This window comes from Pungitius pungitius, chromosome 12 (genome assembly GCF_949316345.1).
Source record: "Pungitius pungitius chromosome 12, fPunPun2.1, whole genome shotgun sequence".
Lineage (NCBI taxonomy): Eukaryota > Metazoa > Chordata > Actinopteri > Perciformes > Gasterosteidae > Pungitius > Pungitius pungitius.
This window is the reverse complement of record NC_084911.1, coordinates 17694800-17836650: the sequence shown is the minus strand read 5'-3', so window position 1 is coordinate 17836650 and position 141851 is coordinate 17694800. Positions and strand designations below refer to the sequence as shown.

The following is a 141851-nucleotide window of genomic DNA, read 5'->3' as shown; positions in this document are numbered from 1 at the left end:
CATCTGTAAAACAAAATGCAGTTTTGGCAAACGGAACACACCTTGAACATGTGATAATTGAATTTTGGACAAGAGAAGGAACGATCACAATTGTTAACTGTAACGTGGTTGATCCTTTGGGGGTCCCAATATGAGGATGTACACAACTAGGTTGGTGCGTAACAACTTTATTTTTCACACACATTTGTGACTCAAATGGAAGAGAAAATTGTAGAAATGACCGTGACCACCGCTACCACGGAGGTGTGGTTATCATCCCGTAGAAATAGTTAGTAAACAACCACAGACCCACAAATGACCAAAACAGATAAGAGTACATGTATTAGAAAGGGTCTTTAAATATCAACGATAGAAAACAATTTAAACAATTCAGCTTCCTGGAATGTAATAAAATAAAGGGTTTAAATGAGCAAGTTCAGACTTATTGGTGGCTAGGCTGTAGCGGACCAAGGAGGGGAGTGGGGGGGAAACAGACTCTGGGACAGGACCCTCACTGGCTGATCAGTGATCTAGTGAAAAGTAATTAACTCAACAAAACCAAAATAAACACAAAACGGCAACAATAATATAACAAAGCAAAACAGCAGTTTTCCTAATTCCCCACCTGAACTTTGAGTTCTCTCTCCACCTGGTTTGGGCCTCCCTGGGGCACTGGTGTCACCAATGGCCAACTCCTTATTTATAAAACATGGAGAACACTTAAAACATAAATTAATCTTCAGTCCAACGGTTTCCAGCAAAAGCACTGTGGATACTACCTGATGCAACGGTAGATTTTGCATTGCTACAAAAAGAAGAGCAAGGACAGAGGGGGTATGTTTAATTTGCATACAAAACAGACCCACATTGACAGTTACCACAGTTATGTCCTGTATTTTACTGACGCATCATATACTTTAGTAAACAAGGTAGAAATGGCAGTAATTATGTCGGCAATTGATTTAAAAAAAGGCAAAATACATTGGCAGCTGGGGGATTTTTTTGGAAGGTGCAGGCAGCCCCTTCTGCTACATCAGCAATCTTTCCATTCAGCTCACTTCTCCCTCGTGCACACTCTGAGTTTTTTGATAACCTATGCCTCAATCAACACAGACAAGCTCCCGTGCAAACGGCCGCCTGCTCCTGTCCCAAACATCCGGTTCAATTCTTCTTCTGGTTCTTTACGCCGGTTGTCTTCCACTTTGTTGGTGCATTACTACTACCTTCTGCTCATTAGAGTGGATTCAAAGAATAGAGAGTGAATAACTGGTAACCAGTGAAGAGAACGTCTCTCAGTTAAGTATGTAACCTTCGTTCCTTGAAGGGAACGAGACGCTGCGTAAAGACGCTGTGGCAACGCCCCTGCTGTGGGAACCCTATACCCACTCACCATATGAGCAAGTGACCGTGGTGTGAAGTTTTAAAAACAAACACTCAGACAAGAGCACCTGTGCTCAAGGCGAGGGTAAGACAGGAGGGCTTCTGCAGCCGTCATACCCCAGGTAAAATGGGCCCGGACAGCCGAGGTGCGAAATACGGATGCCCTGGAGACGCAATGGCGCCAGAGCTGCATCCACGCATTTGGTGAACGTACGGGGCGAGAGGGCTAGGCCGAAAGGAAGGACCTTGTATTGGTAAGCTTTATCCCCAAAAGCGAACCTCAGGAACTTCCTGTGTCGAGGGAGGATTGGAATATGAAAGTATGCGTCCTGGAGATCTACCGTGACAAACCAGTCCTCGGACCTGATTTGTGCCGCGATCTGTTTGAGAGTGAGCACCTTGAAGCTCAACTTCGCAACAGCGCGGTTCAAATGGCAGAGACCTAGAATCGAACGCAAACCCCCATCCTTCTTTGGATTGATGAAGTACCGCCTGTGAAAGCCTGACTCTCTGTCTGGGGGGAGAACTCGTTCTACGGCTCACTTCCGCAGCAGGGTCTGTACTTCTTGCTCCAACACCAGAGCCTGCTGGGGGTCTACCACCGTGGGTAGTACGCCCCGAAATCAAGGCGGCCGCCACCTAAACTGGATGGCGTAGCCGACATCTATTGTGTGCAGGACCCATTGAGATACTTTGGGGAGGGGTTGCCACTCACCCAAAAAGTTTCTCAGGGGCTCCGGCCCCTCGGGGTCTACAGACACCGCGCCCTGCAACAGCGTACTGGCAGGGAAGCGCTGATGTAGTAGACCCGGAACCCTCCTCAGAGGGGGCGAACGGCCCTCGGGCTCAGGCTCGCAGGACCCGGTCGTGCCCCGAAGCGGCGGCGGGGACAACGGACCGACTCCCGGAGAGTACCGGGGGGAAGGGAGCACCGAAGAGTGCGGTGGCACCCTACCACCTGCGGTGGGGGTCACTCTCTCCTTACGGTGTAAGGGCCTTTTGGACGAAGTCCTCTCCGCGGCGGCCGTCCTCAGACCAGTCCGGTCGCGAGAGTACCTCGTCTGAGTGTGCCATGCTGCGGCCCAGCCTCGACGAGGGGGTGTGCGCAGCTCCTCGGAGCTGGAAGAACGTGAGAAACTTCACACGCACTAGATGAAGGCACAGAGATGAATGGTTCTGCCCTTCGGGTCCCTTATAGCGCCCTAGTCCGGCGTCCCCGCCTATGACCTACCAGCTCACCATTGGTTAGATTTCACACATGCTTCACGACGCGGTCCCGCAGGGGCGTTACCACAGCGTCTTTACGCAACTCGAGTTCCCTGAGAGGGAACGGAGAAGTGGTGTGGGAGAATTTCGGAAGGTTGAAGACCAGTCGAATTGCTGCATTCTGGCCAAGCTGCAGTGGTCGAACGGCGGTAGCAGGGAGACCTGCCAGAGAGTTACAGTAGTCAAGGCGGGAAATTACAAAAGCCTGAATCAGTACCTGCGCCGCCATCTGAGTGAGAAGGGGTCGTATTCTCCTGATGTTGTAGAGCGTGTATCTACGGGATCGTGTTGTCGCTGTAATGTAGGCAGTCAGGGAGAGTTGGGAGTTAAGTGTCACGCCGAGGGTCCTAGCAGTCAGAGTGGGCGTTAACTTCGGCGACTCTGTGTTAACAGTCAGGTCCTGAGTGGGAGAGTTTTTTCCGGGGAATAAAAGTAGTTTGGTCTTGTCAGGGTTGATGTTCAGGTGATGAGCGGACATTCACTAGGAGATGTCAGACATGCAGAGATCCGTGCCACCACCTGAGTGTCCGAGTCGGGGAAGGAGAGAATTAGTTGGGTGTCGTCGGAATAGCTGTGATACGAAAAACCATGCGAGCGAATGACGCAGCCAAGAGAGTTGGTGTAAATTGAGAAGAGGAGGGGACCCAGGACGGAGCCCTGAGGAACTCCAGTAGTAAAAGGACAAGGTTCCGACACTGATCATCTCCAAGTTACGCGATAGGTGCGGCTGTCAAGGTAGGATGAGAGAAGAGAGAGCGCGGAACCTGTGACACCAAGTTCCTGAAGGGACGGAGATAAGGATCTGGTGGTTTACTGTGTCAAATGCTGCAGAAAGGTCCAGAAGGATGAGGACGGAGGAGAGAGAGGCGGCTCTAGCAGCGTGGAGTTGCTCCGAGACAGCGAGGAGAGCAGTTTCTGTGGAATGGTGCGCCTTGAAGCCTGACTGATGGGGGTCAAGGAGGTTGTTACGGTGGAGATAGGAGGAGAGTTGGTTAAAGATGGCTCGTTCAATAGTTTTGGACAGAAAGGGAAGAAGAGATACCGGTCTGTAGTTGTTTTCTTCAGAAGGGTTGAGGGTGGGTTCCTTCAGAGAGTTGGGGAAAAAGATAACAGAGCATTGTTAATGAGACAGGTGAGAAAAAGGAAGAAGATCAGGGGCGATTGATTGTAAAATGTGGGATGGAATGGGGTCGAGGGTGCAGGGGGTGGGACGGGCAGAGGTTACCAAGGTAAGAACTTTGTTAGGAAACAGGGAAGTGAGGGCGATGGAGGTGAAGTCTGTGGGATTCAGTTGGAAGGAGGCGGGTTGAAGAAGGAGGAGCGTATGTCAGCTATTTATCACTATTATACGTTAGTGAAGCACTCAATTCTGGATTGATATAAAGCGCTTTTCGCAGCAGAGATGGAGGCAGAAAAAGAGGAGAGAAGCGACTGAAACGCATGTAGGTCGTCAGGTTGTTTGTATTTACGGCATTTCCTTTCCCATGCTCGCAGAGTGATGTTTTACACTAAACGCTTGTGTAAAACAGGATAGAGTTTGACTATGTATTATTCATGGTTCAATGGCTCCAAGTGACTTTCCCGACTTGTTCAAGTCAATGATTCGCTTTTTTGTGACGAATTATCTGTTCCAATCAATTTGTATCAGAAAAATCAGACTTGTAGAAATAACGGGAAACTCAAGAGAGCCATGACATTGTGTTCTTTACAAGTGTATGTAAACTTTTGACCACAACTGTATATATATATACACACACACACACGTATATATACCCTAAGACCACTTGTAACATTAACGTTACATTGTGAGAATCATCATGTGTCCCTGTAAATTAGTGCAGTATCATCTTAACCATTTCTGAATCCGTTGTTGGCCCTGCTGCCCCATTTTGGGGTATCTTACAAAATAAAAGTGGTCTATGATTTATTACCTCCATAATTTTGGTATTTTCCATATGTAATATGTGTGGGTTGGAAATGGCAAAGGATGCCTCTCAATTGATTTGTTTGTACATATTTATTAACTTCTGCAAAAGATAAAATAAAATGAATTTATTACCTTCTCACCATCTCTCACCCAGCAATGTAAAATTAGTGTGATTTCATTCCGGTATTCATTCTTAATACCAGAGGTGTGGACTCGAGTCATGTGACTTGGACTCGAGTCAGACTCGAGTCATGAATTTGATGACTTCAGACTCGACTCGACAAAACGTACAAAGACTTGCAACTCGACTTGGACTTTAACATCGATGACTCGTGACTTCACTTGGACTCGAGCCTTTTGACTCGAGAAGACTTGCTACTTCCCTTTGAAAACAGGGGGAAAACATTTTCACACGGCCGCGCCGCTCTGTTTATCTGCATCTGTCAAAAAAATGTGCGCCACCTGTATGCAGAGAGCGCGCGCTGCCTGCATGACATCCAATCACTGCAGTCCATTTGACCGTATCAACGAGACAGCTTGTTCATGGTTACAAAAATCGGGATTTTTGAACAGTCATCGCCTCCTTATTTACGCTGCAGCATTGGGGTGAGCGTTACAGTACTATAACACAGTCACAGTCGACCCACCATTACCCTTACCTTCGTAGTCTAGGTCTGTGAGGCAGGGCACCATCACCCAAGATTCCCCGTCCCCACTATAATAAGAAGACTTGAAATGACTCGAAACTATAATAGCAAGACTTTGGACTCGACTTGAGACTTGATGGCTTTGACTTTTGACTCGACTTGGGACTTGCCTCATCTTTGACTGGACTTGACTCGGGACTCGAGGGCAACGACTTGAGACTTACTTGTGACTTGCATAACAATGACTTTGTCCCACCTTTGCTTAATACACAAAGATATATGTACTCCGCTCAAAATGAAGATTAACAGACAATGAATATTAAAATAACCAGGAAAACATCTAACCTAAAACCTAACAACATATTATTAAAATATATTAAAAAAATATTAAAACAATATAAACAAGAGGAAGAAGTTAATGCATGAACTGAAATTCTGCACCTTAACATGCAAAACAAAATAATTTACACAATGTGATGGTTCACAAAAATATACAGTAAAACATTGCTGTAATATACACCTTAAAATGCAGATTAAAAGACAATGAATAATAAAAATTATTAGGAAAACATTTAACCTAAATCGTAGCAACTTATCTCATGAAAAACCTTAAAACAATATAAACGAGGAAGAAGAACGCATGAAAGGCCTTTTTGCATTTTTATCCACCGTAAAATGCAAAACCACAGAATTTACACAAGAAGATGGTTCATGAAACTCTTTGTCAGTTAGTTTGGATTTGTGAATGGTTGTTTGTCTGTGTTAGCCCTGCGATTGGCTGGCGACCGATCCAGGGTGGGATAGACTCCAGCCCCCCTGCGACCCTGTGTGCAAGATAAGCGGTTTGAAGATGGGTGGATAGATTTACCACTGAAAGGTTTTTACCCTGTGTGACATTTCATGTGGGACTTCAGATCTCCATTTCTAGTAAAGCATTTACCACATTCTAAGCAGCTGAAAGGTTTCGCCCCTGTGTGACATCTCATGTGTCTCTTCAGACTCCCACTTTCAGTGAAACAACTACCACACTCTGAACAGCTGAACGGTTTCTCTCCTGTGTGACATCTAATGTGTCTCGTCAGATTTCCACCTGTACTGAAACGTTTACCGCACTGTAAACAGCTGAAAGGTTTTTCACCTGTGTGATATCTCATGTGTATCTTCAGATGTTCATTTGTGGCGAAATATTTACCACACTCTGAGCAGCTGAAAGGTTTCTCTAATTTGTGGGTCAGCATGTGACTTTTCAGCTTCTTAATACAACCAAATGTTATCTTACATTCAGAACACATTAAATGTTTCTCACTTGTTCTACATCTTGAATCACTGACAGAACCGTCATCATTATTTTGGGAGTTTAAACCTGACTGAGGTTGTTTGGTCTTACTCCAATCATCACTGTCCTCAGTCTCAGGTTCAGAAGAGTCTCCAGTATTCTCATCACTATCTGGTTCTGGAGGACAATCTGACCCCGAGATTCTGTCTGGTTCTGGTCCTCCAAACACCTCTCCATCACCATCTGTCACCATCTGTTCAGTTGGTCTCTAAAGAAGATGTGAGGACCAAGCTTCCTCTATATCACCTTCACTGTTCACACACGTGAATGACACCTTCATCTCAGCCTCCCCCAGCCCTTGAAGCTTCTCCTCTTTAATGTGTGAGGGCTCTGGGTCCTCAGGTTCCTCTTTAATGTGTGAGGGCTCTGGGTCCTCAGGTTCCTCTTTAATGTGTGAAGGCTCTGGGTCCTCAGGTTCCTCTTTAATGTGTGAGGGCTCTGGGTCCTCAGGTTCCTCTTTAATGTGTGAGGGCTCTGGATCCTCAGGTTCCTCTTTAATGTGTGAAGGCTCTGGGTCCTCAGGTTCCTCTTTAATGTGTGAGGGCTCTGGGTCCTCAGGTTCCTCTTTTATGTGGGGGGGCTCTGGATCCTCCTGCTGCTCTTCTTTAGGCACAAAGAGCTGCTGGACATCTGTGGTGTAAAAAATAAGAAAAAGATTTAAATGATAAATATTATCATAATAATAATTTAAAAAACAAACAAACAATATAGTTAATTATTAAGTTAATATTCATTTGAGAAATATTGTTTACAGTATTTTATATAAAGATTTACAACATTAGACTTACGTGTAAACATACCACCATCAGGAGTTAAAAGCCATTAACCATTAGCTACACTTATGAACGTGTCACTAGAAAATTCTTATATAAACTGCAGTCAACTCAGCAGACACTTAAATCTGAGTGCACATATATGCTGATTTACAGTATTAAACAAGTAACTGAAATAAAAGCTATTTAATCAAAGATTCGGGACAATGACTGACCACACAGTTCAGGACCATTCTGGCCACTATTGTACAAAAAAATGAATACTTTTACTGTAAAAAGTTAGATCATTATCTAAAGTAAAAGCCCTATAATTCAAAATTGAAAAGGCCCATTTTTCCAATATTTGAAGTACATTTGTTAAGAAACTATGACTACTCCTGTAAAAAAATGAAATACTTTTACTCTAAAAAGTTAGATAATTATCTAAAGTAAAAGCCCTATAGTTCAAAGTTCAAAAAGACCACTTCTCAATATTTGAACTGCGATAAAAATACTTCAATAATTCCAATCATTGGTGCATGTATGTGTTTAGGACATCCTTTTATCTTCCATTACAAATTTTAAATATTTTTACAGAATAAATTGGGAGATTTGTCAAATTAAAATAATTTTGGGCCCGGAAAACGCCCCATCCACATATAATGGTGTGGGAAACACTGCACTTAAAGGTGTTGGCACAAAGCGTTGATGCAGCAACTGGCTACCTAAACAACCACGTGGAGCCAAACACTATGTGAGAGAACCGTTGACAAACCAACGCAAGAAAAATTCTGACACATGGATAAGAAAAAGTGGATGTTAAAGGTTAATTTTGCCCGTATATAACTGCATCACTGAAAGTGTTTTTTGTCTTGCTTAGAATGCAATTCTCCAACGGAGATTCACAGGATTTATAGACTAAAGCCTAGTTTATGCTTCTGCGTTTTCAGAGAAACGCATGGACACGCAATTGAAAGAGCTCCTTGCGCGCCTTTTCAGCGCTTCTTGTGTGCTTGCGTGTGTCGACCAATTTACGCAAGCTTAGGCAGCCTGTGATTGGTCTGCTGACAACATCCTTTCCAGAGTCTCACATTTCCGGTTTCATAGAATAATTCTGCCATTATTAAAACGAAGATTTTATACGAGAAAATTAATTAGTTTGTCGGAAGATATCCGTAAATATGACCACTTATACAACCAGTCATTGGCGGACTATAAGGACGCGCAGAGTCCAATTCATGGAGGGAGATCTCTGCAAACGTCGGTTTGTCGGTCGAGGGGTGAACAAAGTTGTGGAGAAAAATACGGGACAAATATGTCCACAAAAAAAGGCAACAAAAAGCAGCATTGGCAATGCAGGGGGAAAAAAGGATCAATAAACAAACAAACCAACGAAAGCCACACACAAAGACGTCACTCTCTAGGTCGTCTTCAACAAAAAACGTTTTTCCACCTAGTGTTCTGGCGGTGAATTGCTTTGCAACACGAGCAAGCCTTTTTGAACCATGAATTGAAACAAGTTTATTGACACAAGACGCAGACGGCAGCCTTAAAAACGCGAAAAGTTGTCGGTGGCAGGTTCTTTTTTCAGAATGGCAGGTTGTCGTGGTCGGCGGTAGGTTCCTCCGATGGTCATTTTGCCACTGACCACTTTTCGCACTCACCGCTACTGCAATGCACAAAAAATTCCAGCTGTAAAACCTTTAAATTCTCAAATCTAATGTTTGTATTCACGATTGTTAAGTTTGTCAAAGAACACACTTAAAGCTCTTGTATATTTCAAACGTGCCCTGATTTACTTTTTTAATGTACAAATGCTTACTTTCGAGAATCTCAACTAAGCATATGAAAATTGTCTGTAAATATGTAGTTATTAAAGTTCATATATAAATTATTGGAGAAAGTAATTTTGATACAGAAACAAATTATGTTTTTGAACTTATACTTATGGGACTTTTTGGGGGAGAAAGTATGTTAGTCTTAGACTGGAATTATTGAGAGATTTTTTTTTTATTGCAGTTCAAATATTGAGAAATGGTCCTTGAACTTTTCCTTTGGATAAGTATTCATTTTTTGTACACGCGTAGTCAGAATGGTCCTGAACACAGATACTTCAGTCATTGTGCAGAATCTGGCTTTTATTCCGGTTATTGTTTCATATCGAACATGTTTGCATATACGTGCACTAAAATGTTCTGCTGACCACAGTATGTATATATATATATATATATCATTCTACTACTCTACTTGGCATGACAGTGAAGAGCCCGTTTGGATTCATTTAGGTTGTATCTTGTTGTACCTCACTTCGGTATCAGAGAGGTATCGATCCGGGGAGTCAAGAGTCGTTCGATCACTCGCAAATTTTACCGAACTACAGCAGACCCATTTTGATGAGACTGATGTCAGTGTGAAGAGTGAGAGAACCAACCTGCTCTTTCTATGTGGACTTTCGGGTTTAAAACAGGGTGCAGACGTTTCTTCAGTCGCTCGTTGTTCTCTTTTAATCTAGAAGCTTCCTCCTCGTACTCTGCTATCGTTCTTTCAAACAGCCCAAATATCTCTTCAGCAGCCTCCGCGAGTCGCTGCTTCACTAAATATCTCAGCACATGGACTTTAGACATCTTCACTGAATCAAAGACACTTTTTTAAAAAAACACAGTTTTCTCTCCGTTAAACTCGGACTATCTCCTTGTTGCTAACTTCGGTCCGTTTCAGGCTAGCATGCTAAGCTAACTTTAATAGTTTTGCATGCTACCGGCAGGTGATTCAGAGGGAAAATATCCAGGAAAAAGCTGTCAGAGCCGTCAGAGATTTATCCAGACGTCCAGGGACTCTGGTGGATCGGGACTGATGGGGATAACTAGTACTTGGTCAACGTAACACAGACACGGCTGATTCTACGACCGATCGGCGCCATGTTATTCTGAGATCAACATCCGGGTGCATTCTTCTTCGTCTTCTTTAGGATTGGTTGGCGGTTGGGTAAACCGTGTTTGCATTACCGCCAACAACTGGTGCGGAGTTTGGATCAGGATGGCTATAACGTCAACGCTAGAACTAACTATCTAAATAAATAGTAAAAAATACAAATACTTGTAACTAACTGGATTTTTGCTTTGCTGAAGTTGATTTCAACTCTTGTGTGGCTATTTTTTGTGGCTTCCTTTGAAGCTTCGTTTGTCATTTCATTCCCTCTGACACTGGTGGCGGCTGGGGAATTTTATTGTAGGGGGGGCTAAATAAAGTTTTTTTTTTCACATACAAACGAAGCATTCTGGTGCATTGTGACAAAATAATAAAGACAAAATAGAACATTTTCCTACAAAGGCAAATGGGGCCAAGGAAAAAGTTTTAACTTAATTTATTTGCCTTGTAGAATTTAGCAAGATTAAGTGCAAATACATCAATAGAAATTGGGAATCATACACAAGTTAACATTCAAACAAGTTAACAGAATATGATTCTAAAATGGGTGAGTGTGTTACGGCCAATCTATTGTGTTGGTAACTTCACTCATAAATCTATCTACAGTCAAGTATGTACCAATATAATTAGTGCAACCAAGCCATGTTGTGAGGGCCCCTGTAACCCAGTGTCCATCCTCACTTGAAGGGGGGACGGGACAGAGAGACTAAATTACTTGTACTGAAATTTTGCTCCTGAACCTGTGAGTCAGGTCTCCCGAGTCCGTCGTCGCCATCTTAGATATTGAGAAAGGGCCTCTCAAGGATTGTTGTAGATATTAGTTGTCATCATTCTGATAGTATTTGTTACAACCCTAATTGTAACTGTTTTTAAAATCTGTGTAAGGAATTTTGTATCAGTTCAACACACACACAACTCCATGTGAAGATTGTGTGTAACTAAGCAATATCTTACACTTGATGTGTTGCAAGAGTTTTGATGGTTCATTTTTCTCAGGGGTGTCACTTTAGGACCTCTCGGTTTTTTCCTGCATTGGTCTGTCCTGGAGGTGCTGGAAACAATACAGTTTCCTGTCCAAAGGGTATAAAACTCCGGTTCTCCTGTTCTCATTTGACTTCTGTCTGTACTTAGAGATTGTGTGGATGATTTCTGCATTCTTTATAATTTTTCTATGTTCTAGTTAGCAATAAATACTTAAACACAAAGTGAGTTCAAGATACTTTTGATTTCTCATAAGGCTTCAATCTACAAATTTCCACCACAAAAATGTTCCATTACAGCAAGTCAAGTGTTTTTTTAGTGATTTCAATACACAGCAAAACGAGATGAGAAGTTATTTAGCCACAAGAGGGAGAATACCGTCTCTCGGTTACGTATGTAACCTTCGTTCCCTGAAGGGAACGAGATGCTGGGTAAAGACGGTGTGGGAACACCTCTGCGTGACCGCGTCATGCAGCACGTGTGAAATCTAACCAATGGCGAGCTGGTACGTCATAGGTGGGGACGCCGGGCGGACCAGGGCGCTATAAAGGGACCCGAAGGGCAGGACCATTCATCTCTGAAAGGCCGAATCGAGTGCCACGGGCAGGCCGGGGGTATGGCAGAATGTTTACGCAGCGTCTTGTTCCCTTCAGGGAACGAAGGTTAGATACGTAACCGAGAGACGTTTCCTCTCAGGGAACGAAGGTTACTGTGATATCACAGATATGTGATATATACATATCATAATGATATCTGAGCCATCTCTGAGCAGAGAGGTAAAAAGTCTTCTGGGCATGTAAGATATGGGAGACAGCATGTGGGACCATAAGTGTAACGTCAGAGTAGCCCACAATGTCATGTGACGCTAAATGGCTTGCTTGCTGCTGCCTTTGCTTGCAAACAGAGAGGAAGACCCGAAGCGACTGGGTCAAGTTTTGAGGAGAAGTAGGCAACGGGCCTAAGTTTCAAAACTGATGTCATGTAACAGTCCTTCTGGTCTATGAACTGAGTGCACGGTAAGTCGGGTCTTGACAGGCCCAAGTCGGGGCCTGTGATAAAAAGTCTTTAAGTTCTATAAAGCCTTTTCAGCTTCGGTAGTCCAAGTCAGTTAGTCATGCGCGCTGAGGCCTTTACCATGGACGAGAGGGAGGCCTCTCTTTCTGAATAATTTGGGATCCACTGTTTATAGTATAAAGTCATTCCTTAAAAGCTCATCATTAGTTTCTATGCAAATTGGTTTTGGTACCGATTGAATAGCCGCAATACGTTTGGGAGAGAGGGATTTGCCCTCTGCTGTGATTACATATCCCAGATAAGTCACTTGTTTAAGAGCAAATTTATTTATTTATTTTTTGTAGGCTAGCCGTATGCTAAAAATGACATGTCTCTTTTGATGAGCTGAAGCTCTACTGCTCTATGTACACCTACTCGTGTGATTAATGTAGTGCGACCTTCATTACCACTAGCGCTATTCTCTTCTTGAGGGTCCTTTGCACCCGGTCTGAACTAGGCTGAGACACCGCTGCAACCATGGACCAAGATCCTGCCATGCCCAGTGAGATGGTTTAGCCAATGAAATGTGCTGAGTAGAACCAAGAAACACTTTTTCCTGGGAGGGAGAGAGAGATACAGACACAGCAGCAGCCTCCTCTGACCAATACACATGCTTCAACCATAATCTCTCTTTCTCAAACTTTTGGTCATGTCATACTTCCTCATACCTTCTATCTCGCCCTATGTTCATGCATGTAATCTTTCTCTGCAGTACTGTGTGGGTGTGTGCGCAATTTCTCAAATGTTATGAGTAATTAATGCATCAAGGTATACTAATCGTTTTCATCCATATACATATAGAAGGGGTTTTGGACTGTAGTTAAACATCTAAAATAATAAGAATTTAGTCTTCAGTTTTTTTTTTTTTAAATGCCATCTGATGTTGAGCTCCACCACAATGCCAAATGCTCTTGAGTCAAACACAAGTGTTACTGGATGGCAAGAAATCATCAATGTTAGTTATTCAACATGCAATGTATGACGTGTGTGTGTGCAGTTGTTGTTTCTCCTCTGTGGTGGGGTGTTCTGTCTCTGGGGTCCGCCCCTCCCGCTGCCTCCCTCCATCAGACATGTGGTGTGCTCTTTTGCTCAGGACACTGTGCTTGCCAATGTCCTTGTCTTCCACAAATGTAACACACATCTGGATCATAACCCTTGTAAGTCCAGTCCGATATGCCTCTGCCACGAGCTCTTCCATAACCTCTTCCATGTAGGCCTTGGGCAAATTGTTGGCTCTGCAAGCGCGTAGATTTCTTAAAATAAGCTTTTTCAATACTTTTTAGTCTGCTCTCTTTCCTGTGTAACTCATTTTCAGCATATTCAGCGTGCTGTAGAATGTCTGCAAGAGCACACGTTCTCCAGGTTAAACACGAACTCTCCGCCATCTCTAGGAGTTCGGGTCTCATTCCGTCCATAAAGTATTTCTTCAGATGGACTTCATATGGCATCAGGGGCTGTGCCCCCATAGGATCAGGTCGGTTAAGTCACACGTGCCAGAAATGAGCTGCATGTTTCATGTGGCCCTTGTGTCATAGGGATGACTGTTGGAAGGTTCAGTCTCAAAGAAAATTGTTCCTTTACAGCAACAATGAGAGCATCGACGGTGTTCCTAAAGTCCGCGTTTGTGCCCTCCTCATAATCAAGACATTCTTGCTGGTGTGAACACACGTTGAACTTTGTGTCTTTTCTCAGAAGTTTGCTCGTCACCCGCCGCAGCTCTGACATGGTCGGACGGTATTCTCTGACAAATTGCTGAAGATCAGTCTCCCATTGAGCAAGATTGTCCTTAGGATTGCAGACGTGACTCATTGCTTCAGCCACATCTGCATCTGACCAGGGTCTGAAAACGAGTACTGTCCCTTGTGCCCCTGCCATCGGAAAAGGAAGGTTTGCTTGTGCTGCGTCTTGCTGAGGCGGCTGCAGCTGGAGGAGCAGTCAGGGGAGGGGGGGAGTCCAGATTCGTGTCAACCAATCTCCTCAGAAACTCATAAAAACAAGGATAACGTGTTTGTCACGGTTTGGGTCTGCTCTATGTCTTATTTTGTAGTTTTCATGTCTCTTGTGTTCCTGGGTGACTTCACTTCCTGCCTTGTCCTGTCTTCCCTTGTGATTGTCTGCTGTGCCTGATCGTTTCCACCTGTGTCCAATCACCTGCACCTCCCTTGTGTATTTAAGCCCTGTGAGTCTCTTGTCTTGTGTGGCGTCATTACATGTCGACCGTGTCATGTCATGTCATGTCATGTCATGTCATGTTATGAAATGTAAGTCTCTCGTATTTTCAAGTCCAGGTCCTTGTTTTTTGTCTGTTTTGTTTTCTCCTCCTTTCTCCCCTTTTTGGCTGGAGCGATTTTGATTTTGAGTTTATGACTATTAAAGTCCTTTTATTTTTTCATTAACTCTCCGTCTGAGTCCTCCCTCCTTGCCCTCGCACCCTGCGTCGTGACAGTGTTTTTGGGTGAGAGAGGGTACAAATTTCATAACTTTTTGTAAGATCTTTAATCTTTAATGAATTAGATGCTACCAACCCCCTTCTCTTGAAAGCTTCCCAGTCTGCCTTTGTATTCATCGCCACAGATATTTCAAAAATAACAAGAGACGCAGTAATGCTGCCTCTTTATTACAACAATGCTAGAATACAACACAGGTTCCTCATCTGCAGGTGTAATACACCATCTACAATATTTGTCTAAGCTGATCAAATCAACATTTGAGTTGTTGAGGTTAATTATTTTTTTCTTTCATTCAAAATGTAGTGTAATATGATTAATTTTGGGATTACTGCAATGCTATTACTTACATTATCACACTAACAAACTACATTAATGCTATGCCAATTACTTTTCCATATTCCCTTCTGTTTTTGAACCTTGATCAGAAGAACACTCACCATGCAGCACCATGTACAGGATAACTGCAACGTGCAAAATGGCAATGTCGGAGGGGTTTTAGGCCCACAGCGTGTACAAAGTGTATGATTTGATTACTATTACAATCCTGTAGGGACAGACATAACAGTTATATAAAGAGTGTATGAAAATAGATATACAGTACCAAACTATGGTACGAACTGTATCATCTGTGGTTAAGGTGTGGACTAAAAGAGGTGATATAGATATATATAAAACAATAAGAACCCAAAAACACACATTCTGGAGGCAATATTGTGGCAGCATTGGAAGAGAGGTCCAGCTGTCAGACGTCTGGGGCATGATCAGGAGAATGGGGGGGGATCAGAAGGAATTATAAGTTACCAGTGATGAACGGTGGGGACAAAATGGCGGTCAGCAGTAAAGAAAATGCTGAACTTCTAGCAAAAACGTTTAGGAAGGTGCACAGCTCTGACAACCTAACCGATGAGGCCAAACACTGTAAGTAATAAGGCATGTTTGGAGAATTCCAAAATACTAGAAAATAAAGAGGAATCAGAAGACCCGATAGACCTGCCATTTAGGATGTTTGAACTGAGAAGAGCTATTAGTAGGGCTAGACAACTAACACCAGGGAAAGATGGTATATGCTATAAAATGTTAGAACAAATGGAAGAAAATGCTCTGAACATGGTGTTAAGACTTAATAATAGGGTTTGGGAAAATGGCCAACTTCTATCAATGTGGAAACAAGCTGTAATAGTGCCTATTCTAAAACAAGGGAAAGATCCGTCGGATCCGGATGGCTACAGACCTATTGCCCTAACCTCTCACTTATGTAAAATCATGGAACGAATGGTCACAGAAAGACTAACATTCTAAATAGAGAGTAAATGTCTTTTATCCCCACATCAAAGTGGGTTCCGTAGGGGTCGAAGTACTATGGACTCTGTCCTATGCTTAGAAGCAGACATCAAGAAAGCACAGACTAACAAAGAAGTAGTAATAGCTGTCTTCTTTGATGTAGAAAAAGCATATGACATGCTGTTGAAAGAAGGGTAACTATTTTAGTTGAATTCAATGGGAATGGGTGGCAGGGTATATAACTGGGTGAAGGACATTTTACTTGATAGGAAAATACAGGTAAGAGTAGATGCAGAATATTCAAATATATATACTGTGGATAATGGAACTCCGCAAGGTAGTGTATGTAGTCCTTTATTATTTAATATAATGATATATTCTCTCAGGTTGAGGAGAACATAGGAAAGTCTATGTACACAGATGACGGAGCACTTTGGGTAAGAGGCCGCAATGTATAATTTGTTAAGAGCAAAATGCAAGCTGCAATAGCGGTGGTGGAGGAAAGGGTCATCAAATGGGGATTCAAGCTGTCTGTAGCAAAAACACAAGTTATTTGCTTCTCGAAACGGCGTAAGATCGCACCCATCGCCCTAAAATTGTATAATAAAAATCTGGAGCAAGTTAAAACTGTCAGATTTTTGGGGATTTGGTTTGATGAAAAGCTCACATGGAACATACATTTAGACAAGGTCAAGAATAAATGTAAAAAAGTCGTCAATATACTCCGGTGTTTGACAGGAAGGAAATGGGGAGCAAGTAGAGCATCATTGCAAAATATATACTGGGCACTCGTGAGATCTGTCCTTGACTATGGGTGTGTAGCTTACATGTCAGCAGCAGAAACAAACCTCAAGAAATTGGATGTACTGCAAGCTCAAGCATTGAGAATCATCAGTGGATCATTCACAACATCTCCGGTATCAGCAATGCAAGTGGAAGTGGGAGAGATGAGCCTGAGGATTAGAAGAGTTAAATTAATGCTGGTATACTGGATTAATCTCCAGGGGCATTGTGGAACTCACCCAACCAAAAGCATTCTGACAGACTGCTGGGAACTCCAACCACACAAGCTTTGGGTGGGTAGGCGATGTAATGGCGGAAAAAGCAGGGTTGTGTCAACTACAGTATTGCCCTGCAGTCTCAATCTCCTCCATTTCTCCCTGGTTATTCCCATCTCCAAAGGTAGACTTTAGGATACAGCAAAAATTGAAGGATAAGTCGAAGCAAATGGCAGCATGGCGCATAGTACAGAATTATTTTGATCAGCACTTCTCAGACTTTCATATTTACGTAATCTAAAGACCCCAAAACAGGATGTGCAGGAGCAGCAGTTTAAATCCTGTGTGAGAGTGAGATCTGCATCAGGCAAAGAGTATCAGATCATGTGTCAGTTTATAACACTTTATACCAGAGCTATTGGCAGTACTATTGGCCCTGCAGTGGCTAGATAGGAGGGAAATTAACAACACCGTAATTGCATCTGACAGTTTCTCAGCACTTTGCAGCTTTCCAACTTTCTCTTAGTGTTCTGCATATCTTTCTCCACACTCCAGTCCAGATGGTGGCGGTAATGCACCGACAAAATGGTTTGCGAACCGCCAATAAACACTAAAAGAAGAAGAAGAAGAAGGTGTTATTGGCGTCATCAGTCCTGACCACAGGCCCTTTCTCAATACCTGAGACGGCGAGAACGGACTTGCGTTCCCGCGAGAATAGACTCGGGAGACAGACTCGGGAGTCCTGACTCGCAGGTTCGGGAGAACGGAGAACGGAATTTCCGCAATCGGAACAGCAGCTGACTTGATGACGTCACGACGTCAGCTGGTCTTGCTAATACGTTCTAATTTAGTTTTTGACTTAAATATTTTACTATTAACAAGCTTTTGTCTCATTTTCATTCAAAATTTGAAATGGTATATAATATTGAGCACCATATATATAATCTAGTCATAGAATAATTAGCTTTATCATTTTAGGAGGAGGAGGTTGGATACACCAAACTATTATACAAAAACTAACTTCATTCATAAAATTACATTACGTTACTTAAATAAAGTAGTATTTAAAAACTTCGACATGAAGTTGTGTTTATTTTCCTCTGTCGTTGTTGCCTGTTGCTGAGGTGAAATGCATTCTGGGATATTTGGCTCTCACAAGAACAGACGAGCCTGCTCCGATGAATGCCCGGCAAAAGTCCACACAAGAAAGCATATTGAGAAAGGGCCTGCAGTCTCTGGACGTCTGAATAAACCTCTGGCGGACTTTCAGCTGCTCACCTTTTTCTGGATCTTTCCTCTGAATCATCTCCCGATATCGTGCTGAGCTATTAGTTAGCTTAGCTATGAGCTATTAGTTAGCTTAGCTATGAGCTATTAGTTAGCTTAGCTATGAGCTATTAGTTAGCTTAGCATGCTAGCTGAAAACAGACCGAAGTTAGAAACACAGCGCTAGTGCGAGGTTAACGGAGAGAAACGGCGTTTTTACTGGGTTTATTTGGAGGAAACGTCTGTGATTCAGTGAAGATGTCTGAAGTCCATGTGCTGAAATATTTAGTGAAGCAGCGACTCGCTGAGACCGCTGAAGAGATATTTGGGCTGTTTGAAAGAACAATAGCAGAGTACGAGGAGGAAGCTTCTAGATTAAAAGAGGACAACGAGCGACTGAAGAAACATCTGCACGCTGTTTTGTACCCTGAAGTCCGCATACAAAGAGCAGGTTGGTTCTCTCCCTCTTCACACTGAATCAGTCACATAAATATCAGTCTACTTTATTTCGGTCAAGTTGGCAAGTGATCAAACGACTCCGACTCCACGGATCGATACCTCTCTGATACCGTAGTATAACTGCGGTCAACTCGGCAGACCCTTGAATTTCAGTGCACCTATATGCTGCCTTTTACGGTAGTAAACATGTATCCGAAATAAAGACTATTTACATTCTGGACAAGGATAGAAGTAACGTTATGTATGTACAGGACTTTTCTGACTACTACTAAAATTTAAATATTTTTATATACGAGAATAGACTCGTGAGACAGACTCCGGAGTCCTGACTCGCAGGTTCGGGTGAACGGACATTTCCGCAATTGGAACAGCAGTTGACTTAATGACGTCAGCTGGTCTTGCTAATACGTTTTAATTTAGTTTTTGACTTAAGTATTTTACTATTCAAAAGCTTTTGTTTCATTTTCATTTAAAATTAGTATAGTATAAAGTATATATAATATTGAGCACCAGATACATATAATCTGTCATAAAATAATTAGCTTTATCATTTTAGGAGGAGGAGGTTGGGTACAGTAAAAAAAATAAACAGTCAATATTTTAATGCACACACACCTACCGTTTGTCTTGTTACGCAAACATCAGGAGGCTGATAATCAGTGTAGTGGTCCTCGTACAGCAAGCTGCTGACCACACATAAAATATCTTACAGAGAACTATACAATAATTTATTACCACCACATTAAAACTTATGAAGACTCGTTATAGTACAGTTAAATCTCATGTATAACTGCTACGGAGACGTGAAAACCAGCGGAGCATTTCACAGAAGACTCGCCGAAAACAGGCTGCTTTCTGCGGGCTGAGATGAGCTGACCGCCCGGTCCTGGAGGGTCTGACGGTCCGTTAACTACGTTGTTACGAAGACTGAATGTTGACAAACCGACTGCAGAAAAGTTGCTTTAACAACTATATTCAGTCATAAAATTACATTATGTTACTTAAATAAAGTAGTATTTTTAAACTTCGACATAAAGTTGTGTTCATTTTTATCTGTCGTTGTTGCCTGTTGCTGAGGTGAGATGCATTCTGGGATACTTGGCTCTCACAAGAACAGACAAGCCTGCTCCGATGCATGCCCGGTAAAATGGGCGGAGCGAGTCGCATCCGGGTATTATGACCGTTCTCGGCCAGATGCGGACTAGAATTGAAACAGTAACAAACATTTACAGCTGGAATTTACTGTGCAGTTATAGTCTCTAAAGCCTATGCATTCCCCTCATTCAAAGAACAACAAAAAATAGTTCTACAAGTACAAAATTAACTTCAGTGTTCGTAGTCTGGCAAATGGTTCGGCCAACCCCAGCGGAGTATTAAGGCTCTAGCATGGTTCTGCAACTGCAGCTACGGCTTTTAGCACAGTTGTGTCGATTGAATAGTTTTAATTCACGGCTCTAAAAGGCTTGCGCATGTTGCAAAGCAATTCACCTTCAGAATAATAAGTAGACGTCACCCGGTGTTTTACCATGACTGCGGTTATGGTTTCATAGTGTAATTGCATGTGTGTAATGGTGTAGTGGCATGTTTTGTATTGTTTTTTAATAAAGGGGATTGCGGAGAATGCGTCTGTTCCGCCCCGATAGAACAGGCAGACACGTGCGCGACAGAAATGTGTCGCATCGCATCAAACGCTCTAAACGTGCCGCAGGTATTTGCGTCCGGCGTGACTGAGAGAGCCCGTTGTTTATCACCCTGAAACAGTTCAACGTTCCGCCATTGTTTTTCCTCCGCATTCAACTCTGGAAACAGTTTGCTCGTTGGCTCGAATCGGGCACGTCATTTTTTCAGTTTGCGAACAGTTTGGCTTTAAGCTGAATAAGAGAGGAGAGCCAATTGGGGTTGCAACGATTAGTCGCCGTAATCAACGACGTTGATTGTATATAGGGCTGCAACAACAAATCGATTAAAATCGCTTATTCGAAGCGTTGGCAACAAATTTCATTATTGATTCGTTGTGTCGCGCGACTATTATGTTTGAGTTTTAAAAGAAAGTTGCGCGCGCCGCGCAGAGCTGAGAAAAAAAAAGTTGAGCGCTCGCGCAGCAGAACAGAAGAGCATTGCTAAGAATAATAAATAAAGAGCAGAGCTGAGGTAGAGGAAAGACCATCGGAGAGACCCGTAATACTGTGAAACATGCGGAGGAAGAGAAACCAATGCGACCTAAATCCTCTGAAATGGGAGGTGCGGGTCCTAGCGGGCAATGGGGGGGCTAGCGGTTTTCTTTGCAGCGCCAGTCTCATCTTTTTCTGTCTAATTGCCGCGCTTGACTTTAAGGTGTAACATTTATTATTGTTCGGTCTGAAACGGCGCGCCCAGTGACGGGTGGTGCAGCAATATTGTTGTCCGGGTGGAAAACGGGAGAAAGATCGGTCCGGGATATTTTCGGGAGGGCCTCTGAAATTCGGGAGGGTTGACATGTCTGATTGTAAGATATGCAAAAGCGACATGGCCTGGCACGGGAGCACCACGGCGATGATTCAGCAACTTAAACATGTTGGAAAAATCTAATCTAAATTTTTTTTTGCCTAATATATTTAATTTGGCGGCTGTAAAGTATACATGCGATGTGTGTTTTTTGTGTTAGTCCATTTTATTTGCTTACTTAGGGATGTTCAAGGAGCAATCTGTTAGTGCAAAACGAATTTAGAAAGTGCACAGTCAGTTCTATTTTTCAATAAAGGGTTGGAAATTAATGTTTTTAAATTTTTTATTTTTTTTATCCGATTCATCGATTAATCGAACAAATAATCGACAGATGAATCGATTATTAAAATAATCGTTAGTTGCAGCTCTAGTCGTATGCTAAAGATTCAGAGCTATGGGTCTCATTCATCTTATCGTAAGGTTTACACATTCCGTGGAAGATGCTTGCTGACGCTATTACTGTATGTTAACCGATTGGTAGCCTCACCGAGTCGCTAGCCGGGTTAAACCTTTCCGGCTGCCGCAGCGCGCCTTTTCGCTCGACACATTTTTTCGAGCCCGATGCTTTGCCCGCTCCGTGTCCCTCGCACTCATTATTTTTTCTGGTTCATTTCGGATATAATTTTTCACATTCCGATTCTAATGTCTAACTATTCTGACAAATAAAACGTCCCTTGTTCTTTGAAATATTCTTCCTTATTATCTTACTCGGAGTGTACTCTCTGCCTGAAGTGGAATGGTCATGAAAGTATAGTTTTCTTTTAAATCTAATCTAAAAATGACAAAATGTAGTCTGGTGATTGAGATATTGAAAGAAATTGGGTTATGTGTGGTATTTTGAGAGGCTTCAATTTTTAATGGTACATCAGAAGCTTCTCGTTATATGTTGACATTAAAGGCCTAAGACCATGATATTGTCAAAGATAACGTTTGCAAAGCGGCATTCCTGCCGTTGCTCCACACGGTTAACGATCACTGACTTGCGAACGCTTCGTCCGACGGCTGCAGGGTTCTTCGGCCGCATTTGTAACCGTCTGGCCAGTGCCCCGAGGAGCAAGGAGTAGCGAGGACCCGTCCAACGCTGCTTGCATCTTTAATTTATATTTGAGTTCATTAACTATATTGTGTGTTTGTATTTTATTATTAGACCTCCAGCAGCTTCTTGTGATTAAGGAAGAGCAGCAGGAGGATCCAGAGCCCCCCAACGTTAAAGAGGAACAGGAGGATCCAGAGCCCCCCAACGTTAAAGAGGAACAGGAGGACCCAGAGCCCCCCAACGTTAAAGAGGAACAGGAGGACCCAGAGCCCCGCCCCACTAAAGAGGAGCAGCTTCAAGGGCTGGAGAAGGTCTTATACACTCCTGTGAAAAGTGAAAATGATGTAAAGGAAGCTCTGTCCTCTCACCTTTATCAGAGACATACTAAACAGATGGAGACAGAAGGTGATGGAGAGGACAGTAGAGTACCAGAACCAGACAGGAACTCTTGTCTAGATTGTCCCTCAGAACCAGATAGCAATGAAAATACTGAAGACTCTTCTGAGCCTAAGGACAGTGATGATCGGAAGGAAACATTTGGTTGCCTTAAAAAGATGAAGAGACACATGATGACCCACACATCAGCGAAACCTTTCAGCTGCTCAGAGTGTGGTAAATGTTTCACTGCAAGTGGAAGTCTTAAGGCACACATGAGATGTCACACAGGAGAAAAGCCTTTTAGCTGCTCAGAGTGTGGTAAATGTTTCCCCGTTAGTGGACGTCTTAAGACACACATGAGATGTCACACAGGGGAAAAGCCTTTTAGCTGCTCAGAGTGTGGTAAATGTTTTAGTGAAAGCGGACAACTGAAGAAACACACGAGATGTCACACAGGGGAAAAACCTTTCAGTTGCTCAGAGTGTGGTAAATGTTTCACTACAAGCGCACACCTGAAGACACACATGATATTTCACACAGGGGCGAAACCTTTCAGCTGCTCACAGTGTGGTAAATGTTTCGCTTTAAGTGGAAGTCTTAAGGCACACATGAGATGTCACACAGGGGAAAAGCCTTACAGCTGTTCAGAGTGTGGTAAATGTTTCACTGTAAATGCAAGTCTAAAGACACACATGAGATGTCACACAGGGGAAAAACCTTTCAGCTGCTCAGAGTGTGGTAAATGTTTCAATGAGAGAAGAAAGCTGAAGACACACATGAGATTTCACACAGGTGAAAAATCTTTTAGCTGCTCAGAGTGTGGTAAATGTTTCACTGTAAATGCAAGTCTAAAGACACACATGAGATGTCACACAGGGGAAAAACCTTTCAGCTGCTCAGAGTGTGGTAAATGTTTCACTGTAAGCACAAGTCTGAAGAGACACATGCTGTATCACACAGGGGAGAAACCTTTTAGCTGCTCACAGTGTGGTAAATGTTTCGCTGAAAGTGGAAGTCTGAAAAAACACATCAGATTTCACACAGGGGAAAAACCCTTTAGCTGCTCACAGTGTGGTAAATGTTTCGCTGATAGTGGAAGTCTTAAGACACACATGAGATGGCACACAGGGGAGAAACCTTTCAGCTGCTCAGAGTGTGGTAAATGTTTCACTGTAAGTGGAAGTCTTAAGACACACATGAGATGTCACACAGGGGAAAAACCTTTCAGTTGCTCAGAGTGTGGTAAATGTTTCCCCGTAAGTGGACGTCTTAAGACACACATGAGATGTCACACAGGGGAAAAACCTTTCAGCTGCTCAGAGTGTGGTAAATGTTTCGATGAGAGAAGAAAGCTGAAGACACACATGAGATGTCACACAGGGGAAAAACCTTTCAGCTGCTCGGAGTGTGGTAAATGTTTCACTGAAAATGGAAGTCTAAAGACACACATGAGATGTCACACAGGGGAAAAACCCTTTAGCTGCTCACAGTGTGGTAAATGTTTCCCCCTAAGTATAAGTCTTAAGATACACATGATATGTCACACAGGGGAAAAACCTTTCAGTTGCTCAGAGTGTGGTAAATATTTTAATATAAAAGGACATCTGAATAGACACATGAGATGTCACACAGGGGAAAAACCTTTCAGTTGCTCAGAGTGTGGTAAATGTTTTACTGTAAAAGGGCATCTGAAAAAACACATGAGATGTCACACAGGGGAGAAACCTTTGAGCTGCTCAGTGTGGTAAATGTTTCACTGTAAAAGGACATCTGAAGCCACACATGAGATGTCACACAGGAGAAAAACCTGTGCTCACATTACATGTTATTTAGCTGACGCTTTTATCTAAAACGACTTACATTGCATTATAACCTGTGCATTACATTTTTGCCTGGGGAGCAATTAGGGGTTAGGTGTCTTGCTCAGGGACACTTCGACATGGCACATGGGGCAGCCGGGATTTGAACCACCAACCTTGCGGCCCCCAGCGCACTGCACAGTGTAGTAAATGTTTTACTGCATTTGGAAGTCTGAAGAGACACATGCTGTATCACACATGGGAGAGACCTTTCAGCTGCTCACATTGTGGTAAATGTCTTGCTGTAAGCAGAAGTCTGAAGACACACATGAGATTTTACGCAGTGAAAAAAACTAATTTGCTCAAAATGTGATAACGGTTTCACTCAAGCAGCTCTCCAGTTTGGTTTCTGAAGTAGTAACAGCATGAAGTTGGGCCCTACTGTATCTAGCTAATGCAGCTCAACCTCCTCCATTGGCTCTTGTTGAATGTCTCTAAAGCCCCTTTGTCACGCAGCAAATGTCCCGGAAACCAGAACCATCTATCTTGATTGCCTGTTCAGGCTTCAGTAAGGGGCCTCTGTTCGTTTTTTTTCAGACCAGCTGCCACAACATGAGTTTACATCTTTGTTGTTCCCCCTGAGGTTTCTTTTTTTCCTCCTTTTTCGGTGGGGGAATATTTTTATCTGCCGATGTGAGGGTTTTGGGACAGAGGATGTTGCATGATTACATACCGTGAAGCCCTCTGAGGCTAGTATGTGATTTTGGACTTTATTAATGAAATTAATTGAAGTCTCTTTAGGCACATGTTTCGTAAATTCATATTCTGAGAACACAACTCCAAAGATAATTACATCCTTCCAATGAATAACCTTAAGTTACGTTGCCTACTGTTAAAATTGTAATTTTTTTATTGACTTTTCAACTTGTAGAAATACAAGTTTGACTGATTTATATGTTCCATTTGTGTTACTGCAGGCTCTCCTATTACCTGCATGATTATTGGTGACCGTCTCAATTCTGTGGTTTTGCATGTTACTTTACTTTCACTTTGTTTTCCCTTTTTTTCAGGAAATATGTTGTTGGGATTTAGATTAGATGTTTTCCTGGTTTAATTTTTTTGCATAAGTGAATAAATGTTGAAAAATCAATTGAGCTTTGTCTATTTTCCATTTTCAACCCACATATTGCATATGGAAAAGAATAAATTAAAGGCAGCATAAACTTAATTACCTAAACATTTACAGGCACACATGATTCTCAGCCTGTAACGTGAAGGTGGTCTGGTGGAATAAGAAAAAATAGATTGGAGGGGAGGAAATGGCAAAAGTCCTTAGGGATGGTTGTTAATATGTAAAACGGAAGAACAAAAACAGCTATAATAGTAAAAAGTATGGAAGAAAATGAAAGATTTAGAAAAGATTGTTGGTGAAAATCAAGTGATTGGTGTGTTTACAGGTATTCCGGAGAAAATTAATGTAATAGTGAGGGGAGCGGAGAATTAGTTTTGACTTAAAACCTGGGACCATATTAATAAAACACTCAAAGAAGACAAGAAGCCAGGAGGCTCATGGGATTGGAAGGTATGAATGTACTACAGTGGAACGCAAGAAGCTTATCAAATGGGTTTAATGGATTTACATAAAAACATAAAAAACAAATTTTGTGTTCAGGAAATGTGGCTTAAACCAGTTTGTTTTTGAAGGATATGATAGTATTCACAAGGATAAAGTGCAGGTAAACGGTTCTGGTTGCATAACATCTGTAAAACAAAATACAGTTTTGGCAAACGGAACACACCTTGAACATGTGATAATTGAATTTTGGACAAGAGAAGGAACGATCACAATTGCTAACTGTAACGTGGTTGATCCTTTGGGGGTCCCGATATGAGGATGTACTTAACTAGGTTGGTGCGTAACAACTTTATTTTTCACACAAATTTGGGACTCAAATGGAAGAGAAAATTGTAGAAATGACCGTGACCACCGCTATCACGGGAGGTGTGGTTATCATCCCGTAGAAATAGTTAGTAAACGACCACAGACCCACAAATGACCAAAACAGATAAGAGTACAACATGTATTTGAAAGGGTCTTTAAATATCAACGATAGCAAACAATTTAAACAATTCAGCTTCCTGGAATGTAATAAAATAAAGGGTTTAAATGAGCAAGTTCAGACTTATTGGTGGCTAGGCTGTAGCGGACCAAGGAGGGGAGTGGGGGAGAAACAGACTCTGGGACAGGACCCTCACTGGCTGATCAGTGATCTAGTGAAAAGTAATTAACTCAACAAGACCAAAATAAACACAAAACGGGAACAATAATATAACAAAGCAAAACAGCAGTTTTCCTAATTCCCCAGCTGAACTTTGTGTTCTCTCTCCACCTGGTTTGGGCCTCCCTGGGGCACTGGTGTCACCAATGGCCAACTCCTTATTTATAAAACATGGAGAACACTTAAAACATAAATTAATCTTCAGTCCAACGGTTTCCAGCAAAAGCACTGTGGATACTACCTGATGCAACGGTAGATTTTGCATTGCTACAAAAAGAAGAGCAAGGACAGAGGGGGTATGTTTAATTTGCATACAAAACAGACCCACATTGACAGTTACCACAGTTATGTCCTGTATTTTACTGACGCATCATATACTTTAGTAAACAAGGTAGAAATGGCAGTAATTATGTCGGCAATTCATTTAAAAAAAGGCAAAATACATTGGCAGCTGGGGGATTTTTTTTGGAAGGTGCAGCCAGCCCCTTCTGCTACATCAGCAATCTCTCCATTCAGCTCACTTCTCCCTCGTGCACACTCTGAGTTTTTTGATAACCTATGCCTCAATCGACACAGACAAGCTCCCGTGCAAACAGACGCCTGCTCCTGTCCCAAACATCTGGTTCCATTTTTCTTCTGGTTCTTCACGCCGGTTGTCTTCCACTTTGTTGGTGCATTACTACTACCTTCTGCTCATTAGAGTGGATTCAAAGAATAGAGAGTGAATAACTGGTAACCAGTGAAGAGAACGTCTCTCAGTTAAGTATGTAACCTTCGTTCCTTGAAGGGAACGAGACGCTGCGTAAAGACGCTGTGGCAACGCCCCTGCAGTGGGAACCCTATACCCACTCACCATATGAGCAAGTGACCGTGGTGTGAAGTTTTAAAAACACACACTCAGACAAGAGCACCTGTGCTCTAGGCGAGGGTAAGACAGGAGGGCTTCTGCAGCCGCCATACCCCAGGTAGAATGGGCCCGGACAGCCGAGGTGCGAAATACGGATGCCCTGGAGACGCAATGGCGCCAGAGCTGCATCCACGCATTTGGTGAACGTACGGGGCGAGAGGGCTAGGCCGAAAGGAAGGACCTTGTATTGGTAAGCTTTATCCCCAAAAGCGAACCTCAGGAACTTCCTGTGTCAAGGGAGGATTGGAATATGAAAGTAAGCGTCCTGGAGATCTACCGTGACAAACCAGTCCTCGGACCTGATTTGTGCCGCGATCTGTTTGAGAGTGAGCACCTTGAAGCTCAACTTCGCAACAGCGCGGTTCAAATGGCAGAGATCCAGAATCGGACGCAAACCCCCATCCTTCTTTGGAACGATGAAGTACCGCCTCTGATAGCCTGACTCTCTGTCTCGGGGGAGAACTCGTTCTACGGCTCCCTTCCGCAGCAGGGTCTGTACTTCTTGCTCCAACACCAGAGCCTGCTGGGGGTCTACCACCGTGGGTAGTACGCCCCGAAATCAAGGCGGCCGCCACCTAAACTGGATGGCGTAGCCGACATCGATTGTGTGCAGGACCCATTGAGATACGTTGGGGAGGGGTTGCCACTCACCCAAAAAGTTTTTCAGGGGCTCCGGCCCCTCGGGGCCGGTCTCTGGAAGTCTCGGGTCTACAGACACCGCGCCCTGTAACAGCGTACTGGCAGGGAAGCGCTGATGTAGTAGACCCGGAACCCTCATCAGAGGGGGCGAACGGCCCTCGGGCTCAGGCCCCGGTCGTGCCCCGAAGCGGCAGCGGGGACAACGGACCGACTCCCGGAGAGTACCGGGGGGAAGGGAGCACCGAAGAGTGCGGTGGCACCCTACCACCTGCGGTGGGGGTCACTCTCTCCTTACGGTGTAAGGAGACGGTGTTGGACGAAGTCCTCTCCGCGGCGGCCGTCCTCAGACCAGTCCGGCCGCGAGAGAACCTCGTCCGAGCGTGCCGTGCTGTGGCCCAGCCTCGACGAGGGGGTGCGCGCAGAGTGTTGTGGGGGAGAGACGGGCATCCAGGAGGAAGGACTTGTCCTTCTCCTTTAGGCTGGAGTGGCTCAGCCAAAGGTGCCACTCTGTAGCCACCATGGCTGCCATGGAGCGGCCGACGGACTTCGCCGTCTCCTTTGTGGCTCTTAACGCGAGGTCAGCCGTGTGCCTCAGCTCACGCACTGCCTCCAGAGTCCTACTCCAGGACGCCGACACCTTAGTGTGGACGTCTGGGAAGAACGGCAGACACCGGACCGGAGGCGCTCTCAGCGGGAAGGTAAGAACCGCTCCTGCAGTTTACCAGAAGCAGACGGCTGCTGCTTACCCGCCGGCCAGCTGATATGAAAACCTGTGAGCGGTTCGGGTGAGGACCTCCAGCAGTTCTTTTGCGGCAGCGGGGGAATGAGTCCCCTCTGTGTCAGCCTCCGCTGCCTCTACGCTCACCACGTCCAGCTCCTCGGAGCCGGAAGAACGTGAGAAACTTCACACGCACTAGATGAGGGCACAGAGATGAATGGTCCTGCCCTTCGGGTCCCTTATAGCGCCCTAGTCCGGCGTCCCCTCCTATGACGTACCAGCTCGCCATTGGTTCGATTTCACACGTGCTTCATGACGCGGCCACGCAGGGGCGTTCCTACAGCGTCTTTACGCAACTCGAGTTCCCTGAGAGGGAACGGAGGAGTAGTGTGGTGTGGGAGAATTTCAGAAGGTTGAAGACCAGTCGAGCTGCTGCATTCTGGTTAAGCTGCAGTGGTTGAACGGCGGTAGCAGGGAGACCTGCCAGGAGAGATACAGTAGTCAAGGCGGGAAATTACAAGAGCCTGAATCAGTACCTGCACCGCCATCTGAGTGAGAAGGGGTCGTATTCTCCTGATGTTGTAGAGCGTGTATCTACGGGATCGTGTTGTCGCTGTGATGTAGGCAGTCAGGGAGAGTTGGGAGTCAAGTGTCATGCCGAGGGTCCTAGCAGTCAGAGTGGGCGTTAACACAGAGTCGCCTAAGTTAACAGTCAGGTCCTGAGTGGGAGAGTTTTCATTCATTAGGAGATGTCAGACATCCAGAGATCCGTGCCACCACCTGAGTGTCCGAGTCGGGGAAGGAGAGAATTAGTTGGGTGTCGTCGGAATAGTTGTGATACAAAAAACAATGTGAGCGAATGACTGAGCCAAGAGAGTTGGTGTAAATTGAGAAGAGGAGGGGGCCCAGGACGGAGCCCTGAGGAACTCCAGTAGTAAGAGGACAAGGTTCCGACACTGATCATCTCCAAATTACGCGATAGCTGCGGCTGTCAAGGTAGGATGAGAGAAGAGAGAGCGCGGAACCTGTGACACCAAGTTCCTGAAGGGCGGAGATAAGGATCTGGTGATTTACTGTGTCAAATGCTGCAGAAAGGTCCAGAAGGATGAGGACGGAGCAGAGAGAGGCGGCTTTAGCAGCGTGGAGTTGCTCCGAGACAGCGAGGAGAGCAGTTTCTGTGGAATGGTGCGCCTTGAAGCCTGACTGGGGGTCAAGGAGGTTGTTACGGTGGAGATAGGAGGAGAGTTGGTTAAAGATGGCTCGTTCAATAGTTTTGGACAGAAAGGGAAGAAGAGATACCGGTCTGTAGTTGTTTTCTTCAGAAGGGTTGAGGGTGGGTTTCTTAAGGAGTGGGTTAACTTTTGCCTCCTTCAGAGAGTTGGGGAAACAGATAACAGAGCATTGTTAATGAGACAGGTGAGGAAAAGGAAGAAGATCGGGGGCGATTGATTGTAAAATGTGGGATGGAATGGGGTCGAGGGTGCAGGGGGTGGGACGGGCAGAGGTTACCAAGGTAAGAACTTTGTTAGGAGTGAGGGCGCTGGAGGTGAAGTCTGTGGGATTCAGTTGGAAGGAGGTGGGTTGGAGAAGGAGGAGCCTATGTCAGCTATTTTTTTTGGTAAAGTAGGTGACAAAGTCTCCTGGAAGAAGGGTAGAGGGGGGAGGAGGACTGGGGGGTTCGAGGAGGTTAGTGAAGATAGAAAATATTTTTTTGGGGTTGAAAAATGAGGACTCAATTCTGGATTGGTAGAAAGTGCTTTTTGCAGCAGAGATGGAGGCAGAAAAAGAGGAGAGAAGCGACTGAAACGCATGTAGGTCATTTCCCTTCAAGTGCTCGCAGAGTGATGTTTTACACTACGCTACACTATTATTCAGCAATATATGTACACACACTTGTTTTTGGGACCTGCAGCTTTTTTTAAATGGCTCCAAGTGACTTTCTTGACTCGTTCAAGTCAATGATTCGCTTTTTTGTGACGAATTATCTGTTCCAATCAATTTGTATCAGAAAAATCAGACTTGTAGAATTAACGGGAAACTCAAGAGAGCCATGACATTGTATTCTTTACAAGTGTATGTAAACTTTTGACCACAACTGTACAGTATATACTGTATATACACACACACACACACACACACACACACACACACACGTATATATACCCTAAGACCACTTGTAACATTAACGTTACATTGTGAGAATCATCATGTGTCCCTGTAAATTAGTGCAGTATCATCTTAACCATTTCTGACTCCGTCGATGGCCCTGCTGCCCCATTTTGGGGTATCTTACAAAATAAAAGTGTACTTTGATTTACCTCCATAATTTTGGTATTTTCCATATGTAATATGTGTGGGTTGGAAATGGCAACAGATGCCTCTCAATTGATTTGTTTATACATATTTATTAACTTCTGCAAAAGATAAAATAAAATTAATTCATTACCTTCTCACCATCTCTCACCCAGCAATGTAAAATTAGTGTGATTTCATTCCGGTATTCATTCTTAATACACAAAGATATATGTACTCCGCTCAAAATGAAGATTAACAGACAATGAATATTAAAATAACCAGGAAAACATCTAAACTAAAACCTAACAACATATTATTAAAATGAAACAACTACCACACTCTGAGAAGCTGAACGGTTTCGCGCCTGTGTGACATCTAATGTGTCTCTTCAGATTTCCACCTATACTGAAACATTTACCGCACTGTAAACAGCTGAAAGGTTTCTCCCCCGTGTGACATCTCATGTGTTTCGTCAGATTTCCACTTTGAGTGAAACAACTACCACACTCTGAGCAGCTGAACGGTTTCTCTCCTGTGTGACATCTAATGTGTCTCGTCAGATTTCCACCTATACTGAAACATTTACCGCACTGTAAACAGCTGAAAGGTTTTTCTCCTGTGTGACATCTCATGTGTATCTTCAGATGTTCATTTGTGGCGAATTATTTACCACACTCTGAGCAGCTGAAAGTTTTCTCTATTTTGTGGGTCCGCATGTGACTTTTCAGCTTCTTAATGCAACCAAATGTTATCTTACATTCAGAACACATTAAATGTTTTTCACGTGTTCTACATCTTGAATCACTGACAGAACCGTCATCATTATTTTGAGAGTTTAAACCTGACTGAGGTTGTTTGGTCTTACTCCAATCATCACTGTCCTCAGTCTCAGGTTCAGAAGAGTCTCCAGTATTCTCATCACTATCTGGTTCTGGAGGACAATCTGACCCTGAGTTCCTGTCTGGTTCTGGTCCTCCAAACTCCTCTCCATCACCATCTGTCACCATCTGTTCAGTTTGTCTCTGATGAAGATGTGAGGACCAAGCTTCCTCTATATCACCTTCACTCTTCACACACGTGAATGACACCTTCATGTCAGCCTCCTCCAGCCCTTGAAGCTTCTCCTCTTTAATGTGTGAGGGCTCTGGGTCCTCAGGTTCCTCTTTAATGTGTGAGGGCTCTGGGTCCTTAGGTTCCTCTTTAATGTGGGGGGGCTCTGGATCCTCCTGCTGCTCTTCTTTAGGCACAAAGAGCTGCTGGACATCTGTGGTGTAAAAAATAAGAAAAAGATATTTATAATAAATATTATCATAATAATAATAATTTAAAAAAAGACAATATAGTTAATTAATAAGTTATTATTCATTCGAGAAATATTGTTAACAATATTTTATATATAAGATTTACAATATTAGACTTACGTGTAAACATACTACCATCAGAAGTTAAAAGCCATTAACAATTAGCTACACTTCTAAACGTGTCACTAGAAAATTCTTATATAAACTGCAGTCAACTCAGCAGACACTTGAATCTGAGTGCACATATATGCTGATTTACAGTTTTAAACAAGTAACTGAAATAAAAGCTATTTAATGAAAGATTCGGGACAATGACTGAACACACAGTTCAGGACCATTCTGGCCACTGTTGTACAAAAAAATGAATACTTTTACTGTAAAAAGTTAGATAATTATCTAAAGTAAAAGCCCTATAATTCAAAATTGAAAAGGCCCATTTTTCCAATATTTGAAGTACATTTGTTAAGAAACTATGAGTACTCCTGTAAAAAAAATGAAATACTTTTAATGTAAAAAGTTAGATAATTATCTAAAGTAAAAGCCCTATAATTCAAAGTTCAAAAAGACCACTTCTCAATATTTGAACTGCGATAAAAATACTTCAATAATTCCAATCATTGGTGCATGTATATGTTTAGGACATCCTTTTATCTTCTATTACAAATTTTAAATATTTTTACAGAATAAATTGGGAGATTTGTCAAATTAAAATAATTTTGGGCCCGGAAAATGCCTCATCCACATATAATAATGTGGGAAACGCTGCACTTAAATGCGTTACAAAGTGTTGATGCAGCAACTGTCTACATAAACAACCACGTGGAGCCAAACACTATGTGAGAGAAACGTTGACAAACCAACGCAAGAAAAATTGTTAAAGGTTAATTTTGCCTGTATATAACTGCATCACTGAAAGTGTTTTTTGTCTTGCTTAGAATGCAATTCTCCAGGAATGAGGAAGGAGATTCACAGGATTTATAGACTAAAGCCTAGTTTATGCTTCTGCATTTTCAGAGAAAGGCATGGACACGCAATTGAAAGAGCTCTTTGCGCGCCTTTTCAGCGCTTCTTGTGTGCTTGCGTGTCTCGACCAATTTACGCAAGTTCACGCAGCCTGTGATTGGTCTGCTGACAACATTCTTTCCAGAGTCTCACATTTCCGGTTTCATAGAATAATTCTGCCATTATTAAAACGAAGATTTCTCTTTCTATGTGGACTTTCGGGTTTAAAACAGGGTGCAGACATTTCTTCAGTCGCTCGTTGTTCTCTTTTAATCTAGAAGCTTCCTCCTCGTACTCTGCTATCGTTCTTTCAAACAGCCCAAATATCTCTTCAGCAGCCTCCGCGAGTCGCTGCTTCACTAAATATCTCAGCACATGGACTTTAGACATCTTCTCTGAATCAAAGACACGTTTCCTCGCGAATTTTTTTTTTTCCGGGTGCGTTCTTCTTCGTCTTCTTTAGGATTGGTTGGCGGTTGGGTAAACCGTGTTTGCATTACCGCCAACAACTGGTGCGGAGTTTGGATCAGGATCGATATAACGTCAACACTAGAAATAACTAACTAAATAAATAGTAAAAATACAAATACTTTGGATTTCTGCTTTGCTGAAGTTGACTTCAACTCTTGTGTGGCTATTTTTTGTGGCTTCCTTTGCAGCTTCGTCTGTCATTTCATTCCCTCTCACACTGGTGGCGGCTGGTGAATTTTGTTGTAGGGGGGGCTAAATAAAGATATTTTTTTCACATTCAAACGAAGCATTCTGGTGCATTCAAAATAAAATAATAAAGACAAAATAGAGCATTTTCTTACAAAGGCAAATGGGGCCAAGGAAAAAGTTTTAACTTAAATAAATTTAGATACAGTCAAGTATGTACCAATAAAATTAGTGCAACCTAGGCATGATACCACCTTAGGTTTGCAGAGAACTACATACAATATGCACACTGAAGGCCTAAAGTAGGGTGGGTTGTGAGGGCCGCTGTAACCCAGTGTCCATCCTCACATGAAGGGGGGGACGGGACAGAGGGACTAAATTACTTGTACTGAAATTTTGCTCCCGAACCTGTGAGTCAGGTCTCCCGAGTCCGTCGTCGTCATCTTTCTCAATGAAAGGGCCTCTCAAGGATTGTTTTGGATATTGGTTGTCATCATTCTGTGTAAGGAATTTTGTATCAGTTCAACACACACACAACTCCATGTGAAGATTGTGTGTAACTAAGCAATATCTTACACCACTGATGTGTTCCAAGAGTTTTGATGGTTCATTTTTCTCAGGGGTGTCACTTTACGACCTCTGGAAATCTGATGATTTCTGTATTCTTTATCATTTTTCTATAATCTAGTTCGCAATAAATACTTAAACACAAAGTGAGTTCAAGATACTTTTGATTTCTCATAAGGCTTCAATCTACAAATTTCCACCACAAAAATGTTCCATTACAGCAAGTCAAGTGTTTTTTTAGTGATTTCAATACAGAGAAAAACGAGATGAGAAGTTATTTAGCCACAAGAGGGAGAATACCTTTATTTTGTTGTTGTTTCTTTTAATATCACCCCAGGTATACTTGGTGTTTGAAAACTTTTTCTTAACTTTATTAATTTATTGTGAAATGTAATTTGTTTGCCTAGCTGTTTTTTCAGACACTTCCAGTATGTCGGTGTAGTTGGTTTTGTTCGAACAATGGAACTCATATACGGAGCGTTTTGACTACTTTGCCGTGGCAAATGGAATTACCGATGAGAAACGGGTGCCCACTTTTTTGAGTGTGATGGGACCAAAAACGTTTAACCTGCTACGAGATTTACTACAACCAGTAAAGCCAGGCAGTAAAACATACGTGGAAATAGTGGGCATACTGGCAAAGCAACTGTTACCCAAGCCCCTGGTAATTGCAGAAAGATTTCGATTTCACAAATGTGGCCAGGAAGAGGGTGAGTCTGTCACTATGTTTATAGCAGCCCTACGCAAGTTAGCTGAACACTGTGAGTTCGGAGATGTGTTAAATGACACACTAAGGGACAGGCTGGTATGTGGACTGAGAAATGAAGCAGCACAGAAGAGATTGCTCACAGAAAAGACATTGACGCTAGAAAAAGCCATAGATGTTTGTCAATGAAAATGGCATCGAAAGGAAGCCCAACAACTAAATGCTACAGGGAGAGTACACCAACTCGTCAATGATAAAACACACGCGCAAGGGCCATGTTTTCGCTGTCACTTCGCACAAAAGTGCTGCAGCAGCTACATTCGGGACACAGTGGAATAGTACGCATGAAGGAAATAGCAAGAAGCTACTTTTGGTGGCCCAAGATGGATAACCAAATTGAGGAGCTTGCCATAAGTTGTTCATCATGCCAAATAGTCAGGAACAACCCTCCACCCGCACCTCTTCACCCCTGGGAGTTTCCACAAGGACCATGGCAGCGTGTGCATATTGATTTTGCGGGACCATTTGAGGACAGAATGTTTCTTATTGCTGTTGACGCACACAGCAAATGGCCGGAGGTGGCTATCATGAGATCAACCACGGCAGGGAAGACTATTGAGAAGTTGGGGGAAATGTTTAGTCAATTTGGATCACCTGCACAGCTCGTCTCTGACAATTGACCCCAATTTATCTCCCAAGAAATGGCCGGGTTTCTACAAGCTAATGGAGTTGAACACATTAAGTCAGCACCTTACCACCCCGCAACAAATGGTCTCGCTGAGCGGTTTGTCCAAACCACGAAGCATGCTTTGAAATCATCACAGGAACAAGGAACACTACATCAGAGGCTGCACATCTTCCTGCTGACCTACCGCAGCAGTGCACATGCAACCACTAAGGCTTCTTCTGCTAGCCTAATGTTAAAGAGAGACCTGCGCACCACCTTTGACCTCTTAAAACCCTCATCAGTGAAGGACGTTGTCCAAAGTCGACAAGAGAAACAGGCTGGGTACAGGGAACAGAAGGGCAAAGGAAGAGTTTTCACTGCAGGAGAACCTGTGCTGGTAAGAAACTACCGTGGCAAACCTAGATGGATCCCCGCCACTGTTATTGCACAAACTGGTCCGGTGCCCTACATGGTCCAGACAGCTGATGGTGTTTGGCGAAGACACGTTGATCAAGTCCTGCAGACTCCGTCAGTGCCGGCGATCCCACCACGGGGGATTTTTCTAGATGTGCCTGTCACTACACCGGTTTATCTACCCTCACAAGTGCAGGACCCAGCTGTTCCAGTGGAGGATGCGGCTGTAGCAGACGCGGAGAGACCGTCCCTTGCAGTAGCACCTGCATCAAGTTCACCTTTGGAAGACCATGATAGTAATGTATCATCGGAGAGGAGATACCCTACCAGAGAGCGGCGGCCTCGTGTCCGCCTGGATTTATAGAGATTTAGTTAGTGACTGACCCAAGTTATGGGTATAGAATAATTCCCATGGGCACAGTCAAGGGACTGAGGTAGGCCACTCTCACCCCTAGGTAGCTATGTAGAGAATGCTGACCTGTGTTGTACATTTTTACTTTATTTCAAAACTGTTTAATGTTTGATGTGTTAGACATCTGCAATATTATATAGTGGATGGTTATTTTACAAAAGTATGTTCTTTGTAAGAGGGGAGGACATACCATACCTGTTGTGTATTTTGGGCATACTCTGGTTCCGTAATAATGAAGCACCGGGTTGTTCTGGGTAATTTTTTCGGGCGGGAACTCTCTCTCGTTTGGCTACCTCTGTGACATGACGTGATGTCTGAAGAAACCGTTGTCTGTGCTTATGCGGGTTAGACAAGCACCCGCCATAAAGTAAGGACCTAACAATACCAGTACTATTTCCAAATTGCAAAGGATTGATCAAAGTTTGTCACACACATGCAAAATGAACTAATACATTTGTATTCATCGCCACATATATTGGAAAAATAACAAGAGACGCAGTAATGCTGCCTCTTTATTACAACAATGCTAGAATACAACACAGATTCCTCATCTGGAGGTGTAATACACCATCTACATTATTTGTCTAAGCTGATCAAATCAACATTTGAGTTGTTGCGGTTAATTATTTTTTTCATTCATTCAAAATGTAGTGTTATAATTCATTTGGGGATTACTGCAATGCTATTACTTACATTATCACACTAAGGAACTACATTAATGCTTTGCCAATTGCTTTTCCATATTCCCTTCTGTTTTTGAACCTTGATCAGAAGAACACTCAACATGCAGCACGATGTACAGGATAACTGCAGCGTGCAAAATGGCAATGTGGGAGGGGTTTTAGGCCCACAGCGTGTACAAAGTGTATGATTTGATTACTAGACATATCAGTTATATAAAGAGTGTATGAAAATAGATATACAGTACCAAACTATGGTACGAATAAGATGTGTCTATTGGTACTGTATGTAGTAAAAACAGATCTATCTCTATCAAAAAGGTTATTATTTTAAATTATTTAAACACGGAATTATGCGCGACATAATAATGTAGAGAAAACACTGATTTAGACAGAATATGTTTGGATCACCGTGTAGAGCACGTTAACAAAAACGCAGATTTTTTATTTTGACGAGACGAGAACCGGAAGTTATCCACAGATAAAAATCTGGAGCAAGTTAAAACCGTCAGATTTCTGGGAATTTGGTTTGATGAAAAGCTCACATGGAACATACATTTAGACAAGGTTAAGAATAAATGTAGAAAAGTCGTCAATATACTCCGGTGTTTGACAGGAAGGGAATGGGGAGCAAGTAGAGCATCGTTGCAAAATATACACTGGGCACTCATGAGATCTGTCCTTGACTATGGGTGTGTAGCTTACATGTCAGCAGCAGAAACAAACCTCAAGAAATTGGATGTACTGCAAGCTCAAGCATTGAGAATCATCAGTGGATCATTCACAACATCTCCGGTATCAGCAATGCAAGTGGAAGTGGGAGAGATGCCCCTGAGGATTAGAAGAGTTAAATTAATGCTGGCATACTGGGTTAATCTCCAGGTGCATTGTGGAACTCACCCAACCAAAAGCATTCTGACAGACTGCTGGGAACTCCAATGGCGTAATGGCGGAAAAAGCAGGGTTGTGTCAACTACAGTATTGCCCTGCAGTCTCAATCTCCTCCATTTCTCCCTGGTTATTCCCATCTCCAAAGGTAGACTTTAGGATACATCAATAATTGAAGGATAAGTCGAAGCAAATGCCAGCATGTCGCATAGTACAGAATTATTTTGATCAGCACTTCTCAGACTTTACGTTCATATTTCTGACCCCATAACAGGATGTGCAGGAGCAGCAGTTTATATCCCGTGTGAGAGTGAGATCTGCATCAGGCAAAGAGTATCAGATCATGTGTCAGTTTATAACACTTTATACCAGAGCTATTGGCAAAACTATTGGCCCTGCAGTGGCTAGATAAGAGGGAAATTAACAACACCGTAATTGCATCTGACAGTTTCTCAGCACTTTCCAGCATAGGATCCGGTAGATCAAATATCAGAAATGATATGATCAGTGAAATATTCCTCATAATGTATAGGATGGAAAGTATAGGTCAAACTACGCAATTCATCTGGGTACCAGCCCATTTTGGTGTGGAGGGGAATGAACAGGTTGATATTCTGGCCAAACAAACGCTCAGAATTAAGAATGTCGGCTTACAAGTTCCATTAAGCAAATCTGAGGTCAAGCAATGCATTAGAACAAATGCAAAAAAGTATGGCAGGAGTACTGGGATAATCAGTAAACTGGAAGGCATGTCTACAAAATTCAAAAACATGTTTGGGTAAGGAGGGAAAGAAGGGAAGGAAACATCATCACTCGATGGAGAATAGGACACACAGGACTCAATCATTCATTACATAAAATAGGCAAGCACCCAACTGGGAAATGCTCACAGTGTGACCAACCAGGAACTGTGGAACATGTACAGTATTATTACAATGCGGGAGTTACAGTATACAGAGGGGACATCTTTGTCAGTCACTTAAGAAGGCAAAACACCAGGACTGGTCACTGTCGGGTCTATTGGGGAATCAAGCAGATAAAACGTATGGTGTCATTATTCAGATTTTAAGAGAAACAAATTTAGTCAAACGGATCTAGTTTTTTTTCTGTTTTCTCCATGTTCTTTATCTCATGTCTTGGTGTTCTGCATAATCTCTTTCTCCACACTCCAGTCCAGATGGTGGCGGTAATGCACCGACAAAATGGTTTGCGAACCGCCAATAAACACTAAAAGAAGAAGGTGTTATTGGCGCCATTAGTCCTGACCACAGTCTCTGGACGTCTGAATAAACCTCTGGCGGACTTTCATCTGCTCACCTTTTTCTGGATCTTTCCTCTTAATCGTCTACCGATAGCGTGCTGAGCTATTAGTTAGCTTAGCTATGAGCTATTAGTTAGCTTAGCATGCTAGCTGGAAACAGACCGAAGTTAGAAACACAGCGCTAGTCCGAGGTTAACGGAGAGAAACGGCGTTTTTAACGGGGTTTATTTGGAGGAAACGTGTCTGTGATTCAGTGAAGATGTCTGAAGTCCTGCTGAAATGTTTAGTGAAGCAGCGACTCACGGAGGCTGCTGAAGAGATATTTGGGCTGTTTGAAAGAACGATAGCAGAGTACGAGGAGGAAGCTTCTAGATTAAAAGAGGACAACGAACGACTGAAGAAACATCTGCACGCTGTTTTCAACCCGGAAGTCCGCATACAAAGAGCAGGTTGGTTCTCTCCCTCTTCACACTGAATCAGTCACATCAATATCAGTCTACTTTATTTCGGTCAAGTTGGCAAGTGATCAAACGACTCCGACTCCACGGATCGATACCTCTCTGATACCGTAGTATAACTGCGGTCAACTCGGCAGACCCTTGAATTTCAGTGCACCTATATGCTGCCTTTTACGGTAGTAAACATGTATCCGAAATAAAGACTATTTACATTCTGGACAAGGATAGAAGTAACGTTATGTATGTACAGGACTTTTCTGACTACTACTAAAATTTAAATATTTTTGTATACGAGAATAGACTCGTGAGACAGACTCCGGAGTCCTGACTCGCAGGTTCGGGTGAACGGACATTTCCGCAATAGGAACAGCAGTTGACTTAACGACGTCATCTGGTCTTGCTAATACGTTTTAATTAAGTTTTTGACTTAAGTATTTTACTATTAAAAACATTTTGTTTCATTTTCATTTAAAATGAGTATAGTATAAAGTATATATAATATTGAGCACCAGATACATATATTCTGTCATAACATATTTAAACTTCGACATAAAGTTGTGTTCATTTTCATCTGTCGTTGTTGCCTGTTGCTGAGGTGAGATGCATTCTGGGATATTTGGCTCTCACAAGAACAGACGAGCCTGCTCCGATGCATGCCCGGTAAAATGGGCGGAGCGAGTTGCATCCGGGTATTATGACCGTCCTCGGCCAGATGCGGACTTTAGAATTGAAACAGTAACAAACATTTACAGCTGGAATTTACTGTGCAGTTATAGTCTCTAAAGCCTATGCATTCCCCTCATTCAAAGAACAACAAAAAATAGTTCTACAAGTACAAAATTAACTTCAGTGTTAGTAGTCTGGCAAATGGTTCGGCCAACGCCAGCGGGGTATTAAGGCTCTAGCATGGTTCTGCAACTGCAGCTACGGCTTTTAGCACAGTTGTGTCGATTGAATAGTTTTAATTCACGGCTCTAAAAGGCTTGCGCATGTTGCAAAGCAATTCACCTTCAGAATAATAAGTAGACGTCACCCGGTGTTTTACCATGACTGCGGTTATAGGTTTCATAGTGTAATTGCATGTGTGCAATGGTGTAGTGGCATGTTTTTCATTGTTTTTTAATAAAGGGGATTGCGGGGAATGCGTCTGTTCCGCCCCGATAGAACAGGCAGACACGTGCGCGACAAAAATGTGTCGCATCGCATCAAACGCTCTAAACGTGCCGCTCAAATGTGCTGGAGCCACCACGTCTTCTCCTCATGAGTAAGTTAGGCTAACTAAAGTAACGCTAGCCTTGTTAGCGTATCGTAAGGTTTACAAGTTCCGTGGAAGATGCTTGCTAATGCTATTATGTTAAATGCAATGTAGTAAATCGGTGAATTATTGTACCCTGTCTTTTTGGTGGTCCTGAATAGTTTTCTTTTAGTACCAAGCATAGGCACGTGCACGTGTTTGTCTTTCAGAGCCTTGTGCACCCTCAGATGAAGTAGTCTGGACAGAGCGTCCTCAACATGCTCTTCACTTGCAAAGACTTTATTGCTATTTTGAGTTACTTTTAAAACGTTATTTGCACTTTCTCTTTACTTTCAAACGCACAAATATTTACACATATATATATATATATTTTATATTACTATTCAATGTATAATGATTACATTTGTATTAACTTGTTACTCAAATACATTTGGTGTTCAAAATCCAAAGTCATTGGATGGAAATAAACATGGTAGCCGTTAGATTAGTCGACTAATCAATAAAATAGTCGATAGATTACTCAGTTACATAATTGTTATTTGGACCCCTTGAGCCAATTAATGTGAACGAGCCAATGTGTCAACTTGATTAAACAGTGGCAATGGAAAAAGGCAACACAACTAACCTAAAATCTCACCTAAAACAACAACCATCCACTATTCTGACAAATAAAATGTCCCTTGTTCTTCGAAATATTCTTGCTTATTATCTTACTCTGAGTGTGCTCTCTGCCTGAAGTGGAATGGTCATGAAAGTATTGATTGTTTTCTTTTAAATCTAATCTAAAAATGACAAAATGTAGTCTGGTGATTGAGATATTGAAAGAATTTGGGTTATGTGTGGTATTTTGAGAGGCTTTAATGTTTAATGGTACATCAGAAGCTTCTCGTTATATGTTGGCATTAAAGGCCTAAGACCATGATATTGTCAAAGATAAAGTTTGCAAAGCGGCATTCCTGCCGTTGCTCCACACGGTTAACGACCACTGACTTGCGAACGCTTCGTCCGACGGCTGCAGGGTTCTTCGGCCGCATTTGTAACCGTCTGGCCAGTGCCCCGAAGAGCAAGGAGTAGCGAGGACCCGTCCAACGCTGCTTGCATCTTTAATTTATATTTGAGTTCATTAACTATATTGTGTGTTTGTATTTTATTATTAGACCTCCAGCAGCTTCTTGTGATTAAGGAAGAGCAGCAGGAGGATCCAGAGCCCCCCAACGTTAAAGAGGAACAGGAGGACTCAGAGCCCCCCAACGTTAAAGAGGAACAGGAGGACCCAGAGCCCCCCAACGTTAAAGAGGAACAGGAAGACTCAGAGCCCCGCCCCACTAAAGACGAGCAGCTTCAAGGGCTGGAGAAGGCTCACATGAAGGTCTTATACACTCCTGTGAAAAGTGAAAATGATGTAGAGGAAGCTCTGTCCTCTCACCTTTATCAGAGACATACTAAACAGATGGAGACAGAAGGTGATGGAGAGGACAGTAGAGTACCAGAACCAGACAGGAACTCTTGTCTAGATTGTCCCTCAGAACCAGATAGCAATGAAAATACTGAAGACTCTTCTGAGCCGAAGGACAGTGATGATCGGAAGGAAACATTTGGTTGCCTTAAAAAGATGAAGGGACACATGATGACCCACACATCAGGGAAACCTTTCAGCTGCTCACAGTGTGGTAAATGTTTCACTGCAAGTGGAAGTCTTAAGGCACACATGAGATGTCACACAGGGGAAAAGCCTTTCAGCTGCTCAGAGTGTGGTAAATGTTTCACTGTAAGTGGACGTCTTAAGAGACACATGAGATGTCACACAGGGGAAAAGCCTTTTAGCTGCTCAGAGTGTGGTAAATGTTTCACTGTAAGTGAAAGTCTTAAGAGACACATGAGATGTCACACAGGGGCAAAACCTTTCAGTTGCTCAGAGTGTGGTAAATGTTTCACTAAAAATGGAAGTCTTAAGGCACACAGGAGATTTCACACAGGGGAAAAGCCTTTTAGCTGCTCAGAGTGTGGTAAATGTTTCATTGTAAGTGGAAGTCTTAAGAGACACATGAGATGTCACACAGGGGAAAAGCCTTTTAGCTGCTCAGAGTGTGGTAAACGTTTCAGAGAAAGCGGACAACTGAAGAAACACACGAGATTTCACACAGGGGCAAAACCTTTCAGTTGCTCAGAGTGTGGTAAATGTTTCCCCGTAAGTGGACGTCTTAAGACACACATGAGATGTCACACAGGGGAAAAGCCTTTTAGCTGCTCAGAGTGTGGTAAATGTTTCAGAGAAAGCGGACATCTGAAGATACACATGAGATGTCACACAGGGGAAAAACCTTTCAGTTGCTCAGAGTGTGGTAAATGTTTCACTAAAAATGGAAGTCTTAAGACACACATGAGATGTCACACAGGGGAAAAACCTTTCAGCTGCTCAGAGTGTGGTAAATGTTTCACTAAAAATGGAAGTCTTAAGACACACATGAGATGTCACACAGGGGAAAAACCTTTCAGCTGCTCAGAGTGTGGTAAATGTTTCACTAAAAATGGAAATCTTAAGACACACATGAGATGTCACACAGGGGAAAAACCTTTCAGCTGCTCAGAGTGTGGTAAATGTTTCACTGTAAGTGGAAATCTTAAGACACACATGATATTTCACACAGGGGCAAAACCTTTTAGCTGCTCAGAGTGTGGTAAATGTTTCCCCGTAAGTGGACGTCTTAAGACACACATGAGATGTCACACAGGGGAAAAGCCTTTTAGCTGCTCAGAGTGTGGTAAATGTTTCAGTGAAAGCGGACAACTGAAGAAACACACGAGATGTCACACAGGGGAAAAACCTTTCAGTTGCTCAGAGTGTGGTAAATGTTTCACTACAAGCGCATACCTGAAGACACACATGATATTTCACACAGGGGCAAAACCTTTCAGCTGCTCAGAGTGTGGTAAATGTTTCACTGTAAGTGGAAGTCTTAAGACACACATGAGATTTCACACAGGGGAAAAACCTTTCAGCTGCTCAGAGTGTGGTAAATGTTTCACTGTAAATAGAAGTCTTAAGACACACATGAGATGTCACACAGGAGAAAAACCTGTGCTCACGTTACATGTTATTTAGCTGACGCTTTTATCTAAAACGACTTACATTGCATTATAATTTTTGCCTGGGGAGCAGTTAGGGGTTAGGTGTCTTGCTCATGGACCCTTCGACATGGCACATTGGGCAGCCGGGATTTGAACCACCAACCTTGCGGCCCCCAGCGCACTGCACAGTGTAGTAAATGTTTTACTGCATTTGGAAGTCTGAAGAGACACATGCTGTATCACACATGGGAGAGACCTTTCAGCTGCTCACATTGTGGTAAATGTCTCGCTGTAAGCAGAAGTCTGAAGACACACATGAGATTTTACGCAGTGAAAAAAACTAATTTGCTCAAAATGTGATAAAGGTTTCACTCAAGGTGGACATCTGAAGAGGCATCAATATCCACATGATAAGTTGTAAGCTTAGGAGAAACATTGACATTTGCAGCTTCTTTTCATCCTATCAGGGAGTTAGTCTTATTGAGGTGGCCCTATTGTTTCTGGAGTAAAACTCATTCACAGAGGCTCTCAGCCAACGGATTGTTAATATTTTAATTAATAATTTTTCAGACTAGCTGCCACAACATGAGTGTACATCTTTGTCGTTCCTCCTGAGGTTTCTTTTTTTGGAGGAATCTTTTTATCTACCGATGTGAGGGTTTTGGGACAGAGGATGTTGCATGATTACAACCGTGAAGCCCTCTGAGGCTAGTATGTGATTTTGGACTTTAAAATTAATTGAATTGAAGTCTCTTTAGGCAGATGTTTAGTAAATTCATATTCGAGAACACATCTCCAAAGGTAATTACATCCTTCCAATGAATAACCTTAAGTTACGTTGTCTACTGTTAAAATTGTAATGTTACCCAGCCTTTTATTGACCTTTTAACTTGTAGAAATACAAGTTTGACTGATTTATATGTTCCATTTGTGTTACTGCAGGCTCTCCTGTCTTAATTCTGTTGTTTTGCATGTTACTTTGCTTTCACTTTGTTTTCCCTTTTTTTCAGGAAATGTGTTGTTGGGATTTAGATTAGATGTTTTCCTGGTTATTTTGATACTCATTGTCTGTTCATCTTCATTTTGAGCTGAGTACATATTTGTATGACAAAATAAGGTATCTGTGTATTAAGAAACAAAACAAGAATGAAATCCTACTGTCATTTTACATTGCTGAGCGAGAAGAAGTGCTGAAAATTATATGAAGGCAATACATTTTAATTTTTTTGCATAAGTGAATAAATGTCGAAAAATCAATTGGGCTTTGTCTAGTTTCAATTTTCAACCCACATATTGCATATGGAAAATAATAAATTAAAGGCAGCATAAACTTAATTACCTAAAATAATTTAGTGTTTTTATTTTGTAAGTTACCCCACCATGGTGCAGCAGAACCCACAACGAGGTAGAAATGCTGTACTAATTTACAGGGACACATGATTCTCAGCTTGTAAAGTGAAGGTGGTCTGGTGGAATAAGAAAAAAAAGAGGGGTGGAAATGGCAAAAGTCCTTAGAGATGGTTGTTAATATGTACAATGGAAGAACAAAAACAAAGCTATAATAGTAATAAATATGGAAGAAAATGAAAGATTTAGAAAAGATTGTTGGTGAAAATCAAGTTATTGGTGGTGTGTTTACAGGTATTCCGGACGGTGAAGATCTTGAAAAGCTTAAACAGTATGCATGGGGGAGAAGTGAGCAGAGTAAAGTGATCACTATCAATTCATGTGAAAGAGTTGACCGTTGAGCTTCAGGGGACCGTTCTGTCAGAAAGAGTTAAAATGGGATGTATGAGTTTCCAGGTGAGGCCCTACATCCCTCCCCCACTGCGCTGCTACAAATGACCGAGGTATAGCAGCAATGGGAAACAGAGGTGTCCCAAGTGTGGAGAGGACCATAGAGCTGAGGATTGTCAGGATAATGTGCAGCATAAATGTTGTAATTGTGGGGAGCAACACAGGGTAACATATGGTCGATGTGAAGTCAGGAAGAGGGCGGTGCATATCCAGCAGGAAACAACTCAAAGCTATTCAGGGCAAACAAAGTTTTAAGAGAAGAGGCAGGTTTGTCCAATAAATTGTACTGACCAAATCAGAGAAAATTAATGTAATAGTGAGGGGAGCGGAGAATTTGTTTTGACTTAAAAGGGGCAACCTGGGAACATATTAATAAAACACTCAAAGAAGACAAGAAGCGAGGAGGCTCATGGGATTGGAAGGTATGAATGTACTACAGTGGAACGCAAGAAGCTTATAAAAAGGGTTTAATGGATTTACATAAAAACATAAAAAACAAATTTTGTGTTCAGGAAATGTGGCTTAAACCAGTTTGTTTTTGAAGGATATGATAGTATTCACAAGGATAAAGTGCAGGTAACTGGTCCTGGTTGCATAACATCTGTAAAACAAAATACAGTTTTGGCAAATGGAACACAGCTGGAACATGTGATAATTGAATTTTGGACAAGAGAAGGAACGATCACAATTGCTAACTGTAACGTGGTTGATCCTTTGGGGGTCCCGATATGAGGATGTACACAACTAGGTTGGTACGTAACAACTTTATTTTTCACACACATTTGTGACTCAAATGGAAGAGAAAATTGTAGAAATGACCGTGACCACCGCTACCACGTAGGTGGGGTTATCATCCCGTAGAAATAGTTAGTCAACGACCACAGACCCACAAATGACCAAAACAGATAAGAGTACAACATGTATTTGAAAGGGTCTTTAAATATGAACGATAGCAAACAATTTGAACAATTCAGCTTCCTGGAATGTAATAAAATAAAGGGTTTAAATGAGCAAGTTCAGACTTATTGGTGGCTAGACTGTAGCGGACCAAGGAGGGGAGTGGGGGGGAAACAGACTCTGGAACAGGACCCTCACTGGCTGATCAGTGATCTAGTGAAAAGTAATTAACTCAACAAAACCAAAATAAACACAAAACGGGAACAATAATATAACAAAGCAAAACAGCAGTTTTCCTAATTCCCCAGCTGAACTTTGTGTTCTCTCTCCACCTGGTTTGGGCCTCCCTGGGGCACTGGTGTCACCAATGGCCAACTCCTTATTTATAAAACATGGAGAACACTTAAAACATAAATTAATCTTCAGTCCAACGGTTTCCAGCAAAAGCACTGTGGATACTACCTGATGCAACGGTAGATTTTGCATTGCTAAAAAAAGAAGAGCAAGGACAGAGGGGGTATGTTTAAATTGCATACAAAACAGACCCACACTGACAGTTACCACAGTTATGTCCTGTATTTTACTGACGCATCATATACTTTAGTAAACAAGGTAGAAATGGCAGTAATTATGTTGGCAATTCATTTAAAAAAAGGCAAAATACATTGGCAGCTGGGGGATTTTTTTTGGAAGGTGCAGCCAGCCCCTTCGGCTACATCAGCAATCTCTTCATTCAGCTCACTTCTCCCTCATGCACACTCTGAGTTTTTTGATAACCTATGCCTCAATCGACACAGACAAGCTCCCGACGGTAAGGTCCCCGACAGGAGGGCTTCTGCAGCCGCCATACGCCAGGTAGAATGGGCCCGGACAGCCAAGGTGCGAAATACGGATGCCCTGGAGACGCAATGGCGCCAGAGCTGCATCCACGCATTTGGTGAACGTACGGGGCGAGAGGGCTAGGCCGAAAGGAAGGACCTTGTATTGGTAAGCTTTATCCCCAAAAGCGAACCTCAGGAACTTCCTGTGTCGAGGGAGGATGGGAATATGAAAGTAAGCGTCCTGGAGATCTACCGTGACAAACCAGTCCTCGGACCCGATTTGTGCCGCGATCTGTTTGAGAGTGAGCACCTTGAAGCTCAACTTCGCAACAGCGCGGTTCAAACGGCAGAGATCCAGAATCGGACGCAAACCCCCATCCTTCTTTGGAACGATGAAGTACCGCCTGTGATAGCCTGACTCTCTGTCTGGGGGGAGAACTCGTTGGACGGCTCCCTTCCGCAGCAGGGTCTATACTTCTTGCTCCAACACCAGAGCCTGCTGGGGGTCTACCACCGTGGGTAGTACGCCCCAAAATCAAGGCGGCCGCCACCTAAACTGGATGGCGTTGCCGACATCGATTGTGTGCAGGACCCGTTGAGATACTTTGGGGAGGGGTTGCCACTCACCCAAAAAGTTTCTCAGGGGCTCTGGAAGTCTCGGGTCTACAGACACCGCGCCCTGTAACAGCGTACTGGCAAGGAAGCGCCGATGTAGTAGACCCGGAACCCTCCCCAGAGGGGGCGAACGGCCCTCGGGCTCAGGCTCGCAGGACCCGGTCGTGCCCCGAAGTGGCAGCGGGGACAACGGACCGACTCCCGGAGAGTATCGGGGGGAAGGGAGCACCGAAGAGTGGGGTGGCACCCTACCACCTGCGGTGGGGGTCACTCTCTCCTTACGGTGTCAGGGACTTTTGGACGAAGTCCTCTCCGCGGCGGCCGTCCTCAGACCAGTCCGGCCGCGAGAGAACCTCGTCCGAGCGTGCCGTGCTACGGCCCAGCCTCGACGAGGGGGTGCGCGCAGAGGGTTGTGGGGGAGAGACGGGCATCCAGGAGGAAGGACTTGTCCTTCTCCTTTAGGCTGGAGTGGCTCAGCCAAAGGTGCCGCTCCGTAGCCACCATGGCTGCCATGGAGCGGCCGACGGACTTCGCCGTCTCCTTCGTGGCTCTTAACGTGAGGTCAGCCGTGTGCCTCAGCCCACGCACTGCCTCCAGAGTCCTACTCCAGGACGCCGACACCTCAGTGTGGACGTCTGGGAAGAACGGCAGACACCGGCCCGGAGGCGCTCTGCGGGAAGGTAAGAACCGCTCCTGCAGTTTACCAGAAGCAGACGGCTGCTGCTTACCCGTCGGCCAGCTGATATGAAAACCTGTCAGCGGTTCGGGTGAGGACCTCCAGCAGTTCTTTTGCGGCAGCGGGGGAATGAGTCGCCTCTGCGTCAGCCTCCGCTGCCTCTACGCTCACCACGTCCAGCTCCTCGGAGCCGGAAGAACGTGAGAAACTTCACACGCACTAGATGAAGGCACAGAGATGAATGGTCCTGCCCTTCGGGTCCCTTATAGCGCCCTAGTCCGGCGTCCCCGCCTATGACGTACCAGCTCGCCATTGGTTCGATTTCACACGTGCTTCATGACGCGGCCACGCAGGGGCGTTCCTACAGCGTCTTTACGCAACTCGAGTTCCCTGAGAGGGAACGGAGAAGTGGTGTGGTGTGGGAGAATTTCGGGAAGGTTGAAGACCAGTCGAGCTGCTGCATTCTGGACAAGCTGCAGTGGTCGAAAGGGCGGTAGCAGGGAGACCTGCCAGGAGAGAGTTACAGTAGTCAAGGCGGGAAATTACAAGAGCCTGAATCAGTACCTGCGCCGCCATCTGAGTGAGAAGGGGTCGTATTCTCCTGATGTTGTAGAGCGTGTATCTACGGGATTGTGTTGTCGCTGTGATGTAGGCAGTCAGGGAGAGTTGGGAGTCAAGTGTCACGCCGAGGGTCCTAGCAGTCAGAGTGGGCGTTAACACAGAGTCGCCGAAGTTAACAGTCAGGTCCTGAGTGGGAGAGTTTTCATTCACTAGGAGATGTCAGACATGCAGAGATCCGTGCCACCACCTGAGTGTCCGAGTCGGGGAAGGAAAGAATTAGTTGGGTGTCGTCGGAATAGCTGTGATACGAAAAACAATGTGAGCGAATGACTGAGCCAAGAGAGTTGGTGTAAATTGAGAAGAGGAGGGGACCCAGGACGGAGCCATGAGGAACTCCAGTAGTAAGAGGACAAGGTTCCGACACTGATCATCTCCAAATTACGCGATAGGTGCGGCTGTCAAGGTAGGATGAGAGAAGAGAGAGCGCGGAACCTGTGACACCAAGTTCCTGAAGGGCGGAGATAAGGATCTGGTGATTTACTGTGTCAAATGCTGCAGAAAGGTCCAGAAGGATGAGGACGGAGGAGAGAGAGGCGGCTCTAGCAGCGTGGAGTTGCTCCGAGACAGCGAGGAGAGCAGTTTCTGTGGAATGGTGCGCCTTGAAGCCTGACTGATGGGGGTCAAGGAGGTTGTTACGGTGGAGATAGGAGGAGAGTTGGTTAAAGATGGCTCGCTCAATAGTTTTGGACAGAAAGGGAAGAAGAGATACCGGTCTGTAGTTGTTTTCTTCAGAAGGGTTGAGGTTGGGTTTCTTAAGGAGTGGGTTAACTCTTGCCTCCTTTAGAGAGTTGGGGAAACAGATAACAGAGCATTGTTAATGAGACAGGTGAGGAAAAGGAAGAAGATCGGGGGCGATTGATTGTAAAATGTGGGATGGAATGGGGTCGAGGGTGCAGGGGGTGGGACGGGCAGAGGTTACCAAGGTAAGAACTTTGTTAGGAGTGAGGGCGATGGAGGTGAAGTCTGTGGGATTCAGTTGGAAGGAGGTGGGTTGGAAAAGGAGGAGCGTATGTCAGCTATTTTTTTGGTAAAGTAGGTGACAAAGTCTCCTGGAAGAAGGGTAGAGGGGGGAGGAGGACTGGGGGGTTCGAGGAGGTTAGTGAAGATAGAAAATATTTTTTGGGGGTTGAAAAATGAGGACTCAATTCTGGATTGGTAGAAAGCGCTTTTTGCAGCAGAGATGGAGGCAGAAAAAGGAGAGAAGCGACTGAAACGCATGTAGGTCATTTCCCTTCGGGTGCTCGCAATGTGATGTTTTACACTACGCTACACTCTTATTCAGCAATATATGTACACACACTTGTTTTTGGGACCTGCAGCTTTTTTTAAATGGCTCCAAGTGACTTTCCCGATTTGTTCAAGTCAATGATTCGCTTTTTTGTGACGAATTATCTGTTCCAATCAATTTGTATGAGAAAAATCAGACTTGTAGAAATAACGGGAAACTCAAGAGAGCCATGACATTGTGTTCTTTACAAGTGTATGTAAACTTTTGACCACAACTGTATATATATACACACACACACACACACACGTATATATACCCTAAGACCACTTGTAACATTAACGTTACATTGTGAGAATCATCATGTGTCCCTGTAAATTAGTGCAGTATCATCTTAACCATTTCTGAATCCGTTGTTGGCCCTGCTGCCCCATTTTGAGGTATCTTACAAAATAAAAGTGGTCTATGATTTATTACCTCCATAATTTTGGTATTTTCCATATGTAATTTTTGTGGGTTGGAAATGGCAAAGGATGCCTCTCAATTAATTTGTTTATACATATTTATTAACTTCTGCAAAAGATAAAATAAAATGAATTCATTACCTTCTAACCATCTCTCACCCAGCAATGTAAAATTAGTGTGATTTCATTCCGGTATTCATTCTTAATACACAAAGATATACAGTATGTTCTCCGCTCAAAATGAAGATTAACAGACAATGAATATTAAAATAACCAGGAAAACATCTAACCTAAAACCTAACAACATATTATTAAAATATATTAAAAAAATATTAAAACAATATAAACAAGAGGAAGAAGTTAATGCGTGAACTGAAATTCTGCACCTTAACATGCAAAACAAAATAATTTACACAATGTGATGGTTCACAAAAATATACAGTAAAACATTGCTGTAATATACACCTTAAAATGCAGATTAAAAGACAATGAATAATAAAAATGATTAGGAAAACATTTAACCTAAATCCTAGCAACTTAATCTCATGAAAAACCTTAAAACAATATAAACGAGGAAGAAGAACGCATGAATGGCCTTTTGGCATTTTTATCCATCGTAAAATGCAAAACCACTGAATTTACACAAGAAGAAGGTTCACGAAAATCTTTGTTAGTTAGTTTGGATGTGTGAATGGTTGTTTGTCTGTGTTAGCCCTGCGATTGTCTAGCGACCGATCCATGGTTGGATAGACTCCAGTCCCTCCGCGACCCTGTGTGCAGGATAAGCGGTTTGAAGATGGATGGATGGATTTACCACTGAAAGGTTTTTACCCTGTGTGACATTTCATGTGGGACTTCAGATCTCCATTTCTAGTAAAGCATTTACCACATTCTGAGCAGCTGAAAGGTTTCGCCCCTGTGTGACATCCCATGTGTCTCTTCAGACTCCCACTTTCAGTGAAACAACTACCACACTCTGAGAAGCTGAACGGTATCGCGCCTGTGTGACATCTCATGTGTCTCGTCAGATTTCCACCTATACTGAAACGTTTACCGCACTGCAAACAGCTGAAAGGTTTTTCTCCTGTGTGACATCTCATGTGTATCTTCGGATGTTCATTTGTGGCGAAATATTTACCAAAATCTGAGCAGCTGAAAGGTTTCTCTATTTTGTGGGTCAGCATGGGACTTTTCAGCTTCTTAATGCAACCAAATGTTATCTTACATTCAGAACACATTAAATGTTTCTCACGTGTTCTACATCTTGAATCACTGACAGAACCGTCATCATTATTTTGGGAGTTTAAACCTGACTGAGGTTGTTTGGTCTTACTCCAATCATCACTGTCCTCAGTCTCAGGTTCAGAAGAGTCTCCAGTATTCTCATCACTATCTGGTTCTGGAGGACAATCTGACCCTGAGTTTCTGTCTGGTTCTGGTCCTCCAAACTCCTCTCCATCACCATCTGTCACCATCTGTTCAGTTTGTCTCTGATGAAGATGTGAGGACCAAGCTTCCTCTATATCACCTTCACTCTTCACACACGTGTATGACACCTTCATGTCAGCCTCCTCCAGCCCTTGAAGCTTCTCCTCTTTAATGTGTGAGGGCTCTGGGTTCTCAGGTTCCTCTTTAATGTGTGAGGGCTCTGGGTCCTCAGGTTCCTCTTTAATGTGGGGGGGCTCTGGATCCTCCTGCTGCTCTTCTTTAGGCACAAAGAGCTGCTGGACATCTGTGGTGTAAAAAATAAGAAAAAGATATTTATAATAAATATTATAATAATAATAATAATTAGAAAAAAAGACAATATAGTTAATTAATAAGTTATTATTCAATCGAGAAATATTGTTAACAATATTTTATGTAAAGATTTACAACATTAGACTTACGTGTAAACATACCACCATCAGAAGTTAAAAACCATTAACCATTAGCTACACTTTTGAACGTGTCACTAGAAAATTCTTATATAAACTGCAGTCAACTCAGCAGACACTTGAATCTGAGTGCACATATATGCTGATTTACAGTTTTAAACAAGTAACTGAAATAAAAGCTATTTAATGAAAGATTCGGGACAATGACTGAACACACAGTTCAGGACCATTCTGGCCACTGTTGTACAAAAAAATGAATACTTTTATTGTAAAAAGTTAGATAATTATCTAAAGTAAAAGCCCTATAATTCAAAAGGCCCATTTTTCCAATATTTGAAGTACATTTGTTAAGAAACTATGACTACTCCTGTAAAAAAAAATGAAATAATTTTAATGTAAAAAGTTAGATAATTATCTAAAGTAAAAGCCCTATAATTCAAAGTTCAAAAAGACCACTTTTCAATATTTGAACTGCGATAAAAATACTTAAGTAATTCCAATCATTGGTGCATGTATATGTTTAGGACATCCTTTTATCTTCTATTACAAATTTAAAATATTTTTACAGAATAAATTGGGAGATTTGTCAAATTAAAATTATTTTGGTGCCCCGGAAAACGCCCCATCCACATATAATGCTGTGGGAAACGCTGCACTTAAATGCGTTACAAAGTGTTGATGCAGCAACTGTCTACATAAACAACCACGTGGAGCCAAACACTATGTGAGAGAAACGTTGACAAACCAACGCAAGAAAAATTGTTAAAGGTTAATTTTGCCTGTATATAACTGCATCACTGAAAGTCTTTTTTGTCTTGCTTAGAATGCAATTCTCCAGGAATGAGGAAGGAGATTCACAGGATTTATAGACTAAAGCCTAGTTTACGCTTCTGCGTTTTCAGAGAAACGCATGGACACGCAATTGAAAGAGCTCTTTGCGCGCCTTTTCAGCGCTTCTTGTGTGCTTGCGTGTGTCGAGCAATTTATGCAAGCTCAGGCAGCCTGTGATTGGTCTGCTGACAACATCCTTTCCAGAGTCTCACATTTCCGGTTTCATAGAATAATTCTGCCAGTATTAAAACGAAGATTTCTCTTTCTATGTGGACTTTCGGGTTTAAAACAGGGTGCAGACATTTCTTCAGTCGCTCGTTGTTCTCTTTTAATCTAGAAGTTTCCTCCTCGTACTCTGCTATCGTTCTTTCAAACAGCCCAAATATCTCTTCAGCAGCCTCCGCGAGTCGCTGCTTCACTAAATATCTCAGCACATGGACTTTAGACATCTTCTCTGAATCAAACACGACACGATTCCTCGCGATTTTTTTTTTTAAAACAGTTTTCTCTCCGTTAAACTCGGACTATCTCCGTGTTGCTAACTTTGGTCCGTTTCAGGCTAGCATGCTAAGCTAACTTTAATAGTTTTGCATGCTACCGGGAGGTGATTCAGAGGGAAAATATCCAGGAAAAAAGCTGTCAGAGCCGTCAGAGATTTATCCAGACGTCCAGAGACTCCGGTGGATCAGGACTGATGGAGATAACTAGTACTTGGTCAACGTAACACAGACACGGCTGATTCTACGACCGATCGGGGCCATGTTATTCTGAGATCAACATCCGGGTGCATTCTTCTTCGTCTTCTTTAGGATTGGTTGGCGGTTGGGTAAACCGTGTTTGCATTACCGCCAACAACTGGTGCGGAAATTGGATCAGGATCGATATAACGTCAACACTAGAAATAACTAACTAAATAAATAGTAAAAATACAAATACTTTGGATTTCTGCTTTGCTGAAGTTGACTTCAACTCTTGTGTGGCTATTTTTTTGTGGCTTCCTTTGCAGCTTCGTCTGTCATTTCATTCCATCTGACACTGGTGGCGGCTGGTGAATTTTATTGTCATCATCATCGGCGGTCACTCGTAGTCGAGTAAGACTGTCCTCCTTCCTGGTCCTTGTGGGTCTTCAGGTGGGCGTGGAGGCCGATTCTGGACCCGATTACTCTGGGGCAATGTGGACAAGGGAATGTAGTGGTGGTGGGTTTGGGTTGGGCCTGTGTGGTGGATGCTCTCTCCTTTCTTAGGCTGCGCTTGTCTTGTGCAGCATGGTGGAGGTCGTCATTATATTGCGCGGCACCCTCACGGACAAGCTTTCTCCACATCGTCCTGTCTGTTGCCTTGACTTCCCAACACTTAAGGTCTATGCGACACTTCGTCAAGTTTGCCTTGATGTTGTCCTTAAATCTCTTCTTTTGACCTCCCGCAGCCCGTTTCCCTTCAACAAGCTGGGAATAAAGGACTTGTTTTGGGAGGCGAGAATCAGGCATGCGGACTACATGGCCAGTCCATCTGAGTTGGTTTTGGGAAATCGTGGCAGTGATGGTGGGCAAGCCAGTCTCCTCCAGGATGCTGGTGTTGGTGCGTCGGTCCTCCCAGCTGATCCTGAGAATTTTTTTGAGACATCTATGATGGTAGGTCTCAAGTGCCTTTAAGTGCCTACTGTAGGTGGTCCAGGCTTCTGACCCATACAGAAGGGTGGGGAGCACGACTGCTTTGTAGACCAGGATTTTGGTCTTTGCTTGAAGGTCACGGTTCTCGAAGACTCACTTCCTCAGCCTTGAGAAGGCCCCACTGGCACAGCTGAGGCGGTGGTGAATTTCATCGTCAATGACAGCTTTAGATGACAGGAGGCCGAGATATGGGAAGTGGTCCACGTTTTCCAGTCGGATTTTGTCAATTGAGAGGTTTGGGGGCAGGACAGGCGCAGTACTGTTTGGTGATGATTGGTGGAGGATTTGAGTTTTCTTTATATTGATGGCAAGACCAAGCTGTTTGTATGCCTTCGCAAAGGCAGACAGAGTGCGCTGTAGGTCCTCTTCTGAGAGGGCTACAAGGGCGTTATCGTCTGCATACTGCAGCTCCATGATGGACATGGTGAAGGTTTGACCTTTAGCCCTGAAACGGTTGATGTTGAAGAGTTGACCGTCGGTTCTGTACATTATTTCGACTCCCTGGGGCAGATGTATGTTTGTGAGATGGAGGATCGTAGCAACAAAAATGGAAAATAGTGTTGGCGCGATGACACATCCCTGTTTTACACCTGTGTCTACCCTAAAGGGTTCCGTTTCATCTCCACTGCCACTGAGCACTGTGGCTGACATGTTATCATGTAGTAGTCTCAGTACCCGGATGTATTTATCTGGGCAGCCAATCTTGGACAGAACCAGCCAAAGGGCCTGACGGTTAACCGAGTCGAAGGCTTTGGTGAGGTCTATGAAGGCCATGTATAGTGGTTGGTTTTGTTCCCGGCATTTTTCTTGCAATTGTCGTGCGATGAAAATCATGTCTGTGGTGCCTCTGCTTGGGCGAAATCCACTCAGGAAGCGCGCTTTCTGACAGGGGGGCGAGTCTGTTGGCCAAAACCCGAGCGAGGGCTTTCCCTATGGTGGACAGGAGAGAGATGCCAGAGTAATTCCCACAGTCTGCCTTGTCTCCTTTCTTAAATATGGAGACAATTAGGGCATCTCTGAGCTGTGCAGGGATTTCCTCTTCTTCCCATATTTTGAGAAGCAGGGCATGGATGTGCTTGGTAAGATCGGGTCCGCCTTTCTTCAGGACCTCTGCTGGAATGCCGTCGGGCCCAGCAGCCTTGTTGTTCCTCATCTTGCCAATGGCATCCTGCAGCTCACCCAAGGTAGGTGGTTCTCCCATGCTTTCATCTGTGGGTTGTTGTGGGAGTTGGTCAAGAGCCTCCATCTCAGGTGTAGTGTCCCTGTTTAAGAGGTCCTCATAATGTTCTTTCCATCTGTTTGAAATTGTGTCCTTGTCCTTCAGCAGCAGCAGACCATCCTTTGAGCGAAGGGGGGTTAGGCAGTGGTGGCTGGGACCATACACCACTCGTGTGGCGTCAAAGAAGCCTCTCGTGTCTCAAGAGTCAGCAAGCTGCTCGATCTCCAGAGCCTTCTTTGTCCACCGCTGGTTCTTCAGTTCTCTAACCTGTGTTTGGACAGCTGCCTTCGCTTTGGCGTGGGCTACTCTTTTCACTTTGCAGTGGATGTCGCTTTGCCAAGTGATGCAAACTGAAGACTCTCCCGAGTCCGTCGTCGTCATCTTAGATATTGAGAAAGGGCCTCTCAAGGATTGTTGTGGATATTAGTTGTCATCATTCTGTGTAAGGAATATTGTATCAGTTCAACACACACACAACTCCATGTGAAGATTGTGTGTAACTAAGCAATATCTTACACCACTGATGTGTTCCAAGAGAATTTTTCTCAGGGGTGTCACTTTACGACCTCTGGAAATCTGATGATTTCTGTATTCTTTATCATTTTTCTATAATCTAGTTCGCAATAAATACTTAAACACAAAGTGAGTTCAAGATACTTTGGATTTCTCATAAGGCTTCAATCCACAAATTTCCACCACAAAAATGTTCCATTACAGCAAGTCAAGTGTTTTTTTAGTGATTTCAATACAGAGAAAAACGAGATGAGGGGCCGGTTTCGGAGACAAGGCTCAAGCCTAGTCCCAGACTAAAATGCTGTTTGAGCTGGCTTAACTGAAATTCACTTGCACAGACGTAGCTTAAAATACTCGTGGATTAAGCCTGTTCTGGATTAAACAAAGCCGATTGCAAAATTGAGCATTAGAGCTACTCCAGGACTAAATTGGACTGAATTGAAGCTTAAACTAATCTGCCAAGGAGGCAGGTTTAACTCCCGCTTAGTAGGCTAGGCTACTGTTTGTGAAACTGAGCTTGGATTGTTTGGGAGCATGGACTATTTGGAATATCTAAATGAGGACCAACATGCACGACAAAGGCCAGCCAGACGAATACTGCTGGATAGGAGTGATCCATTGAATCAGTTTGATGAAATAACTTTTCGAGACCGCTTTCGTATGCACAAGGAAAATGCATTGGAGATAATTACTTTGCTTGAGCCTAGACTTTCCTCTCTGTCTCAAAGAGGAAGGCCTGTGTCCAATCAACTGCAAGTTCTGATCACTTTGAGGTTCTTGGCATGTGGAATCTTTCATCGTGAAACTGGTGATTTGTGTGGTGTCAGTGAACCAACTGTATGTAGAATAGTTCACAAAGTCTGCAGTGCCATTTGTGAACTGAGGAGTCTTTACATCAAGTTCCCTGATGCTGCTGGGCAAGCCAACTATAAAGTGCAATTCTATGAATATGGGCACTTTCCAGGAGTGATTGGCTGTATAGACGGATGTCATGTTCCCATCAAGTGTCCATCAACTCCTGATGCAGAGGAATACAGGAATCGTAAGAACTGTTTTTCAATCAATGTTCAGGGTGTATGCACTCCTAATTTGGAGTTTTCAAACATTGTTGCCCGTTGGAAAGGTGCAACCCATGATTCAAGGATTTTTCTCAACTCTTCATTGTGTGCACAATTTGAGAGTGGACAACATAGTGGACTACTACTTGGTGATAGTGGATATGGTCAGAGTAACTATTTATTCACACCACATCTAAATCCCACAACAGCTGAGCAGCAAAGGTACAACAGAGCTCATATCCGTACTAGAGGGATGATCGAGCGTATGTTTGGAGTATGGAAAACTCGATTCCAGTGCTTACGAAATACGCTTCGTTTCAAGCCAAGAAGATGCTGCAAAGTGATCATTGCTACAGCTGTGCTGCACAACTACCTGAAGCAGCATGGCTGTCCTGACCTGCCAATGGAAGATCAGGATGATGCAGATGTGCCCATGGTGGCAGAGGCAGCCAATGACCAGCGAGGACTTGCACACAGAGCTGCTTTCACAGTGCAGCACTTCAGCATTTAAATATGGAATGTATCCATTATGGTATGGTGGTGCTTGCATACTGTTTCTGTACAAAATTACAATAATGTAGCAAAATTAAACTAGTGAACTAGTGAATAGTTACCCGGGTAATATGTAGTTTGTGATGATTAATACTCACTCACACGCCAAATGACAATACATTTATTTTTATTTTTCACAATTCCTCATATTCACCATGGCTACTAGTATGCAGAATTCTTTTTTGGAGCATAGCCCTCTCTCCCAATTTCATATCCAGTTCAACCTCTAGAATTCTCATTTTCATTTCATGTTCTTCTTTTAAATATTCAATTTTACGCTCATGAAATTCTCTGGCTAACTTTTCATGCATAGTTATCTTTTTTGGTCTCTGTTGGATGGTAGCAGCTTCATCTCCCAGGGGTGCCATAGCAGATGTGGAGGGTTCAGGCTCGTTGTGAACTGGCTCTTGATTGGTTTCCTCTGGAAAAAAAGACCACTGTTCCAAACTCATATCAACTAATATGGTCCTGTAACCAATTTACTTCCTAAGGTATATTTACCATTTGTGCTCAGTTCTCCATGTTCACTGTCCAAATGGTCATTGTCTGGTATACCATCCAGAGGTTGCTGGTGCTCTATTATACCAGACAGCAAGTCACCCAATTCATCACATGTGTCCTTTATTGGTGGTCCACCACCTGTAATAAATCGCTCTCTTCTGCTTGCTGCATTCTCTTTTTTTAATCCCAGTTTAATGTTCTTCCATAGAACCTATGAAGGCAGATATCATTCATTAGTTTTCTTTTTTGATGTCACAAAAATAGTAATATGGGAAATCTGAAATACTGGTACTGAAAAGGCATAATAAAAATAAGTTTGTCTCCTGATAATTTAGGTCATGGTGGAGAAATGATTGTATATTTCTTTCCCCCTCACATATAGGTATGGATTTTCCTTTGTGCAACATATCTTACTCTACCACCATGTTTAACATGCATATGCCCCTTTAAAATAGGTTACTATCCTTTTAAACAGGATATTCATTCAATGTGAATGCTACAAGCAGCAGGAGTATTGTATTTGGGTAGGCCATAAATAAGCAGGGTATAGGCAACAGGAAACAAACACATATTTTTGTGCCTAATAATGAAGATTAACTCACCTGCAGTTGTTGTACTGTTCTTGTGGTGACATCTTCATTTGCATTGAATTCTTTGCCAATTGCAGTCCAAGCACTTCTTTTCTTATGTTCAATAGCAGCAGTATGGATTTTGCTTTCAATGACTGGATGGTTCGATACAATTAGTTTTAGTAGTGCTTTTTCATGCTCACTATAATTTTTGGAGCGAATTCTCTTTGCCTCTGACATTGTGTTGTCTCAAAATTCACTGCAACAATGGTGTTTCATACTCCATTTCAGGTTTTCATGAGCACAATTGGACCAACAGCCTGTGCTTCCACTTAGTCTAATGAGGCTTGAACCAGGTGTTCTCATTAAGCTTACTCCAGGACTCCATAGTCTCAGACTAACTAAGCCAAATTTATGCCATGTTCATGCAAGCCACTTAAATAGCCAGGATTAACTAGTCTGATTTAGGCCTACTTCAGTCTTGATTTAAGCCCTGTCTCCGAAACCGGCCCGAGAAGTTATTTAGCCACAAGAGGGAGAATACCTTTATTTTGTTGTTGTTTCTTTTAATATCACCCCAGGTATACTTGGTGTTTGAAAACGTTTTCTTAACTTTATTAATTTATTGTGAAATGTAATTTGTTTGCCTAGCTGTTTTTTCAGACACTTCCAGTATGCCGGTGTAGTTGCTTTTGTTACACGCACAGCACTGCCTGCTTATGTTGCCTAAATGTTGTGAATATAACCCTTATATCATTATGTGATAACACACAGGATTCTTTTCCTTTTATATAGCTTCAAGAAATGTCTGTGTTATTTTCATCAAATAAAATGTGTAGAATTGTATATCATTGTCGAATTTTTCTCGTTTTTTAATCCTATAGTGTGTTTGACTCATTGTTCAATTGTATTTGAATGTGATTTATGTGTTCTAGCATACACAATTGATATTTTATTTGGTAAAATCAGATATTAAATTATACCATACCTGTTTTATTTTTGGCATACTCTTTTTCCGTAATAATGAAGCACCGGGTTATTCTGGGTAATATATTCTCTCTCTTGTTTCGCTACTTCTGTGACATACGGTGATGTCTGAATAAACCGTTAATGCAATGTCGTTGTCTGTGCTTATGTGGGTTAGACAAGCACCCGCCATAAAGTAAGGACATAACAAAACTGGCGACAAGGACGTCTGAACCAGCGCGTGTTGTCCACGCCGAGGAGGTGAGGTTTCCTGTTCTTCGTAGATACCTCGCATGACTGCGACTTCAGCGAGCGAGGTGCAAGTCGGCTGGAGGGGAGGACGGACAATCGGTGACGTCGTGAGTAACGGAAAAGCAGCACTTATAGCAAGGAGCTTAAAATGGATGCAATTATTGGCTCAATCGGCACCTTTTGGTGCGTTTCCACCGAGCGGTACGGTACGGTACGGGTCGGGTCGGTACCCTTTTATTTGTGTCTCCACTGAGAAAAGTACCAAAGATCCGCACCGTACCGTACCACTTTTTGGGTACCCTTCCGTTGGGGTACCTGGCACAGTTTTTTGGTACTAAAGGATGGAGCTAGACTCACTGTAGAACGTTGATTGGTTGAAAGAGTGTCGTCATTTGCGCGTGCCGCAAGGGGAAAGACAACACACAAAGGAACACCGTCGTAACAATGTTGCCGCGCAGCATTTAGTTTAACAGCCACATATCGAAACGTAAGAACAGGATCGGCTGTATGTCCTCCATTGTTGTTTGCGGTTAGCTTTCAGTTTTTGCGCGATCGAATGACGTCAATCTACTTTCCGTCCAATACCACGCCTATCAAGTAAGGGTACTGTTGGCGGTGGAAACGCTCGCCAAATCATGGTTAACAGACCCGACCCGTACCGACCCGACCCGTACCGTACTGCTCGGTGGAAACGCGCCATTTGATGAGAGCATTGAACATTGGAGCTCATAAACGGAGCGTTTTGACTACTTTGCCGTGGCAAATGGAATAACCAATGAGAAACGGGTGCCCACATTTTTGAGTGTGATGGGACCAAAAACGTTTAACCTGCTACGAGATTTACTACAACCAGTAAAGCCAGGCAGTAAAACATACGTGGAAATAGTGGACATACTGGCAAAGCACCTGTCACCCAAGTCCCTGGTAATTGCAGAAAGATTTCGATTTCAAAAACGCAGCCAGGAAGAAGGTGAGTCTGTCACTATGTTTATAGCAGCCCTACGCAAGTTAGCTGAACACTGTGAGTTCGGAGATGTGTTAAATGACACACTAAGGGACAGGTTGGTATGCGGACTGAGAAATGAAGCAGCACAGAAGAGATTGCTCACAGAAAGGACATTGACGCTAGAAAAAGCCATAGATGTTTGTCAATGAAAATGGCATCGAAAGGAAGCCCAACAACTAAATGCTACAGGAAGAGTACACCAACTCGTCAATGCTAAAACACATGCGCAAGGGCCATGTTTTCGCTGTCACTTCGCACAAAAGTGCTGCAGCAGCTACATTCGGGACACAGTGGAATAGTACGCATGAAGGAAATAGCAAGAAGCTACTTTTGGTGGCCCAAGATGGATAACCAAATTGAGGAGCTTGCCAAAAGCTGTTCATCATGCCAAATAGTCAGGAACAACCCTCCACCCGCACCTCTTCACCCATGGGAGTTTCCACAAGGACCATGGCAGCGTGTGCATATTGAGTTTGCGGGACCATTTGAGGAATGAATGTTTCTTATTGCTGTTGACGCACACAGCAAATGGCCGGAGGTTGCTATCATGAGATCAACCACGGCAGGGAAGACTATTGAGAAGTTGGGGGAAATGTTTAGTCGATTTGGATCACCTGCACAGCTCGTCTCTGACAATGGACCCCAATTTATCTCCCAAGAAATGGCCGGGTTTCTACAAGCTAATGGAGTTCAACCCATTAAGTCAGCTCCTTACCACCCCGCAACAAATGGTCTCGCTGAGCGGTTTGTCCAAACCATGAAGCATGCTTTGAAATCATCACAGGAACAAGAAACACTACATCAGAGGCTGCACATCTTCCTGCTGACCTACCGCAACAGTGCACATGCAACCACTAAGGCTTATACTGTGGATAATGGAAATCCGCAAGGTAGTGTATGTAGTCCTTTATTATTTAATATAATGATAAATGATATATTCTCTCAGGTTGAAGAGAACATATGAAAGTCTATGTACGCAGATGATGGAGCACTTTGGGTAAGAGGCTGCAATGTATCATTTGTTAAGAGCAAAATGCAAGCTGCAATAGCGGTGGTGGAGGAAAGGGTCATCAAATGGGGATTCAAGCTGTCTGTAGCCAAAACACAAGTTATTTGCTTCTCGAAACGGCGTAAGATCGCACACATCGCCCTAAAATTGTATAATAAAAATCTGGAGCAAGTTAAAACTGTCAGATTTTTGTGGATTTGGTTTGATGAAAAGCTCACATGGAACATACATTTAGACAAGGTCAAGAATAAATGTAAAAAAAGTCGTCAATATACTCCGGTGTTTGACAGGAAGGGAGTGGGTGGGGAGCAAGTAGAGCATCGTTGCAAAATATATACTGGGCACTCATGAGATCTGTCCTTGACTATGGGTGTGTAGCTCACATGTTAGCAGCAGAAACAAACCTCAAGAAATTGGATGTACTGCAAGCTCAAGCATTGAGAATCATCAGTGGATCAATCACAACATCTCCGGTATCAGCAATGCAGGTGGAAGTGGGAGAGATGCCCCTGAGGATTAGAAGAGTTAAATTAATGCTGGCATACTGGGTTAATCTCCAGGTGCATTGTGGAACTCACCCAACTAAAAGCATTCTGACAGACTGCTGGGAACTCCAATCACACAAGCTTTGGGTGGGTAGGCGATGTAATGGCGGAAAAAGCAGGGTTGTGTCAACTACAGTATTGCCCTGCAGTCTCAATCTCCTCCATTTCTCCCTGGTTATTCTCATCTCCAAAGGTAGACTTTAGGATACAGCAAAAATTGAAGGATAAGTTGAAGCAAATGCCAGCATGGCGCATAGTACAGAATTATTTTGATCAGCACTTCTCAGACTTTACGTTCATATTTACGACCCCATAACAGGATGTGCAGGAGCAGCAGTTTATATCCCGTGTGAGAGTGAGATCTGCATCAGGCAAAGAGTATCAGATCATGTGTGTTTATACCACTTTATACCAGCGCTATTGGCAATACTATTGGCCCTGCAGTGGCTAGATAAAAGGGAAATTAACAACACCGTAATTGCATCTGACAGTTTCTCAGCACTTTCCAGCATAGAATCCGGTTGATCAAATACCAGGAATGATATAATCAGTGAAATATTCCTCATAATGTATAGGATGGAAAGTATAGGTCAAACTATGCAATTCATCTGGGTACCAGCCCATGTTGGTGTGGAGGGGAATGAACAGGTTGATATTCTGGCCAAACAAGCACTCAGAATTAAGAATATAGGCTTATATAGTTCCATTAAGCAAATCTGAGGTCAAGCAATGCATTAGAACATATGCAAATAAAGTATGGCAGGAGTACTGGGATAATCAGGAAACTGGAAGGCATGTCTACAAAATTCAAAAACATGTTTGGGTAAGGAGGGAAAGAAGGGAAGGAAACGTCATCACTCGATGGAGAATAGGACACACAGGACTCAATCATTCATTACATGAAATAGGCAAGCACCCAACTGGGAAATGCTCACAGTGTGACCAACCAGGAACTGTGGAACATGTACAGTATTATTACAATGCGGGAGTTACAGTATACAGAGGGGACATCTTCGTCAGTCACTTAAGAAGGCAAAACACCAGGACTGGTCACTGTCGGGTCTATTGGGGAATCAAGCAGATGAAACGTATGGTGTCATTATTCAGATTTTAAGAGAAACAAATTTAGTCAAACGGATCTAGTTTTTTTTTCTTTTTTCTCCATGTTCTTTATCTCATGTCTTGGTGTTCTGCATAATCTCTTTCTCCACACTCCAGTCCAGATGGTGGCGGTAATGCACCGACAAAATGGTTTGCGAACCGCCAATAAACACTAAAAGAAGAAGAAGAAGAAGAAGGTGTTATTGGCGCCATTAGTCCTGACCAGAGTCTCTGGACGTCTGAATAAACCTGGCGTGGAAACAGACCGAAGTTAGAAACACAGCGCTAGTCCGAGGTTAACGGAGAGAAACGGCGTTTTTACGGGGTTTATTTGGAGGAAACGTCTGTGATTCAGTGAAGATGTCGGAAGTCCATGTGCTGAAATATTTAGTGAAGCAGCGACTCACGGAGGCTGCTGAAGAGATATTTGGGCTGTTTGAAAGAACAATAGCAGAGTACGAGGAGGAAGCTTCTAGATTAAAAGAGGACAACGAGCGACTGAAGAAACATCTGCACGCTGTTTTTAACCCTGAAGTCCGCATCCAAAGAGCAGGTTGGTTCTCTCTCTCTTCACACTGAATCAGTCACATAAATATCAGTCTACTTTATTTCTTTAGTTGGCAAGTGATCAAACGACTCCGACTCCACGGATCGATACCTCTCTGATACCGTAGTATGCGGTCAACTCGGCAGACCCTTGCATTTTAGTGCACCTACTGTATATGCAGCCTTTTACGGTAGTAAACATGTATCCGAAATTAAGACTATTTACATTCTGGACAAGGATAGAAGTAACGTTGTGTATGTACAGGACTTTTCTGACTACTACTAAAATATAAATATTTTATATACGAGAATAGACTCGTGAGACAGACTCTGGAGTCCTGACTCGCAGGTTCGGGTGAACGGACATTTCCGCAATAGGAAAAGCAGTTGACTTAATGACGTCAGCTAGTCTTGCTAATACGTTTTAATTTAGTTTTTGACTTAAGTATTTTACTATTCAAAAGCGTTTGTTTCGATTTCATTTAAAATTGGTATAGTATAAAGTATATATAATCGGTCATAACATTTTATTTTTGAACTTCGACATAAAGTTGTGTTCATTTTCATCTGTCGTTGTTGCCTGTTGCTGAGGTGAGATGCATTCTGGGATATTTGGCTCTCACAAGAACAGACGAGCCTGCTCCGATGCATGCCCTGTAAAATGGGCGGAGCGAGTAACATCCGGGTATTATGACCGTTCTCGGCCAGATGTGGACTTTAGAATTGAAACAGTAGCAAACATTTACAGCTGGAATTTACTGTGCAGTTATAGTCTCTAAAGCCTATGCATTCCCCTCATTCAAAGAACGACAAAAAAATAGTTATAAGTACAAAATTAACTTCAGTGTTATTAGTCTGGCAAATGGTTCGGCCAACCCCAGCGGGGTATTAAGGCTCTAGCATGGTTCTGCAGCTACGGCTTTTAGCACAGTTGTGTCGATTGAATAGTTTTAATTCACGGCTCTAAAAGGCTTGCGCATGTTGCAAAGCAATTCACCTTCAGAATAATAAGTAGACGTCACCCGGTGTTTTACCATGACTGCGGTTATAGGTTTCATAGTGTAATTGCATGTGTGCAATGGTGTAGTGGCATGTTTTTCATTGTTTTTTAATAAAGGGGATTGCGGGGAATGCGTCTGTTCCGCCCCGATAGAACAGGCAGACACGTGCGCGACAGAAATGTGTTGCGTCGCATCAAACGCTCTAAACGTGCCACAGGTATTTGCCGTGGTTTATCACCCTGAAACAGTTCAACTTTCCGCCATTGTTTTTCCTCCGCATGCGACTCTGGAAACAGTTTGCTCGTTGGCTCAAATCGGTCACGTCATTTTCGGCTTCAGTTTGCGAACATTTTAGCTTTAAGCTGAATAAGAGAGGAGAGCCAATTGGGGTTGCAACGATTAGTCGCCGTAATCGAGGACGTTGATTGTTGAAGCGTCTATCGCTTATACTGTGTACATTCACCAAGAAAGAGAAGCGTATTAAGTTGAACGTGGCAGAGTCCAAAAGGTCTGCAAGTATGTCATCAGTGAACCAAAACAGAGTTGTATCACAGAAGCATGATGGCAACGCACAGAGATTTCAAATGTGCTGGAGCCACCACGTCTTCTCCTCATGAGTAAGTTAGGCTAACTAAAGTAACGCTAGCCTTGTTAGCGTATCGTAAGCTTTACAAGTTCCGTGGAAGATGCGTGCTAATGCTATTATGTTAAATGCAATGTAGCAAATCGGTGAATTATTGTAGCCTGTCTTTTTGTTTGTCCTGAATAGTTAACGTTAACCTTCACTCAGCACTCTTCAAAGAATAGATTGTGGAAAAAAATCTTCTCCAGCATAATAAAAACCTACTAAAGCCTACAACATGATAATTAAAGCTGTGTATTTCTTTCTCTTTTAGTACCAAGCATAGGCACGTGCACGTGTTTGTCTTTCAGAGCCTTGTGCACCCTCAGATGAAGTAGTCTGGACAGAGCGTCCTCAACATGCTATTCACTTGCAAAGACTTTATTGCTATTTTGAGTTACTTTTAAAACGTTATTTGCACTTTCTCTTTACTTTCAAACGCACAAATATTTACACATATATATATATTTTATATTACTATTCAATGTATAATGATTACATTTGTATTAACTTGTTACTCAAATACATTTGGTGTTCAAAATCCAAAGTCATTGGATGGAAATAAACATGGTAGCCGTTAGATTAGTCGACTAATCAATAAAATAGTCAATAGATTACTCAATTACATAATTGTTATTTGCACCCCTTGAGCCAATTAATGTGAACGAGCCAATGTGTCAACTTTATTAAAAAACAGTGGCAATGGAAAAAGGCAACACAACTAACCTAAAATCTCACCTAAAACAACAACCATCCACTATTCTGACAAATAAAACGTCCCTTGATAATATTCTTGCTTATTATCTTACTCTGAGTGTGCTCTCTGCCTGAAGTGGAATGGTCATGAAAGTATTGATTGTTTTCTTTTAAATCTAATCTAAAAATGACAAAATGTAGTCTGGTGATTGAGATATTGAAAGAATTTGGGTTATGTGTGGTATTTTGAGAGGCTTTAATGTTTAATGGTACATCAGAAGCTTCTCGTTATATGTTGGCATTAAAGGCCTAAGACCATGATATTGTCAAAGATAAAGTTTGCAAAGCGGCATTCCTGCCGTTGCTACACACGTTAACGACCACTGACTTGCGAACGCTTCGTCCGACGGCTGCAGGGTTCTTCGGCCGCATTTGTAACCGTCTGGCCAGTGCCCCGAGGAGCAAGGAGTAGCGAGGACCCGTCCAACGCTGCTTGCATCTTTAATTTATATTTGAGTTCATTAACTATATTGTGTGTTTGTATTTTATTATTAGACCTCCAGCAGCTTCTTGTGATTAAGGAAGAGCAGCAGGAGGATCCAGAGCCCCCCAACGTTAAAGAGGAACAGGAGGATCCAGAGCCCCCCAACGTTAAAGAGGAACAGGAGGACCCAGAGCCCCCCAACGTTAAAGAGGAACAGGAGGACTCAGAGCCCCGCCCCACTAAAGACGAGCAGCTTCAAGGGCTGGAGAAGGCTGACATGAAGGTCTTATACACTCCTGTGAAAAGTGAAAATGATGTAGAGGAAGCTCTGTCCTCTCACCTTTATCAGAGACATACTAAACAGATGGAGACAGAAGGTGATGGAGAGGACAGTAGAGTACCAGAACCAGACAGGAACTCTTGTCTAGATTGTCCCTCAGAACCAGATAGCAATGAAAATACTGAAGACTCTTCTGAGCCTAAGGACAGTGATGATCGGAAGGAAACATTTGGTTGCCTTAAAAAGATGAAGAGACACATGATGACCCACACATCAGGGAAACCTTTCAGCTGCTCAGAGTGTGGTAAATGTTTCACTGCAAGTGGAAGTCTTAAGGCACACATGAGATGTCACACAGGGGAAAAGCCTTTTAGCTGCTCAGAGTGTGGTAAATGTTTCACTGTAAGTGGACGTCTTAAGAGACACATGAGATGTCACACAGGGGAAAAGCCTTTTAGCTGCTCAGAGTGTGGTAAATGTTTCACTGTAAGTGGACGTCTTAAGAGACACATGAGATGTCACACAGGGGAAAAGCCTTTTAGCTGCTCAGAGTGTGGTAAATGTTTCACTGTAAGTGGAAGTCTTAAGGCACACATGAGATGTCACACAGGGGCAAAACCTTTCAGTTGCTCAGAGTGTGGTAAATGTTTCACTAAAAATGGAAGTCTTAAGGCACACATGAGATTTCACACAGGGGAAAAGCCTTTTAGCTGCTCAGAGTGTGGTAAATGTTTCATTGTAAGTGGAAGTCTTAAGAGACACATGAGATGTCACACAGGGGAAAAGCCTTTTAGCTGCTCAGAGTGTGGTAAACGTTTCAGAGAAAGCGGACAACTGAAGAAACACACGAGATTTCACACAGGGGCAAAACCTTTCAGTTGCTCAGAGTGTGGTAAATGTTTCCCCGTAAGTGGACGTCTTAAGACACACATGAGATGTCACACAGGGGAAAAGCCTTTTAGCTGCTCAGAGTGTGGTAAATGTTTCACTGAAAATGGAAGTCTTAAGACACACATGAGATGTCACACAGGGGAAAAACCTTTCAGCTGCTCAGAGTGTGGTAAATGTTTCACTAAAAATGGAAGTCTTAAGACACACATGAGATGTCACACAGGGGAAAAACCTTTCAGCTGCTCAGAGTGTGGTAAATGTTTCACTGTAAGTGGAAATCTTAAGACACACATGAGATGTCACACAGGGGAAAAACCTTTCAGCTGCTCAGAGTGTGGTAAATGTTTCACTGTAAGTGGAAATCTTAAGACACACATGATATTTCACACAGGGGAAAAGCCTTTTAGCTGCTCAGAGTGTGGTAAATGTTTCAGTGAAAGCGGACAACTGAAGAAACACACGAGATGTCACACAGGGGAAAAACCTTTCAGTTGCTCAGAGTGTGGTAAATGTTTCACTGTAAGTGGAAGTCTTAAGACACACATGAGATTTCACACAGGGGAAAAACCTTTCAGCTGCTCAGAGTGTGGTAAATGTTTCACTGTAAGTGGAAGTCTTAAGACACACATGAGATGTCACACAGGAGAAAAACCTGTGCTCACGTTACATGTTATTTAGCTGACGCTTTTATCTAAAACGACTTACATTGCATTATAATTTTTGCCTGGGGAGCAGTTAGGGGTTAGGTGTCTTGCTCAGGGACCCTTCGACATGGCACATTGGGCAGCCGGGATTTGAACCACCAACCTTGCGGCCCCCAGCGCACTGCACAGTGTAGTAAATGTTTTACTGCATTTGGAAGTCTGAAGAGACACATGCTGTATCACACAGGGGAGAGACCTTTCAGCTGCTCACATTGTGGTAAATGTCTCGCTGTAAGCAGAAGTCTGAAGACACATGAGATTTTACGCAGTGAAAAAAACTAATTTTCTCAAAATGTGATAAAGGTTTCACTCAAGGTGGACATCTGAAGAGGCATCAATATCCACATGATAAGTTGTAAGCTTAGGAGAAACATTGACATTTGCAGCTTCTTTTCATCCTATCAGGGAGTTAGTCTTATTGAGGTGGCCCTATTGTTTCTGGAGTAAAACTCATTCACAGAGGCTCTCAGCCAACGGATTGTTAATATTTTAATTAATAATTTTTCAGACTAGCTGCCACAACATGAGTGTACATCTTTGTCGTTCCTCCTGAGGTTTCTTTTTTTGGAGGAATCTTTTTATCTACCGATGTGAGGGTTTTGGGACAGAGGATGTTGCATGATTACAACCGTGAAGCCCTCTGAGGCTAGTATGTGATTTTGGACTTTAAAATTAATTGAATTGAAGTCTCTTTAGGCAGATGGTTAGTAAATTCATATTCGAGAACACAACTCCAAAGGTAATTACATCCTTCCAATGAATAACCTTAAGTTACGTTGTCTACTGTTAAAATTGTAATGTTACCCAGCCTTTTATTGACCTTTTAACTTGTAGAAATACAAGTTTGACTGATTTATATGTTCCATTTGTGTTACTGCAGGCTCTCCTGTCTTAATTCTGTTGTTTTGCATGTTACTTTGCTTTCACTTTGTTTTCCCTTTTTTTCAGGAAATGTGTTGTTGGGATTTAGATTAGATGTTTTCCTGGTTATTTTGATACTCATTGTCTGTTCATCTTCATTTTGAGCTGAGTACATATTTGTATGACAAAATAAGGTATCTGTGTATTAAGAAACAAAACAAGAATGAAATCCTACTGTCATTTTACATTGCTGAGCGAGAAGAAGTGCTGAAAATGATATGAAGGCAATACATTTTAATTTTTTTGCATAAGTGAATAAATGTCGAAAAATCAATTGGGCTTTGTCTAGTTTCAATTTTCAACCCACATATTGCATATGGAAAATAATAAATTAAAGGCAGCATAAACTTAATTACCTAAAATAATTTAGTGTTTTTATTTTGTAAGTTACCCCACCATGGTGCAGCAGAACCCACAACGAGGTAGAAATGCTGTACTAATTTACAGGGACACATGATTCTCAGCTTGTAAAGTGAAGGTGGTCTGGTGGAATAAGAAAAAAAAGAGGGGTGGAAATGGCAAAAGTCCTTAGAGATGGTTGTTAATATGTACAATGGAAGAACAAAAACAAAGCTATAATAGTAATAAATATGGAAGAAAATGAAAGATTTAGAAAAAATTGTTGGTGAAAATCAAGTGATTGGTGGTGTGTTTACAGGTATTCCGGACGGTGAAGATCTTGAAAAGCTTAAACAGTATGCATGGGGGAGAAGTGAGCAGAGTAAAGTGATCACTATCAATTCATGTGAAAGAGTTGACCGTTGAGCTTCAGGGGACCGTTCTGTCAGAAAGAGTTAAAATGGGATGTACGAGTTTCCAGGTGAGGCCCTACATCCCTCCCCCACTGCGCTGCTACAAATGACCGAGGTATAGCAGCAATGGGAAACAGAGGTGTCCCAAGTGTGGAGAGGACCATAGAGCTGAGGATTGTCAGGATAATGTGCAGCATAAATGTTGTAATTGTGGGGAGCAACACAGGGTAACATATGGTCGATGTGAAGTCAGGAAGAGGGCGGTGCATATCCAGCAGGAAACAACTCAAAGCTATTCAGGGCAAACAAAGTTTTAAGAGAAGAGGCAGGTTTGTCCAATAAATTGTACTGACCAAATCAGAGAAAATTAATGTAATAGTGAGGGGAGCGGAGAATTTGTTTTGACTTAAAAGGGGCAACCTGGGAACATATTAATAAAACACTCAAAGAAGACAAGAAGCCAGGAGGCTCATGGGATTGGAAGGTATGAATGTACTACAGTGGAACGCAAGAAGCTTATAAAAAGGGTTTAATGGATTTACATAAAAACATAAAAAACAAATTTTGTGTTCAGGAAATGTGGCTTAAACCAGTTTGTTTTTGAAGGATATGATAGTATTCACAAGGATAAAGTGCAGGTAAACGGTCCTGGTTGCATAACATCTGTAAAACAAAATACAGATTTGGCAAATGGAACACAGCTGGAACATGTGATAATTGAATTTTGGACAAGAGAAGGAACGATCACAATTGCTAACTGTAACGTGGTTGATCCTTTGGGGGTCCCGATATGAGGATGTACACAACTAGGTTGGTACGTAACAACTTTATTTTTCACACACATTTGTGACTCAAATGGAAGAGAAAATTGTAGAAATGACCGTGACCACCGCTACCACGTAGGTGGGGTTATCATCCCGTAGAAATAGTTAGTCAACGACCACAGACCCACAAATGACCAAAACAGATAAGAGTACAACATGTATTTGAAAGGGTCTTTAAATATGAACGATAGCAAACAATTTGAACAATTCAGCTTCCTGGAATGTAATAAAATAAAGGGTTTAAATGAGCAAGTTCAGACTTATTGGTGGCTAGACTGTAGCGGACCAAGGAGGGGAGTGGGGGGGAAACAGACTCTGGAACAGGACCCTCACTGGCTGATCAGTGATCTAGTGAAAAGTAATTAACTCAACAAAACCAAAATAAACACAAAACGGGAACAATAATATAACAAAGCAAAACAGCAGTTTTCCTAATTCCCCAGCTGAACTTTGTGTTCTCTCTCCACCTGGTTTGGGCCTCCCTGGGGCACTGGTGTCACCAATGGCCAACTCCTTATTTATAAAACATGGAGAACACTTAAAACATAAATTAATCTTCAGTCCAACGGTTTCCAGCAAAAGCACTGTGGATACTACCTGATGCAACGGTAGATTTTGCATTGCTAAAAAAAGAAGAGCAAGGACAGAGGGGGTATGTTTAAATTGCATACAAAACAGACCCACACTGACAGTTACCACAGTTATGTCCTGTATTTTACTGACGCATCATATACTTTAGTAAACAAGGTAGAAATGGCAGTAATTATGTTGGCAATTCATTTAAAAAAAGGCAAAATACATTGGCAGCTGGGGGATTTTTTTTGGAAGGTGCAGCCAGCCCCTTCGGCTACATCAGCAATCTCTTCATTCAGCTCACTTCTCCCTCATGCACACTCTGAGTTTTTTGATAACCTATGCCTCAATCGACACAGACAAGCTCCCGACGGTAAGGTCCCCGACAGGAGGGCTTCTGCAGCCGCCATACGCCAGGTAGAATGGGCCCGGACAGCCAAGGTGCGAAATACGGATGCCCTGGAGACGCAATGGCGCCAGAGCTGCATCCACGCATTTGGTGAACGTACGGGGCGAGAGGGCTAGGCCGAAAGGAAGGACCTTGTATTGGTAAGCTTTATCCCCAAAAGCGAACCTCAGGAACTTCCTGTGTCGAGGGAGGATGGGAATATGAAAGTAAGCGTCCTGGAGATCTACCGTGACAAACCAGTCCTCGGACCCGATTTGTGCCGCGATCTGTTTGAGAGTGAGCACCTTGAAGCTCAACTTCGCAACAGCGCGGTTCAAACGGCAGAGATCCAGAATCGGACGCAAACCCCCATCCTTCTTTGGAACGATGAAGTACCGCCTGTGATAGCCTGACTCTCTGTCTGGGGGGAGAACTCGTTGGACGGCTCCCTTCCGCAGCAGGGTCTATACTTCTTGCTCCAACACCAGAGCCTGCTGGGGGTCTACCACCGTGGGTAGTACGCCCCAAAATCAAGGCGGCCGCCACCTAAACTGGATGGCGTTGCCGACATCGATTGTGTGCAGGACCCGTTGAGATACTTTGGGGAGGGGTTGCCACTCACCCAAAAAGTTTCTCAGGGGCTCTGGAAGTCTCGGGTCTACAGACACCGCGCCCTGTAACAGCGTACTGGCAAGGAAGCGCCGATGTAGTAGACCCGGAACCCTCCCCAGAGGGGGCGAACGGCCCTCGGGCTCAGGCTCGCAGGACCCGGTCGTGCCCCGAAGTGGCAGCGGGGACAACGGACCGACTCCCGGAGAGTATCGGGGGGAAGGGAGCACCGAAGAGTGGGGTGGCACCCTACCACCTGCGGTGGGGGTCACTCTCTCCTTACGGTGTCAGGGACTTTTGGACGAAGTCCTCTCCGCGGCGGCCGTCCTCAGACCAGTCCGGCCGCGAGAGAACCTCGTCCGAGCGTGCCGTGCTACGGCCCAGCCTCGACGAGGGGGTGCGCGCAGAGGGTTGTGGGGGAGAGACGGGCATCCAGGAGGAAGGACTTGTCCTTCTCCTTTAGGCTGGAGTGGCTCAGCCAAAGGTGCCGCTCCGTAGCCACCATGGCTGCCATGGAGCGGCCGACGGACTTCGCCGTCTCCTTCGTGGCTCTTAACGTGAGGTCAGCCGTGTGCCTCAGCCCACGCACTGCCTCCAGAGTCCTACTCCAGGACGCCGACACCTCAGTGTGGACGTCTGGGAAGAACGGCAGACACCGGCCCGGAGGCGCTCTGCGGGAAGGTAAGAACCGCTCCTGCAGTTTACCAGAAGCAGACGGCTGCTGCTTACCCGTCGGCCAGCTGATATGAAAACCTGTCAGCGGTTCGGGTGAGGACCTCCAGCAGTTCTTTTGCGGCAGCGGGGGAATGAGTCGCCTCTGCGTCAGCCTCCGCTGCCTCTACGCTCACCACGTCCAGCTCCTCGGAGCCGGAAGAACGTGAGAAACTTCACACGCACTAGATGAAGGCACAGAGATGAATGGTCCTGCCCTTCGGGTCCCTTATAGCGCCCTAGTCCGGCGTCCCCGCCTATGACGTACCAGCTCGCCATTGGTTCGATTTCACACGTGCTTCATGACGCGGCCACGCAGGGGCGTTCCTACAGCGTCTTTACGCAACTCGAGTTCCCTGAGAGGGAACGGAGAAGTGGTGTGGTGTGGGAGAATTTCGGGAAGGTTGAAGACCAGTCGAGCTGCTGCATTCTGGACAAGCTGCAGTGGTCGAAAGGGCGGTAGCAGGGAGACCTGCCAGGAGAGAGTTACAGTAGTCAAGGCGGGAAATTACAAGAGCCTGAATCAGTACCTGCGCCGCCATCTGAGTGAGAAGGGGTCGTATTCTCCTGATGTTGTAGAGCGTGTATCTACGGGATTGTGTTGTCGCTGTGATGTAGGCAGTCAGGGAGAGTTGGGAGTCAAGTGTCACGCCGAGGGTCCTAGCAGTCAGAGTGGGCGTTAACACAGAGTCGCCGAAGTTAACAGTCAGGTCCTGAGTGGGAGAGTTTTCATTCACTAGGAGATGTCAGACATGCAGAGATCCGTGCCACCACCTGAGTGTCCGAGTCGGGGAAGGAAAGAATTAGTTGGGTGTCGTCGGTATAGCTGTGATACGAAAAACAATGTGAGCGAATGACTGAGCCAAGAGAGTTGGTGTAAATTGAGAAGAGGAGGGGACCCAGGACGGAGCCATGAGGAACTCCAGTAGTAAGAGGACAAGGTTCCGACACTGATCATCTCCAAATTACGCGATAGGTGCGGCTGTCAAGGTAGGATGAGAGAAGAGAGAGCGCGGAACCTGTGACACCAAGTTCCTGAAGGGCGGAGATAAGGATCTGGTGATTTACTGTGTCAAATGCTGCAGAAATGTCCAGAAGGATGAGGACGGAGGAGAGAGAGGCGGCTCTAGCAGCGTGGAGTTGCTCCGAGACAGCGAGGAGAGCAGTTTCTGTGGAATGGTGCGCCTTGAAGCCTGACTGATGGGGGTCAAGGAGGTTGTTACGGTGGAGATAGGAGGAGAGTTGGTTAAAGATGGCTCGCTCAATAGTTTTGGACAGAAAGGGAAGAAGAGATACCGGTCTGTAGTTGTTTTCTTCAGAAGGGTTGAGGGTGGGTTTCTTAAGGAGTAGGTTAACTCTTGCCTCCTTTAGAGAGTTGGGGAAACAGATAACAGAGCATTGTTAATGAGACAGGTGAGGAAAAGGAAGAAGATCGGGGGCGATTGATTGTAAAATGTGGGATGGAATGGGGTCGAGGGTGCAGGGGGTGGGACGGGCAGAGGTTACCAAGGTAAGAACTTTGTTAGGAGTGAGGGCGATGGAGGTGAAGTCTGTGGGATTCAGTTGGAAGGAGGTGGGTTGGAAAAGGAGGAGCGTATGTCAGCTATTTTTTTGGTAAAGTAGGTGACAAAGTCTCCTGGAAGAAGGGTAGAGGGGGGAGGAGGACTGGGGGGTTCGAGGAGGTTAGTGAAGATAGAAAATATTTTTTGGGGGTTGAAAAATGAGGACTCAATTCTGGATTGGTAGAAAGCGCTTTTTGCAGCAGAGATGGAGGCAGAAAAAGGAGAGAAGCGACTGAAACGCATGTAGGTCATTTCCCTTCGGGTGCTCGCAAAGTGATGTTTTACACTACGCTACACTCTTATTCAGCAATATATGTACACACACTTGTTTTTGGGACCTGCAGCTTTTTTTAAATGGCTCCAAGTGACTTTCCCGATTTGTTCAAGTCAATGATTCGCTTTTTTGTGACGAATTATCTGTTCCAATCAATTTGTATCAGAAAAATCAGACTTGTAGAAATAACGGGAAACTCAAGAGAGCCATGACATTGTGTTCTTTACAAGTGTATGTAAACTTTTGACCACAACTGTATATATATACACACACACACACACACACGTATATATACCCTAAGACCACTTGTAACATTAACGTTACATTGTGAGAATCATCATGTGTCCCTGAAAATTAGTGCAGTATGATCTTAACCATTTCTGAATCCGTTGTTGGCCCTGCTGCCCCATTTTGGGGTATCTTACAAAATAAAAGTGGTCTATGATTTATTACCTCCATAATTTTGGTATTTTCCATATGTAATTTTTGTGGGTTGGAAATGGCAAAGGATGCCTCTCAATTAATTTGTTTATACATATTTATTAACTTCTGCAAAAGATAAAATAAAATGAATTCATTACCTTCTAACCATCTCTCACCCAGCAATGTAAAATTAGTGTGATTTCATTCCGGTATTCATTCTTAATACACAAAGATATACAGTATGTTCTCCGCTCAAAATGAAGATTAACAGACAATGAATATTAAAATAACCAGGAAAACATCTAACCTAAAACCTAACAACATATTATTAAAATATATTAAAAAAATATTAAAACAATATAAACAAGAGGAAGAAGTTAATGCATGAACTGAAATTCTGCACCTTAACATGCAAAACAAAATAATTTACACAATGTGATGGTTCACAAAAATATACAGTAAAACATTGCTGTAATATACACCTTAAAATGCAGATTAAAAGACAATGAATAATAAAAATGATTAGGAAAACATTTAACCTAAATCCTAGCAACTTATCTCATGAAAAACCTTAAAACAATATAAACGAGGAAGAAGAACGCATGAATGGCCTTTTGGCATTTTTATCCATCGTAAAATGCAAAACCACTGAATTTACACAAGAAGAAGGTTCACGAAAATCTTTGTTAGTTAGTTTGGATGTGTGAATGGTTGTTTGTCTGTGTTAGCCCTGCGATTGTCTGGCGACCGATCCATGGTTGGATAGACTCCAGTCCCTCCGCGACCCTGTGTGCAGGATAAGCGGTTTGAAGATGGATGGATGGATTTACCACTGAAAGGTTTTTACCCTGTGTGACATTTCATGTGGGACTTCAGATCTCCATTTCTAGTAAAGCATTTACCACATTCTGAGCAGCTGAAAGGTTTCGCCCCTGTGTGACATCCCATGTGTCTCTTCAGACTCCCACTTTCAGTGAAACAACTACCACACTCTGAGAAGCTGAACGGTTTCGCGCCTGTGTGACATCTCATGTGTCTCGTCAGATTTCCACCTATACTGAAACGTTTACCGCACTGCAAACAGCTGAAAGGTTTTTCTCCTGTGTGATATCTCATGTGTATCTTCGGATGTTCATTTGTGGCGAAATATTTACCAAAATCTGAGCAGCTGAAAGGTTTCTCTATTTTGTGGGTCCGCATGTGACTTTTCAGCTTCTTAATGCAACCAAATGTTATCTTACATTCAGAACACATTAAATGTTTCTCACGTGTTCTACATCTTGAATCACTGACAGAACCGTCATCATTATTTTGAGAGTTTAAACCTGACTGAGGTTGTTTGGTCTTACTCCAATCATCACTGTCCTCAGTCTCAGGTTCAGAAGAGTCTCCAGTATTCTCATCACTATCTGGTTCTGGAGGACAATCTGACCCTGAGTTTCTGTCTGGTTCTGGTCCTCCAAACTCCTCTCCATCACCATCTGTCACCATCTGTTCAGTTTGTCTCTGATGAAGATGTGAGGACCAAGCTTCCTCTATATCACCTTCACTCTTCACACACGTGTATGACACCTTCATGTCAGCCTCCTCCAGCCCTTGAAGCTTCTCCTCTTTAATGTGTGAGGGCTCTGGGTTCTCAGGTTCCTCTTTAATGTGTGAGGGCTCTGGGTCCTCAGGTTCCTCTTTAATGTGGGGGGGCTCTGGATCCTCCTGCTGCTCTTCTTTAGGCACAAAGAGCTGCTGGACATCTGTGGTGTAAAAAATAAGAAAAAGATATTTATAATAAATATTATAATAATAATAATAATTAGAAAAAAAGACAATATAGTTAATTAATAAGTTATTATTCAATCGAGAAATATTGTTAACAATATTTTATGTAAAGATTTACAACATTAGACTTACGTGTAAACATACCACCATCAGAAGTTAAAAACCATTAACCATTAGCTACACTTTTGAACGTGTCACTAGAAAATTCTTATATAAACTGCAGTCAACTCAGCAGACACTTGAATCTGAGTGCACATATATGCTGATTTACAGTTTTAAACAAGTAACTGAAATAAAAGCTATTTAATGAAAGATTCGGGACAATGACTGAACACACAGTTCAGGACCATTCTGGCCACTGTTGTACAAAAAAATGAATACTTTTACTGTAAAAAGTTAGATAATTATCTAAAGTAAAAGCCCTATAATTCAAAATTGAAAAGGCCCATTTTTCCAATATTTGAAGTACATTTGTTAAGAAACTATGACTACTCCTGTAAAAAAAATGAAATAATTTTAATGTAAAAAGTTAGACAATTATCTAAAGTAAAAGCCCTATAATTCAAAGTTCAAAAAGACCACTTTTCAATATTTGAACTGCGATAAAAATACTTAAGTAATTCCAATCATTGGTGCATGTATATGTTTAGGACATCCTTTTATCTTCTATTACAAATTTTAAATATTTTTACAGAATAAATTGGGAGATTTGTCAAATTAAAATTATTTTGGGCCCGGAAAACGCCTCATCCACATATAATGCTGTGGGAAACGCTGCACTTAAATGCGTTACAAAGTGTTGATGCAGCAACTGTCTACATAAACAACCACGTGGAGCCAAACACTATGTGAGAGAAACGTTGACAAACCAACGCAAGAAAAATTGTTAAAGGTTAATTTTGCCTGTATATAACTGCATCACTGAAAGTGTTTTTTGTCTTGCTTAGAATGCAATTCTCCAGGAATGAGGAAGGAGATTCACAGGATTTATAGACTAAAGCCTAGTTTACGCTTCTGCGTTTTCAGAGAAACGCATGGACACGCAATTGAAAGAGCTCTTTGCGCGCCTTTTCAGCGCTTCTTGTGTGCTTGCGTGTGTCGAGCAATTTACGCAAGCTCAGGCAGCCTGTGATTGGTCTGCTGACAACATCCTTTCCAGAGTCTCACATTTCCGGTTTCATAGAATAATTCTGCCAGTATTAAAACGAAGATTTCTCTTTCTATGTGGACTTTCGGGTTTAAAACAGGGTGCAGACATTTCTTCAGTCGCTCGTTGATCTCTTTTAATCTAGAAGTTTCCTCCTCGTACTCTGCTATCGTTCTTTCAAACAGCCCAAATATCTCTTCAGCAGCCTCCGCGAGTCGCTGCTTCACTAAATATCTCAGCACATGGACTTTAGACATCTTCTCTGAATCAAACACGACACGATTCCACGCGATTTTTTTTTTAAAAACAGTTTTCTCTCCGTTAAACTCGGACTATCTCCGTGTTGCTAACTTTGGTCCGTTTCAGGCTAGCATGCTAAGCTAACTTTAATAGTTTTGCATGCTACCGGGAGGTGATTCAGAGGGAAAATATCCAGGAAAAAAGCTGTCAGAGCCGTCAGAGATTTATCCAGACGTCCAGAGACTCCGGTGGATCAGGACTGATGGAGATAACTAGTACTTGCTCAACGTAACACAGACACGGCTGATTCTACGACCGATCGGGGCCATGTTATTCTGAGATCAACATCCGGGTGCATTCTTCTTCGTCTTCTTTAGGATTGGTTGGCGGTTGGGTAAACCGTGTTTGCATTACCGCCAACAACTGGTGCGGAAATTGGATCAGGATCGATATAACGTCAACACTAGAAATAACTAACTAAATAAATAGTAAAAATACAAATACTTTGGATTTCTGCTTTGCTGAAGTTGACTTCAACTCTTGTGTGGCTATTTTTTTGTGGCTTCCTTTGCAGCTTCGTCTGTCATTTCATTCCATCTGACACTGGTGGCGGCTGGTGAATTTTATTGTCATCATCATCGGCGGTCACTCGTAGTCGAGTAAGACTGTCCTCCTTCCTGGTCCTTGTGGGTCTTCAGGTGGGCGTCGAGGCCGATTCTGGACCCGATTACTCTGGGGCAATGTGGACAAGGGAATGTAGTGGTGGTGGGTTTGGGTTGGGCCTGTGTGGTGGATGCTCTCTCCTTTCTTAGGCTGCGCTTGTCTTGTGCAGCATGGTGGAGGTCGTCATTATATTGCGCGGCACCCTCACGGACAAGCTTTCTCCACATCGTCCTGTCTGTTGCCTTGACTTCCCAACACTTAAGGTCTATGCGACACTTCGTCAAGTTTGCCTTGATGTTGTCCTTAAATCTCTTCTTTTGACCTCCCGCAGCCCGTTTCCCTTCAACAAGCTGGGAATAAAGGACTTGTTTTGGGAGGCGAGAATCAGGCATGCGGACTACATGGCCAGTCCATCTGAGTTGGTTTTGGGAAATCGTGGCAGTGATGGTGGGCAAGCCAGTCTCCTCCAGGATGCTGGTGTTGGTGCGTCGGTCCTCCCAGCTGATCCTGAGAATTTTTTTGAGACATCTATGATGGTAGGTCTCAAGTGCCTTTAAGTGCCTACTGTAGGTGGTCCAGGCTTCTGACCCATACAGAAGGGTGGGGAGCACGACTGCTTTGTAGACCAGGATTTTGGTCTTTGCTTGAAGGTCACGGTTCTCGAAGACTCACTTCCTCAGCCTTGAGAAGGCCCCACTGGCACAGCTGAGGCGGTGGTGAATTTCATCGTCAATGACAGCTTTAGATGACAGGAGGCCGAGATATGGGAAGTGGTCCACGTTTTCCAGTCGGATTTTGTCAATTGAGAGGTTTGGGGGCAGGACAGGCGCAGTACTGTTTGGTGATGATTGGTGGAGGATTTGAGTTTTTTTTTATATTGATGGCAAGACCAAGCTGTTTGTATGCCTTCGCAAAGGCAGACAGAGTGCGCTGTAGGTCCTCTTCTGAGAGGGCTACAAGGGCGTTATCGTCTGCATACTGCAGCTCCATGATGGACATGGTGAAGGTTTGACCTTTAGCCCTGAAACGGTTGATGTTGAAGAGTTGACCGTCGGTTCTGTACATTATTTCGACTCCCTGGGGCAGATGTATGTTTGTGAGATGGAGGATCGTAGCAACAAAAATGGAAAATAGTGTTGGCGCGATGACACATCCCTGTTTTACACCTGTGTCTACCCTAAAGGGTTCCGTTTCATCTCCACTGCCACTGAGCACTGTGGCTGACATGTTATCATGTAGTAGTCTCAGTACCCGGATGTATTTATCTGGGCAGCCAATCTTGGACAGAACCAGCCAAAGGGCCTGACGGTTAACCGAGTCGAAGGCTTTGGTGAGGTCTATGAAGGCCATGTATAGTGGTTGGTTTTGTTCCCGGCATTTTTCTTGCAATTGTCGTGCGATGAAAATCATGTCTGTGGTGCCTCTGCTTGGGCGAAATCCACTCAGGAAGCGCGCTTTCTGACAGGGGGGCGAGTCTGTTGGCCAAAACCCGAGCGAGGGCTTTCCCTATGGTGGACAGGAGAGAGATGCCAGAGTAATTCCCACAGTCTGCCTTGTCTCCTTTCTTAAATATGGAGACAATTAGGGCATCTCTGAGCTGTGCAGGGATTTCCTCTTCTTCCCATATTTTGAGAAGCAGGGCATGGATGTGCTTGGTAAGATCGGGTCCGCCTTTCTTCAGGACCTCTGCTGGAATGCCGTCGGGCCCAGCAGCCTTGTTGTTCCTCATCTTGCCAATGGCATCCTGCAGCTCACCCAAGGTAGGTGGTTCTCCCATGCTTTCATCTGTGGGTTGTTGTGGGAGTTGGTCAAGAGCCTCCATCTCAGGTGTAGTGTCCCTGTTTAAGAGGTCCTCATAATGTTCTTTCCATCTGTTTGAAATTGTGTCCTTGTCCTTCAGCAGCAGCAGACCATCCTTTGAGCGAAGGGGGGTTAGGCAGTGGTGGCTGGGACCATACACCACTCGTGTGGCGTCAAAGAAGCCTCTCGTGTCTCAAGAGTCAGCAAGCTGCTCGATCTCCAGAGCCTTCTTTGTCCACCGCTGGTTCTTCAGTTCTCTAACCTGTGTTTGGACAGCTGCCTTTGCTTTGGCGTGGGCTACTCTTTTCACTTTGCAGTGGATGTCGCTTTGCCAAGTGATGCAAACTGAAGACTCTCCCGAGTCCGTCGTCGTCATCTTAGATATTGAGAAAGGGCCTCTCAAGGATTGTTGTGGATATTAGTTGTCATCATTCTGTGTAAGGAATATTGTATCAGTTCAACACACACACAACTCCATGTGAAGATTGTGTGTAACTAAGCAATATCTTACACCACTGATGTGTTCCAAGAGAATTTTTCTCAGGGGTGTCACTTTACGACCTCTGGAAATCTGATGATTTCTGTATTCTTTATCATTTTTCTATAATCTAGTTCGCAATAAATACTTAAACACAAAGTGAGTTCAAGATACTTTGGATTTCTCATAAGGCTTCAATCCACAAATTTCCACCACAAAAATGTTCCATTACAGCAAGTCAAGTGTTTTTTTAGTGATTTCAATACAGAGAAAAACGAGATGAGGGGCCGGTTTCGGAGACAAGGCTCAAGCCTAGTCCCAGACTAAAATGCTGTTTGAGCTGGCTTAACTGAAATTCACTTGCACAGACGTAGCTTAAAATACTCGTGGATTAAGCCTGTTCTGGATTAAACAAAGCCGATTGCAAAATTGAGCATTAGAGCTACTCCAGGACTAAATTGGACTGAATTGAAGCTTAAACTAATCTGCCAAGGAGGCAGGTTTAACTCCCGCTTAGTAGGCTAGGCTACTGTTTGTGAAACTGAGCTTGGATTGTTTGGGAGCATGGACTATTTGGAATATCTAAATGAGGACCAACATGCACGACAAAGGCCAGCCAGACGAATACTGCTGGATAGGAGTGATCCATTGAATCAGTTTGATGAAATAACTTTTCGAGACCGCTTTCGTATGCACAAGGAAAATGCATTGGAGATAATTACTTTGCTTGAGCCTAGACTTTCCTCTCTGTCTCAAAGAGGAAGGCCTGTGTCCAATCAACTGCAAGTTCTGATCACTTTGAGGTTCTTGGCATGTGGAATCTTTCATCGTGAAACTGGTGATTTGTGTGGTATCAGTGAACCAACTGTATGTAGAATAGTTCACAAAGTCTGCAGTGCCATTTGTGAACTGAGGAGTCTTTACATCAAGTTCCCTGATGCTGCTGGGCAAGCCAACTATAAAGTGCAATTCTATGAATATGGGCACTTTCCAGGAGTGATTGGCTGTATAGACGGATGTCATGTTCCCATCAAGTGTCCATCAACTCCTGATGCAGAGGAATACAGGAATCGTAAGAACTGTTTTTCAATCAATGTTCAGGGTGTATGCACTCCTAATTTGGAGTTTTCAAACATTGTTGCCCGTTGGAAAGGTGCAACCCATGATTCAAGGATTTTTCTCAACTCTTCATTGTGTGCACAATTTGAGAGTGGACAACATAGTGGACTACTACTTGGTGATAGTGGATATGGTCAGAGTAACTATTTATTCACACCACATCTAAATCCCACAACAGCTGAGCAGCAAAGGTACAACAGAGCTCATATCCGTACTAGAGGGATGATCGAGCGTATGTTTGGAGTATGGAAAACTCGATTCCAGTGCTTACGAAATACGCTTCGTTTCAAGCCAAGAAGATGCTGCAAAGTGATCATTGCTACAGCTGTGCTGCACAACTACCTGAAGCAGCATGGCTGTCCTGACCTGCCAATGGAAGATCAGGATGATGCAGATGTGCCCATGGTGGCAGAGGCAGCCAATGACCAGCGAGGACTTGCACACAGAGCTGCTTTCACAGTGCAGCACTTCAGCATTTAAATATGGAATGTATCCATTATGGTATGGTGGTGCTTGCATACTGTTTCTGTACAAAATTACAATAATGTAGCAAAATTAAACTAGTGAACTAGTGAATAGTTACCCGGGTAATATGTAGTTTGTGATGATTAATACTCACTCACACGCCAAATGACAATACATTTATTTTTATTTTTCACAATTCCTCATATTCACCATGGCTACTAGTATGCAGAATTCTTTTTTGGAGCATAGCCCTCTCTCCCAATTTCATATCCAGTTCAACCTCTAGAATTCTCATTTTCATTTCATGTTCTTCTTTTAAATATTCAATTTTACGCTCATGAAATTCTCTGGCTAACTTTTCATGCATAGTTATCTTTTTTGGTCTCTGTTGGATGGTAGCAGCTTCATCTCCCAGGGGTGCCATAGCAGATGTGGAGGGTTCAGGCTCGTTGTGAACTGGCTCTTGATTGGTTTCCTCTGGAAAAAAAGACCACTGTTCCAAACTCATATCAACTAATATGGTCCTGTAACCAATTTACTTCCTAAGGTATATTTACCATTTGTGCTCAGTTCTCCATGTTCACTGTCCAAATGGTCATTGTCTGGTATACCATCCAGAGGTTGCTGGTGCTCTATTATACCAGACAGCAAGTCACCCAATTCATCACATGTGTCCTTTATTGGTGGTCCACCACCTGTAATAAATCGCTCTCTTCTGCTTGCTGCATTCTCTTTTTTTAATCCCAGTTTAATGTTCTTCCATAGAACCTATGAAGGCAGATATCATTCATTAGTTTTCTTTTTTGATGTCACAAAAATAGTAATATGGGAAATCTGAAATACTGGTACTGAAAAGGCATAATAAAAATAAGTTTGTCTCCTGATAATTTAGGTCATGGTGGAGAAATGATTGTATATTTCTTTCCCCCTCACATATAGGTATGGATTTTCCTTTGTGCAACATATCTTACTCTACCACCATGTTTAACATGCATATGCCCCTTTAAAATAGGTTACTATCCTTTTAAACAGGATATTCATTCAATGTGAATGCTACAAGCAGCAGGAGTATTGTATTTGGGTAGGCCATAAATAAGCAGGGTATAGGCAACAGGAAACAAACACATATTTTTGTGCCTAATAATGAAGATTAACTCACCTGCAGTTGTTGTACTGTTCTTGTGGTGACATCTTCATTTGCATTGAATTCTTTGCCAATTGCAGTCCAAGCACTTCTTTTCTTATGTTCAATAGCAGCAGTATGGATTTTGCTTTCAATGACTGGATGGTTCGATACAATTAGTTTTAGTAGTGCTTTTTCATGCTCACTATAATTTTTGGAGCGAATTCTCTTTGCCTCTGACATTGTGTTGTCTCAAAATTCACTGCAACAATGGTGTTTCATACTCCATTTCAGGTTTTCATGAGCACAATTGGACCAACAGCCTGTGCTTCCACTTAGTCTAATGAGGCTTGAACCAGGTGTTCTCATTAAGCTTACTCCAGGACTCCATAGTCTCAGACTAACTAAGCCAAATTTATGCCATGTTCATGCAAGCCACTTAAATAGCCAGGATTAACTAGTCTGATTTAGGCCTACTTCAGTCTTGATTTAAGCCCTGTCTCCGAAACCGGCCCGAGAAGTTATTTAGCCACAAGAGGGAGAATACCTTTATTTTGTTGTTGTTTCTTTTAATATCACCCCAGGTATACTTGGTGTTTGAAAACGTTTTCTTAACTTTATTAATTTATTGTGAAATGTAATTTGTTTGCCTAGCTGTTTTTTCAGACACTTCCAGTATGCCGGTGTAGTTGCTTTTGTTACACGCACAGCACTGCCTGCTTATGTTGCCTAAATGTTGTGAATATAACCCTTATATCATTATGTGATAACACACAGGATTCTTTTCCTTTTATATAGCTTCAAGAAATGTCTGTGTTATTTTCATCAAATAAAATGTGTAGAATTGTATATCATTGTCGAATTTTTCTCGTTTTTTAATCCTATAGTGTGTTTGACTCATTGTTCAATTGTATTTGAATGTGATTTATGTGTTCTAGCATACACAATTGATATTTTATTTGGTAAAATCAGATATTAAATTATACCATACCTGTTTTATTTTTGGCATACTCTTTTTCCGTAATAATGAAGCACCGGGTTATTCTGGGTAATATATTCTCTCTCTTGTTTCGCTACTTCTGTGACATACGGTGATGTCTGAATAAACCGTTAATGCAATGTCGTTGTCTGTGCTTATGTGGGTTAGACAAGCACCCGCCATAAAGTAAGGACATAACAAAACTGGCGACAAGGACGTCTGAACCAGCGCGTGTTGTCCACGCCGAGGAGGTGAGGTTTCCTGTTCTTCGTAGATACCTCGCATGACTGCGACTTCAGCGAGCGAGGTGCAAGTCGGCTGGAGGGGAGGACGGACAATCGGTGACGTCGTGAGTAACGGAAAAGCAGCACTTATAGCAAGGAGCTTAAAATGGATGCAATTATTGGCTCAATCGGCACCTTTTGGTGCGTTTCCACCGAGCGGTACGGTACGGTACGGGTCGGGTCGGTACCCTTTTATTTGTGTCTCCACTGAGAAAAGTACCAAAGATCCGCACCGTACCGTACCACTTTTTGGGTACCCTTCCGTTGGGGTACCTGGCACAGTTTTTTGGTACTAAAGGATGGAGCTAGACTCACTGTAGAACGTTGATTGGTTGAAAGAGTGTCGTCATTTGCGCGTGCCGCAAGGGGAAAGACAACACACAAAGGAACACCGTCGTAACAATGTTGCCGCGCAGCATTTAGTTTAACAGCCACATATCGAAACGTAAGAACAGGATCGGCTGTATGTCCTCCATTGTTGTTTGCGGTTAGCTTTCAGTTTTTGCGCGATCGAATGACGTCAATCTACTTTCCGTCCAATACCACGCCTATCAAGTAAGGGTACTGTTGGCGGTGGAAACGCTCGCCAAATCATGGTTAACAGACCCGACCCGTACCGACCCGACCCGTACCGTACTGCTCGGTGGAAACGCGCCATTTGATGAGAGCATTGAACATTGGAGCTCATAAACGGAGCGTTTTGACTACTTTGCCGTGGCAAATGGAATAACCAATGAGAAACGGGTGCCCACATTTTTGAGTGTGATGGGACCAAAAACGTTTAACCTGCTACGAGATTTACTACAACCAGTAAAGCCAGGCAGTAAAACATACGTGGAAATAGTGGACATACTGGCAAAGCACCTGTCACCCAAGTCCCTGGTAATTGCAGAAAGATTTCGATTTCAAAAACGCAGCCAGGAAGAAGGTGAGTCTGTCACTATGTTTATAGCAGCCCTACGCAAGTTAGCTGAACACTGTGAGTTCGGAGATGTGTTAAATGACACACTAAGGGACAGGTTGGTATGCGGACTGAGAAATGAAGCAGCACAGAAGAGATTGCTCACAGAAAGGACATTGACGCTAGAAAAAGCCATAGATGTTTGTCAATGAAAATGGCATCGAAAGGAAGCCCAACAACTAAATGCTACAGGAAGAGTACACCAACTCGTCAATGCTAAAACACATGCGCAAGGGCCATGTTTTCGCTGTCACTTCGCACAAAAGTGCTGCAGCAGCTACATTCGGGACACAGTGGAATAGTACGCATGAAGGAAATAGCAAGAAGCTACTTTTGGTGGCCCAAGATGGATAACCAAATTGAGGAGCTTGCCAAAAGCTGTTCATCATGCCAAATAGTCAGGAACAACCCTCCACCCGCACCTCTTCACCCCTGGGAGTTTCCACAAGGACCATGGCAGCGTGTGCATATTGAGTTTGCGGGACCATTTGAGGAATGAATGTTTCTTATTGCTGTTGACGCACACAGCAAATGGCCGGAGGTTGCTATCATGAGATCAACCACGGCAGGGAAGACTATTGAGAAGTTGGGGGAAATGTTTAGTCGATTTGGATCACCTGCACAGCTCGTCTCTGACAATGGACCCCAATTTATCTCCCAAGAAATGGCCGGGTTTCTACAAGCTAATGGAGTTCAACCCATTAAGTCAGCTCCTTACCACCCCGCAACAAATGGTCTCGCTGAGCGGTTTGTCCAAACCATGAAGCATGCTTTGAAATCATCACAGGAACAAGAAACACTACATCAGAGGCTGCACATCTTCCTGCTGACCTACCGCAACCGTGCACATGCAACCACTAAGGCTTATACTGTGGATAATGGAAATCCGCAAGGTAGTGTATGTAGTCCTTTATTATTTAATATAATGATAAATGATATATTCTCTCAGGTTGAAGAGAACATATGAAAGTCTATGTACGCAGATGATGGAGCACTTTGGGTAAGAGGCTGCAATGTATCATTTGTTAAGAGCAAAATGCAAGCTGCAATAGCGGTGGTGGAGGAAAGGGTCATCAAATGGGGATTCAAGCTGTCTGTAGCCAAAACACAAGTTATTTGCTTCTCGAAACGGCGTAAGATCGCACACATCGCCCTAAAATTGTATAATAAAAATCTGGAGCAAGTTAAAACTGTCAGATTTTTGGGGATTTGGTTTGATGAAAAGCTCACATGGAACATACATTTAGACAAGGTCAAGAATAAATGTAAAAAAAGTCGTCAATATACTCCGGTGTTTGACAAGAAGGGAGTGGGTGGGGAGCAAGTAGAGCATCGTTGCAAAATATATACTGGGCACTCATGAGATCTGTCCTTGACTATGGGTGTGTAGCTCACATGTCAGCAGCAGAAACAAACCTCAAGAAATTGGATGTACTGCAAGCTCAAGCATTGAGAATCATCAGTGGATCAATCACAACATCTCCGGTATCAGCAATGCAGGTGGAAGTGGGAGAGATGCCCCTGAGGATTAGAAGAGTTAAATTAATGCTGGCATACTGGGTTAATCTCCAGGTGCATTGTGGAACTCACCCAACTAAAAGCATTCTGACAGACTGCTGGGAACTCCAATCACACAAGCTTTGGGTGGGTAGGCGATGTAATGGCGGAAAAAGCAGGGTTGTGTCAACTACAGTATTGCCCTGCAGTCTCAATCTCCTCCATTTCTCCCTGGTTATTCTCATCTCCAAAGGTAGACTTTAGGATACAGCAAAAATTGAAGGATAAGTTGAAGCAAATGCCAGCATGGCGCATAGTACAGAATTATTTTGATCAGCACTTCTCAGACTTTACGTTCATATTTACGACCCCATAACAGGATGTGCAGGAGCAGCAGTTTATATCCCGTGTGAGAGTGAGATCTGCATCAGGCAAAGAGTATCAGATCATGTGTGTTTATACCACTTTATACCAGCGCTATTGGCAATACTATTGGCCCTGCAGTGGCTAGATAAAAGGGAAATTAACAACACCGTAATTGCATCTGACAGTTTCTCAGCACTTTCCAGCATAGAATCCGGTTGATCAAATACCAGGAATGATATAATCAGTGAAATATTCCTCATAATGTATAGGATGGAAAGTATAGGTCAAACTATGCAATTCATCTGGGTACCAGCCCATGTTGGTGTGGAGGGGAATGAACAGGTTGATATTCTGGCCAAACAAGCACTCAGAATTAAGAATATAGGCTTATATAGTTCCATTAAGCAAATCTGAGGTCAAGCAATGCATTAGAACATATGCAAATAAAGTATGGCAGGAGTACTGGGATAATCAGGAAACTGGAAGGCATGTCTACAAAATTCAAAAACATGTTTGGGTAAGGAGGGAAAGAAGGGAAGGAAACGTCATCACTCGATGGAGAATAGGACACACAGGACTCAATCATTCATTACATGAAATAGGCAAGCACCCAACTGGGAAATGCTCACAGTGTGACCAACCAGGAACTGTGGAACATGTACAGTATTATTACAATGCGGGAGTTACAGTATACAGAGGGGACATCTTCGTCAGTCACTTAAGAAGGCAAAACACCAGGACTGGTCACTGTCGGGTCTATTGGGGAATCAAGCAGATGAAACGTATGGTGTCATTATTCAGATTTTAAGAGAAACAAATTTAGTCAAACGGATCTAGTTTTTTTTTCTTTTTTCTCCATGTTCTTTATCTCATCTCTTGGTGTTCTGCATAATCTCTTTCTCCACACTCCAGTCCAGATGGTGGCGGTAATGCACCGACAAAATGGTTTGCGAACCGCCAATAAACACTAAAAGAAGAAGAAGAAGAAGAAGAAGAAGAAGAAGGTGTTATTGGCGCCATTAGTCCTGACCAGAGTCTCTGGACGTCTGAATAAACCTGGCGTGGAAACAGACCGAAGTTAGAAACACAGCGCTAGTCCGAGGTTAACGGAGAGAAACGGCGTTTTTACGGGGTTTATTTGGAGGAAACGTCTGTGATTCAGTGAAGATGTCGGAAGTCCATGTGCTGAAATATTTAGTGAAGCAGCGACTCACGGAGGCTGCTGAAGAGATATTTGGGCTGTTTGAAAGAACAATAGCAGAGTACGAGGAGGAAGCTTCTAGATTAAAAGAGGACAACGAGCGACTGAAGAAACATCTGCACGCTGTTTTTAACCCTGAAGTCCGCATCCAAAGAGCAGGTTGGTTCTCTCTCTCTTCACACTGAATCAGTCACATAAATATCAGTTTACTTTATTTCTTTAGTTGGCAAGTGATCAAACGACTCCGACTCCACGGATCGATACCTCTCTGATACCGTAGTATGCGGTCAACTCGGCAGACCCTTGCATTTTAGTGCACCTACTGTATATGCAGCCTTTTACGGTAGTAAACATGTATCCGAAATTAAGACTATTTACATTCTGGACAAGGATAGAAGTAACGTTGTGTATGTACAGGACTTTTCTGACTACTACTAAAATATAAATATTTTATATACGAGAATAGACTCGTGAGACAGACTCTGGAGTCCTGACTCGCAGGTTCGGGTGAACGGACATTTCCGCAATAGGAAAAGCAGTTGACTTAATGACGTCAGCTAGTCTTGCTAATACGTTTTAATTTAGTTTTTGACTTAAGTATTTTACTATTCAAAAGCGTTTGTTTCGATTTCATTTTAAATTGGTATAGTATAAAGTATATATAATCGGTCATAACATTTTATTTTTGAACTTCGACATAAAGTTGTGTTCATTTTCATCTGTCGTTGTTGCCTGTTGCTGAGGTGAGATGCATTCTGGGATATTTTGCTCTCACAAGAACAGACGAGCCTGCTCCGATGCATGCCCGGTAAAATGGGCGGAGCGAGTAACATCCGGGTATTATGACCGTTCTCGGCCAGATGTGGACTTTAGAATTGAAACAGTAGCAAACATTTACAGCTGGAATTTACTGTGCAGTTATAGTCTCTAAAGCCTATGCATTCCCCTCATTCAAAGAACAACAAAAAAATAGTTCTACAAGTACAAAATTAACTTCAGTGTTAGTAGTCTGGCAAATGGTTCGGCCAACGCCAGCGGGGTATTAAGGCTCTAGCATGGTTCTGCAACTGCAGCTACGGCTTTTAGCACAGTTGTGTCGATTGAATAGTTTTAATTCACGGCTCTAAAAGGCTTGCGCATGTTGCAAAGCAATTCACCTTCAGAATAATAAGTAGACGTCACCCGGTGTTTTACCATGACTGCGGTTATAGGTTTCATAGTGTAATTGCATGTGTGCAATGGTGTAGTGGCATGTTTTTCATTGTTTTTTAATAAAGGGGATTGCGGGGAATGCGTCTGTTCCGCCCCGATAGAACAGGCAGACACGTGCGCGACAAAAATGTGTCGCATCGCATCAAACGCTCTAAACGTGCTGCTCAAATGTGCTGGAGCCACCACGTCTTCTCCTCATGAGTAAGTTAGGCTAACTAAAGTAACGCTAGCCTTGTTAGCGTATCGTAAGGTTTACAAGTTCCGTGCAAAACTTGCAAAGACTGCTATTTTGAGTTACTTTTAAAACGTTATTTGCACTTTCTCTTTACTTTCAAACGCACAAATATTTACACATATATATATATTTTATATTACTATTCAATGTATAATGATTACATTTGTATTAACTTGTTACTCAAATACATTTGGTGTTCAAAATCCAAAGTCATTGGATGGAAATAAACATGGTAGCCGTTAGATTAGTCGACTAATCAATAAAATAGTCGATAGATTACTCAGTTACATAATTGTTATTTGCACCCCTTGAGCCAATTAATGTGAACGAGCCAATGTGTCAACTTTATTAAAAAACAGTGGCAATGGAAAAAGGCAACACAACTAACCTAAAATCTCACCTAAAACAACAACCATCCACTATTCTGACAAATAAAACGTCCCTTGATAATATTCTTGCTTATTATCTTACTCTGAGTGTGCTCTCTGCCTGAAGTGGAATGGTCATGAAAGTATTGTTTTCTTTAAAATCTAATCTAAAAATGACAAAATGTAGTCTGGTGATTGAGATATTGAAAGAAATTGGGTTATGTGTGGTATTCTGAGAGGCTTTAATGTTTAATGGTACATCAGAAGCTTCTCGTTATATGTTGACATTAAAGGCCTAAGACCATGATATTGTCAAAGATAAAGTTTGCAAAGCGGCATTCCTGCCGTTGCTACACACGTTAACGACCACTGACTTGCGAACGCTTCGTCCGACGGCTGCAGGGTTCTTCGGCCGCATTTGTAACCGTCTGGCCAGTGCCCCGAGGAGCAAGGAGTAGCGAGGACCCGTCCAACGCTGCTTGCATCTTTAATTTATATTTGAGTTCATTAACTATATTGTGTGTTTGTATTTTATTAGACCTCCAGCAGCTTCTTCTGATTAAGGAAGAGCAGCAGGAGGATCCAGAGCCCCCCAACGTAAAAGAGGAACAGGAGGACCCAGAGCCCCCCAACGTAAAAGAGGAACAGGAGGACCCAGAGCCCCCCAATGTTAAAGAGGAACAGGAGGACCCAGAACCCCGTCCCACTAAAGAGGAGCAGCTTCAAGGGCTGGAGAAGGCTGACATGAAGGTCTTATACACTCCTGTGAAAAGTGAAAATGATGTAGAGGAAGCTCTGTCCTCTCACCTTTATCAGAGACATACTAAACAGATGGAGACAGAAGGTGATGGAGAGGACAGTAGAGTACCAGAACCAGACAGGAACTCTTGTCTAGATTGTCCCTCAGAACCAGATAGCAATGAAAATACTGAAGACTCTTCTGAGCCGAAGGACAGTGATGATCGGAAGGAAACATTTGGTTGCCTTAAAAAGATGAAGAGACACATGATGACCCACACATCAGCGAAACCTTTCAGCTGCTCAGAGTGTGGTAAATGTTTCACTGAAAATGGACGTCTTAAGACACACATGAGATGTCACACAGGGGAAAAGCCTTACAGCTGTTCAGAGTGTGGTAAATGTTTCACTGAAAATGGAAATCTTAAGATACACATGAGATGTCACACAGGGGAAAAACCTTTCAGTTGCTCAGAGTGTGGTAAATGTTTCACTACAAGCGGACAACTGAAGACACACATGATATTTCACACAGGGGAAAAACCTTTCAGCTGCTCACAGTGTGGTAAATGTTTCGCTTTAAGTGGAAGTCTTAAGGCACACATGAGATCTCACACAGGGGAGAAACCTTTCAGCTGCTCAGAGTGTGGTAAATGTTTCACTTTAAGTGGAAGTCTTAAGACACACATGAGATTTCACACAGGGGAGAAACCTTTCAGCTGCTCAGAGTGTGGTAAATGTTTCACTGTAAGAGGACGTCTTAAGACACACATGAGATTTCACACAGGGGAGAAACCTTTCAGCTGCTCACAGTGTGGTAAATGTTTCACTTTAAGTGGAAGTCTTAAGATACACATGAGATGTCACACAGGGGAGAAACCTTTCAGCTGCTCAGAGTGTGGTAAATGTTTCACTGTAAGTGGAAGTCTTAAGACACACATGAGATTTCACACAGGGGAGAAACCTTTCAGCTGCTTGAAGTGTGGTAAATGTTTCCCCGTAAGTGGACGTCTTAAGACACACATGAGATTTCACACAGGGGAAAAACCTTTCAGCTGCTCACAGTGTGGTAAATGTTTCACTGAAAATGGAAGTCTTAAGATACACATGAGATCTCACACAGGAGAAAAACCTTTCAGCTGCTCACAGTGTGGTAAATGTTTCACTGAAAATGGAAGTCTTAAAATACACATGAGATGTCACACAGGGGAAAAACCTTTCAGTTGCTCAGAGTGTGGTAAATGTTTTACTGTAAAAGGACATCTGAATAGACACATGAGATGTCACACAGGAGAAAAACCTGTGCTCACATTACATGTTATTTAGCTGACGCTTTTATCTAAAACGACTTACATTGCATTATAACCCGTGCATTACATTTTTGCCTGGGGAGCAATTAGGGGTTAGGTGTCTTGTTCAGGGACACTTCGACATGGCACATGGGGCAGCCGGGATTTGAACCACCAACCTTGCAGCCCCCAGCGCACTGCACAGTGTAGTAAATGTTTTACTGCATTTGGAAGTCTGCAGAGACACATGCTGTATCACACAGGGGAAAGACCTTTCAGCTGCTCACATTGTGGTAAATGTCTCGCTGTAAGCAGAAGTCTGAAGACACACATGAGATTTTACGCAGTGAAAAAAACTAATTTTCTCAAAATGTGATAAAGGTTTCACTCAAGCAGCTCTCCAGTTTGGTTTCTGAAGTGGTAACAGCATGAAGTTGGGCCCTACTGTATCTAGCTAATGCAGCTCAACCTCCTCCATTGGCTCTTGTTGCTTGTCTCTAAAGCCCCTTTGACACGCAGCAAATGTCCCGGAAACCAGAACCATCTATCTTGATTGCCTGTTCAGGCTTCAGTAAGGGGCCTCTGTTCGTTTTTTTCAGACCAGCTGCCACAACATGAGTTTACATCTTTGTCGTTCCCCCTGAGGTTTCTTTTTTTTCCTCCTTTTTTGGGGGGGGAATATTTTTATCTGCCGATGTGAGGGTTTTGGGACAGAGGATGTTGCATGATTACATACCGTGAAGCCCTCTGAGGCTAGTATGTGATTTTGGACTTTATTAATGAAATTAATTGAAGTCTCTTTAGGCAGATGTTTCGTAAATTCATATTCTGAGAACACAACTCCAAAGATAATTACATCCTTCCAATGAATAACCTTAAGTTACGTTGCCTACTTTAAAATTGTAATGTTACCCAGCCTTTTATTGACTTTTTAACTTGGTGACTGTCTTAATTCTGTTGTTTTGCATGTTACTTTGCTTTCACTTTGTTTTCCCTTTTTTTCAGGAAATATGTTGTTGGGATTTAGATTAGATGTTTTCCTGGTTCTTTTGATACTCATTGTCTGTTCATCTTCATTTTGAGCTGAGTACATATTTGTATGACAAAATAATGTATCTGTGTATTAAGAAACAAAACAAGAATGAAATCCTACTGTCATTTCACATTGCTGAGCGAGAAGTGCTGAAAATGAAATGAAGGCAATACATTTTAATTTTTTTGCATAAGTGAATAAATGTTGAAAAATCAATTGAGCTTTGTCTATTTTCCATTTTCAACCCACATATTGCATATGGAAAAGAATAAATTAAAGGCAGCATGAACTTAATTACCTAAAATAATTTTGCGTTTTTATTTTGTATGTTACCCCACCATGCACGATGCAGCAGAACCCACAACAAGGTAGAAATGCTGTACTAATTTACTGGGACACATGATTCTGTGCCTGAGCCTGTAAAGTGAAGGTGGTCTGGTAGAATAAGAAAAAAAAGTCCTTAGGGATGGTTGTTAATATGTAAAACGGAAGAACAAAAACAAAGCTATAATAGTAAAAAGTATGTAAGAAAATGAAAGATTTAGAAAAGATTGTTGGTGAAAATCAAGTTATTGGTGGTGTGTTTACAGGTATTCCGGACGGTGAAGATCTTGAAAAGCTTAAACAGTATGCATGGGGGAGAAGTGAGCAGAGTAAAGTGATCACTATCAATTCATGTGAAAGAGTTGACCGTTGAGCTTCAGGGGACCGTTCTGTCAGAAAGAGTTAAAATAGGATGTATGAGTTTCCAGGTGAGGCCCTACATCCCTCCCCCACTGCGCTGCTACAAATGACCGAGGTATAGCAGCAATGGGAAACAGAGGTGTCCCAAGTGTGGAGAGGACCATAGAGCTAAGGATTGTCAGGGTAATGTGCAGCATCAATGTTGTAATTGTGGGGAGCAACACAGGGTAACATATGGTCAATGTGAAGTCAGGAAGAGGGTGGTGCATATCCAGCAGGAAACAACTCAAAGCTATTCAGGGCAAACAAAGTTTTAAGAGAAGAGGCAGGTTTGTCAGAGGAAACCGATACAGCACTGAGAGTGGAGAAGGAGTTTCTGTAATAAATTGTACTGACCAAATCAGAGAAAACTAGTGAGGGGAGCTTAGAATTTGTTTTGACTTAAAAGGGGCAACCTGGGAACTTATTAATAAAACACTCAAAGAAGACAAGAAACCACGAGGCTCATGGGATTGGAAGGTATGAATGTACTACAGTGGAACGCAAGAAGCTTATCAAATGGGTTTAATGGATTTACATAACATAAACAAATTTTGTGTTCAGGAAATGTGGCTTAAACCAGTTTGTTTTTGAAGGATATGATAGTATTCACAAGGATAAAGTGCAGGTAAACCGTCCTGGTTGCATAAAATCTGTAAAACAAAATACAGTTTTGGCAAACGGAACACACCTTGAACATGTGATAATTGAAGAGAACAAGAGAAGGAACGATCACAATTGCTAATTAACGTGGTTGATCCTTTGGTCCCGATATGAGGATGTACACAACTAGGTTGGTGCGTAACAACTTTATTTTTTCATTTTTTTTGGTGGCTAGGCTGTAGCGGACCAAGGAGGGAGGCAGCTGGGGGATTTTTTTTTGGAAGGTGCAGCCAGCACCTTCTGTTACATCAGCAATCTCTCCATTCAGCTCACTTCTCACTCATGCACACTCTGAGTTTTTTGATAACCTATGCCTCAATCGACACAGACAAGCTCCCGTGCAAACGGCCCCGCAAACGGTCCCAAACATCCGGTTCCATTGTTCTTCTGGTTCTTCACGCCGGTTGTCTTCCACTTTGTTGGTGCATTACCACTACCTTCTGCTCATTAGAGTGGATCCAAAGAATAGAGAGTGAATGCAACAATATACTTCCAACAGATACATTACTTTACATGTCATTTAGCTGACGCTTTTAGCCAAAGCGACTTACAATAAGTGCATTTCCACATAGAGATACAAACTCACAAGAACAAGTAACAAGAAAGTACAATTTTCATCAAATAAGCAGTTTCAAAATATGTTCTAGAAAAGTGCCATTAAAAGTACAATTTAAGTGCTATGATTTGTTAGTGCTACGGTTTGCTAGTGTTTTAGTCAAGGTAGAGTCTATAAAGAGGTATGTCTTGAGTTTTCGGCGGAAGATGTAGAGGCTCTCTGCAGTCCTGATGTCATCAGAGAGCTCATTCCACCATCTGGGAGCCAGGACAGGAAAGAGTCGCGATCTCGTCGAGTGTTTTTCTCTCAGTGAGGGAGGAACAAGTAGCTTGGCAGATGCAGAGCGCAGTGTGTGGGTTGGGATGTAGGGTTTGACAATGTCCTGGATCTAGACTGGACCCGATCCATTCACAGCATGGTACGTGAGTACTAATGTTTTAAACTGGATGCGGGCAGCCACTGGTAACCAGTGAAGAGAACGGAGAAGAGGTGTGGTGTGGGAGAATTTCGGAAGGTTGAAGACCAGTCGAGCTGCTACATTCTGGATGAGCTGCAGTGGTTGAATGGCAGTAGCAGGAAGACCTGCCAGGAGAGAGTTACAGTAGTCAAGGCGGGAGATGACAAGAGCCTGGATCAGTACCTGTGCCGCCTTCTGAGTGAGAAGGGGTCGTATTCTCCTGATGTTGTAGAGCGTGTACCTACAGAATCGTGTTGTCGCTGTGATGTTGGCAGTCAGGGAGAGTAGGAGTCAAGTGTCACGCTGAGGTTCCTGGCATTCTGAGTGGGCGTTAACACGGAGTCGCCGAAGTTAGTCAGGTCCTGAGTGGGAGAGTTTTTTCCGGGGAATACAAGTAGTTTGGTCTTGTCAGGGTTGAACTTCAGGTGATGAGCGGACATTCACTAGGAGATGTCAGACATGCAGAGATCCGTGCCACCACCTGAGTGCCCGAGTCGGGGAAGGAGAGAATTAGTTGGGGTTGTCGGAATAGCTGTGATACGAAAAACCATACGAGCGAATGACGGAGCCAAGAGAGTTGGTCTAAATTGAGAAGAGGAGGGGACACAGGACGGAGCCCTGAGGAACTCCAGTAGTAAGAGGACAAGGTTCCGACACTGATCATCTCCAAATGACGCAATAGGTGCGGCTGTCAAAGTAGGATGAGAGAAGAGAGAGTGCGGAACCTGTGACACCAAGTTCCTGAAGGGCGGAGATAAGGATCTGGTGGTTTACTGTGTCAAATGCTGCAGAAATGTCCAGAAGGATGAGGACGGAGGAGAGAGAGGCGGCTCTAGCAGCGTGGAGTTGTTCCGAGACAGCGAGGAGAGCAGTTTCTGTGGAATGGTGCGCCTTGAAGCCTGACTGATGGGGGTCAAGGAGGTTGTTACGGTGGAGATAGGAGGAGAGTTGGTTAAAGATGGCTCGTTCAATAGTTTTGGACAGAAAGGGAAGAAGAGATACCGGTCTGTAGTTGTTTTCTTCAGAAGGGTTGAGGGTGGGTTTCTTAAGGAGTGGGTTAACTCTTGCCTCCTTTAGAGAGTTGGGGAAACAGATAACAGAGCATTGTTAATGAGACAGGTGAGGTAAAGGAAGAAGATCGGGGGCGATTGATTGTAAAATGTGGGATGCAATGGGGTCGAGGGTGCAGGGGGTGGGACGGGCAGAGGTTACCAAGGTAAGAACTTTGTTAGGAGACAGGGGTGTGAAACAGGGAAGTGAGGGCGATGGAGGTGAAGTCTGTGGGATTCAGTTGGAAGGAGGTGGGTTGGAGAAGGAGGAGCGTATGTCAGCTATTTTTTTGGTAAAGTAGGTGACAAAGTCTCCTGGAAGAAGGGTGGAGGGGGGAGGAGGACTGGGGGACTTGGGGCTTTTCCTGTTAACCCATAATAAAGTCATATGAGAGCCAAAGTTCATGAATGTTTTTTGTGACAAATTATCTGTTTCAATCCCTCTATCAGAAAAATCAGACTTGTAGAAATAACGGGAAACTCAAGAGAGCCATGACATTGTGTTCTTTACAAGTGTATGTAAACTTTTGACCACAACTGTATATAAACAAAAATTTAGTATTTTCCATATGTAATATGTGTGGTTTGGAAATGGCAAAACATGCCTCTCAATTGATTTGTTTTTAAATATTTATTAAATTCTGCAAAAGATAAAATAAAATGAATTCATTACCTTCTAACCATCTCTCACCCAGCAATGTAAAATGAGTGTGATTTCATTCCAGTATTCAATCTTAATACATAAAGACATATGTACTCGCTCAAAACGAAGATTAACCGACAATGAGCCGGTTTCGGAGACAGGGCTTAAATCAAGACTGGAGTAGGCCTAAATCAGACTAGTTAATCCTGGCTATTTAAGTGGCTTGCATGAACATGGCATAAATTTGGCTTAGTTAGTCTGAGACTATGGAGTCCTGGAGTAAGCTTAATGAGAACACCTGGTTCAAGCCTCATTAGACTAAGTGGAAGCACAGGCTGTTGGTCCAATTGTGCTCATGAAAACCTGAAATGGAGAATGAAACACCATTGTTGCAGTGAATTTTGAGACAACACAATGGCAGAGGCAAAGAGAATTTGCTCCAAAAATTATAGTGAGCATGAAAAAACACTACTAAAACTAATTGTATCGAACCATCCAGTCATTGAAAGCAAAATCCATACTGCTGCTATTGAACAGAAGAAAAGAAGTGCTTGGACTGCAATTGGCAATGAATTCAATGCAAATGAAGATGTCACCACAAGAACAGTACAACAACTGCAGGTGAGTTAATCTTCATTATTAGGCACAAAAATATGTGTTTGTTTCCTGTTGCCTATACCCTGCTTATTTATGGCCTACCCAAATACAATACTCCTGCTGCTTGTAGCATTCACGTTGAATGAATATCCTGTTTTATAGGATAGTAACCTATTTTAAAGGGGCATATGCATGTTAAACATGGTGGTAGAGTAAGATATGTTGCACAAAGGAAAATCCATACCTATATGTGAGGGGGAAAGAAATAAAATCATTTCTCCACCATGACCTAAATTATCAGGAGACAAACTTATTTTTATTATGCCTTATTAGAGCGATTTATTACAGGTGGTGGACCACCAATAAAGGACACATGTGATGAATTGGGTGACTTGCTGTCTGGTATAATAGAGCACCAGCAACCTCTGGATGGTATACCAGACAATGACCATTTGGACAGTGAACATGGAGAACTGAGCACAAACAGGTTACAGGACCATATTAGTTGATTTGAGTTTGGAACAGTGGTCTTTTTTTCCCAGAGGAAACCAATCAAGAGCCAGTTCACAACGAGCCTGAACCCTCCACATCTGCTATGGCGACCCCTGGGAGATGAAGCTGCTACCATCCAACAGAGACCAAAAAAAGATAACCGTGCATGAAAATTTAGCCAGAGAATTTCATGAGCGTAAAATTGAATATTTGAAAGATGAACATGAAATGAAAATGAGAATTCTAGAGGTTGAACTAGATATGAAATTGGGAGAGAGGGCTATGCTCCAAAAAAGAATTCTGCATACCAGTAGCCATGGTGAATATGAGGAATTGTGAAAAATAAAAATAAATGTATTGTCATTTGGCGTGTGAGTGAGTATTAATCATCACAAACTACATTTTAACCAGCCTTGGTTCACTAGTTTAATTTTGCTACATTATTGTAATTTTGTACAGAAACAGTATGCAAGCACCACCATACCATAATGGATACATTCCATATTTAAATGCTGAAGTGCTGCACTGTGAAAGCAGCTCTGTGTGCAAGTCCTCGCTGGTCATTGGCTGCCTCTGCCACCATGGGCACATCTGCATCATCCTGATCTTCCATTGGCAGATCAGGACAGCCATGCTGCTTCAGGTAGTTGTGCAGCACAGCTGTAGCAATGATCACTTTGCAGCATCTTCTTGGCTTGAAACGAAGCGTATTTTGTAAGCACTGGAATCGAGTTTTCCATACTCCAAACATACGCTCGATCATCCCTCTAGTACGGATATGAGCTCTGTTGTACCTTTGCTGCTCAGCTGTTGTGGGATTTAGATGTGGTGTGAATAAATAGTTACTCTGACCATATCCACTATCACCAAGTAGTAGTCCACTATGTTGTCCACTCTCAAATTGTGCACACAATGAAGAGTTGAGAAAAATCCTTGAATCATGGGTTGCACCTTTCCAACGGGCAACAATGTTTGAAAACTCCAAATTAGGAGTGCATACACCCTGAACATTGATTGAAAAACAGTTCTTACTTTTCCTGTATTCCTCTGCATCAGGAGTTGATGGACACTTGATGGGAACATGACATCCGTCTATACAGCCAATCACTCCTGGGAAGTGCCCATATTCATAGAATTGCACTTTATAGTTGGCTTGCCCAGCAGCATCAGGGAACTTGATGTAAAGACTCCTCAGTTCACAAATGGCACTGCAGACTTTGTGAACTATTCTACATACAGTTGGTTCACTGACACCACACAAATCACCAGTTTCACGATGAAAGATTCCACATGCCAAGAACCTTAAAGTGATCAGAACTTGCAGTTGATTGGACACAGGCCTTCCTCTTTGAGACAGAGAGGAAAGTCTAGGCTCAAGCAAAGTAATTATCTCCAATGCATTTTCCTTGTGCATACGAAAGCGGTCTCGAAAAGTTATTTCATCAAACTGATTCAATGGATCACTCCTATCCAGCAGTGTTCGTCTGGCTGGCCTTTGTCGTGCATGTTGGTCCTCATTTAGATATTCCAAATAGTCCATGCTCCCAAACAACCCAAGCTCAGTTTCACAAACAGTAGCCTAGCCTACTAAGCGGGAGTTAAACCTTCCTCCTTGGCTGATTAGTTTAAGCTTCAATTCAGTCCAATTTAGTCCTGGAGTAGCTCTAATGCTCAATTTTGCAATCGGCTTTGTTTAATCCAGAACAGGCTTAATCCACGAGTATTTTAAGCTACGTCTGTGCAAGTGAATTTTCAGTTAAGCCAGCTCAAACAGCATTTTAGTCTGGGACTAGGCTTGAGCCTTGTCTCCGAAACCGGCCCATTGAATATTAAAATAACCAGGGAAACATCTAACCTAAATCCAAAATATTATATATTAAAAAATATTAAAACAATATAAACAAGAGGAAGAAGTTAATGCATCAACTGAAATTCTGCACCTAACATGCAAAACAAAATTATTTACACAATGTGATGGTTCACAAAAATCTATGCAGTAAAACATTGCTGTAATATACACCTTAAAGAACAGATAAAAAGACAATGAATATAAAAATAACCAGGAAAACATTTAACCTAAATCCTAGCAACTTATCTCCTAAAAACCTTAAAACAATATAAACGAGGAAGAAGAACGCATTAACGGACTTTTGGCATTTTTATCCACCGTAAGATGCAAAACAACAGAATTTACACAAGAAGATGGTTCATGAAAAACTCCCCATAGGCCAGACATCCCATTTCAGAAACCGCTGGGTTCAGTCTATGCAGTTGTTAGAGGACCCAGCCCAGGGTCTACCCCGAAGGCTGGATGCTACAAGGATGCAGCCTAGTGACATTAAAACACAACTTGTGAATTTCTGGGAGGAAGTCTATGAGATTCGTTTGTAAATGTGAACATGAATAGTAGCTGCAAATATCTGTCCGTCTTTATAGTTCTGCAGAGGGTATTTATAACTGATAACCAGGAAGGTTTTGATTGATTTTCTCCGGGTACTCTGGCTTCCTCCCACAGTCCAAAGACATGTGCTGGGTATTAGGTTGATTGGGAACTCTAAGTCGCCCTTAGTTTGGATGTGTGAATGGTTGTTCGTCTGTGTTAGCCCTGCGATTGGCTGGCGACCAATCCAGGGTGGGATAGACTCCAGCCCCCCCGCGACCCTGTGTGCAGGATAAGCGGTTCGAAGATGGATGGATGGACCACTTAAAGGTTTTTACCCTGTGTGACATTTCATGTGGGACTTCAGATCTCCATTTCTAACATAGCATTTACCACATTCTAAGCAGCTGAAAGGTTTCGCCCCCGAGTGACATCTCATGTGTCTCTTCAGACTCCCACTTTCAGTGAAACAACTACCACACTCTGAGCAGCTGAACGGTTTCGCCCCTGTGTGACGTCTCATGTGTCTCCTCAGATATCCACCTATACTGAAACGTTTACCGCACTGTAAACAGCTGAAAGGTTTTTCTCCTGTGTGACATCTCATGTGTCTCCTCAGATATCCACCCATACTGAAACATTTACCGCACTGTAAACACCTGAAAGCTTTCTCTAATTTGTGGGTCCGCATGTGACTTTTCAGCTTCTTAATGCAACCAAATGTTTTCTTACAATCAGAACACATTAAATGTTTCTCACTTGTTCTACATCTTGAATCACTGACAGAACCGTCATCATTATTTTGGGAGTTTAAACCTGACTGAGGTTGTTTGGTCTTACTCCAATCATCACTGTCCTCAGTCTCAGGTTCAGAAGAGTCTCCAGTATTCTCATCACTATCTGGTTCTGGAGGACAATCTGACCCTGAGTTTCTGTCTGGTTCTGGTCCTCCAAACTCCTCTCCATCACCACCTGTCACCATCTGTTCAGTTTGTCTCTGATGAAGATGTGAGGACCAAGCTTCCTCTATATCACCTTCACTGTTCACACACGCGAATGACACCGTCATGTCAGCCTCCTCCAGCCCTTGAAGCTTCTCCTCTTTAATGTGTGAGGGCTCTGGGTCCTCAGGTTCCTCTTTAATGTGTGAGGGCTCTGGGTCCTCAGGTTCCTCTTTAATGTGTGAGGGCTCTGGGTTCTCAGGTTCCTCTTTAATGTGTGAGGGCTCTGGGTCCTCAGGTTCCTCTTTAATGTGTGAAGGCTTTGGGTTCTCAGGTTCCTCTTTAATGTGTGAGGGCTCTGGGTCCTCAGGTTCCTCTTTTATGTGGGGGGACTCTGGATCCTCCTGCTGCTCTTCTTTAGGCACAAAGAGCTGCTGGACATCTGTGATGTAAAAAATAAGAAAAAAAGATATGTTAACATATAGGAGTATATGCCCTCCATTGTGACAATCTATTGTACTTACTTTTCTATGCAATGTTATGTGTTAGCGGCAGCCAATAGGATGCCCCTGAATAGACATGTGACCTAGGAGAGGTCAAGTGAACCTGCGTTTCAATAAAGACGACCCAGTTCAAGTCAACCAGCCATGATGCGCCACTTTGTGTTATTTGTTTAATAATGATATTCGGTCTAGCATTGGGTATGGACGCCGGGACCGTTGAGGGAACCATCTCTGCTAACAGGTTATGGGCCCAGAGTTACCCAGAGAGTTTTCAACAAGTTACCACCGAGAGAAAAGCCGCGACGTACCGCGTGTCCGGTGAGTTAGCATACTAAGCTAGCGCCATGAGCAGAAGAGCCTACGAGTCAAGTGGCCGTTGGTCACGGCTGGTTTTTGACGGAGATGAAAGGAACTACGAACTGTGGGAGACGAAATTTTTGGGCCATCTCCGGCTACAAGGTTTAAAGGACATTATTCTAAACGAGCCAGCCGATGGAGATGATGAAGTGGAAGATAAAAATGCTGAGGCATACGCGGAGCTGATTCAGTTTCTCGATGATAAAAGTTTATCTCTGGTAATGAGAGATGCAGCGGACAATGGCCGAGAAGCACTGAAGATTTTGAGAGACTACTATGCTGGAAAAGGAAAACCCAGGGTAATAAGCCTGTATACCGAACTGACTTCACTTCAAAAGTTAAGTACCGAAAGTGTGACTGAATATGTTATACGTGCAGAGACCACTATCACAGCATTGAGAAACGCCGGTGAAACGTTAAGCGACGGACTGCTGGTGGCAATGATTTTGAAGGGCCTGCCAGAGTCTTATGGACCGTTCGCTGTTCATGTTACACAGAGTGATGCGAATACGCCTTTTGCGGAGTTCAAAACTAAACTGCGTAGCTACGAGGCTACTGAAAAAATGCGCGCCACAGAGTCGGACGACAACGTGATGAAGGCGCGAATGCAACCTGCTTCAACCAGTAGACCTACAAGTGACCGTGAAACCGAGGGTGCGGACATTGTATGTTACAGATGTGGCCTGAAAGGACACAAAGCTAGATCGTGTCAACGCAAGCAGTGGTGTAGTTACTGTAAGAGTGCCACACACCGGGATGTCACCTGCAGGCGGAGATACCAGCAGGACGACGCACACAAAGTTTCCGAGGAGGAGAGAGACAACGAGTATATTTTCCGGGTGAGCGAAACGGATGAAGTGAAACAGGGAGCTTGCAGTACTAACAAGAAAGGACTAATGGTGGACACAGGTGCAACTTCACACATCATCAATGATATATCAAAGTTCAGGAATTTTGACGACACGTTCCAACCGCTGAAACATTGCGTGGAGTTAGCCAACGGTGAAAAGACCAACGGAGTTGCGGAGCGCAGAGGAGATGCAGAGGTCTGCTTGATCGACAGCAGAGGACAACATCAAAACGCGACGCTGAAGAGGGCGTTGTACATCCCCTCTTACCCGCAGGACATCTTTTCTGTTAAAGCAGCGACTGTCAGTGGAGCAACTGTAGTCTTCAAGCAAGGAGAAGATGCCCTGATATGTAGAGATGGTGCAAGATTCAACATCCATGAGTATAACAGACTGTACTACTTACATACAGTGAACGGTGAGTGTGAAGACCAATGTAAGGGAGTATACGATATGCAGACATGGCATGAAATCTTAGGGCACTGTAATTATGATGATGTTCAGAAACTACAACATGTTGTTGATGGTATGACAATCAAAGGTAAAACAGACATGTCAGCCCTACATTGCGAAGTCTGCACCCAGGGAAAGTTTACCCAAACTAGGAACAGGGAGGCTGTTGTTAGGGCAAAAGCACCCTTAGAGCTGGTGCACACGGATGTAGCAGGACCTATAGACCCAGTGTCCAGAGACGGGTATAGGTACGCATTGTCATTTACTGATGATTTTTCCAGCACAGTATTTGTGTACTTTCTAAAAAATAAGAGTGACACAGTGCAGGCAACAGAAAAGTTTCTTGCAGACACAGCGCCATATGGCAAGATAAAGTGTATCAGGTCTGACAACGGTACTGAGTTTACGGGGAAACATTACCAAGCACTACTCAGCAGAAATGGCATTAGGCATGAGACCTCAGCCCCATACTCGCCACATCAAAATGGCACTGCTGAACGAAACTGGCGCACACTATTTGACATGGCCAGGTGTTTGCTATTGGACAGTAAGCTACCAAAAGAGCTGTGGACGTACGCAGTCCAGACAGCTGCTGTAGTGAGGAACAGATGTTTTAACAACCGCACAAAGCAGACGCCTTACTCACTGCTTAAAGGGAAACAACCTAACTTGTCCAGAATGCAGAAGTTTGGTTCAGAGTGTTATGCTTACAAACAGGACAAGAGAAAATTGGACGCAAGGTGTGAAAAGGGGATTTTTGTTGGATACGACAAGAACAGTCCAGCCTATATGGTTTATTTTCCTGACACTGGAAAAGTGCAGAAGCATAGGCTGGTGAAGTTTATCAACAAAACAAACACTGAGAGACAGACACAGACTGACATGACACCTGTCAATGATGATTTTGAGCTGCAGCATAGAGTTATCAATACCAGTAAAAATACTGATGTGAGTCTAGCCCATACACAAGACCAGGGGCCAGTTCCTATGCTTGAAGTACACAACCACACACAGACACTTGAGCAAAAGAGATACCCTTCAAGAGAGAGGAAGAAACCAGAGTACTTGAGTGAATATGTGTCAGGAGACGAAGAAAGTGATGATCAAGTACTCACTAACATAGACTATTGTTATAGAGTAGCGTCTAACATTCCTTTAACATTCCGAGAAGCTGTAACCTCACCTCAATCAAAGGAATGGGTTAATGCAATGGATGAGGAGTTACAATCATTAAAAGAAAATGACACATTTACCCTTACAAACTTACCGGAGGACAGGAAAGCAGTGGGGGGCAGATGGGTGTATGCTATTAAAAACAATGCAGATGGGTCAGAAAAGTACAAGGCACGCTATGTTGCCAAGGGATACAGTCAGAGGGAAGGGGTGGATTATGAGGAGACTTTTTCTCCTACTGCCAACCTGACTAGTATCAGAGTGTTGATGCAAAAAGCGGTGCAAGAAAACTTGATCTTACATCAGATGGATGTCAAAACAGCCTACCTGCATGCACCAATAGATTTTGATATCTATATGGAACAGCCAGAAGGTTATGAGGTAAAATCTGGCACAGATACAAAGTTGGTATGCAAGCTGAAAAGGTCGCTGTATGGACTCAAACAATCAGGCAGAAATTGGAACAAGTTACTGCACGAGTATTTGAGTGAAAACAACTTTGTGCAAAATCCTTCTGATCATTGCGTTTACACAAAGGAGACAGAAAAAGAAAAGGTGATCATCTTAATATGGGTTGATGACATAATCATTGGTGCCAGTGATGAAAACGCACTGAAGGTTGTGAAAGAGATGCTCTCAGCACGATTCAAAATGAAAGACTTGGGAAAACTCAGACATTTTCTGGGTATTGTTTTTGACCAAAGTGATGGATGTGTTAAGATGTCACAAAAGAGATATGTGGAAAACATACTAGAAAGGTTTAACATGCAAGACTGTAAACCTAGGGCGACACCTTGCGAACAAAAGTTAAACTACACTAATAATGCACATGTGATGAGTGACGTCAAAAAATACAGAGAGGCTGTTGGAAGCCTGATTTATTTGGCTACATGCACAAGACCCGACCTGAGTTTTGTTGTGAGTAAACTGTCACAGTACTTTACTGAACCGACAGAAGAGCAGTGGACTACTGTTAAACATGTAATGAGATATCTGAAAGGTACAAGCGAAAAAGAAATGTGCTTCACAAAAAGCCCCAGTGAAAAACTGCAGCTACACGCCTACAGTGATGCAGATTGGGCAGCCGACACAACGGACAGGCGTAGTACCACAGGGTATTGTGTAAGCCTAAATGAAAATGGACCTTTGATCTCATGGAAAACCAAAAAGCAGCCCACTGTCGCATTGTCGACTTGTGAGGCGGAGTATATGGCGTTAGCGTCTACTACACAAGAAGTACTGTACCTAGTTCAGCTGCTAGACGGCATTGACAGAAATCAATACCCAGCGCCTAAAGTGTATGAGGATAACCAAGGTGCAATAGCGTTAGCAAAAAATCCTGTGAACAGACAGAGATGCAAGCATGTTGACATAAAATATCATTTTGTGAGGTCAACTGTGAGTGATGGGAAGATAAGGTTGAATTTCTGCCCCACAGAAGAGATGGTAGCAGATGTGATGACAAAACCTGTAACACAGTTTAAGTTGACTAAGTTTGCAAAGTTCATGTTTGGAAATTAACCATGTATGTGAAGTAATGTGCATGATGAAGGCAGAAAAGCCTTAATTTTTTTTTTTTTGTGTGTTTTGTTTGTTGTTAAAGTATGTACCAATGTGAGAGCAAGTGGGGGTGTTAACATATAGGAGTATATGCCCTCCATTGTGACAATCTATTGTACTTACTTTTCTATGCAATGTTATGTGTTAGCGGCAGCCAATAGGATGCCCCTGAATAGACATGTGACCTAGGAGAGGTCAAGTGAACCTGCGTTTCAATAAAGACGACCCAGTTCAAGTCAACCAGCCATGATGCGCCACTTTGTGTTATTTGTTTAATAATGATATTCGGTCTAGCATTGGGTATGGACGCCGGGACCGTTGAGGGAACCATCTCTGCTAACAAGATATTTGTAATAAATATTATCATAATAATAATAATTAAAAAAAACAGACAATATAGTTAATTAATAAGTTATTATTCATTCGAGAAATATTGTTTACAATATTTTATATAAAGATTTACAACATTAGACTTACGTGTAAATATACCACCATCAGAAGTTAAAAGCCATTAACCATTAGCTACACTTCTGAACGTGTCACTAGAAAATTCTCAGTCAACACAGCAGACACTTAAATCTGAGTGCACATATATGCTGCTTTAGTTTTAAACAAGTAATTGAAATAAAAGCTATTTAATCAAAGATTCGGGACAATGAATGAACACACAGTTCAGGACCATTCTGGCCACTATTGTACAAAAAAATGAATACTATTACTGTAAAAAGTCAGATAATTATCTAAAGTAAAAGCCCTATAATTCAAAGTTCAAAAAGACCACTTCTCAATATTTGAACTGCGATAAAAATACTTCAATAATTCCAATCATTGGTGCATGTATGTGTTTAGGACATCCTTTTATCTTCCATTACAAATGTTAAATATTTTTACAGAATAAATTGGGAGATTTGTCAAATTAAAAATATTTTGGGCCAGGAAATGCTATCAAAAAACATAATAACATTTAATAACACACATAATATCTGACAATGAGTAACATATTAACCTTCCGCACTAAATGTATGATAGAAAATATGGAAAAAAATTCTACTCGTCCTTTAACCGACTATACCATTGAATTACACTTTTACACAATTTCTTATCATCCTTCCTTCCTTCATCATCATTCATTTTTGCACACAGGGTCGTCAGTGACCACCTACGTCCAAATGCCAGCACGACCAGGGTAACTGTTTAGAGTTATTAGATAAACAGCTCTATAAATATTCCATAGTGTCATTAGCACAATTATGTAATGTGATGAATTATTACACCATTTAATAAGTTGTTACATTGTGAAACATGTATTACATTTTTACTTTGTAATCATTTAATTGATGAATAGTAGCATGAGTATATACACATGAGCTTATAATTTGGGCTGAGCACGTTGTATCAATGTATCAAAACATAAACTTTTAAGCATTTGTAAATAATGGACCTTTCATTTTAAATCTCTACCAGACAGCATAGTTATAAGCATAGCTAAAAGCAGAGCTATTTGTAACCAGAGCAAACTTGAATTATCTTATAAATTCACACTTCTACCAACAGACGAGCGACTCATGTATTTTGCCACTGACCACTTTTTGCACTGACCGCTACTGCAATGCACAATAAATTCCAGCTGTAAAACCTTTAAATTCTCAAATCTAATGTTTGTATTCCCGATTGTTAAGTTTGTCAAAGAACACACTTAAAGCTCTTGTATTTTTCAAACGTGTCCTGATTTACTTTTTTAATGTACAAATGCTTACTTTTGAGAATCTTAACTAAGCATATGAAAATTGTCTGTAAATATGTAGTCATTAAAGTTCATATAAATGAACTTCTTCACCTGAAATTATTGGGGAAATTAATTTTGATACAGTTCAAATATTGAGAAATTATGTTTTTGAACTTATACTTATGGGACTTTTTGGGGGAGAAAGTATGTTAGTCTTAGACTGGAATTATTGAGAGAATTTTTTTTTATTGCAGTTCAAATATTGAGAAATGGTCCTTGAACTTTTCCTTTGGATAAGTATTCATTTTTTGTACACGCGTAGTCAGAATGGTCCTGAACACAGATACTTCAGTCATTGTCCAGAATCTGCCTTTTATTCCGGTTATTGTTTCATATCGAACATGTTTGCATATACGTGCACTAAAATGTTCTGCTGACCACAGTATGTGTATATATATATATCATTCTACTACTCTACTTGGCATGACAGTGAAGAGCCCGTTTGGATTCATTTAGCTTGTTGTACCTCACTACGGTATCAGAGAGGTATCGATCCGGGGAGTCAGAGTCGTTCGATCACTCGCAAATTTTACCGACCTACGGCAGACCCATTTTGATGAGACTGATGTCAGTGTGAAGAGTGAGAGAACCAACCTTCTCTTTCTATGTGGACTTTCGGGTTGAAAACAGGGTGCAGATGTTTCTTCAGTCGCTCGTTGTTCTCTTTTAATCTAGAAGCTTCCTCCTCGTACTCTGCTATCGTTCTTTCAAACAGCCCAAATATCTCTTCAGCAGCCTCAGTGAGTCGCTGCTTCACTAAATATCTCAGCACATGGACTTTAGACATCTTCTCTGAATCAAAGACACGTTTCCTCGCGATTTTTTGTTTTAAACAGTTTTCTCTCCGTTAAACTCGGACTATCTCCGTGTTGCTAACTTCGGTCCGTTTCAGGCTAGCATGCTAAGATAACTTTAATAGTTTTGCATGCTACCGGGAGGTGATTCAGAGGGAAGATATCCAGGAAAAAAGCCGTCAGAGATTTATCCAGACGTCCAGGGACTCTGGTGGAGCAGGACTGATGGAGATAACTAGTATTTGGTCAACGTAACACAGACACGGCTGATTCTACGACCGATCGGCGCGATGTTATTCGGAGATCAACATCCGGGTGCATTCTTCTTCGTCTTCTTTAGGATTGGTTGGCGGTTGGGTAAACCGTGTTTGCATTACCGCCAACAACTGGTGCGGAGTTTGGATCAGGATGGATATAACGTCAACACTAGAAATAACTAACTAAACAAATAGTAAAAATACAAATACTTTAGATTTCTGCTTTTCTGAAGTTGACTTCAACTCTTGTGTGGCTATTATTTGTGGCTTCCTTTGCAGCTTCGTCTGTCATTTCATTCCCTCTGACACTGGTATAATAAATAATAATGTAAGAGCCATATTTGCCTTAACAAGATGTGTTTATTGTTTTTTATGAAAATGTGTCAAGGCTCCTTTAAGTTTTTTAGCTGATGACGTCATAGCTTCAGTCGAGGTTTATCAGTCTGTGGAGCTATACAGTTTTTTGACCGTTGTGCCAAGTCGAGCACTGAATGTTCATTGTATGCAAGTAAATCTTTATAAAACGAAGTTGCTGCCTACTTTCATTACGCGTCAAGCTCACGCCCCAAAACACGGACTGTTAAAAGTAGTGGTAATATCGATCCACGAGGACGGAATCAAGATTGCCGCTATAAATAATAATAATAAATAAAGACATTGTCAGGGTCGGTGCTGAAGCAGGCGGAAGCAGGACTCAAATGCAGAGGTTCTCGATCAAAAAGTGCTCTTTATTCCTGACAAAACCAATAACGTGCTCCAACAGCGGGGAACATATAGACAATGACACGACACAGGACAACAGGCACACAGGGCTTAAATACACAAGGGAGGTGCAGGTGATTGGACACAGGTGGAATCAATCAGGCAATCACAGGACAAGGCAGGAAGTGAAGTTACCCAGGAACAACAAGAGACGTGAAAACTACAAAATAAACCAGGAAGAGAGACCAAACCGTGACAGAACCCCCCCCTCAAGGACCGAATTCCAGACGGTCCTCAAGGGGAACAGAACCAGAGAAACACAGACAAGGGGAGGGAGGGTGGGAACCCAACGATCTTGGACCGCGCAGGGAACTCAGGGTGATGGTGGCCACTCGTCGGGTCCCTCGGGGGGTCTACCGCTACGGCGACCGGGCTTCAGGGTCTCGGGGGGGGCGACCGCTACGGCGGCCGGGCTTCAGGGTCTCGGGGGGCCGACCGCTACGGCGGCCGGGCTTCGGGGTCTCGAGGGGTCTGCCGGGTCGGCGGCCGGGCCTCGGGATCTCGGGGGGTCTGCCGGGTCGGCGGCCGGGCCTCGGGGTCTCGGGGGCCCTGCCGGGTCGGCGACCGGGCCTCGGGGTCTCGGGGACCCTGCCGGGTCGGCGACCGGGCCTCGGGGTCTCGGGGGCCCTGCCGGGTCGGCGACCGGGCCTCGGGGTCTCGGGGGCCCTGCCGGGTCGGCGACCGGGCCCCGGGGTCTCGGGGGCCCTGCCGGGTCGGCGACCGGGCCTCGGGGTCTCGGGGGCCCTGCCGGGTCGGCGACCGGGCCTCGGGGTCTCGGGGGCCCTGCCGGGTCGGCGACCGGGCCTCGGGGTCTCGGGGGCCCTGCCGGGTCGGCGACCGGGCCTCGGAGTGGCGGTGAGCGCCGAGCTGTGCGGCTGCGGCGTCGTCGCGGCGGGGGGCGCCGAGCTGTGCGGCTCCGGCGTCGTCGCGGCGGGGGGCGCCGAGCTGTGCGGCTCCGGCGTCGTCGCGGCGGGGGGCGCCGACGTGGCGAGGGGCGCCGAGCTGTGCGGCTCCGGCGTCGTCGTGGCGGGGGGCGCCGAGCAGTGCGGCTGCGGCGTCGTCGTGGCGTGGGGCTCCGGCCCAACCCCTGACCCCACCCCCCCTTCAAGGACCGACTTCCAGGCGGTCACAAGAGGGTGGGAGGGAGGGGTCATCGTCGGGGGCCGTGGGGGCGGGGAAGGAGACTGGACTCTGGGGGCCGGAACGGGCGGAGACTGGACTCTGGGGGCCGGAACGGGCGGAGACTGGACTCTGGGGGCCGGAACGGGCGGAGACTGGACTCTGGGGGCCGGAACGGGCGGAGACTGGACTCTGGGGGCCGGAACGGGCGGAGACTGGACTCTGGGGGCCGGAACGGGCGGAGACTGGACTCTGGGGGCCGGAACGGGCGGAGACTGGACTCTTGGGGGCCGGAACGGGCGGAGACTGGACTCTGGGGGCCGGAACGGGCGGAGACTGGACTCTGGGGGCCGGAACGGGCGGAGACTGGACTCTGGGGGCCGGAACGGGCGGAGACTGGACTCTGGGGGCCGGAACGGGCGGAGACTGGACTCTGGGGGCCGGAACGGGCGGAGACTGGACTCTGGGGGCCGGAACGGGCGGAGACTGGACTCTGGGGGCCGGAACGGGCGGAGACTGGACTCTGGGGGCCGGAACGGGCGGAGACTGGACTCTGGGGGCCGGAACGGGCGGAGACTGGACTCTGGGGGCCGGAACGGGCGGAGACTGGACTCTGGGGGCCGGAACGGGCGGAGACTGGACTCTGGGGGCCGGAACGGGCGCTGACGGGCGTCTCGGCGCCGGAACGGGCGCTGACGGGCGTCTCGGCGCAGGAACGGGCTGGGGCAAGCGTCTTTGGACCGGGTCAGGAGCCGGGGCTGGAGGGGTTCGTTTCCTCCTCCTCCTCGGGCTCTTCCTCGGGTTGAGGAGGTCCCTTAGTTCCAGGCACGCCTTCTGATAGCTCCTGGGACCAAAAATGAAGTCCGTCTTGCGCTGGAAAAACGGGCTCCTCACATCCAGGTATTCCGGGCCCAAGTCGTACCAGGAGTCTGCTGAGTCCTTCTTTGGTCGTGTCATTCTGTCAGGGTCGGTGCTGAAGCAGGCGGAAGCAGGACTCAAATGCAGAGGTTCTCGATCAAAAAGTGCTCTTTATTCCTGACAAAACCAATAACGTGCTCCAACAGCGGGGAACATATAGACAATGACACGACACAGGACAACAGGCACACAGGGCTTAAATACACAAGGGAGGTGCAGGTGATTGGACACAGGTGGAATCAATCAGGCAATCACAGGACAAGGCAGGAAGTGAAGTTACCCAGGAACAACAAGAGACGTGAAAACTACAAAATAAACCAGGAAGAGAGACCAAACCGTGACAGACATATAATAAAGACAAAATAGAACATTTTCTTACAAAGGCAAATGGGGCCAAGGAAAACGTTTTAACTTAATTTATTTACCTTGTAGAATTTAGCAAGATTAAGTGCAAATACATCAATAGAAATTGGGAATTATACACAAGTTAACATTCTAACAAGTTAACAGAATGTGATTCTAAAATGGGTGAGTGTGCTACGGCCAATCTATTGTGTTGGTAACTTCACTCATAAATCTATCTACAGTCAAGTATGTACCAATATAATCAGTGCAACCAAGGCATAATACCACCTTAGGTTTGAAGAGAACTACATACAATATGCACACTGAAGGCCTAAAGTAGGGTGGGTTGTGAGGGCCGCTGTAAAACAGTGTCCATCCTCACATGAAATCATGCATTTTAAGGACTAGTTCCCTCTCCATGGAGAGCATGGCCAGTGCATTCAGACGTTCCTGGCCCATTGCATTTCGCTGGAATGTCTTAATTTCAAAGTTGAGAAACATCTTTCAGCTTCAGCTGTTGTCATGGGAGTAGTTATGACAATGTTCGACAAAGTCACAGTCTTAGATAATGTCTCCTGGAGGTTGTAGCTCATGATAACCTGGTACAGTGCCAGTGCACCACAGAAAGCCTTGAATTCAGGATTCTCATAGATCAGAGACAGTTCCGTCTTATTCAGCATGGAATATGCCTTCACAGTGGCATTCAGAGCCTCAGAAGGAAATGAATGGCAGTACTCTTCATATCAACATATCTCACTATACTAAGGTAGCACTCACTAGGTGGACAGTGAAAGAGAACCTCGCTTTGGTGTGAGCCAGGATGGTGTCACAGACCTCTTCAGACAGCCTCTGCTTCGCCTCTTCTGTCAAAGCCGTCCTTGGTCTGTCAGTTCCTGATGGCTCTTGCAGCTGGTCAGAGTCTCTGAATGCAAACAAACCAATAATGTGTTTGTTAGGCTGTGTACAGTATTGTAGTCTACGTGATGCACATGTTCACACTTTATCCAGTACAATGATGTCAGAATACCCACTGAAGGTCTTCAGGGTCCATTGGACCCCAAATGACGAAATGTTGAGTAAAAACGTTATATAACAGAGTCAAATTATATTTGTTAAAAAACTAAAACTATTGTTCTGTTACAAAATGAAATGTTATTGTTTTGTTTTGAAGACCATCAGAGGGTTAAAATGGGCAGGGATTAATAATGTTATTGTTAAACACTGTTTTTTAAGCTATCCATTGTGCCTCACCTAACCAGGATGTCCAACACAGAGTAAAGCAAGCTGGATTACACCACTGGCAATATATTATAAAAAAGAACATATAATATAAAGTAAAGAACACAAATACAGTCTCCTTTCATGCATCTGTTCTCTTAACAAAGCTCTGTTTTGAGAAGGATCGAATAATATAAATGTTATCTTACCTAATGGTCTGCACACTGCTTGTGAAGCTCTCAAGGGCCCTTTTGATGAAGACTGCATCAATGTCCTTCTTCTGGAGCTTCAGGTACAGAATGTCGACGTGGGGCATGATTTTGTGAAAAAAACAGAAAAAAATAAAATCATCGTCCTGTACCATCCTCACGTAGCCAGATGCCTCTCTCACGCTGAGCTGGTAAAATGGACCATGTGAACCCGTCTTGATGGCTTCAAAACATTCAAGGAGGTCATCTCGGTTCTCGTACACGTTGACGATCCTGTTGTTAAAATTCCACCTTGTAGATGAAGCTCTGGGCAATCTTGTCCAGAACGAAGCATCGTTTTGGTGACCGGTGTTACACCCCTACTGGTTTTTACACCCCTACTGGTTTTTACACCTACTGGTTTCCCTACGCGTGCGTGTTTGTGTTTACCCAACAGCAGCAGATGTGTCTGCGTCTCTTTCCTGATTCGTCACACATTCACAAACATATTGCATAACATATAGCGTTACAACTGTTTGGACGTGTTCTACGACACGCCGCGAGGTAACCAGTTGTTTTAGATCCCACGCCAAAACGTTTCTTCCAGCCATCGTGTTCTGCTTTAATGCAATATATTTAGTACATAAAGGGCAATAAAACTGTGAATCTCCTTAGCTCACTGCGTAGAGCAGTGGGCTTGTTGGCTTTAGGATGTTTTGACCGACGGGGTTCGATTCCCGATCGTTCCGATCTTTTTTTAAATATATTTTCTTTAATAAATGTTTTCATACGTGGGTGTGATGTAGTGCTCACTTATACAATCGTGAACACTGCAATGGATTTGTGATGCGTTTTGTAGATTTTCAGCAATATGTTTGTGAATGTGTGACGAATCAGGAAAGAGACGCAGACACATCTGCTGCTGTTGGGTAAACACAAACACGCACGCGTAGGGAAACCAGTAGGTGTAAAAACCAGTAGGGGTGTAACACCGGAAAAAGAAAGACGCAATACCGCTCAGATCGGAAAAGAAAACGTTCTGTGGGAGGTAGCTTGCTGCATAATCAAATTACAGTAATGCCAATTTGTCTGAATTTGATCGTCGACTAAAAGGAACTTCTTTCAGAGACGCAACGGAATTGCACACATTAACGTTAGCAGCCATCTTGAAAGTAGCTACTTGATAAAAAATGTCCCCATCCCCCTCGCTCTCTTTGCTCAGTTACGTATAACGCAAGCGTGTAAGTGCGACCCCCAAATCCTCATTGAAAATGCATTGAAGGCTCAATTTTAGAAAAACATAATCAGGAATCAGGAAATGTTTATTGCCATAATATGTTGGACATACATGGAAATTGTCTTGGCGGTTGGTGCATGACAGAAGACAGTAAAATAATGACAACATAGTGCAGCAATAAGATGAAAATAAAATAAAGTATAATAAAATATATGCTAAGGATTAGTACGCTAAAGCTATAGGTTAGTAAGTTCGAGAAGATAAAATTAGAAATAAAAATAAGATAAAGTGCACCAGCTAAACAAAGTGACGAGTGACAAATGAAAGTGACAAAGTGAATGACTGAACATGGGAGTCGGAGTTAGTCAGGGGGGGCCCCGGGCTCTGTTGATGAGCCCGACTGCCGAAGGGAAGAAACTTTTCATGTGGAGGGAGGTCTTACTCCTGATGGACCTCAGCCTCCTGCAGGATGGGAAGGGGCACAAACAGTTCATGTCCAGGGGGGGAGGGGTCGGCTGCAATCTTTCTGGCCCACTTCAAAGTCCTGGAAGCGAACAAGTCCTGGAGAGACGGAAGATTGCAGCCAATCACCCTCTCCGCAGAGCGGATGACACACTGCAGCCTGCCCTTGTCCTTGGCTGTGGCTGCAGCGTACCACACGGTGATGGAGGAGCAGAGGATGGATTCCATGACGGCCGTGTAGAAGTGCACCATCATCGTCTGTGGCAGGTTGAATTTCTTCAGCTGGTGGGGCTGCGTTCTTCCCGAAGTCCACAACCCTCTCCACTGTCTTCAGGGCGTTAAGTTCCAGGTTGTTGCACCACGTCACCAGGTGGTCAGACTCCCACCTGTAGGCGGACTCGTCCCCACCAGAGATCAGTCCAATGAGGGTGGTGTCCTCAGCAAACTTCAGGAGCTTGACGGACTGGTGACTGGAGGTGCAGTTGTTTGTGTACAGGGAGAAGAGCAGAGGGGAAAGAACGCAGCCTTGGGGGGGAACCAGTACTGATGGACCGAGAGGCAGAGACGTGTTTCCCCAGCTTCACATGCTGCTTTCTGTTGGACAGGAAGTCAGTGATCCACTTGCAGGTGGAGTCGGGCACGTGCAGCTGAGTTTGTCCTGCAGCAGAGACGGGATGATGGTATTGAAGGCAGAGCTGAAGTCCACAAACAAGATCCTTGCGTAGGTTCCTGGGGAGTCCAGATGCTGGAGGATGAAGTGGAGGGCCATGTTGACAGCATCGTGTACAGACCTGTTGGCTCTGTAGGCGAACTGCAGGGGGTCCAGGAGGGGGTCGGTGAGTGACTTTAGGTGGGACAGGCCGTTCAAAGGACGTCATGACTACAGAGGTCAATGCGACGGGCCTGGTCATTCAGTCCTGTGATCCTGGGCTTCTTGGGAACAGGGATCATGGTGGAGGCCTTGAAGCAGGCTGGGACGTGGCATGTCACCAATGAGGTGTTGAAGATGGCGGTGAACACAGGAGACAGCTGGTCAGCACAATGCTTCAGGGTGTGGGGCGAGACTGAGTCATTCATGGAGTGGGGGGGTTTCGGCTTGTAGTTTGTGAGGTGTTTAAAGCCTCTCCAAACCGAAGCAGAGTCGTTAGCTGAGAACTGATGAGAGTACAGTCGTTTAGCGTCTCTCACCGCCTTGCTAAACCTGTATTTAGACTCTGTGTACAGGTCAACTTCAGCAAAGCAGAAATCCAAAGTATTTGTATTTTTACTATTTATTTAGTTCTAGTGTTAAAGTTATAGCCATCCTGATCCGATCTCCGCACCAGTTGTTGGCAATGGTTGGTAATGCAAACACGGTTTACCCAACCGCCAACCAATCCTAAAGAAGACGAAGAAGAACGCACCCGGATGTTGATCTCAGAGCAACATGGCGCCGATCGGTCGTAGAATCAGCCGTGTCTGTGTTACGTTGACCAAGTACTAGTTATCTCCATCAGTCCTGATCCACCAGAGTCCTTGGACGTCTGGATAAATCTCTGACGGGATCTTTCAGTTTTTCCGGATGTTTGTCCTCCAAACAGTCAAATCATCGCCCGGTAAACAGACCGAAGTGTGCAACACAGAGCTAGTCCGAGTTTAACGGAGAAAGTGTTTTTAACGGAGTTTATCTGGAGGAAACGTATCTGTGATTCAGTTAAGATGTCTAAAGTCCACGTGCTGATGTATTTATTTAAGCAACGACTTACTGAGGACGCTGATAAGATACTTGGGCTGCTTGAAAGAACGATAGCAGAGTACGAGGAGGAAGCTTCTAGATTAAAAGAGGACAACGAGCGACTGAAGAAACATCTGCACGCTGCTTTTAACCCTGAAGTCCGCATCCAAAGAGCAGGTTGGTTCTCTCTCTCTTCACACTGAAACAGTCAAATCAATATGGGTCTGCTTTCGTTCGGTAAAGTTGGCGAGTGAATTTAACCGAAATGAATCCAAACGGGTTCTTCACTGTCATGCTCTCTTGTGTAGAGGCTGCTAGCGCCACATGCTACTGCGGTCAACTCAGCCGACGCTTGAATTGTAGTGCATGTGTATGCTGATGTTTACGGTATTGAGTAAGTGACCGAAATAAAAGCTATTCTAAAAGCTAAGATTCTGGACAATGACTGAAGTATGTGGATTCGGGACCAGTCTGACCACTCTGGTGCAACAAATACAATATTTTTACTGTACATTTTTAGATATTTCTCAAGTTTTTCATATTTTTGCAAGTTCAAAAAGATCATTTTTCCATATTTGAATTGCAATAAAAATAGATTTCTCAATAGTTCCAGACAATGACTCATGCATGGGTGTTAAGGACCTTTCTGACTACTAACATGATGAATATGAAGAATTTTAACCTTACAGATTTGCCCGCGAGCGATACCGAGCGCTAGGGTTGGGTATCGTTTGAATTTGAGCGATTCCGATTCCGATTTCGATTCCTTGTTTCGATTCCGGTTCCCAGCGATTCTCGATTCCGATTCTTTTAAGAGGCAGGGTCAAAAAAGTTTAAGTTTAAGATATTTTAAATGAGCTAGCTAACCAAGGGTCTTTCTGAAGGAAAAATTCTGACCTTCTCCATCAATGTTAATTCTATGAACTTTTTATTAACTTTACTATGAATTTCTAACAGGGCTGTTTTCAACTACAATATAAATATCAAACTATGAACTTGAATATTATATAAACATTATAAACTTTGATTATATTTTAACGGGTACACTTTCCTCCAGAGAGCTTTATTTTTGAAACTTCACAAAAACACATTTACACATGAATGTGTAAACTCTCCCAACCTCAAACCAGGGACACTTTCGCTGACGCGGGGCTGCTGGCGGTCGTCGCGGGGAGTGCTAGTACAATCTTTTTTTTTTTCTTTGCAGCGCCAGCCTCATTGCTCATTTGAACAGATAGGACCGCTCCGCTCTGGCCACCCGGCACCCGCGCGCACACTGGTCTGATGCGTCACAAATTCACAACAACCGGGAGTTTTTTGCCAAGTTTTCGGTTTGTTTCGACAAGTGCACGACAAGTGTACCACACTTTGGACCGCGGACGCACGCTGTACATGTTTGATCGCGCTGTTATGCTAACACTTCCGGTGGACGCTTCTTCGTTGGTGTTCAGCGGTTTCTATTTCCGGTCGGCGCCAGCGGACTGAGAATCGAATCTAGGAATCAAATTTTAAACTTTTGAACGATACCGGGTAAATCGCAAAGCTAGTCCCGATTCCTCTCGATTCTCGATACCCAACCCTACCGAGCGCAAAGGAGAGTTGTAAACGCAGCCATGTTCTCTAGTAGGGTTGTCGCTGTAACGTCTGCCTGTCTGTTTCTGCTTGTGTAAACCTGGCCTATGTACATATTTCACAGTTTTGATTGGACTTGCCTTTTATAGACATTCCATCAACCACTTTTTCTAATTTTGCAACTTCATCAAAATCGAAATGACCAGTATCTTATGCCACGTTTGAATGTCATGACAACCATACACTTCATCAACATCTCCCCTCATCTTCGCCATCCCGCTTACCTTAGATTGTTGCCCCGCTAGTCTTCACCACGTTGTCTTCCTCAACATTCACGTCACTCTTCCCATAGTTTTCAGTGCTCTCGTAACTTTGCAGTTTGGTTTTAAACTCGCCGTTACGGTTACGTTATGGTGTCATTTGTCTGGGTGATGTGCACAACAAATGGCTTGTATTAATCAGAAAGCCCTTTACTACCATGGCTATTTGAAGCTCACCACTAATATCCTCGTCTGCTCCTTCTCAATGATGTGAAAATAGTCTTGGCTCTAATAACATATTCATTGACAATTTCATTGCTAACCTTGTAGAGCAATGAAAGTTCACAATACAAACGTTGTCCTTTCCCGCATAGTGCTCGCTGAGAATGTTCAGCGCTTTTCTTCGGTCACGTTACGCGTCCCTCATTACCAATGACAAGCTCCTGTTGTCTAGTCATTGCACAGATCTGCATTCGCCTCAGCATTCCACGAGAGCTCCATGTGCGTGAGCAACCTCGTAGATGGTAGGGTTGTTAACAAATATTCTATATATTCGAATGTATATTCATGCCAAGGAAAAGTTCCATGTTCAATGTCTGTTCTAATCTCTATGAACGTGAATTAATGTTAATAATATTTGTTTCAATCACTGAATGAAGCTTGCCATATTTGGGACAAGAATCGCAACCTTAAATTACTTGCACAAAACTCTTGATCAGATATGTTGTTAATTATGTTTAAACTTAAAATAAATTATCCATACAAGTAGTTATGTCTCGTTGTACTAATTTGTCCTGTTATTGACGTGCCTAATGCGCAACCTCTGGACTTCCTAAACGAGGAGAGACGCTGCCAAAATCAGCGGCAGCTTTGCGCATGCGCGTGTGACTTTCAGTCTGGACGTGACGTATGTCTCCTCTGTAGTAACCAGATGTTCAAATACGTAACTCACTATATTGTGTGTTTGTATTTTTTATTATCCACAGAGCAGCTGTTTGTACTTAAAGAAGAGCAGCAGGAGGACCAAGAGTCCCCCCACATTAAAGAGGAAAAGGAGGACCCAGAGCCCTTCGGCATTAAAGAGGATCAGCTTCAAGGGCTGGAGGAGGCAGGCATGACTTTCTCATTTGATCCTGTGGAGAATAAAGATGATAAAGATGAAGTTCAGATCCCACAGATTCATCAGAGAGAGGTTGGGGATTTCTCTGAACCTGAGACAGAGGACAGTTTTGATTGGAATGAGACCAGAGAACATCACTCCGGTTCGAACTCTCATAATAATGATGAATCTTTGATCTGTTCTAAATGTAAGAAAACATTTGGTTCCATTAAAACGCTGAAGAGACACATGGTGAACCACTCATCAGAGAAACCCTTCAGCTGCTCACAATGTGGTAAATGTTTCACTCAAAGTTGCACACTGAAAAGACACTTGAGATGTCACACAGGGGAGAAACCTTTCAGCTGCTCAGAGTGTGAAAGATGTTTCAGTGATAGTGGAACGCTGAAGAGACACATGAGATGTCACACAGGTGAGAAACCTTTCAGGTGCTCAGAGTGTAGTAGATGTTTTAGTGCTTGTGGAGATCTGAAGTCTCACATTAGATGTCACACAGGCGAGAAACCTTTCAGCTGCTCACAGTGTGGTAAATTTTTCACTCAGAGTGGAACGCTCAAGATACACGTGAGATGTCACACAGGGGAGAAACCTTTTAGCTGCTCAGAGTGTGGTAAATGTTTCACTGTAAATGGAAGTCTAAAGACACACATGAGATGTCACACAGGGGAAAAACCTTTCAGCTGCTCACAGTGTGGTAAATGTTTCACTGTAAGCAGAAGTCTGAAGAGACACATGCTGTATCACACAGGGGAGAAACCTTTTAGCTGCTCAGTGTGGTAAATGTTTCGCTGTAAAAGGACATCTGAAGCCACACATGAGATGTCACACAGGAGAAAAACCTGTGCTCACATTACATGTTATTTAGCTGACGCTTTTATCTAAAACAACTTACATTGCATTATAACCCGTGCATTACATTTTTGCCTGGGGAGCAATTAGGGGTTAGGTGTCTTGTTCAGGGACACTTCGACATGGCACATGGGGCAGCCGGGATTTGAACCACCAACCTTGCAGCCCCCAGCGCACTGCACTACTCTATTCGCCACCTTCGCCCTACACAGTGTAGTAAATGTTTTACTGCATTTGGAAGTCTGCAGAGACACATGCTGTATCACACAGGGGAAAGACCTTTCAGCTGCTCACATTGTGGTAAATGTCTCGCTGTAAGCAGAAGTCTGAAGACACACATGAGATTTTACGCAGTGAAAAAAACTAATTTGCTCAAAATGTGATAAAGGTTTCACTCAAGCAGCTCTCCAGTTTGGTTTCTGAAGTGGAAACAGCATGACGTTGGGCCCTACTATATCTAGCTAATGCAGCTCAACCTCCTCCATTGGCTCTTGTTGCTTGTCTCTAAAGCCCCTTTGTCACGCAGCAAATGTCCCGGAAACCAGAACCATCTATCTTGATTGCCTGTTCAGGCTTCAGTAAGGGGCCTCTGTTCGTTTTTTTCAGACCAGCTGCCACAACATGAGTTTACATCTTTGTCGTTCCCCCTGAGGTTTCTTTTTTTCCTCCTTTTTCCGTGGGGGAATATTTTTATCTGCCGATGTGAGGGTTTTGGGACAGAGGATGTTGCATGATTACATACCGTGAAGCCCTCTGAGGCTAGTATGTGATTTTGGACTTTATTAATGAAATTAATTGAAGTCTCTTTAGGCAGATGTTTCGTAAATTCATATTCTGAGAACACAACTCCAAAGATAATGCCTACTTTAAAATTGTAATGTTACCCAGCCTTTTATTGACTTTTTAACTTGGTGACCGTCTCAATTCTGTTGTTTTGCATGTTACTTTGCTTTCACTTTGTTTTCCCTTTTTTTCAGGAAATATGTTGTTGGGATTTAGATTAGATGTTTTCCTGGTTATTTTGATACTCATTGTCTGTTCATCTTCATTTTGAGCTGAGTACATATTTGATTGTCAAAATAATGTATCTGTGTATTAAGAAACAACAAGAATGAAATCCTACTGTCATTTCACATTGCTGAGCGAGAAGAGGTCCTGCAAATGATATGAAGCCAATACTTTTTAATTTTTTTGCATAAGTGAATAAATGTTGAAAAAAGAGGCAGGTTTGTCCAATAAATTGTACTGACCAAATCAGAGAAAATTAATGTAATAGTGAGGGGAGCGGAGAATTTGTTTTGACTTAAAAGGGGCAACCTGGGAACATATTAATAAAACACTCAAAGAAGACAAGAAGCCAGGAGGCTCATTGGATTGGAAGGTATGAATGTACTACAGTGGAACGCAAGAGGCTTATCAAAAGAATTTAATGGATTTACATAAAAACATAAAAAACAAATTTTGTGTTCAGGAAATGTGGCTTAAACCAGTTTGTTTTTGAAGGATATGATAGTATTCACAAGGATAAAGTGCAGGAGGAACGATCACAATTGCTAACTGTAACGTGGTTGATCCTTTGGGGGTCCCGATATGAGGATGTACACAACTAGGTTGGTACGTAACAACTTTATTTTTCACACACATTTGTGACTCAAATGGAAGAGAAAATTGTAGAAATGACCGTGACCACCACTACCACAGGAGGTGTGGTTATCATCCCGTAGAAATAGTTAGTAAACGACCACAGACCCACAAATGACCAAAACAGATAAGAGTACATGTATTTGAAAGGGTCTTTAAATATCAACGATAGCAACCAATTTAAACAATTCAGCTTCCTGGAATGTAATAAAATAAAGGGTTTAAATGAGCAAGTTCAGACTTATTGGTGGCTAGGCTGTAGCGGACCAAGGAGGGGAGTGGGGGGGAAACAGACTCTGGGACAGGACCCTCACTGGCTGATCAGTGATCTAGTGAAAAGTAATTAACTCAACAAAACCAAAATAAACACAAAACGGGAACAATAATATAACAAAGCAAAACAGCAGTTTTCCTAATTTCCCAGCTGAACTTTGTGTTCTCTCTCCACCTGGTTTGGGCCTCCCTGGGGCACTGGTGTCACCAATGGCCAACTCCTTATTTATAAAACATGGAGAACACTTAAAACATAAATTAATCTTCAGTCCAACGGTTTCCAGCAAAAGCACTGTGGATACTACCTGATGCAACGGTAGATTTTGCATTGCTAAAAAAAGAAGAGCAAGGACAGAGGGGGTATGTTTAATTTGCATACAAAACAGACCCACATTGACAGTTACCACAGTTATGTCCTGTATTTTACTGACGCATCATATACTTTAGTAAACAAGGTAGAAATGGCAGTAATTATGTCGGCAATTCATTTAAAAAAAGGCAAAATACATTGGCAGCTGGGGGATTTTTTTTGGAAGGTGCAGCCAGCCCCTTCTGCTACATCAGCAATCTCTCCATTCAGCTCACTTCTCCCTCATGCACACTCTTGAGTTTTTTGATAACCTATGCCTCAATCGACACAGACAAGCTCCCGAGGGTAAGGTCCCCGACAGGAGGGCTTCTGCAGCCGCCATACCCCAGGTAGAATGGGCCCGGACAGCCGAGGTGCGAAATACGGATGCCCTGGAGACGCAATGGCGCCAGAGCTGCATCCACGCATTTGGTGAACGTACGGGGCGAGAGGGCTAGGCCGGAAGGAAGGACCTTGTATTGGTAAGCTTTATCCCCAAAAGCGAACCTCAGGAACTTCCTGTGTCGAGGGAGGATTGGAATATGAAAGTAAGCGTCCTGGAGATCTACCGTGACAAACCAGTCCTCGGACCTGATTTGTGCCGCGATCTGTTTGAGAGTGAGCACCTTGAAGTTCAACTTCGCAACAGCGCGGTTCAAACGGCAGAGATCCAGAATCGGACGCAAACCCCCATCCTTCTTTGGATTGATGAAGTACCGCCTGTGATAGCCTGACTCTCTGTCTGGGGGGAGAACTCGTTCTACGGCTCACTTCCGCAGCAGGGTCTGTACTTCTTGCTCCAACACCAGAGCCTGCTGGGGGTCTACCACCGTGGGTAGTACGCCCCGAAATCAAGGCGGCCGCCACCTAAACTGGATGGCGTAGCCGACATCTATTGTGTGCAGGACCCATTGAGATACGTTGGGGAGGGGTTGCCACTCACCCAAAAAGTTTCTCAGGGGCTCCGGCCCCTCGGGGCCGGTCTCTGGAAGTCTCGGGTCTACAGACACCGCGTCCTGTAACAGCGTACTGGCAGGGAAGCGCTGATGTAGCAGACCCGGAACCTTCCTCAGAGGGGGCGAACGGCCATCGGGCTCAGGCTCGCAGGACCCGGTCGTGCCCCGAAGCGGCGGCGGGGACAACGGACCGACTCCCGGAGAGTACCGGGGGGAAGGGAGCACCGAAGAGTGCGGTGGCACCCTACCACCTGCGGTGGGGGTCACTCTCTCCTTACGGTGTCAGGGCCTATTGGACGAAGTCTTCTCCGCGGCGGCCGTCCTCAGACCAGTCCGGCCGCGAGAGAACCTTGTCCGAGTGTGCCGTGCTGTGGCCCAGCCTCGACGAGGGGGTGCGCGCAGCTCCTCGGAGCCGGAAGGACGTGAGAAACTTCACACGCACTAGATGAAGGCACAGAGATGAAAGCACAGAGATGAATGGTTCTGCCCTTCGGGTCCCCTATAGCGCCCTAGTCCGGCGTCCCCGCCTATGACCTACCAGCTCGCCATTGGTTAGATTTCACACGTGCTTCATGACGCGGTCCTGCAGGGGCGTTCCCACAGCGTCTTTACGCAACTCGAGTTCCCTAAGAGGGAACGGAGAAGTGGTGTGGGAGAATTTCGGAAGGTTGAAGACCAGTCGAATTGCTGCATTCTGGACAAGCTGCAGTGGTCGAACGGCGGTAGCAGGGAGACCTGCCAGAGAGTTACAGTAGTCAAGGCGGGAAATTACAAGAGCCTGAATCAGTACCTGCGCCGCTATCTGAGTGAGAAGGGGTCGTATTCTCCTGATGTTGTAGAGCGTCTATCTACGGGATCGTGTTGTCGCTGTGATGTAGGCAGTCAGGGAGAGTTGGGAGTCAAGTGTCACGCCGAGGGTCCTAGCAGTCAGAGTGGGCGTTAACTTCGGCGACTCTGTGTTAACAGTCAGGTCCTGAGTGGGAGAGTTTTTTCCGAGGAATAAAAGTAGTTAAGTCTTGTCAGGGTTGATCTTCAGGTGATGAGCGAACATTCACAAGGAGATGTCAGACATGCAGAGATCCGTGCAACCACCTGAGTACGAAAAACCATGCGAGCGAATGACGGAGCCAGGAGAGTTGGTGTAAATTGAGAAGAGGAGGGGACCCAGGACGGAGCCCTGAGGAACTCCAGTAGTAAGAGGACAAGGTTCGGACACTGATCATCTCCAAGTTATGCGATAGGTGCGGCTGTCAAGGTAGGATGAGAGAAGAGAGATCGCGGAACCTGTGACACCAAGTTCCTGAAGGGCGGAGATAAGGATCTGGTGGTTTACTGTGTCAAATGCTGCAGAAAGGTCCAGAAGGATGAGGACGGAGGAGAGATAGGCGGCTCTAGCAGCGTGGAGTTGCTCTGAGACAGCGAGGAGAGCAGTTTCTGTGGAATGGTGCGCCTTGAAGCCTGACTGATGGGGGTCAAGGAGGTTGTTACGGTGGAGATAGGAGGAGAGTTGGTTAAAGATGGCTCGTTCAATAGTTTTGGACAGAAAGGGAAGAAGAGATACAGGTCTGTAGTTGTTTTCTTCAGAAGGGTTGAGGGTGGGTTCCTTCAGAGAGTTGGGGAAACAGATAACAGAGCATTGTTAATGAGACAGGTGAGGAAAAGGAAGAAGATCAGGGGCGATTGATTGTAAAATGTGGGATGGAATGGGGTCGAGGGTGCAGGGGGTGGGACGGGCAGAGGTTACCAAGGTAAGAACTTTGTTAGGAGACAGGGGTGTGAAACAGGGAAGGAGGAGCGTATGTCAGCTATTTTTTTGGTAAAGTAGGTGACAAAGTCTCCTGGAAGAAGGGTGGAGGGGGGAGAAGGACTGGGGGGTTCGAGGAGGTTAGTGAAGATAGAAAATATTTTTTGGGGGTTGAAAAATGAGCACTCAATTCTGGATTGGTAGAAAGCGCTTTTTGCAGCAGAGATGGAGGCAGAAAAAGAGGAGAGAAGCGACTGAAACGCATGTAGGTCGTCAGGTTGTTTGTATTTACGGCATTTCCTTTCGGATGCTCGCAGAGTGATGTTTTACACTAAACGCTTGTGTAAAACAGGATAGAGTTTGACTATGTATTATTCAGCAATATATGTACACACACTTGTTCTTGGGACCTGCAGCTTTTTTTAAATGGCTCCAAGTGACTTTCCCGACTTGTTCAAGTCAATGATTCGCTTTTTTGTGACAAATTATCTGTTCCAATCAATTTGTATCAGAAAAATCAGACTTGTAGAAATAATGGGAAACTCAAGAGAGCCATGACATTGTGTTCTTTACAAGTGTATGTAAACTTTTGACTACAACTGTATATATATACACACACACACACACGTATATATACCCTAAGACCACTTGTAACATTAACGTTAAATTGTGAGAATCATCATGTGTCCCTGTAAATTAGTGCAGTATCATCTTAACCATTTCTGACTCTGTTGTTGGCCCTGCTGCCCCATTTTGGGGTATCTTACAAAATAAAAGTGGTCTATGATTTATTACCTCCATAATTTTGGTATTTTCCATATGTAATATGTGTGGGTTGGAAATGGCAAAGGATGCCTCTCAATTGATTTGTTTATACATATTTATTAACTTCTGCAAAAGATAAAATGAAATGAATTCATTACCTTCTCACCATCTCTCACCCAGCAATGTAAAATTAGTGTGATTTCATTCCGGTATTCATTCTTAATACACAAAGATATATGTACTCCGCTCAAAATGAAGATTAACAGACAATGAATATTAAAATAATCAGGAAAACATCAAACCTAAAACCTAACAACATATTATTAAAATATATTAAAAAAAAAATTAAAACAATATAAACAAGAGGAAGAAGTTGATGCATGAACTGAAATTCTGCACCTTAACATGCAAAACACAATAATTTACCCAATGTGATGGTTCACAAAAATATACAGTAAAACATTGCTGTATTATACACCTTAAAATGCAAATTAAAAGACAATGAATAATAAAAATTATTAGGAAAACATCCTAGCAACTTATCTCATGAAAAACCTTAAAACAATATAAACGAGTAAGAAGAACGCATGAAAGGCCTTTTGGCATTTTTATCCACCTTAAGGTGCAAAACCACAGAATTTACACAAGAAGATGGTTCACGAAAATCTTTGTTAGTTAGTTTGGATGTGTGAATGGTTGTTCGTCTGTGTTAGCCCTGCGACATTGACGCTAGAAAAAGCCATAGATGTTAGTTTGTCAATGAAAATGGCATCGAAAGGAAGCCCAACAACTAAATGCTACAGGAAGAGTACACCAACTCGTCAATGATAAAACACACGTGCAATGGCCATGTTTTTGCTGTGGTAAATCTGGACACCTTTCAGCTACATGCTGGGCTAAAGAGTTGGACTGTCATAAATGTGGAAAAAAAGCACTGGCAAAGGGTCAAAAATAGAAAACAAAAGAGAAAATGTCAAATATAAACAGAAAAGACATGTGCGCATAGTCCAACACAAAAATGAGAGTAGTGATTCCTCTGCAGCAGAAGTAAACACTGCGGATAATGAGTATGGAGTGGGCTACTGGGCTGAGCCACAGTTGGAAGAGCACTCGGTAAAAATGCAGATAGACACAGGTTCTAAAGCATCATTAGTGTCGCACAAAGGACAAGGAATACATGAGGCACCTTCCACTGAGGCCATCAGACACTGTGTTTAAAGCATATACTGGACACATGGAAGGGATGACAGATGTGACTGTCATCTACAATGGACAAACAAAAAAGCTTCCAGTCTATGTGACCAAGGGGAATCATCCTGCTATAATGGGACGCGCATGGCTACGTAAAATTTGTCTTGACTGGCAGGTGGTAAGGAAGCTGTCACACAGTCTCACTCCCTTACAGGAGAAACTGGAGAAAAATGCAAAGGTTTTCCGTGGAGAATTAGGCAGCATGAAGGATATAACTGTGAAGTTACATGTCAAAGCTGACTCCAAGCCTGTGTTCATGAAAGCTAGACCAGTGCCATATGCAATCCCAACCAAGGTGAAAGGAGACCTGGATGCCCTGGTCAAGAATGGAGCCTGTGACGATCAGTGAATGGGCCACGGGGGAATTCGAACATGTGGAGACATTAAGGTAACTCTTAATCCTGTGTTATTAGCAGAGCAATATCCCCTTCCCCTAATTGATGACTTGTTTTCTGGGCTGAGTGGGGGTAAAAAAATCAGCAAGATAGATCTCAATCAGGCTTACCTACAAATGCATGTTACATTACATTACATTACATGTCATTTAGCTGACGCTTTTATCCAAAGCGACGTACAATAAGTGCATTTCCACAAAGAGATACAAACTCAGAAGAACAAGTAACAAGAAAGTACATTTTCATCAGATAAGCAGTTACAAAACATGTTATAGAAAAGTGCCATTATAAGTACAATTTAAGTGCTATCATTTGTTAGTGCTACGGTTTGCTAGTGTTTTAGTCAAGGTAGAGTCTAAAAAGGTGTGTCTTGAGTTTTCGACGGAAGATGTAGAGGCTCTCTGCAGTCCTGATGTCGTCGGAGAGCTCGTTCCACCATCTGGGAGCCAGGACAGCAAAGAGTCGTAATCTCGTCGAGTGCTTTTCCCTCAGTGAGGGAGGAACAAGCCGCTTGGCAGATGCAGATCGAAGTGTGCGGGTTGGGATGTAGGGTTTCACCATGTCCTGGATGTAGACTGGTCCCGATCCATTCACAGCATGGTACGTCAGTACCAATGTTTTGAACTGGATGCGGGCAGCCACTGGTAACCAATGAAGAGAGCGGAGAAGCGGTGTGGTGTGGTGTGGGAGTATTTCGGAAGGTTGAAGACTAGTCGAGCTGCTGCATTCTGGATGAGCTGCAGTGGTCGTATGGCGGTACCTAGGAGACCCGCCAGCAGAGAGTTGCAGTAGTCAAGGCGGGAAATGACAAGCGCCTGGATCAGTACCTGTGCCGCCTTCTGAGTGAGAAGGGGTCGTATTCTCCTGATGTTGTAGAGCGTGTATCTACAGGATCGTGTCGTCGCTGCGATGTTGGCAGTCAGGGAGAGTTGGGAGTCAAGTGTCAAGCCGAGGTTCCTGGCACTCTGAGTGGGCGTTAACACGGAGTCGCCGAAGTTAACGGTCAGGTCCTGAGTGGGCGAGGTTTTTCCAGGGAAGTAAAGTAGTTCGGTCTTGTCGGGGTTGATCTTAAGGTGATGAGCGGTCATCCACTGGGAGATGTCAGTCAGACATGCAGAGATCCGTGCCGCCACCTGAGTGTCCGAGTCGGGGAAGGAGAGAATTAGTTGGGTGTCGTCGGCACAGCTGTGATAGGAAAAACCGTGCGAGCGAATGACGGAGCCAAGGGAATTGGTGTAAATTGAGAAGAAGAGGGGACCCAGGATGGAGCCCTGAGGAACTCCAGTAGTAAGGGGACAAGGTTCCGACACCGATCCTCCCCAAGTTACCCGGTAGGTGCGACCATCAAGGTAGGATGAGAGAAGAGACAGCGCGGATCCTGTGACACCAAGTTCCTGAAGGGCGGCAATAAGGATCTGGTGGTTTACTGTGTTGAATGCTGCAGAAAGGTCCAGTAGGATGAGCACGGAGGAGAGCGAGGCGGCTCTAGCAGTGTGGAGTTGTTCCGCGACAGCGAGGAGAGCAGTCTCTGTGGAATGGCCCGCCTTGAAGCCTGACTGGTGGGGGTCAAGGAGATTGTTACTATGCAGATAGGAGGAGAGTTGGTTAAAGATGGCTCGTTCAATAGTTTTGGACAGGAAGGGAAGAAGAGATACCGGTTTGTAGTTGTTTTCTTCCGAAGGGTTGAGGGTGGGTTTCTTCATGAGTGGGTTAACTCTTGCTTCCTTCAAAGTGTTGGGGAAACAGCCAGATAACAGAGCATTGTTAATGAGACATGTGAGGAAGGGAAGAAGATCGGGGGCGATCGACTGTAGGATATGGGATGGGATGGGGTCGAGGGGGCAGGTGGTGGGACGGGCAGAGGTTACTAAGGTAAGAACTTTGTTAGGAGACAGGGGTGTGAAACATGGAAGTGAGGGCGATTGAGGCGAGGTCTGTGCGATACAACTGGAAGGAGGTGGGTTGGAGAAGGAGGAGCGTATGTCATCTATTTTTCTGGTAAAGTAGGAGACAAAGTCTCCTGGAAGAAGGGTGGAGGGGGGAGGAGGACTGGGAGGTTTAAGGAGGTTAGTGAAGATGGAAAATAGTTTTTTGGGGTTAGAAAATGAGGACTCAATTCTGGATTGGTAGAAAGCACTTTTTGCAGCGAAGACGGAGGCAGAAAAAGATGACAGAAGCAACTGAAACGCATGCAGGTCATCAGGTTGTTTGTATTTTCGCCATTTCCTTTCAGATGCTCGCAGAGTGGCTCTCGTAGCACGCACCGGTTCAGTCAACCACGGAGCTGGAGGGGATCTGCCAGCCCGTCGAGTCTTAAGCGGACACAGCGAGTCGAGAGAGGACGACAGAGTTGTTAGGAGAGTCTCTGCGGCAACGTTCGGATGCAAAAGTGCGAAAGAGTCGGTTGCGGGGAGAGCCGATATAACGGAGGAGGCCAGGGCGGGGGGGGAGAGTGAGCGAATGTTACGGCGGACGGGTATAGAGTTGATTGATGGGGCGGGGTTGTTAGTTGGTGAGAGCGGAAGGGAGTATGAGACAAAGTAGTGATCAGAGACATGCAGCGGAGTTACAGTGAGGTTAGTTGTAGTGCAGTTCCTATTGAAGATGTAGTCAAGGTGATTGCCAGCTTTGTGAGTCGGAGGGGAGGGATTGAGAGTCAGTGCAAATGAAGCAAGTAGGAGTAAGAGGTCAGATGACTTCTCTGTCGGGATGTTGAAGTCACCTAGGAGGATGAGCTGAGGGCCATTTTCAGGGAAGTTTGACAGGACGATGTCAAGTTCTTCCAGAAAGTGGCCCAAGGAGCCTGGTGGTCGGTAGAGGACAACAATGTTTAATTGAACCGGGTGAGTGATAGTTACAGCATGGAATTCAAAAGACAGTGGGGGAGGGCAAGGTATGGGGTACGGGGAGAAGATCCATTCGGGCGAAATGAGTAAACCTGTCCCGCCACCCCTGCCAGTGGGTCTGGGCGTGTGGCTGAAGGAGAAGGCAGAGGAGAGAGCAGCTGGGGTGGATGTGTTGTCCGGTGTGATCCATGTCTCAGTGAGGGCGAGGAAGTCAAGCGACTGCTGGATAGCAAAGCCGGAGATGAAGTCTGCCTTGTGAGTTCATGTGGATGAACAGTCACGTGAAATGTTGACCATCAATACACATATGGGACTTTTTAGATACTGCAGACTGCCTTTTGGCATCACCTCAGCCCCGGCACTTTTTCAGCGAGCGATGGATCAGATCCTCAGCGGATTGCCAGGGGTACAGTGCTACCAACGATATCTTGTGCACCGGAACTAACGATGACGAACATCTGCGCAATCTGGATGCTACCCTCAAAAGACTGAGGGACTACGGCTTGAGAGTCCGTAAGGAGAAATGTGACTTCTTCCGACCATCAGTGTAATATCTGGGGCATGTAATTAGTGCAGATGGGCTACACACGGCACCATCCAAAGTAGCAGCAATCGTGGACGCACCTCCGCCCCAAAACGTCAGCCAGCTGCGATCCTTCTTAAGACTGTTGAACTACTACGGGCGCTTGATTCCCAATTTATCTTTGCTGCTACAACCGCTGCACGAACTGCTGCGCCAAGAGATCAATTGGAAGTGGACGGCTGGCTGTCATCAGGCTTTTTTAAGATAAAGCTTAAAACTTTCCTCTTTGATATTGCTTATAGTTAGGGCTGGCTCAGGTTAGCCTGGACCAGCCCTTAGTTAAGCTGCTCTAGGCTTAGACTGCCGGGGGACTTCTTAGGACACACCGAGCCCCTCTCTCACGCTCACACTCTCACTCTCTCCTTCCACAATCATCCATGTTTTATTAATGTACATCACTAATTAAGCTTCTTTCCAGGAGTTTTTTTGTGCTTTCTCGCCTAGCAGGTCTCCGTGGATCATAGTTTCATGCGGACCCCGGTTCTGACTCCTGGGATGGCTCTGCTGACACCTGCTGCTGCCATCATCATTACTTTAAAAATGATTCATATTACTGTCATCATAAACCAACATCTTTCTGCTCTCCTTCCACAGAAGCCTCTGTGGATGGTGGTTCGACCTGATGGTGGTTGTCCCTGCAGTGGTCCTGCCGTACACTTGTTCTGCTACTTGCAATTACTTGCATCATCTCTGTTAGAGAAATTGAATGTATTGTACATGTTTTTACATTGTTGATTCTGTACACATGGCATCCATTGCAGTCTGTCCATCCCGGGAGAGGGATCCTCCTCTGACGTTCTCCCTAAGGTTTCTTCCCTTTTTTCCCCATTGAAGGGTTTTTTCATATTTTGGGGAGTTTTTCCTGTGCCGATGTGAGGGTTTCGGGACAGAGGATGTTGCATGTGTACAGACTGTAGAGCCCTCTGAGGCAAATTTGTAATTTGCGATTTTGGGCTATACAAAATTAAATGAATTGAATTGAATTTTGAAAAAGCTAAAAAGGTGCTGACGTCGTCTGAGGTCCTGACTCACTTTAACCCATCACTTTAGCTACAGCTCGCCTGTGAGGCCTCCCCATACGGAGTAGGGGCTGTATTTTACCAAGTGGTGAGGAAAAGCCAATTGCTTTTGCATCAAGAACATTAAACAAGGCAGAGTCTAACTATGCTCAGCCAGGACGAGAGGCACTGAGCATTGTGTTTGGAGTACGGAAGTTTCATCAGTACTTGTATGGGAGAGAGTTTACACTCCTAACTGACCACAGACCCCTCACAACCATCCTCGGTCCACACACATGTATACCATCGCTCGCCGCTTCCCAACTGCAGCGGTGGGCTTTGTTGTTGTCAGCCCATACATATGACATCAAATATCGGAAGGCAGACTCCCACTGCAATACGGATGGGTTATCTAGGCTGCCGCTACCTGTCACGAAGCCGGAGTCTAACACAGTGGACATATTCTACTTCAGGAAGGTAGAAAAAACACCTGTTTCAGCTGTACAGGTTAAGAAGGAGACACGAAATGACCCAGTGTTGTCTGCCATGCTGGACATCATTGTCAAGGGCCGACCTGCTGGTGATGATGGAAACTTGAAACCCTTCCTCGGAAGGAGGTTGGAGCTATCGGTCCAGTCTGGGTGTTTGATGTCGGGGAGGAGGGTCGTTATTAGAGATGAGCGAGCACAGCATTATCTGTATCTGTTGAACCATATGAATTATCTGTATCCGTATGCGTACTCGGACTCGGCGGGGCCAAACCCGAAAATGGGCGGGGCCTAACCCGGAAGTAGGAAGGATTTACCGCGTAAGTTGTCGGGTTAAGCCTTTCTGCGGTTAAAACAGCATTCCTTCTTGATTCTTATCACTGATGATCATGAGAGAGAGAGGGGAAGTGTGTGTGTGGCTTAATTTGTAATATTAATATTTAGTTATTCAACACAACTAGTCAACGTCAGACACTGAGTGCGTGAAGAGAGCCAGCAGACGGTAAAAAAAAAACTGATGAGAGGGAAAGAGAGGGAGAGAGAGACAGAGAGAGAGAGAGAGAGACGTCAGTGCGTGAAGTAAAAAAAAAAACTGGTTAGAGACGACTGAAAAAAAAAACTCCGACAGGCAGAGACGCAATGCGAGTCGCATTCTTAAGCACCACGTCTTAACAAGCCCCACGTTTACCTGAACTCTACTAGTTAAGAACAACAAACCGAAGTAAAAAAATAAAGGCGAAGAAATCGTTTAAATTTACCGGGAAAGACCCGCGAACCTGGTGACTGAGGTAGGGAGAGAGGAGTTCTGTGTTTGAGTGAGCTGAGCGGGACACAGCAACACAAACAGTATGTGTGTAGGGGAGGGGCGCTGTGACTACCAGCCAATCACAGAACGCAGACACAGACAGCTACCCAATGAGGACTTTTATTCAATCCGAGCACAGATATAGACTCGTATTATTCGTATAATACTCGTACTCGGCAAAAGCGCTTTATCCGTACCGGATACTCGTTTCAGCCGAGTATCCGGCTCATCTCTAATCGTTATTCCCTTGTCACTTCGCACAAAAGTGCTGGAGCAGCTACATTCGGGACACAGTGGAATAGTACGCATGAAGGAAATAGCAAGAAGCTACTTTTGGTGGCCCAAGATGGATAACCAAATTGAGGAGCTTGCCAAAAGCTGTTCATCATGCCAAATAGTCAGGAACAACCCTCCACCTGCACCCCTTCACCCCTGGGAGTTTCCACAAAGACCATGGCAGCGTGTGCATATTGATTTTGCGGGACCATTTGAGGACAGAATGTTTCTTATTGCTGTTGACGCACACAGCAAATGGCCGGAGGTGGCTATCATGAGATCAACCACGGCAGGTGTTACGGCTGAACAGGAAGTCAGGCTGCAACCTCCCACGACGCAGAGGGAGGACCGAGGCGGATCCGCCTGGAGGACTCCCAGCCAACCAGAAGAGGGCATTGGAGTGCGCGCCCGGGCTTAAAAGGCCAAACGAACTGCAGCTGGGGGCGGCTACCAGATCCAGGGAATGATTGTGAGAACGAGGAAGAGGGCCAGGGCAAGGCACCACTGACCCTCTGCACCTCACAGACTTGTGTCAGCCACATTAGGAGTAGGGGCGCCGTTGGAGATGTATTTTTATGTTTTGGTTAATTTAAGTAAGGATTTGTGTTACTTGTTGGTTTTGCCATAGCCTTCCTTCTGAAGGCCTCCTTTTGTTCTATTTGGTTTTTGATTTACACGGCACCCCCGGCCCTTTCCCTCAGTTCGTGCCCCTTGTGTTTTGTTTCTTGACTCCAAGAATAAATATTCTTTTTTTTCACCCAACAAAAGTCTGGGTTTATGTATGCGTCCGTCTCCTAGGTGGAAGTGGGAGAGATGCCCCTGAGGATTAGAAGAGTTAAATTAATGCTGGCATACTGGGTTAATCTCCAGGGGCATTGTGGAACTCACCCAACCAAAAGCATTCTGACAGACTTCTGGGAACTCCAATCACACAAGCTTTGGGTGGGTAGGCGATGTAATGGCGGAAAAAGCAGGGTTGTGTCAACTACAGTATTGCCCTGCAGTCTCAATCTCCTCCATTTCTCCCTGGTTATTCCCATCTCCAAAGGTAGACTTTAGGATACATCAATAATTGAAGGATAAGTCGAAGCAAATGCCAGCATGGCGCATAGTACAGAATTATTTTGATCAGCACTTCTCAGACTTTACGTTCATATTTACGACCCCATAACAGGATGTGCAGGAGCAGCAGTTTATATCCCGTGTGAGAGTGAGATCTGCATCAGGCAAAGAGTATCAGATCATGTGTCAGTTTATAACACTTTATACCAGAGCTATTGGCAATACGTTTGTTCCTGCAGTGGCTAGATAAGAGGGAAATTAACAACACCGTAATTGCATCTGACAGTTTCTCAACACTTTCCAGCATAGGATCCGGTAGATCAAAAATCAGGAATGATATATAGGATAATTTATAGGATGTAAAGTACAGGTCAAACTACGCAATTCATCTGGGTACCAGCCCATGTTGGTGTGGAGGGGAATGAACAGGTTGATATTCTGGCCAAACAAACGCTCAGAATTAAGAAAATAGGCTTACAAGTTCCATTAAGCAAATCTGAGGTCAAGCAATGCATTAGAACATATGCAAATGAAGTATGGCAGGAGTACTGGGATAATCAGGAAACTGGAAGGCATGTCTACAAAATTCAAAAACATGTTTGCGTAAGGTGGGAAAAAAGGGAAGGAAACGTTATCACTCGATTGAGAATAGGACACACAGGACTCAATCATTCATTACATGAAATAGGCAAGCACCCAACTGGGAAATGCTCACAGTGTGACCAACCAGGAACTGTGGAACATGTACAGTATTGTTACAATGCGGGAGTTACAGTATACAGAGGGGACATCTTCGTCAGTCACTTAAGAAGGCAAAACACCAGGACTGGTCACTGTCGGGTCTATTGGGGAATCAAGAAGATAAAACGTATGGTGTCATTATTCAGTTTTTAAGAGAAACAAATTTAGTCAAACGGATCTAGTTTTTTTTCTTCTTTTATCTCCATGTTCTTTATCTCATCTCTTAGTGTTCTGCATAATCTCTTTCTCCACACTCCAGTCCAGATGGGGGCGGTAATGCACCGACAAAATGGTTTGCGAACCGCCAATAAACACTAAAAGAAGAAGGTGTTATTGGCGCCATTAGTCCTGACCAGAGTCTCTGGACGTCTGAATAAACCTGGCGGACTTTCAGCTGCTCACCTTTTACTGGATCTTTCCTCTGAATCGTCTCCCGATAGCGTGCTGAGCTATTAGTTAGCTTAGCTATGAGCTATTAGTTAGCTTAGCATGCTAGCTGGAAACAGACCGAAGTTAGAAACACAGCGCTAGTCCGAGGTTAACGGAGAGAAACGGCGTTTTTAACGGGGTTTATTTGGAGGAAACGTCTGTGATTCAGTGAATATGTGTGAAGTCCATGTGCTGAAATATTTAGTGAAGCAGCGACTCACTGAGGCTGCTGAAGAGATATTTGGGCTGTTTGAAAGAACGATAGCAGAGTACGAGGAGGAAGCTTCTAGATTAAAAGAGGACAACGACCGACTGAAGAAACATCTGCACGCTGTTTTCAACCCTGAAGTCCGCATACAAAGAGCAGGTTGGTTCTCTCTCTCTTCACACTGAATCAGTCACATCAATATCAGTCTACTTTATTTCGGTCAAGTTGGCAAGTGATCAAACGACTCCGACTCCACGGATCGATACCTCTCTGATACCGTAGTATAACTGCGGTCAACTCGGCAGACCCTTGAATTTCCGTGCACCTATATGCTGCCTTTTACGGTAGTAAACATGTATCCGAAATAAAGACTATTCACATTCTGGACAAGGATAGAAGTAACGTTGTGTAAGTACAGGACTTTTCTGACTACTACTAAAATGTAAATATTTTATATACGAGAATAGACTCGTGAGACAGACTCTGGAGTCCTGACTCGCAGGTTCGGGTGAACGGACATTTCCGCAATAGGAACAGCAGTTGACTTAATGACGTCAGCTGGTCGTTTTAATTTAGTTTTTGACTTAAGTATTTTACTATTAAAAAGCTTTTGTTTCATTTTCATTTAAAATTAGTATAGTATATATAAAATTGAGCACCAGATACATATAATCAGTCATAAAAAAATTAGCTTTATCATTTCAGGAGGAGGAGGTTGGATACAGTAACAAATAATAAACAGTTAATATTTTAATGCACACACACACCTACCGTTTGTCTTGTTACGCTAACATCAGGAGGCTGATAATCAGTGTAGTGGTCCTCGTACAGCAAGCTGCTGACCACACATCAAAGATCTTACAGAGAACTATACAATTATTCATTACCACCACATTAAAACTTATGAAGACTCGTTATAGTACAGTTAATTCTCATATATAACTGCTACGGAGACTTGAAAACCAGCGGAGCATTTCACAGAAGACTCGCCGAAAACAGGCTGCTTTCTGCGGGCTGAGACGAGCTGACCGCCCGGTCCTGGAGGGTCTGACGGTCCGTTAACTACAATGTTACGAAGACTGAATGTTGACAAACCGACTGCAGAAAAGTTGCTTTAACAACTATATTCAGTCATAAAATTACATTATGTTACTACCGCCATTGACTTTTTAAAATTATCTATTATAAGAGCTTTTAGTGCTTTCTTTGACAAACATTTACAGCTGGAATTTACTGTGCAGTGTGCATTTTAGTCTCTAAAGCCTATGCATTCCCTTTGAATAATCTCATTCAAAGAACAAGAAAAAATAGTTTTAAAAGTACAAAATTAACTTCAGTGTTAGTAGTCTGGCAAATGGTTTGGCCAACGCCAGCGGGGTATTAAGGCTCTAGCATGGTTCTGCAAATGCAGCTACGGCTTTTAGCACAGTTGTGTCGATTGAATAGTTTTAAT

The 141851-nt window shown here is 43.7% G+C and overlaps 11 protein-coding genes, 3 long non-coding RNA genes and 1 pseudogene across 16 annotated transcripts in view; 8 read left to right on the top strand and 7 right to left on the bottom strand.

Moving 5' to 3' along the window:
- Window positions 1–6323: 6323 nt before the first annotated feature.
- LOC134133008 (uncharacterized) lies at window positions 6324–10400 on the bottom strand. Its single transcript, XM_062566275.1, has 2 exons — window positions 9719–10400; window positions 6324–7165 (listed from the first exon to the last, which is right to left on the bottom strand). The coding sequence occupies exons 1-2, from the start codon at window positions 9909–9911 to the stop codon at window positions 6744–6746; spliced, it is 615 nt and encodes a 204-aa protein (XP_062422259.1). The 5' UTR covers window positions 9912–10400; the 3' UTR covers window positions 6324–6743.
- Window positions 10401–18096: 7696 nt separating this feature from the next.
- LOC119220251 (oocyte zinc finger protein XlCOF6-like) lies at window positions 18097–25504 on the top strand. Its single transcript, XM_037476109.2, has 2 exons — window positions 18097–18695; window positions 22335–25504. Exons 1-2 carry the CDS (start codon window positions 18503–18505, stop codon window positions 24347–24349), a joined length of 2208 nt encoding a protein of 735 aa, XP_037332006.2. The 5' UTR covers window positions 18097–18502; the 3' UTR covers window positions 24350–25504.
- A 14267-nt stretch (window positions 25505–39771) lies between these two features.
- On the top strand, window positions 39772–46739 carry LOC134133002 (oocyte zinc finger protein XlCOF6-like). The gene is made up of 2 exons (XM_062566257.1): window positions 39772–40242; window positions 42664–46739. The coding sequence occupies exons 1-2, from the start codon at window positions 40053–40055 to the stop codon at window positions 44607–44609; spliced, it is 2136 nt and encodes a 711-aa protein (XP_062422241.1). The 5' UTR covers window positions 39772–40052; the 3' UTR covers window positions 44610–46739.
- Window positions 46740–53351: 6612 nt separating this feature from the next.
- Window positions 53352–65560, bottom strand: LOC134133012 (uncharacterized). The gene is made up of 3 exons (XR_009957152.1): window positions 64293–65560; window positions 64119–64223; window positions 53352–53423 (listed from the first exon to the last, which is right to left on the bottom strand). It is a non-coding gene; the product is annotated as an uncharacterized LOC134133012 (long non-coding RNA).
- On the top strand, window positions 56153–59804 carry LOC134133006 (putative nuclease HARBI1). 2 transcript variants are annotated; one of them, XM_062566272.1, is made up of 2 exons: window positions 56153–57253; window positions 57397–59804. In XM_062566272.1, the coding sequence occupies exon 2, from the start codon at window positions 58336–58338 to the stop codon at window positions 59368–59370; it is 1035 nt and encodes a 344-aa protein (XP_062422256.1). In that variant the 5' UTR covers window positions 56153–57253; window positions 57397–58335; the 3' UTR covers window positions 59371–59804. The 2 variants fall into 2 exon arrangements, with proteins under 2 accessions (XP_062422256.1, XP_062422255.1); XM_062566271.1 differs by having other exon boundaries at window positions 57394–59804.
- LOC134133010 (uncharacterized) lies at window positions 59700–61582 on the bottom strand. Its single transcript, XR_009957150.1, has 3 exons — window positions 60515–61582; window positions 59913–60123; window positions 59700–59832 (listed from the first exon to the last, which is right to left on the bottom strand). It is a non-coding gene; the product is annotated as an uncharacterized LOC134133010 (long non-coding RNA).
- LOC119220576 (gastrula zinc finger protein XlCGF57.1-like) lies at window positions 65554–71779 on the top strand. Its single transcript, XM_062566261.1, has 2 exons — window positions 65554–65913; window positions 68781–71779. Exons 1-2 carry the CDS (start codon window positions 65721–65723, stop codon window positions 70556–70558), a joined length of 1971 nt encoding a protein of 656 aa, XP_062422245.1. The 5' UTR covers window positions 65554–65720; the 3' UTR covers window positions 70559–71779.
- Window positions 71780–78311: 6532 nt separating this feature from the next.
- Window positions 78312–79454, bottom strand: LOC134132997 (gastrula zinc finger protein XlCGF57.1-like; annotated as a pseudogene).
- Window positions 79455–80853: 1399 nt separating this feature from the next.
- On the top strand, window positions 80854–85755 carry LOC134133007 (putative nuclease HARBI1). 2 transcript variants are annotated; one of them, XM_062566274.1, is made up of 2 exons: window positions 80854–83204; window positions 83348–85755. In XM_062566274.1, exon 2 carries the CDS (start codon window positions 84287–84289, stop codon window positions 85319–85321), a length of 1035 nt encoding a protein of 344 aa, XP_062422258.1. In that variant the 5' UTR covers window positions 80854–83204; window positions 83348–84286; the 3' UTR covers window positions 85322–85755. The 2 variants fall into 2 exon arrangements, with proteins under 2 accessions (XP_062422258.1, XP_062422257.1); XM_062566273.1 differs by having other exon boundaries at window positions 83345–85755.
- On the bottom strand, window positions 85651–87554 carry LOC134133011 (uncharacterized). The gene is made up of 3 exons (XR_009957151.1): window positions 86466–87554; window positions 85864–86074; window positions 85651–85783 (listed from the first exon to the last, which is right to left on the bottom strand). It is a non-coding gene; the product is annotated as an uncharacterized LOC134133011 (long non-coding RNA).
- A 2540-nt stretch (window positions 87555–90094) lies between these two features.
- LOC134102910 (gastrula zinc finger protein XlCGF57.1-like) lies at window positions 90095–96808 on the top strand. The gene is made up of 2 exons (XM_062566262.1): window positions 90095–91876; window positions 94071–96808. The coding sequence occupies exons 1-2, from the start codon at window positions 91684–91686 to the stop codon at window positions 95594–95596; spliced, it is 1719 nt and encodes a 572-aa protein (XP_062422246.1). The 5' UTR covers window positions 90095–91683; the 3' UTR covers window positions 95597–96808.
- A 7671-nt stretch (window positions 96809–104479) lies between these two features.
- LOC134133004 (oocyte zinc finger protein XlCOF8.4-like) lies at window positions 104480–112867 on the bottom strand. The gene is made up of 2 exons (XM_062566269.1): window positions 112368–112867; window positions 104480–105535 (listed from the first exon to the last, which is right to left on the bottom strand). Exons 1-2 carry the CDS (start codon window positions 112558–112560, stop codon window positions 104487–104489), a joined length of 1242 nt encoding a protein of 413 aa, XP_062422253.1. The 5' UTR covers window positions 112561–112867; the 3' UTR covers window positions 104480–104486.
- Window positions 112868–120488: 7621 nt separating this feature from the next.
- On the top strand, window positions 120489–127502 carry LOC119220295 (gastrula zinc finger protein XlCGF17.1-like). Its single transcript, XM_037476197.2, has 2 exons — window positions 120489–120964; window positions 123606–127502. The coding sequence occupies exons 1-2, from the start codon at window positions 120772–120774 to the stop codon at window positions 124517–124519; spliced, it is 1107 nt and encodes a 368-aa protein (XP_037332094.2). The 5' UTR covers window positions 120489–120771; the 3' UTR covers window positions 124520–127502.
- Window positions 127503–130693: 3191 nt separating this feature from the next.
- Window positions 130694–135266, bottom strand: LOC134132996 (uncharacterized). The gene is given in 3 exon segments (XM_062566224.1): window positions 130694–132646; window positions 132649–135060; window positions 135219–135266. Coding segments are annotated over 3 exon segments (2805 nt in total). The 3' UTR covers window positions 130694–132301.
- Window positions 135267–140085: 4819 nt separating this feature from the next.
- The window catches only part of LOC119220284 (gastrula zinc finger protein XlCGF57.1-like), a 12555-nt gene continuing 10789 nt past the window's right edge, over window positions 140086–141851 (top strand). The window contains exon 1 of the mRNA XM_062566264.1: window positions 140086–140557. Within this exon, the coding sequence (XP_062422248.1) occupies window positions 140365–140557 (193 nt within the window). The 5' untranslated portion in view covers window positions 140086–140364. The remainder of the gene's footprint in view (window positions 140558–141851) is intronic.

What these genes read in the sequence shown, in the direction of transcription:
- LOC134133007 (XM_062566274.1), top strand. Translation starts at nt 84,287, where the DNA reads ATGGACTATTTGGAATATCTAAATGAGGACCAACATGCACGACAAAGG.
- LOC134133006 (XM_062566272.1), top strand. Translation starts at nt 58,336, where the DNA reads ATGGACTATTTGGAATATCTAAATGAGGACCAACATGCACGACAAAGG.
- LOC134133002 (XM_062566257.1), top strand. Translation starts at nt 40,053, where the DNA reads ATGTCTGAAGTCCTGCTGAAATGTTTAGTGAAGCAGCGACTCACGGAG. An exon ending in AGTCCGCATACAAAGAGCAG is followed by an intron (nt 40,243 to 42,663) that starts GTTGGTTCTCTC and finishes TTTTATTATTAG; the next exon opens with ACCTCCAGCAGCTTCTTGTG.
- LOC119220251 (XM_037476109.2), top strand. Translation starts at nt 18,503, where the DNA reads ATGTCTGAAGTCCATGTGCTGAAATATTTAGTGAAGCAGCGACTCGCT. An exon ending in AGTCCGCATACAAAGAGCAG is followed by an intron (nt 18,696 to 22,334) that starts GTTGGTTCTCTC and finishes TTTTATTATTAG; the next exon opens with ACCTCCAGCAGCTTCTTGTG.
- LOC134133004 (XM_062566269.1), bottom strand. Translation starts at nt 112,560, where the DNA reads ATGTCTAAAGTCCATGTGCTGAGATATTTAGTGAAGCAGCGACTCACT. An exon ending in AGTCCACATAGAAAGAGAAG is followed by an intron (nt 105,536 to 112,367) that starts GTTGGTTCTCTC and finishes TTTACATCACAG; the next exon opens with ATGTCCAGCAGCTCTTTGTG.
- LOC119220576 (XM_062566261.1), top strand. Translation starts at nt 65,721, where the DNA reads ATGTCGGAAGTCCATGTGCTGAAATATTTAGTGAAGCAGCGACTCACG. An exon ending in AGTCCGCATCCAAAGAGCAG is followed by an intron (nt 65,914 to 68,780) that starts GTTGGTTCTCTC and finishes TTTTATTATTAG; the next exon opens with ACCTCCAGCAGCTTCTTGTG.
- LOC119220295 (XM_037476197.2), top strand. Translation starts at nt 120,772, where the DNA reads ATGTCTAAAGTCCACGTGCTGATGTATTTATTTAAGCAACGACTTACT. An exon ending in AGTCCGCATCCAAAGAGCAG is followed by an intron (nt 120,965 to 123,605) that starts GTTGGTTCTCTC and finishes TATTATCCACAG; the next exon opens with AGCAGCTGTTTGTACTTAAA.
- LOC134133008 (XM_062566275.1), bottom strand. Translation starts at nt 9,911, where the DNA reads ATGTCTAAAGTCCATGTGCTGAGATATTTAGTGAAGCAGCGACTCGCG. An exon ending in AGTCCACATAGAAAGAGCAG is followed by an intron (nt 7,166 to 9,718) that starts GTTGGTTCTCTC and finishes TTTACACCACAG; the next exon opens with ATGTCCAGCAGCTCTTTGTG.
- LOC134102910 (XM_062566262.1), top strand. Translation starts at nt 91,684, where the DNA reads ATGTCGGAAGTCCATGTGCTGAAATATTTAGTGAAGCAGCGACTCACG. An exon ending in AGTCCGCATCCAAAGAGCAG is followed by an intron (nt 91,877 to 94,070) that starts GTTGGTTCTCTC and finishes GTATTTTATTAG; the next exon opens with ACCTCCAGCAGCTTCTTCTG.